This window comes from Antennarius striatus, chromosome 15 (genome assembly GCF_040054535.1).
Source record: "Antennarius striatus isolate MH-2024 chromosome 15, ASM4005453v1, whole genome shotgun sequence".
Classification (NCBI taxonomy): Eukaryota; Metazoa; Chordata; class Actinopteri; order Lophiiformes; family Antennariidae; genus Antennarius; species Antennarius striatus.
Genome location: NC_090790.1, coordinates 3645481 through 3789659, shown reverse-complemented (window position 1 = coordinate 3789659; position 144179 = coordinate 3645481). Strand labels below are relative to the sequence as shown.

General features: G+C 41.4%; 1 protein-coding gene and 1 long non-coding RNA gene across 2 annotated transcripts; one reads left to right on the top strand and one right to left on the bottom strand.

The window, feature by feature from the left end:
* Nucleotides 1–52488: 52488 nt before the first annotated feature.
* LOC137608508 (uncharacterized) lies at nt 52489–58836 on the bottom strand. The gene is made up of 3 exons (XR_011038192.1): nt 58704–58836; nt 56968–57151; nt 52489–52540 (listed from the first exon to the last, which is right to left on the bottom strand). It is a non-coding gene; the product is annotated as an uncharacterized lncRNA (long non-coding RNA).
* LOC137608507 (ephrin-A5b-like) lies at nt 58066–129649 on the top strand. Its single transcript, XM_068334951.1, has 5 exons — nt 58066–58927; nt 120087–120379; nt 128143–128208; nt 128336–128416; nt 128827–129649. The coding sequence occupies exons 1-5, from the start codon at nt 58803–58805 to the stop codon at nt 128949–128951; spliced, it is 690 nt and encodes a 229-aa protein (XP_068191052.1). The 5' UTR covers nt 58066–58802; the 3' UTR covers nt 128952–129649.
* Nucleotides 129650–144179: the final 14530 nt, after the last annotated feature.

The following is a 144179-nucleotide window of genomic DNA, read 5'->3' as shown; positions in this document are numbered from 1 at the left end:
AGTTGACACGTTATCTCATTATTGTGGTCAAATACAATGATTCTTTAAGACAGCATGAGTTTCCTTCATTCATCACAGATATGCTCAGTTTATGATCACCATCTTCCAAAAAGTTTCTATAGACAGGTAATTAGATACATCAAAGTCAACGTCAGCTTTATTATCAAATGTGCCATATATGCACGACATACAGCACAGATGAAATTGCAGTCCTCTCTGACCCACGGTAAAAAGGCAGGACAACACAGGCAGGACAACACAGACAGGACAACACAAGCAGCACAACAGGGAGTACAACACAGACAGTACAGCACGAAGTATTAGACGAAACACAAGGGATGGTCTCTATACACTCCGTAATCCCGTAGGGGAAGTGACGAGTGCGTAGTCCCTGAGTTGATGGGGAGAGAGGGAGATAGGCATTCAGGTGCTGGGAGGAGGGCAGGGCAGTGTGAGGGTAGAGTTCAAGGCTATGGCAGAGGGCAGAGCAGGCAGGGAGTTGAGCCTCCTGACCGCCTGGTGAAAGAAACTGTCCTCGAACCTGCTGGTTCTGGCCCGCAGACTCTGCAGTCTCCTACCTGATGGCAGCAGGCTGAGAAGGCTGTGAGAGGGGTGGGATCACCTGCAATGCTGAGGGCCTTGCGGGTGAGGCGGGTGTTGTAAATGTCTATGAGGGAAGGGAGAGAGACAACAGTGATCTTTTCAGCTGCCCTCATGAGGCGCTGCAGGGTCTTACGGCAGGAAAAGGTGCAGGTGCCGTACCACACGGTGATGCAGCTGGTTAAGATTCTCTCAATGGTGCCTCTGTAGAAGATGAGCATGATGGGGGGAGACATGAAGATGAAGAGATTTTTTTTCTTGTTCCTTTATGTATTTGTCCTTCCTTGCTTGAATCACAGCGTCAATGCCCAGTGGATGTAATTTCCAGTGATTTTTCTCTGTTTTGTTCATTTACTTAAGTGTTCTGAACACAAACCCAAGTGGGACAAAATCCAAAAGAAGACATATTGAAGGCTTCATTGTCTTAAATGTCCATCCATCCATCCATCCATCCATCCATCCATCTTCCACCGCTTATCCGTAGTCGGGTCGCGGGGGCAGCAGCTTCAACAGGAAGCCCCAAACTTCCCTTTCCCCGGCCACATCCACCAGCTCTGACTGGGGGATCCCAAGGCGTTCCCAGGCCAGTGTTGAGATATAATCCCTCCACCTGGTCCTGGGTCTGCCCCGAGGTCTCCTCCCAGCTGGACGTGCCAGAAACACCTCCCTAGGGAGGCGTCCCGGAGGCATCCGCACCAGATGCCCAAACCACCTCAACTGACTCCTTTCCACGCGAAGGAGCAGCAGCTCTACTCTGAGCCCCTCGCGAACAGCAGTGTTTCTCGCCTTATCTCTAAGGGAGACACCAGCTATCCGCCTGAGAAAGCCCATTTCAGCAGCTTGTATCCGCGATCTCGTTCTTTTGGTCATGACCCATCACTCATGATCATAGGTGAGGGTAGGAATGAAGATTGAACGGTAGATGGAGAGCCTTGCCTCTCGGCTTAGCTCCCTCTTTGTGACAACAGTGCGATAAAGCGACTGCAATATCGCTCCTGCTGCCCCAATTCTCCGTCCAATCTCACGCTCCATTGTTCCCTCACTCGTGAACAGGACCCCAAGATACTTAAACTCCTTCATTTGTGGAAGGACCTTATTCCTCACTTGGAGAAGGCAGTCCACCGGTTTCCTGCTGAGGACCATGGCCTCAGATTTGGAGGTGCTAATCCTCATCCCCGCCGCTTCACACTCAGCTGCAAACCAGACCAGTGAGCGCTGTAGGGCACAGGCTGATGACGCAAACAGGACCACATCATCTGCAAAAAGCAGCAGTGCAATCCTCAGGCCACCAAACTGTAAAGCCTCCTCACCACGACTACGCCTCGATATCCTGTTCATGAAAATCACAAACAGAATTGGTGATAAAGCGCAGCCCTGGCGAAGGCCAACAGCTACTCAGAACAAGTTTGACTTACTGCCGAGAACCTGAACGCAGCTCTCACTTTGGGCGTACAGGGATTGGATGGCCCTGAGGAGAGGCCCCCTCACCCCATACTCCCGCAGTACTTCCCACAGTATATCCCTGGGGACTCAATCATATGCCTTCTCCAAGTCTACAAAACACATGTAGACTGGATGGGCATACTCCCAAGCCCCCTCTAGGATCCCTGTGAGAGTAAAAAGCTGGTCCGTTATTCCATGACCAGGATAGAACCCACATTGTTCCTCCTCAATCTGAGGCTCGACAATCGACCGGACCCTCCTTTCCAGCACCTTGGAGTAAACTTTCCCGGGGAGGCTGAGGAGTGTGATGCCCCTGTAACCACGACCCCAGTCTGCCACTCTTTCGGCACTGTCCCAGACTTCCACGCAATGTTAGAGAGGCGTGTCATCCACGACAGCCCCTCAACACCCAGAGCCTTCAGCATTTCCGGGCGAATCTCATCAACACCCGGGGCTTTGCCACCGTGCAGCTGTTTAACTACCTCAGTGACTTCGCCCCGAGAGATTGACTCTGATCCCCCATCATCCTCCAGCTCTTCCTCTGCAACAGAGGACGGGTCAGTTGGGGGGTGTGAATTGAAGGCCTCACGGACAGAGTCCTCCTCCAGACGTTCCCAGTTCACCCGCACTACTCGTTTGGGCTTACCAGGTCTATCCAAAGGTTTCCTCCGCCAACGGACCCAACTCACCACCAGGTGGTGATCAGTTGACAGCTCTGCCCCTCTCTTCACCCGAGTGTCCAAAGCACACGGTCGAAGATCAGATGATACGATCACAAGATCAATCATTGACCTCCGACCCAGGGTGCTCTGGTACCAAGTATACTTATGAGCATCCTTGTGTTCGAACATGGTGTTAGTTATGAACAATCCGTGACTAGCACAGAAGTCCAACAACATAACACCGCTCGGGTTCAGATCAGGGAGGCCATTCCTCCCAATCACTCCCCTCCAAGTGTCTCCACCATTGCCGACATGTGCATTGAAGTCCCCCAGGAGAACAATGGATTCCCCTGCAGGGATCCCTTCAAGGACCCCATTTAGGGACCCCAAGAAGGCCGAATACTCTGAACTGATATTTGGTGCATATGCACAAATAACAGTCAGAGTTTTCCCCCCCACAGCCTTAAGGGTTAGGGAAGCGACCCTCTCATCCACCAGGGTAAACTCCAATACAGCGGCGCTCAGCCGGGGGCTTGTGAGTATCCCCACACCCGCCCTGCGCCTCACGCCTGACGCGACTCCGGAGTAAAACAAGGTCCAACCCCTATCCAGGAGTTTGGATCCAGAACTGAGGCTATGCGTAGAGGTAAACCCCACCAGATCCAACTGGTAGCGCTCCACCTCCAACACAAGTTCCGGCTCCTTCCCCGCCAGTGAGGTGACATTCCACGTCCCCAAAGCCAACTTCTGCCGCCAGGGTCTGGTCCGTCGTGACCCCCTGTCGTCACTGCCACCCATATGCCAGCGCACCCGACCCCATCGGTCTGCCCTGCGGGTGGTGGGTCCACAGGGGTGGGAAGAATCCATGTTGCCTTTTCGGGCTGAGCCCGGCCGGGCCCCGTGGCAGACCCGGCCACCAGGCGCTCGCTGACGGGCCCTCCGTCCAGGCCTGGCTCCAGACGTGGGGCCCGGGCTTCCTCCGGGCAGGGTCACATTTTTCCCTTTTTCATGGGATCTTCTGAACCATTCTTTGTCTGGCCCTTCACCTGAGACCTGTTTGCCTTGGGTGACCCTACCAGGAGTACAAGACTCCCGACAACATAGCTCCCAGGATCCTTAGGGCACACAAACCTCTCCACCACGATAAGGTGATGGTTCCTTGGAGAGGTGTCTTAAATGTATGGATCACAAATGGGCATTCGCAGGAACAGCACCACCGCTGCATAATTTGATAGAAAACGAAATGCCCAACTATTTGCTATCAGCCGTGGCTTCCAGCTGCGTCCATGTGCCAGTTGATACAGGCTAGATCATATGTCTGCTGATGCTGCAGGTGCATTATAAGAAGGAATTTAAGTGTGGAAACAATGTTTTATAGATGCGAATCAAACCTATGACTTCCATACCGGATCGGTGAGGCCCGGGTTAACAATGACCGCCATCGGCGCTGTTGACCTACAGCGCGCCGGTGGAAATTGGACTGTTGGTCGAAGAAGGAGAGGAGGAAAGTGCATTCGCTCGAAGAAAGAGAAGAGGAACACCAAGAGCATAGGACAAAGAGTAGGGACGTTGAATGTTGGAACTATGACAGGAAAAGGTAGAGAGTTGGTCGACATGATGCAGAGGAGGAAGATAGACATACTGTGTGTACAGGAGACCAGGTGGAAAGGTAGCAAGGCTACAAGTTTAGGAGCAGGGTTCAAGTTGTTCTATCATGGTATAGATGGGAAGAGAAATGGAGTAGGAGTTAACTTGAAGGAGGAGTTTGTTAGGAATGACCTTGAGGTACAAAGAGTGTCGGATAGAGTGATGAGTCTGAAGCTAGAAATAGAAGGTGTGATGTTCAATGTTGTTAGCGGGTATGCTCCACAGGTAGGATGTGAGCTGGAGGAGAAGGAGAAATTCTGGTCGATGAAGTGATGCAGAGCATGCCTAGAAGTGAGAGAGTTGTCATTGGAGCAGACTTCAATGGACATGTTGGTGCAGGAAACAGGTGATGAGGATGTAATGGGCAGGTTTGGTATCCAGGAGAGGAACGCAGAAGGACAGATGGTAGTTGACTTTGCAAAAAGGATGGAAATGGCTGTAGTGAATACTTTATTCCAGAAGAGGCAAGAACATGGAGTGACCTATAAGAGTGGCGGTAGGAGCAAACAGGTAGACTACATCTTGTGTAGACGGTGTAACCTGAAAGAGATCAGTGACTGCAAAGTAGTGGTAGGTGAGAGTGTAGCCAAACAGCTATAGGATGGTTGTGTGTAGGATGACTCTGGTGGTGAGGAAGATCAAGAGGGCAAAGGCAGAGCAGAAGACGAAATGGTGGAAGCTGAAAAAGGAAGAGTGTTGCATGACTTTTAGGAAGGAGTTAAGACAGGCTCTGGGTGGTCAGGAGGTGCTTCCAGATGACTGGACAACTACAGCTAATGTGATCAGGGAGACAGGTAAGAGAGTACTTGGTGTGTCATCTGGAAGGAAAGTAGATAAGGACAATTGGTGGTGGAATGAGGAGGTACAGGAGTGTATACAGAGAAAGAAGTTAGCCAAGAGGAAGTGGGACACTGAGAGGACTGGGGAGAGTAGACAGGAGTACAGGGAGATGCAGCGTAAGGTGAAGGTAGATGTAGCAAAGGCCAAACAAGAAGCTTATGATGACTTGTATGCTAGGTTGGACAGTAAGGAGGGAGAGACTGATCTGTACCGGTTGGCAAGACAGAGAGATAGAGATGGGAAGGACATGCAGCAGGTTAGGGTGATTAAGGATAGGGATGGAAGTCTATTGATAGGTGCCAGTAGTGTGATGGGAAGATGGAAAGAGTACTTTGAAGAGTTGATGAACGTGGAAAATGAGAGAGAACAAAGACTAGAAGAGGTGACTGTTGTGGACCAAGATGTAGCAAAGATTAGTCGGGATGAAGTGAGGAGGGCATTGAAGAGGATGAAGAGTGGAAAAGCCGTCGGTCCTGATGATATACCTGTAGAGGTATGGAAGTGTCTAGGAGAGGTGGCAGTAGAGTTTCTGACTGGGTTGTTCAACAGGATCTTAGATAGTGAGAAGATGCCTGAGGAATGGAAGGGAAGTGTGCTGGTGCCCATTTTTAAGAACAAGGGAGATGTGCAGAGTTGTGGCAACTACAGAGGAATAAAGCTGATGAGCCATACAATGAAGTTATGGGAGAGAGTAGTGGAAGCTAGACTAAGGGCAGAAGTGAACATTTGTGAGCAGCAGTATGGTTTCATGCCAAAAAAGAGTACTACAGATGCAGTATTTGCTTTGAGGATGTTGATAGAGAAGTACAGAGAAGGCCAGAGGGAGCTGCATTGTGTTTTTGTAAATCTGGAGAAAGCTTATGACAGGGTGCCCAGAGAGGAACTGTGGTATTGTATGAGGAAGTCTGGAGTGGCAGAGAAGTATGTTAGAGCAGTGCAGGAGTTGTGGCAACTACAGAGGAGTAAAGCTGATGAGCCATACAATGAAGTTATGGGAGAGAGTAGTGGAAGCTAGACTAAGGGCAGAAGTGAACATTTGTGAGCAGCAGTATGGTTGTGTTGTAGATCTGGAGAAAGCTTATGACAGGGTTCCCAGAGAGGAACTGTGGTATTGTATGAGGAAGTCTGGAGTGGCAGAGAAGTATGTTAGAGCAGTGCAGGACATGTATGAGGACTGTAAGACAATGGTGAGGTGTGCTGTAGGTGTGACAGAGGAGTTCAAGGTGGAGGTGGAACTGCATCAGGGATCAGCTCTGAGCCCCTTCTTGTTCTCTATGGTGAAGGACAGACTGACAGACGAGGTTAGAAAGGAATCTCCATGGACTATGATGTTTGCAGATGACATTGTGATCTGTAGTGAGAGCAGGGAACAGGTGGAGGAGAAACTAGAGAGGTGGAGGTTTGTCCTGGAAAGGAGAGGAATGAAGGTTAGCCGCAGTAAAACAGAGTACATGTGTGTGAATGAGAGGGACCCAAGTGGAAGAGTGAGGTTACAGGGAGAAGAGATCAAGAAGGTGGAGGATTTTAAGTACTTAGGCTCAACAGTCCAGAGCAATGGAGAGTGTGGAAAAGAGGTGAAGAAGCGAGTACAGGCAGGATCGAACGGGTGGAGGAAAGTGTCAGGTGTGATGTGTGATAGAAGAGTGTCAGCTAAAATGAAAGGAAAGGTGTACAAAACTGTGGTGAGACTAGTGATGTTGTTTGGTCTAGAGACAGTGTCACTGAGGAAAAGACAGGAGACAGAGCTGGAGGTAGCAGAGATGAAGATGCTGAGGTTCTCTCTGGGAGTGACCAGGAAGGATAGGATCAGGAATGAGTACATCAGAGGGACAGCACATGTTAGAGGTTTTGGAGATAAAGTCACAGAGGCCAGACTGAGATGGTTTGGATATGTCCAGAGGAGAGATAGTGAATATATTGGTAGAAGGATGCTGTTTTGAACTGCCAGGCAGGAGGCCTAGAGGAAGATGTAATGAGGGAAGACATGAAGGTAGTTGGTGCGAGAGAAGAGGATTCAAAGGACAGGGCTAGATGGAGGAAATTGATTCGATGTGGCGACCCCTGAAGGGAAAAGCCGAAAGGAAAAGAAGAAGAAACAATGTTTTATAGCACTTCACGTATATTGACAATGATTAAAAACCTACATTTGGGAAGCTGGGATATGAGGTTGTATGTGACACGGGGAGGGACACCACAACACACATACACATCCCCTGGTTTGCAGGCAAGCCAGCCTAAGGAAAATCCAAGCAAGATGCATTTGAGAAAAAATGTTCCCCCTGCAAATAGCAGCCTGTGAAGAATCAGTAGGATTATCAATAAGAAAAATATGCTGACAGCCATGAGGTGGAGGAGGTCATTTACACATGTGCACACAAGCACACCCGGTACACATGTGCGCATTCAGCATCTTTTCTGCAGCTGGGGGGAATACCTGTGGCTTCTTCCTTGATTACTATTCATGTATTTATGCAAAAGCACACATATCATTAAATAGTTCACTGTATTACGCTCAAGATGATTGCTAACAGCCTGCAAAATAAACACACAACAGCTTAATGATCTGCAAAACATAGTATCTCTTAAAGAGCTTCCATTATACATTAAAAGAAGTTTGTACTGATAGATGTCTGATTGTGCTCTGTGTTGCAACATATTTTGAAAAAGTTACTTCTGTGCATATCATATGGTTTCCTCCATTTGAATGTGGTGGCACATGCAAACACCAGATCATGTTAGAGCGTAAATTCAGTGAGCCATTGAGCTAAAATTATTTTAATTATTCTAAACAAAAATTAACGTCCATGTAAATCTATGGTGGTGAAGGACTGTGTAAGGTCACTAAAATATTTTGACACAGGCTTTCAAAAAGGCAGTAATTGCTTCTCCAAAATTTAAATACATTAATTTAAGTCTGTGTTATCATTGTCAACACTGAAATGTGTCTTTGACTCTGTAAGCAGAACACGGATACGCTGGAAACACAAGGTGAGGGAACACTAGGGACAAACTGGGACATGGGCCACGGCCATCACAACAGTCTAAGTTTCACTGAAGTCCGATTGGATTGAATTTACCAATTTGTGTCTTGTGTCTACATGCAGGTCATAAATGCCAGGTCTACTCCATCTTCCTTTTGTTGCGGCTACTCAAAATTAAATATCGGTACTCTTGTTGTCCAATGGATTAATTAAATGTCATTACCATTTCTCTATGTTGCCTATAAGAATGCTTCATCTAAATCGTTTCAGTTTCTTGGAAGGGAGCACATGTTTGTCGAATCTGCACCCACACCAAGTCCCAGAGCCTTTGTTCTACTTCTGGAAGAATTCTTGAGCTCATGTGATTTTCTCCTTTTGTTTGCTCGGCTGTTTGCCTGCAGTACACCCGCAATTAGTTATATGATGATATTGCGACCACAGTGCAGTATTTTACATAGTAGCCGGAAATACTTACAGAAAAGAGAAAAGATGTTTGCTTTTTTTAAAAAATTTTATTTGCTACCAGGATACAAAACAATTTAATCTCAGAGTGAAATAATTTCTGCATTTATCTCTGCTGCATTCATGTCTTACTTTTATTTATTTATTTGTTATTGTTCTACAGATTTTGTTTTCTTTTGTAATTATCACCCAGTCAAGTCATGTTAGAGTTATATTGTGTTTCAAACATAAACAACACTTTTAAAGGAAACAGAATTTCTCTCAGGGTAGAAACAACAAGAAAACAACAAGGAAACACATTAAGACTTAAAGTTTGTGACTCAACAAAATGCTGAATTTACATATTGCACATGTCTGCAGTCACAGTATTAACACAAGGCCGTTGTCTCTCCCCAAACTTAAGTACTGAAAGTGATATCACAAACTGCTATTCCTCATCAAGATAAAACATTGGATACATTTGGTAACAGAAATTCAAAATTTACCATATATATTAATGCCACTTCCTCATTTTTCCAATGTTCGTAATACTTGCATGTCACATTGCAGTAAATATATTAATATACTGTACTTCCAGAGGAGGAATAGAAGTGCAGACCTCACTGGTTAAAAGCACCTAGATTTTTAGCAAATTGAAGTACAATCAATTTGGCAACATCAGTTAAAGTATCTTGATCAAGAAAATTTAATCAAGATCAAAACAGAACACCACTGGCTAAGATGACAGAGAAGTGATGTCGAACAATCTTAAAGATGGAGCATGTTGAGTTGAAAAGGAGACAAAGATGACCCTTTATACTGTTTCATAACTTCATTAATTACGTGCAGTCATGGTGTATAATTTAATTAATGAAATTATTCAGGGTTCACATGAGGCGACATCGTGCCAGGCATGTGACATCCGATACTGTGTGATTTGTAAAAGTGATGCCAGAGGAATCGCTTGTCCAGACCTGCCTGTCACCAATGATGCTAATGATGTGCTATATTCTTCTACCATATTGCTCTCTCAGAACTGTGTAGTCTAAAATAAATGTGTGTCTATGCAAGCTCCAGATGTAACATCCATGGGATAAATCAGTTCACCATGACTCACAAGAATTCCTAATGCAGACATTCAAATGGTTTGTTGGAGGTGTGAAAGATGTTGAGCACCAGGTATTTCCTGCTCTGTCAGAACACCTTCTTGTTCTCCATCAGAGACGACGATGTCCTGTTTACCCAATAAATGGTTTGGGAGTTATGCTGATGCTTTGCAGGAGAGACACTCAACACTGTTACTGATGCTGCAGCAGGACAATTCTGCTACTTGAACTTTATACTTAAGAGTGTGTGAATACAACTGTGGAAATGATTGTATCCAGCTAGAGGATAGGATGAAGGAGTCCAAAGCCAGCCTGCTGAAACTTGGGATGACAATACAACTCAGATAACTGTTTCTATACTCCATCACTTTTCCATAACTCTTTTACCAGCTCTACTGGCCAATAGTACTGAACCTCATGCCCACACTGCCAGCCATGATTGATTGAGACTCAGTATGGGTGACGATAAATGTCCAATGTATCTCAGAACTGCACTCTTTTGTCACTTCTATTCTTCTTCCTCTCATTGTTGAACGCTCAAAGATGTTGGCTTAGAACCACCAGTCAGCTATGGGTAGCACTTCATCCTGCTGCAACTCCTGGTGATGAACTTCCTGTCATCTCTCCACTGCAGGAGGCGCTGATCATTACTGGAAGGTGGATGGATCCATCAGCACCATAGTAGACAGGGACCATTTTTCATGTTGACTTGTGTCTGACTCTGAACCACCAGGTCCATTGATGCTGTGGTTAAATGTTAACTCTATTGTGTTGAGAGGTTCTCTTTTCAAGGTTGAAATGACAAAGATATGTATTCAAGCACTTCTACAGCTGATGCAGTAGTAGTATGTGCTACATTATGAACATATGACAACAAAAATAGAGAAATGGTTTTGGTATGTTGAGTGTAAAAACAAATACTTTAATGCCATTAAAGTGGCTTCTTTCTTTACTTGATTGCATGATATACATTTAGAGAAAGATATTGTCAAAGGGAGATGTTATTGTGGTTTTTATCATGACTTTACCGGGAAAACAAATATCTTTGAGTGTCTTACAGAAAATGCATGACCCCTCTCCATCATAAATTACCATGCTCTTACTATTAACACAAAGTTTTCACACCTGTCTGAGTCCCAATAGTTATATGTTGTTTTCATTATGGATTAGTGCTTGTCGTGAAAGATGGGAAAAATAACATCAGCTCTATTAATAGCTATATCCATGGACTTCACCATGTGCCTGTTGATACACAGCTTTCTAGTAACCCTAGAACTTGTTAACTTTGGCTCTGTTACCTTAAAAAAGCAATCTGAGGACCAGAAACATAGTAGGTGCAACATTCTATTGGCTGAAGCAGAGGCAGCACAGGAGAACCTAGGGTGGATTGAAGGTTTTGGAAAACTGACAGTTGCTTTTTTCAATTTTGACATGCTCACTTATGAAAGGCATTGGGTTTCTCTTAGTAATACAGATCGAGTGTATTTTTGAGTAAATATTGAGAGGAACAAATCAAATTTGAAGACAGATTTCCATCAAGGCTGTCTGATCTTTGCTCATTTACAAATCTGGGGATTGATCTTCATGCCTCTAACGCACCTAGTTTAGTAACATCCTGATACAGTTCTACATTTGAAAAGAAGAACTTATTAAAAAAAAAAAATTATATTTGGATCTTCTGTTTCCTCCCCTAAAATCCCTCTCCATGGTGAAGAAACAGTGGATTACTACAGCCATTACAGCTAACAGGGGCCTGACTAGAGCAGTGATTAGTTTATTTATCCCAGAGAAATTTCAATCATTAAAATATTTCTACTTTATCCTAAAAGTAAAAAGGCACTTTTTTTTAAATTATAGGACTCACATTTAAAATTTACAATGTGCATTTGTCCCATTTAACTGCAAGTTGAGCCATCTACGACAACAATGTCATCTGATCTACAGCAAATATACACATGTCAATATACATTGACATATACATGTTGAACTTAGTACTATTTAGAAATACTGTAGTTCAGTATTCAATATTACAGTAGAAGGAGCTGTGACATCATTGATCATTACTATATCATCTTTTCAAGATGGCCAATCTTGAAAAGATGCACATCCTGAGGTTCAAGAACTATTCTATTGGATGAGGAAATGAGAAAAAAACTCCTTGCGTTTCAGGCTGAACACTATTAGTGGCACACTCTAGTTAGTTCGATCCATGCATATACGTATACTGTATGTGTGTACAGGCCCTGAACACACAAACACACACACATGAGGCCTGTACGCTGAGGAGGTAGAGTGGCGGGCAGCTCCTTCATGGTGCGCCCAAATGAGCAAAGGGGACGTAAAGGGGACGGCGCCTTGCTCAAGGGCGCCTCGCTCAAGGGCGCCTCGCTCAAGGGCGCCTCGCTCAATGGCGCTTCGCTCAAGGGCACCTCGCTCAAGGGCGCCTCAGCAGTGCTCCAGAGGTGAGCTGACACCTCCCACTGTCAACTCACCTCCGGGTGGTTTTTTTGGGCGGGAGCGGGAATCGAACTGTTGATCTTTGAAACTTTGGACAACTCGCTCTACCTTGCGCTCTACCACTGAGCCACTGCCTCTCCCTATTCATTGTTTCATCATTTTTAATTTTAACTGCATACTTCAATTAACAAGTGAATCTGGTATTGATTTGAGATTTTTTTAAAAAGATGAAACAAAAATGCTAATATTCCGATCCAGAGCTGTGCCAACTCCTCCTAAATTCACAGCCCATCTTAATCTGCCACGGCTTTTTGACCTCAGGTTATTTACAATTTAAGCCAAACACGCATGACCTGAGGGCTGAAACAGAGGGGTATACAGGATCCGACACATGATTAGAGTGGTGTTTCCAAAAAAAAAAAAATTCAAAAACGTATTTTGGGGAATTCATATTACTGATAATAATAATAATAATAATAATAATAATAATAATAATGGTCCTTTAATAGCCTATGATAATAGTAATGGAGGTGAATTAGGACTATGTCCAGCCACGTGTCATGGGACCATACAAGAAAAGAAAGCAGAAAAATCCTGGGGATAAACAGATTAGTTTAACCTGGTCCGAGCTAAAGGAATCTACATTTGAACCCTTAAAGTTGGTTCCACAAGAGAGGAGTCTGTAAGACTGTACTCTGGGAAACACATACACCTTCCATCCTGGTGGCATAGTCTTATTTACATCAGGGAGGAAATAAAAACTGATGCTTCTATATGTCTGCAAAAGTGGTTTAATCGATGTGGAAAGCAGCTCCAATTTTTACTTTTCATTGTCACAACAGCAACTCAATTTTCTCTCCATCTGATTCTTTGTATTTGCTATTGCTGACCTTATAAGAGAGAAAAGTAAAAAGAAAGTCCACTTTATTAATCCCCAACGGGGAAATTACTTTTTACACTATACTTTAACATATTTTTGTATTAGATATGAAGTTGTGTACAGGCCCCTGAAACACAACCGCAACACACAAGGGGCCTGTGAGCATGCAATTAGTAAACACAACAAACAGTACATGGGGAGACAGAGTGACAGGCAGCGACTTGTGGGTATGCCCCAATTCAGATGCTTGTAAGGGGGGCAGTGCCTTGCTCAAGGGCGCCTCAGCAGTGGCTGGGAGGTGAGCTGGCACCTCCCACTGTCGGCTCACACTCTGGGTGACTGGGCGGGAGCAGGAATCAAGCTGCCGATCTCTGATTATAGGGCACCTGCTTTACTGCTGAGCCACTGTGTGTCTGATATCATCCACTTCATATATTTAAATGATATTACCATTTAATTAATTACAAATTATCTGATTGAATTATCTTTCTCATTTGGAAAAACAATTTGATGTGTAAACAAATCCTGCATAAAAACAATAGAGTAATATCTGCTGCATACACATTAAGTAGAACAATGATTTTTGACACAATATTTAATGGTTTTACGGCTTACATTTGCAAAAATCATTAGTGGTGTGATTTGCCTGCTGTGCTGGTGTTGGTGGGCACTGACTAATATCACCAGTGAGGATGCAAACACAGGCTTTCTATCAGGCTTTCAACGGTGGTCTCTCCTCACACCACCAGCTGAGATGCATATCCACTGTCAGCATCAATTCCCAGTCTAATGAAGTGAGTGTGTGTTGGTTGTGCATGTCTGTGAGCTTTTGTTTACTACTAGACTATTGGTTGACAACTCAATATTTTTGCTCCAGTTGACATCTTTGTTGATGAACAAGAGAGATCATTTGATGCTTTAGTTATATACTTGTAATCAGATATCAATCAACCTCAAATCCCCATTTTATAAACTATGGACACATCTTCACAGTAGAACCCGTGGATTTATTTGTTAGAAAAAGGAAAACTGAATTCAAAGTCACATTTTTAATGACATTTATGCAGTGTTTTTAATGCTCACGTCTTTACAGTCTTCATTCATCATTAGCAGTATGGCTGCTCACTCATATATTTTTAGAGAGGACATGAAGGTAGTTGGTGTGAGAGAAGAGGATGCAGAAGACAGGGTTAGATGGAGGCAACTGATTCGCTGTGGCGACCCCTGAAGGGAAAAGCTGAAAGGAAAAGAAGAAGATTGTATATTGGTCTAACCTCAGAGATGAACAATCATGTCATGGCATTGGAGATTAGTTATAAACTTAGATATTCCTGGGCCGTAAACTTAATTTCCACCTTGTGGTATCTATCACTCAGCTGTTGAAGTGGGGGCGGGATTTCCAGGCCTTTGGATTTCCTGTCTTCTATACTTGTTCTCCACCTTTCAAGTAGAAGCACAACGACAGCGGCATCAGTTTCGCTTTACTCAATTCTACTCAACTTTTTCTTTCTACTTGTTACTCCTTTTTTAGTCACATCTGCTATGGTTCCAAGTGAGCTCTGCAGGTTCTAAAAGTTCATATGAAATATTGCAAACCAGAGATTGACCATATAATCATATCCTTGTTATTGGAATCAATGCCTGGTAAGCATAAAACATTCATGACAAATCAATAGTCTCCATATTCAAAAAGCCAAAACTATTTTAGGATGTATTCATGTCTTTCAAAGCTGATCACGTGCATCACGCTGAAGGTCATATCATGGGATGATAAAGAATTATGACATCATTATTCAATCTAGAAGTCCTGTGTTGAAGTGATTAAGAAAAAATAGCTGAGGGCTCACTGAGGGCTGTTGATAATTTATTGTTTTCCCACCTTCACCAACTAATTTACCTTGAAGCCAAACATATTCATCCATTCATTAATTTTTTTATACTTGCTTCTTCTGCTGTCGCAGGTCGCAGAGTGCTGGAACCTATCCCAGCAGACTGGGGGCGTGAGGCAGGGTACACTCTGCGTTCGACACCAGTGCACCGCGGAGTTACATATAGAAAGACACACATGCACGGACACACTCACACCTACAGACTATTTGAGAGTGGCCAATTTGCCTGAGTGCATTTCTGGAAGTAGGAGAGAGCTGTAAAACTCAGAGAGAACCCACACAGACACGGAGAGAACATAGAAACTCTGCAAACCCCTGCGTTGCTGTGTGACGACTGCCGGCCCAACATATTTTACTTCAAAAACCTTTTTTTATTCCTGAAATCTAAAATTCTGAGCTGCTCTTCTGTTTTTGATCATCAAGGAGCTTTGGATTGAGGGTCACAGAATGCCAAATAAAAGTTAATTCTGGCCTACATAGTTTGAATATATTGTATTGAACTTTAAACATCACACATTTTCCATTGTGTACCTAATTAGCCACATAAAACACAAGTCAGTAATATGATTAACAATCAGATTTTAATTTTGGGAACTGGAACTGTGGACAATTAATGATGCTATGGGGTAAAAAAAAGTTCTGTGTTTAAGGGTCTGGAAAGAGCAGAAACAGCCTGGGTTTTCTTTATTTTGAAATTAAATATACATAATTCTCAACTTTTACCTAGCTGAGAGAATCATTGGCTCACTAATATTTATGATTGATAAGGGAAAAACCCAAAAAGTAAACAGAAGTCGTTGTCCCCCACCACCTTTTAGATAAAAAGTTTGAGCTGCTTCCTGGACTCCCCGTGGACACAAGCATCTCTTTTTAGCATGTGCAATAAAATCACTTAATTAGCGCGCCGACATTTAATTTGCACCCTCCACAGTTACAAGCATGACGGTCCGTATCTTACTGTGTTCTATTTCCAGTATATTTATTGGTTTTATTTGCAATTTGTTTTTAGTGCCGTTATGTCTTTAAATGAAGATGATTTTCTTTGAACGTGCTGCAAGCTAAATTTCCCAAGAGGCACAATAAAGAATGAAATTAAGTAAGCTTTTACAGCTATTCATATATTTTGATTGTAAACTCTTAATTACAAAATAACTACCAACTATGGTTGTAAAATAAAATTAGTGTAGCAAAAAGTACAGTACTTATGAAATGTATTGTAGAAGCAGTATATATATGGTTTTCCTTCAGACGGACTCTCCATGTTGAGCGTTTTAATCATATTTGACTCTTTTTGATCTCGTCATCATTCCTTTCTTTCCCTGTCAAAGTTAATCTGTCATTATTTTATAAAATCACAGCAGCAATATTAATAAATTCCAGGAGGTTGTTTTCATAAAAATCTGTTCTCCATTGCTTGCTTGCTTTCAGCAATTCAATCTTTGTATTTACATTCTTTCCTCTGTTTGGCCTAATCTTTGTGTACTCTGTGTTCTGTTACACCAGTCAGCCTTGTGATGACATCATATAAAATAAATCCCAAAAAGCTTGCCAAACAACCACATCATCTGCTAAATTCTACCTCAGCATTGTGTCACTTACACAAGAAAGGCTTCAGAACTTATCGTGTACCTCAAACTACAATGTCAATTGTCTTAAGGAGAAAATGTTCACTGATATCATTATTGATGGGTTAGATTTAATCATTTGTTTCTAAAGCAGGTAATTCTTGCTTTTTGTTCTTGTTTGTTTGTTTATTCTGTCCCAAATGTATGATATCTATTCAGGCAGACAAAAGTCTATCAAAAATCCTTTATTTTAAAAAAAAACTGCTTAATTGGTGGTAAAGTAGAATTTCTAGTATATAGGGACACGAGGTTCGAAAGTTTTATTCCTTTACCAAAGAACTGTTTCTGCTTTCCACCATGAATCTTGGACCATTGTGATGTTTTAGAAGGTGTCTGCTCTTTGACTACTATGATGGTTTATCCTCATTCATTGTGTGGCCTGCAGAGAATCGTAATCACCGCTAGGTGGCAGCGCTAATGGAACATATAGACAAAAGGCTATAGAGCCAGGCTTCCCCTAGTATAGGGAACAAAACTTGAGAGAGACTCAATGTCGGACTCATGAAAAATGTGACTAAAACTGTTTCCACTATGTGTTCTCTTCTTCGCTCATCTCTGGAACCTGGTTACATCCCTGAAGGTTGATAGATTAGAAGACAGTAAAGCCTCAGTATAATTGGTGTTCATAGCAACCCGGTGGGATCGCAAGGCTGTAATTTTCATAACGATACGTGCCTTTTGTCATCCTCTTGTCATCTTCTCATCAGTCAAAGGGTTAAGAAATGTTTTTTTTCTAAATTCATATAATGTGTTATCATATTCCAACATTCCACTTGTGAGATGTGAACATTTTAGTAGAACCTTCACTGAATATAAAGCATTGAGCAAATTGAAATGGCATTTTGGCAGCACTACATGAAAAGTCAAGGGGCACACCAAAGTTATTACATATCATGCTGAGGGGGCTTGAATCTGTCAGCATCCAACAGTTGTAAACACATTTCAATCTGAATCTAATGTGTCAACCTGCTGCTGATGCATGATCCAAACAGCCAACTGATCCGACAGACAGGAGGGAAGGTATTTGAAGGCAGGTGTTAAAGGGTTAATCAATAGAATAAGCAAAAAGAAAGCAGCATGCCATCTTCTTAAAAGCGCTCGGCTTCAGGGGGGTAAGTCCCTCTCTTTGATAGCTCCACGGCTCTAAGGAGAGCTGAGTGTTAGGGTTGGGTAAACCCTCATGGAGAAATGACCCTTTTGAAAAAGGAGCCACATCTTTCAGGTTTAATCATTGGGGTATGAAATAAAGCCAGCGTCCTCTCACGGAGCTAACGAGAGCAAGCCATGACCTTTGACCCTGTAATGCTAAAGGTCACCAAGCTCATGTGAAATTAAGAGCTATTAACAGGGAGGTCATTGCTAATGAGGACCCCTGTCTGGATGTACAACGAAAGCCTGTGGAATGTGGACTCCTTGTGCGCTTGGTGAGAAGCTAAAGCCACAAGCTCTTGTGACTCGGGATTCATTTCACAATACGTTGCATCCTGGGAGTGTATCCGGTGCAATGGAAGTGAAGGCAGTAGCAGATTTAGCTCACAAACAGCTTAAGTTATGCAAAAGGAAGCCGTATAATGTGAAAACAAAAATTGCAGTCAAGGTTAACCTGGGCGGCACAGTGGGAGTGCAACACGGTGGCTCCGGGTTCAAGTCCCGCTCTGTGCGGAGTTTGCATGTTCTCTCCGTGTCTGCGTGGGTTCTCTCCAGGTTCTCTGGCTTCTTACCACCTCCAAAAGCATGCACTTCAGGTTAATTGGCCGGCCCCAAATTCCCCATAGGAGTCAGTGTGTGTGCGTGGTTGTCTGTCTTTGTGTGTGGCTCAGCGGCACACTGGCGCTGTGCCTGGAGTGTCCCCCGCCTCACGCCCTATGCCAGCTGGGATAGGCTCCAGCTCCCCGTGAGCCACTGCGGGAAAAACTGGATGGATAAATGGAAAGTTAACCTTAATATTCATTTTAATGTCATTTGGTGTGAAGAGTTCCCAACACATAGACTATATATAATTTTAATGATCTGAACCCTGACTGAATGGGTTTCAAGAGAAACCGCAGCAAAAATGTGTGGTTGTTGGTCTGTTTATTACTTTTGGATCATTATTCTACCACCTGGGTTGGTTTTCCTTTGTTATTTTAAAGACAAATTTTAAAGATTTTTTTTTCAGGAGTCAAAAATGTTGGAAACCATTAGTTTAATCCTGATGTGTTTATGTTAAAATAACATTTTAAAATAGTAACATTTAAAAAAACATTATGCAATCCATAAAATCTCCAAAAGGAAAGTAACTGTACTACAACTGCCAGAAAAAAAAGAACAAATTGAAATGAATGAATGAATGAATGAATGAATGAATGAATGAATGAATGAATGAATGAAATTAAAGTGAATTGCAAATTTAAAGTGGCAGGAAACAGAAAAACTTTTATTTCAAATAACACTTTAGATTTGTTGTTTTTATCATTACTTAAATGTCAACATCACCAGTTTTACTTTGACTTGGACATTAATTGAGTGTCCCTGAAGTAAACTGGCAACTTGTTCAGGGTGTACCCTGTCTCTTGCCCGTAATCAGCAAGGATAGGGTTCTTTGTAACCCATGGCCTGGATTCGAATGAGCAACTGAAGATGAAATGATTACAATTATCTTATCTTAAAGAAGATAAATGAATGAATGGAAGAATTCCATGTTTAACTTTTTAATTACTTCACCCATCGGTTACGTGATGACCTTACTGCAGCCTGTGCTGCTGGCATTTGGGCACCAGGAGGCCCTGCAGATCAACTGAGGTCTTTTTGAAAGATGACTATGATAATAATGATGATGTTATCTCTCCTTAATGCAGTGGACAAATACCACACAATAAAGATGAGCAATACTTTATAATGTGATATAATTCTAACATTGTAGCTGAAGCAAGCCATCATGCTACTATTGAGTAATAACTTGTGTAACGTGTAATCATAATAGTAATTTTCAAATGGAAAAGCTTACAATTGATGAATTGGCCAGTATCACTGTCTGCCAACCTCTGCAGACAAATAATGACAGTGCCAAAGTTTAAGAACAAATCAAAAACTTCATCATACACATTATAACTACTGTAGTTGAACATCTTCTTCTTTTCCTTTCAGCTTTTCCCTTCAGGGGTCGCCACAGCGAATCAATTGCCTCCATCAAACCCTGTCCTCTGCATCCTCTTCTCTCACACCAACTATCTTCATGTCCTCCCTCATTACATCCTTCTTCAACCAACAGTAGTCCAATTTCCACCGACACCCTGTAGGTCAACAGCGCCGATGGCGGTCGTTGTTAACCCGGGCCTTGACCAATCCGGTATGGAAGTCATAGGTTTGATTCGCATCTTTGATTTGGCAAAAGTTTTACGCCGGATGCCCTTCCTGACGCAACTCTCTGTATTTATCCGGACTTGGGACCGGCACAATAAGACACTGGCTTGTATCCTTTTGTGGCTACGTCAACTAGGGTAGTTGAACATCTCAGTCACAGTAATGAATAAATATATGGATAAAAGATCAGCCTTATGGCATCTGCACTCCCTAAATCTTTCCCTAGGTGTTAGGGAAAGAAATAGACATCACAGAATGCAGCTGCTCACCAATGTGGACAAACTACTTCTAGTAACTGACCAAACGAAATTGATAATACAAATTCACTCTATTGTCTTGAGAAACAGAGCTGTCATAAACCAGACACTGAACTATTATCACACTCAGCTTCATGTTGGTAGTTAAACAACAGCATTGAGCCATGAAGATGAACACCTCACCTTTAGGTTAGACAAACAGTGACACTCCTGCAGACACACACAGGAGGCACTGAAGCTCTGACTTTGTTCAGCTTGGCCGTAGGGACAAAGAACTGGCTTTTGTATAGTGGGGTTCAAGTATCAATGTGTGTGTGTGTGTGTGTGTGTGTGTGTGCGCGTGTGTGTGTGTGTGTGTGTGTGTGTGTGTGTGTGTGTGCGTGTGTGTGTGTATACAGTCTATATTCAGTCGAGATGTTCAGTCTCTCTCTCCCTATTTATACAGCATCCCTCGCTTATTAGCGCTTAAAGATGCACAGCTTCACTAAATTGCAGATTTTTAGTAGGTAGTCACGTGATATATATATATATATATATATATATATATATATATATATATATATATATATATATATATATATATATATATACATATATATATAGTGTAACATGTATTTATTTGGTACCTATAAATATATATAAATATAACCATTGCTTTAACCATATAACCATTCCTTTAAATGTAATGTGGACAGCAGTCAGCGCAAAAATAAATTTGGAAATTGGAATTTCTATTGAAAAATCCAGGTGTTACTGTAGTTTATGTAACTCATACATAAACAAAACTATTGTGAGATCAGTATCAGATAAAATGGCTTCATTGAAGTAAGTATAATTAATCCAGTGGAAGGATCAGTATCTTTATCAATGGTGGTCAATCCAATAGTTTAAAATGGTGACTAGCAGATAGATTCACTTTCAATCAGAAAGAAAAGCTGAAATCTTGATGGGGCTGTTTCTGATTGAGTTAAATCTGCAGCGAGTAACATTAAAAAAATAAAGCAAATATGAACCCAATTGAATCCATGGAACATAACAAATATCTTAATCCATCTATAGCCCTCCAGGGAAGACAGTGACAGCAAAAACTTGATTACCAGTGTCTTATTATTCTGATATCTAAAATTTAGGGATTGTTTACTGATGACAGCAGCCACAGACAGACACAATCTGAATGCAAACCTTGCCCTCCTCAGCAAAGAGATAAGTGAATGTTTACATTCTCCATTTTCAGACAATTAAGACTGATTATCTTCAGTGTGATGATAAATCGTGTACTGAGCGACCAAAGGAAACAGCAAGAGTAATCCTCCAGTGCTTTTAGCTTTATCTTTTTATTTACCACTTGAGGCACTCCATTTATTCAGGTATAGGAGTATATGCAGGCGGCACGTTGGCGCGGTGGTTAGCGCTGTTGCCTCACAACACGGCGGCTCCGGGTTCGAGTCCCGCTCTGTGCGGAGTTCGCATGTTCTCCCCGTGTCCACATGGGTTCTCTCCAGGTTCTCCGGCTTCCTCCCACCTCCAAAAGCATGCGCTTCAGGTTGATTGGCCAGTCCCAAATTGCCCATAGGAGTGAGTGAGTGCGTGCGTGTTTGTATGTCTTTGTGTGTGGCTCCGTTGTGCACTGGCGTTGTGCCCGGAGTGTCCCCCGCCTCATGCCCTATGCCGGCCGGGATAGGCTCCAGCTCCCCGTGACCTACTGTGGCGGATACAGCGGGCGGTACATGAAAATGAATGAATGAAAGGAGTACATGCATAAAATCACAACAGCACAAACACACACACACACACACACACACACACACACACACAAAGCTCCCAACCCAAAACATCCAACAGGACATGTGATAATCAGGTTAGGGGAGCTTTTGGGTCAGTTGGTACCTTTTTCTAGTACAAAAATATGGCATCCTTATTCATTATAAAACATGAATACACCAACCTGGAGCTCGGAGTTTGACCAATCACAGGCTATAGCTAAAGATGAAATATGAATGATTTAATATGAATAGAGAAGAAATGTAGAAAAAAGAGAAATATTTCTATTATATATGCTCCATAGTCCTTCATCATGTCTTGGTAAATGTATATGGATTGGAGATTTTAATTCAACGCGAAACCTAACAGGTGATCTTTTGCTCTATGGCTTCCAAACAGAATGTAATATTTTGGGGTTTTTTTATGTTCCACAGCTTGGTTCACGCTAAACGGTTCAGGATTTATACAAGGCAACCAGTCCTCAAGCCCAGGGTGACTCTGACCAGCACATCATCCATGTATCTCATGTCCCATAGTTGTGCCATAATGGATAGCAGAGGCAGCGAAATAAACTGTTTGGGGCGTGAGCTGTGTGCAGAGGAGGTCAGACATGCTGATTTATGGCTTCTATGATAAATCACCTCCTTCTTCAGGGAAGAGGTCACCGTCAGATCCTCCTGACTGAGGAGCATGTGTGGACTCAGCTGTGGCCTCCCTGACCTGCAGGCAGAGTCGCAGTGCCAACTGAATATTCACCCCCCCCCCCAGCTCATCACTCGTCTCTTCCCCATCCTTCTTTTCTTTCCTCCTTTGCCTCCTCCAGCTTTAGTCCTTTCACTGTTTATGTCATTCTTCATTCTCTTGTTCCACATTCTCCTTTTACATATCTTTGTCCCCCTCCTTTTGATTTTTGCTTGGTTTTCTGTCTAGAATTTCACAAATCCTATTTTAAATCTGATCCTTCTCCTCTTACCTCATTTAATCTTCTCCTCCTCTTCCTTTTTCAGTACACATTTTGCTACCGCATTGCATCTTCCTCTCCTCCCTTTATTTTTCATCCTCTTATTTGTGACAAACTGATCTGTAAATCCTACTTCTCCTTTTCCGCTATTTCCTACTTTTAAAGTTGATTAAAATTAATGTCTTGATCATTTAAGTGTCTGCCGCAAAGACCCATTAAAAATTATGCATGAGACAGTGAAACACATTTCCTGTGCCAGTCAGGGTTGCAAACTTTTGCATCACTGTCAATTTTCAATTCATCGGGATATTTACTGAGTCTGGTGATGTAATTTAGCCTGTTTTGCACAAAGCGTGCGGCACACATGTCTGGAAATAATAAAACAAAAAGTGTTTTCTGTTTATGCATAAGAATATTGGTTGAATAAAACATTCTTTTGTTTTTGGGTGCAGTACTGCAATTTGTATTCATCATTCCCAATAAGAAATATTGATGAGTGTAACATGTTTCTTCCGCTTGACCAAAAGATCAATAATTTGACTTTTGCCAACACATTTAAACAATGTCCTTTCTCAAGTGTCCACTGAAAACTAGCCAGTTGAATTATTTTGCGTTGACCTGAACTGTAATTGATCATTAATGGTAACGGAAAATAAGCTGGAAAGAATTGCATCAAAGAAAGAAAGTTTAAACAGGTTGCTTCATTAATTCTTCATTTCTATCTTGTGTATAGCAAACCCTAATTTCCCATTTCCCACCAGTACAACATGGCCTCCTATATTATTCTCCAAACGAAATTTTCCAGGAGTGCCACTTGTCCTCTGATCTATTAGTGCAAAAACATTGGTTCATTTCCTAACTGAATAGCAGAAGAATTGGATGACGTCTGATATGACCTTGTTCTTTTGAAGAGGACTGATGGTTTTCTCCAGGTAAGTCTTACTGAAAGAACTGGCTGTTGTCTCAATCACTGTATAGAGCATGATGAGGACATAAGAGCAGTAAACTGGAATACTTTATGTATGCAACCTTGTTTGTCAAACGAGAACTCAATGAACTATCAGTGATTAAAAGTGGAGCTATCCTCAGCTGGGTTCCAGGGAAGGTAATGGAATTGATGTTCTTGTGACATGTGGCGACAAATGAGAGGGTGGATTTACAGTCAGATGGTGTGGAAAAGACTGAACGAGTCATGTCTTCCGAATCATGACTGTCATAGACATAATAATGTGTATACTGGATTTTTTTTCAACAGTATAGTGTGTAAAATGAATACTGCAACAATTCTCTTAATGAAGATTAAATCTGCAAATTCAGTATATCATTTAAATATCTGTCTCACATTCTCTGTCATATATCTGTTGGCTTCACTCTGCTCAAAAGGAAAAGATTCAACTCTGCTTCATCTGATATGATACTTCACTGGTACCTTTATTTTTATGCTGCTGGCTGCCTTTTCATAATCTCTAGAGGACGCCTCACTTTCTCCTGTGTCCCCAAAATGGCAAACACTGAAGGTGAGAAGTATCAGAACATTTGGGCCCATTTCAGAATGCCCATTTCAGAATGCCATCAAGGCTCTTCTGGAATAATGCATTTTTGGTATGCAGAGTTGTGTGCGAGCAGTTATACGTTAAACAAAGAAGTGAGGACAGCGGTTTGAAGTTTGTTATAGAATAGAATAGAATAGAATAGAATAGAATAGAATAGGAGCTTTTATTGTCATTATCTAGGCAAAAATCCAATGAAAAGACAATACACAAAATTTATACATCATGGAGGCATGTTTGGATAAGGAATAAAGTTAAGGAAAATGTCCTTAAAGACCTCCCAGCTGGATTTAAACTATGACTATGAGATCGATGTCCCTCATCAGCATGGAGCACCTGATCCCAGCTTCTTTGTCACACTCTCCACTTTTCTCATTAGGCGTCATTTCTGCAAAAATATATGGACACACTGAAGGGAAGTATGACCTCAGAGAGATGCATGTTTTCGTTCCCACATATCTGAATGTCTTGGTATGTGCATGTGATGCTGCAATACGGAGAAACAGGCGGCAGACACCCACTTGCAGTGTGTGTGCGTGTGTTTGTGTGTGTGTGTGTGTGTGTGTGAGTGTGTGTGTGTGTGTGTGTGTGTGTGTGTGTGTGTGTGTGTGTGTGTGTGTGTGTGCGTGTGTGTGTGTGTGTCACTGGAGCCTGTCATCTGATTACAGGTCAGACTAATCTAATCATCTGTGAGCTCAGCATGGATGCGTTTATGAAAGACGCTGCAGTGCTGGACAAACAGGCCTCTGTCCAACACAGTCATACCTTTTCCTCCATCACAAATTGTGTCTGGGCCAATTCTGATAGCCCGTGCCTGTTTCCCAGACTTATGACTGTGGGAGCGAGGAGTAGTTGCGTCAATCTAGGTACCTCAACAACTCTGGTTCAAGTGTAAACAAGGGGTCACATATGGCCTGCAAAACACAAGCTGCTCGGTCCGACACCTGAGGGACGACCAGGTGTGATGGAGGCAGAGGTGTCTCAGAGATTAAGCTGCTGTTATCAGCGAGGCTTACAGGACTGGACAGGCCACTCAGCTGTACTCCTTGAAATCACATTGACAAGCAGACAGAGCTCCCTCAAATGAACCCTGAGACGGTTTGTCTGCTTTACCATTCTGAGGTTTTGCTTGTGAGAGTTGACAGCTGATAGAGATTTTCTCAAGCTCAATCAGCTGAACAACTTGAGGTAAAAGAGATCAATATTTTTCATTTTTAACACACAGGCGGTATCGACCATCTAAAGCGCCCTCTTTAGAGGCCACCAAGAGGCTTTACGTGCTATGATAAGAAGCATATTATTTTAATCATTGTCATCTTTCATTGTCTCCTCTCTCATCTGTCGCTCTTACAGAGGAAGATGGTTTGGTGGGTGGGGATGGGAGCGTTATATGAAGCTGCATTGAGTGCTCCAACATCAGTGACGTGAAACAGATTGGTTTACCCATCTCCAAACCAGTGCTTTATTTTTTATTTTTACTTAATTGAATTTTTCACGTTATTTGTTGTAATAAAATTATATTTTAATGATTCCTTATGGAAACACCTTAAAAGACAGTAATGAAATAATTTTTCCATTATTTCCCACCATCACTAGCACTGATTCCATATGATACAATGGCCATAATACCAATGGCACACTTTTTGTCAGTAGTGGTACCACTTCCATGACACCTAGAATTGTTGCATTCGTGGGCATAAAGTAACAATAGGATTTGCAGTTATTGCAAAAAGCCAAAATATACTCTGAATGTTGCTGATACAAAAGAATTGTTGCAGAACTATGGTCTTATCCTCTTCTGGTATTTCACTAAGAGTGCACTGATAGCTCTGACTTTACTGTCATTGCTATCTTTGTGTGTTTACTGCATAAACAGAATTAAGTTAAACTTACAAACAAGGACAGGAAACATTTAACTGTTGAGCTGAGCTTGCCCTTTTCACTGATGTTTTTCTCCTGTCAATGGTTGATCCTCTGACAGGACAATGAAACCAGGGACATGTGTTGATGAAGTCACTTGAAATAAGTGCAATTAAAAGAGAACTAGTCCAGCCAATGACAATTGATTATGAGCAAAAAAAAATCTGAAAAAAATAGTTTTTACATTTTCAAATGTAATTTTACGTCTTCAGATGTTTTGTTCTCCCAAAATGCTCTTCATTATAACCAGTGTCAGCAATGTTTCTTTTTTAACTTTGGCTGCCAGCTAAAATTCATGAATGTGTGTTACATGAATATAATTCTTGTAAGTTTTTGTGGTTAACAAAAATGAGAAAATCTTAATGTCTGTAGGCTACATTCACAAATGGGTGTTCTGCCATGTCAAGGTTCAATAAAGCAAGGCAGTGACGATCCACTTGGTGTGTAACTGCTGTTGAAACAGCATGTTTACCTGTCAGTGCTGAAGGTTGTAGTATCAGTATTACCAACAGCTGTAACAACACAGATATGTGTAAGCACTCTGAGGAGCCATGAGCAGCTAATGGTCATATTAGCATAAGAAAACAATGAACATATGTATTCATGACTACAACCACATTTGCACACATTCTATGATGAAACCATAATGTTAGAGAATCAATCATGTCTTTGTGTACTATCACTGCGTCCAATATAAAACAACAATCAGGTTCCATCAGTTTGTCAGGAGGCAAACAAACAATATATGTAATGTTATTTATTGGCCAAATTGGCAGATGAAATACAAACCATATTCATAAAGTGGAAATAAGAGGCAGGCAATGCAAAGCTAATGGCTTCTGCTAACACAGCAGGGTTTATTGTTTCACTGCAGTAATAGACTCTCAAGGACAAACTATTGTTTGGAACAGGCCTTAATGTTTGCAGAAAATCACATAATTATTCTGAGAGATGAATGTGGTGGGCTGAAGGTCTGGGTAATTTTGCATTTTTATTAAAATGACTATTCAACACACAATCAAAAATAAGTTTTTTTTCCTGTAGTCCTATCAAACCCTGTAGAATAGATTGTTGAGATATTGTCTGTAGACTCTCTTCTCTCAAACATAATGGAGCTAAATGGCATGTGACCTGAGGAGCTCACAGTGCCAAAGTGATGTGTATAATGATGTATACCCAAGTTGGTCTAGAAAATACACAAACCATCTGAGTTAGTGCACTACACCAGGGGCCGCAGTAGCTCAGTCCACTTGTTCTTGGGCTGGGGACCGAAGAGTGGCAGGTTCAAGACCCATCTGGACCAAAGATTTTGCAGTGTGAACTAGTGGTTCACCTCCTGAGCACTGCTGAGTGCCCTTGAGCAAGGCACTGTCCCCTTCAGAAGTCATTGGGGACACACCATGAAGGAGCTGCCCGCCGCTCTACCTCTCATAATCTGTATGCTTACAGGCTCTTTGTGTGTGTGTGTGTGTGTGTGTGTGTGTGTAAAAAACTAACACTAGTAGACAAATGATTTCCCTAAGGCGGAGTAAGAAGTTTGACTTCTTCTGATTCTGTGTCCACTATAAAAACCTTGGAAAGTTAAGTTTTACTTTTTATATTACATTTTCTCATATCAAACATTAAGTATATTATGAAGACTAAAATCTAAATGTTTACTATCAAAAAGTAAAAAGTTGCACCAAGAATACTGATATCTACTAAAATATTGATGTCATTGGACCAACGAGTGAAGCAAACAAAAGTTAACACCACATTCTGCTAGAAGATTCTGTGACCTCAAACGCCACTCACATCAATCATTTGTGACAGAAGGAGGCACATTTATTCCATTGTTTTTCAAAATAAAGGAAAATTTAGATATTTTTATTAGATATGTTCCTTTTTTTTTTATCAGTGGAACGATTTGGTTTGTCTTCAGCTTCACCAGACAGACAGAACCATCAATGCCCTGGTCTGATGAAGGCGGAGTCAAGGGAGGTCCAACAGCAGGAAAAGTGGAGGACTGCTATTGCTCCTTATTTGCATCAGTGAAATAGAGATTAACTCTACTAGTGTAATCACCACAACCACCACCATCATCATCATCATCATCATTATCATCATTAACATTTGACTGTATCTTGACCTCATCCTCATGGCTTCATACAATGGGCTTTCTCAATGAAAGCACAAAAGTTTTAAAATGTTTTCACACTGCCAGCCTCCCTCTGTAGATGAGATAGATTGAGTTCTTTTATCTGAAACTCAGCTCACTTCAGTCTATTATACGAATCTTTTGTTTTTTCATGACAAGGTTACAATAACCAGGCGCCCCAGTTCTATGAAATGCTGATTACCTTGAGCTATCACTGCCAGGTCCCTTTCAACGTTCTATGAATCACTTCAGCTGAATGCATTGTGTGACAGAAACCAGGGACTGAGAGGAATTTACTCACTTTGTGTATTCTTGCTGTCAGGTAAATGTCAATGTCACATTGTCCATTTCTGCAGGAGTAGCAAGACTTTTTTTAAAAAAAATTTAAATTAATGACTTGCTTTCTTCAAGTTGAAGGTGGTGTAAAATTCTTTACCATTCAGTGCAAACATGAAAGATAGAAGTGCCATGATTTTAATACAAAGACCTTTCTTCCTCATCCTGTTCTAAAAATGTGACCCCTATTTCTATACTCTGAGCAGCCCCTAGCAGATTTATCCAATAATCCTTCCTGGCAATTCACCAGTGAGGGCTTTTGGGATTGTGAAGGAGATTAACTAAACAAATACATCACCTTTTGAGGCTAAATCTGTCTTCAAGGAGACTGGTGAGGGATGAGCCGCTGTGCAGGGAAATAAAGACAATGAATGAGACCAGGGTGTCCATTTGTGTCAGCAGGGTGATCTGATAGCTTCTGAGGCCATCCTCTGACCTGTAAATCACATATTTTATCTGTACAGCAATCAATGTGTCACTCACTGTTGCCATGTCCTTGGGAAAAAAGTGGCAAAAAATGCTTTATAGCCTTGACCCTCCTTGACATCCTTGACCTTTCTTGAATGAAGTATTTTTAGGAAAATAAGATAATAAATATCATAATATAAAATCATAAATTATTCATTTATGTATTTATTGTAGTATGTTTTTAAATATTTGCATGAACTGTAACAGGAAATAATGTGTTGTCTGCAGTTCCTGATTTGGATCCATAAGATTCCTTGTTGACTGACATGATCAATATGTCTTGTGGAAATGCTGATATCAAGGCTTAACATCCCACTTCAAATGTATTTTTATATGTCATTGAAAAAATGATATTAACACGTTTTTGTGTAAACAATGGCTTATCTGCATTTATTGTTCCTTTTCACAAGGTTAAATTGCTATTTGTTCATCCACAGTTTGCTTCCAGTTCTTCCATTCCATGTTCTTATCTTTGAAACATTCCGCTTGGTCCCTTATCCTACAGTCAGGTGCATTCACTCAGTGTAAAGTGAACTGTTTGGGTAGTTTGACAGCTGATGAGAAAAGCAGGTGTTAGTGCTACAACCAACACAGAAAACCTAAAAGTCATTTAGGTGGAAGCCACTAACGCAGCAGGTTCATCAGCAGCGGCGTTCCAGAAGACACCCTCATCAATTGCTGACATTTCCGTGCCCTATAATTGTTTTTCTTTTGAATACAGTTGTGAACATGATATTTTTCCTGCTGTGTTCTCAGTATTACACTACCTGTGGGGCTGCATAATAGGTAGCATTCAGATGCATGGTAGCATAACGCAATCGTCACATTCCCTGCATCTAAAAGCCTCTGGAAAACCCCTATAACAATAATGGTGACTCACGTCCCTTACTGAAGCTTCCTTGCAGCCTCTGGACGTCTGTGCAGTATGTAGCCTCTCTTTTCATTCTTTCTGTTTGAAATTAATTTATAGCATTCTTTTGTGGCTGCGGTGGCTGAGTGGTTAAGACATTGGATTTGAAATCCAATAGGATCGTCCTGGTTCGAACCCTGCTCGCAGTGTATGCTTCTCAATTGCACTGGAAAGTCTTTAAATCTTTTTGTGACACTGATTTTCAGTGTTTTTTTTAGATGATTTTGGATTAGAACAGACAGCTTTTATTTTATCTGACGTGACCCTTCTTGACAGAAGCAGAGTCAGCTTGGAGTGGAAGTTCTCCTGGATCAGGTCAGGCCACTCCTGCTCTTCTGGGGCAATGAACAGATTAAATGGATTAATTGATTTTGGTATTTTAAATGGGAATTTTTTTTCCCGAGTTATCAGTTCTTTAACATCCAAGAGCAGTCAGGGTACAAAATGAACTGGTATCTCAAGGTATAACTGTATTATGTGACTGTATGTAACATCACATGCTAATGTCACACACCATTGGTTATCTTTTCATGGAGAATGATTTTTTGTATCAGGAAAGCGTTGGCATTTATTTATACTGCGGTTTTGTTTACATGTCAAGTTGCTGCGGTGGCTAAGTGGAATAATAGAGAACAACGTAACTCAATATGACCTGTACCTGGGTTGTATTTTATTGTGTTATTTTCATGTTGTCAAATTATAGTCATGGTCACAGTCATTGTCCGCCTGTAGGACTTAATGATGCAGGAACCAATATTTTCGGGTGAGGTTTCTGTCTGGAAGCACTGACAGAAGCTAATGCAAACTATGAATATTTTACTATTTGATGTGAACTTTTGGTAGAGTTGATTGAGATACTTAATGTAAATTAAGTTACATTATGGTAATTTATTTTGTTTGTGTGTTGTTTTTATGTCTTGTTATTTTTCCTGATAAGAATGGTGTTTTTGTATTTAGAGTAGTTCTGACATTTAAATGACCTCAAATGGCAATTTTTGATTGGAATTCGATAAATAACTACTTTTGAACAATTTGGCTTACAAACAACCTCTTGGAACCAATTCTGTTTGTATGTTGAGAACTACCTGTACTTTGGACTCATGAAGACTCTTTGACTTTAATGAAGTGTTTGTCATAAAGGGGCTTCATGAATCTGAAAAACCAGAGCCGTATAAGAAAAAAATGTTTTTGGCCTTTCCGTCCTGAAGAGACTGGGCTTCATATTTAAGAGACTTGAGGGAAACATCACCTGGTCTTCTGTCTATTCCAAACTATTTGCATTCCCAGATGGTCAAATACAAATATTTTGTTACAAAGTTCCCTGTAATATTGTGACTGGATAGTGTACAGAGAATTTCAGCAAAACCGCTTTTGGTGAGAAACCAAAACTAACTGATCAGGTTTGGGAAAAGATTGGCTGTTGTTTATGTGACCCAAGTTTGGTTCTTGGCGTAATGTATTTAAAATAAAACAAAACTGACTAATCAACTCACTCCCTGCACAAACTTTGTCTCTCTTCACATCTACTACTGCTCTAAATGGACTGAAATGAAACTTGTGAATCCGTATCATTTGCCATAGGAAACAGCTGTCACAATTTCAATGTATAGTCAACAATATTTTCTTCTTGTAGTTTTGACTGCACAGACTTTACAGACTGCAAATCCTTTGGGATTTTAGCTATTTTCTTTGTGATTTCTTCACCTTATATCTTCTGTCTCGCTTGTATAAGTGTGCCTCATTTTTGTTGTGGGTGCGACTGACTGCAGTCAGCTCTTAGAGTGATGAACGTTGAATGGTTCTTCATAGGTGTACTGTAAGCTGCAATTCCCTGCTGTTTTCTCATAACTTAAAATTGAAAGCTTTTCATTCAGGGTTCTAAACATGTCAGTGTGCCTGAGTTTAGAGGAATGCCATTAAAATTACTGATGTTTCCAAGATATGAGGTGTGTCTACTAGCTTTAGGCCTTTCAACTTTGTAAAGCTCAACATGCATCCATTTTCTTTATTCTCTCTATGGAGCATTGAGTTAGCTTGGGGGGCTAAAGAATTCATGCTCGCATTCACACTTCCAGGGGTGACTTGTACACCTGTAAGTCACTTACAGTATATAACATGTATTTGTAGTGTGGGGAAAAAGTCTGAAAAAGTTCCAGGTCAGGTTCCAAACCCACCCTCATGATGCTCATCAACAGTGATAACCACTGTCCCCTTTAACATTACTGTAACTTGAATGAACTTCATTTGTAAGCTTTAGAAGCTGTGAGCTTACATTTTAGTCAGATTTGGTGCTCCTGTAGGCAATGCTGCAATAAGCCTCCAGTTCTCCTTCTTCTAAACAAAGTCTCCTTATTTACCTGTTTGTATACATTATTTTGTATCTAATGTTGTGTACATATTTAGATTTGAGATAAGATAATCTGAGGTGAATCCAGTAATTATGTGATATGAGTTCAGAATTGATTTTTAAACACCAGTAGTTTGAGCTAAGTAACAGGTAAAAACAAGCACCAATGTATGAAAGAATCATACAACATAAGCAGATTGCTACTGTCATTGCCACGGCCACTTGCTTGTATTTTATTTCATGAAGACCAGCTTAAATCTGCAGCCTGCCCATCTGAGGGACTGGTTACAAATGGTTTACTCTAAAACAGTTAACTTTGGTTGTGAATTGCCTAAGCAGATGAGTTATGTAAACTCTCTGGACAATCCACTTAACATGTTATCGATGAATGTAAATAGTCAGAAGGCTCTGTCCAGACCCATGTTTCACAAAATGAAAAATATCATTAATTTCATTATATCATCAGGTGATAACACGTCAAACATGAACAAGCCTTCAGTCTGTGAAGACCTGGAAGCCCTCAGCCGACGAGAAGGAAACTGATTCGATTACCAAATAGAAATGCAATTGTGTTTAACTGCCGTAAACATTGCCTGATTTGCTTTGCTTTTACACTGAAGCAAATTCATGGGATGAAAGAGACAAACATGCTGAAGTGACCAAGTTGACAAAATTTCCCAATGTGTTTCTGTTCTTCTGTGGTTTATAGACACTTCTGAGCCTGACTTGGTGCTAACCGCAGTTTCCCCTCATTCGATGGAATTCAACTTTTATGATTTGGAAAATCACAGACCCAACAAGAATTGCATGTTTAACCAAATCCTGCAGCTATCAATGATGTCTGCTTCCAGATCTTGCCACAGAAGAGATGGAAAAATTCCCACAGTAATGAGAGCAGCGGGGATGAGAAAGAGCCTGAAAAGGTTTCACATGTGAAAGACTGTAACATAATCCAGTTTATATCTGATATAAATGAGGAGAAAATATAAATGAATAAATGGTTGTCTTTTATTTACTTTGAACAGCAGAGAATCCTCAAAGAAAAAGTCCTCTTTCTTGGTGTCATATGGTCCACAGAGACTTGACTATATTTTTTCCATTAATATAGAGTGGTACCTCTACTTACAAAATTATTTGGGATGCGTTTTTAATGCAAATGCCCTAATCCGTTCCAAGCCCCCAAAAATTCTGACATAATTTTTTTATAAAACATAAAAATGCATCAAAACATGTAACAAATACATGTTACTATTAGATTATTGCACAATAAATGAGAGTTGTGTATTGCGTAAAAAATAAAGAATAGATTAAAAAATAATAATGACGGCCATTTACCTTTTAACAGCTGTCCCCATTGTTTTTCTCCTCTTTGGTTCATGCGCTCCTATCTCACGATGCTGAACAACAGAGTGAATTCCAGTCCTCCTTTTGAACTTCTCCAACCACCCACGCGATGCCTTCAACTCCTTAAACTTCCTTTTGCTTTAATAATGTGGCGACTGTAGATGCACTACGGCCATATTCTTTGGCAAGATCAACCAAACGCATCCCTTTTTTCATGCTTTTCTATTATCTCTTGCTTTGTTTGTACGGACAAAAAAACCTTCCTTCGTCTTTTCTTTTCCTCTTTTCTCCGTCACTTTCTTGGGGTCTATAGCGAATACGTACTCAAAAAGTTGATATATTTGCGCAAAACTATCAGACTACCTCACGGGTCGAGTGCCGAATGCCAAAGACACTGAATAAGCATCGATCTAGCTTGACACAGAGGTGGAGTGGCATCCCTCTTAGCCAATGCGATGCCAGGAAGACACGAGCAGTGATACCTCTACTTACGAATGTCTGTACTTACAAAATTTTCTATAAAAATAAAAACACAGTATCGGCTGATAGTTGAATATCCCACAGGTTCCTGAACGCAACATTCTCATAGCTGCTCTGCCATTGGCTATTACCTATTACGTACCTTCCCATTGGCTAAGAGGGATGCCACTCCACCTCTGTGTCAAGCTAGATCGATGCTTATTCAGTGTCTTTGGCATTCTGATAGTTTTGCGCAGATATAATAACTTTTTGAGTACGTATTCACTATGGACCCCAAGAAAGGGACTGAGAAAAGAGGAAAAGAAAAGACGAAGAAAATAGTTTTTTTGTCCATACAAACAAAGCAAGACATGATAGAAAAGCATGAGAAAGGGATGCGTTTGGTTGATCTCGCCAAAGAAAATGGCCAAAAATCTATAATCAACACGTTATTAAAACAAAAGGAAGTTTAAGGAGTTGAAGGCATCGTGTGGGTGGTTGGATAAGTTGAAAAGGAGGACTGGAATTCACTCTGTTGTTTGGCATCGTGAGATAGGAGTGCATGAACCAAAGGGCAAAAAAACAATGAGTACAGCAGTTAAAAGGTAAATGACCGTCATTATTATTCTTTAATCTTTGTTTTGTACGTTATGCACAACTCTCATTTATTGTGTAATAATCTAATTGTAACATGTATTTGTTACATGTTTTGATGCATTTTTATGCTTTATCAAACATTTATGTCGTAATTTTTGATGGCTTGGAATGGATTAGGGCATTTGCATTGAAAACGCGTCTCTACTTACGTAATTTTCTACTTATGTAATTTCTTCCGGAACCAACTAATTTCATAAGTAGAGGTACCACTGTAATAGGTAATAGCCAAAGGCAGAGCAGCTATGACAATGTTGCATTCAGGAACCTGTGTGAGATTCGTGTATCAGCCGCTTACGTTACGTAAGTCAAAATTTCTTTCGTAAGTAGAGGCAATATTTTCCTGCTGAGAAATTTCGTGAGTAGAACATTTCGTAAGTAGAGACAATCGTAAGTAGAGGTATCACTGTATAAGGAATATCCCATGACCAATAATCACTTCCAACAAAAAGTAATAGTTTGTAATAGGATATAAAACTTAAAAGCATGCCCTACATTGTGAAACTGAAATTACAAAATAAATTGGATAGAAAAGAATAAGTGTAATTAAATCCCCCCTTTAGCCATATTTAAAAAAGCATCCAAACACTTTTGTGTTGCACACAGAGCAACACGGATACCCCATCAATGCCTCATGCACAACTCTCTTTATTGCCGTCTCAGCTGCATGAGGATCCAAACTGCTGCTGAACAACAGAATCTTAGGCGAATCTTCACAGCCCAGAGTTTTATTTGCACTTACCATACTGTGACACTAATCAACATATTGTGGAAACCTCAGCACATGTTACAAAAGCTTTACCACTGAAGTTTGCGGGAAGTCTGCATATCGAGCAACCAGACTGTGTGACGGTACAGCAGAAACACATGAGGGGTTGCCAGAACTATTACAGGCACAACAGCCTAAGGAAGCATCTGGGCAACAGCGACTGTGAGGAACTAAACAACGTAATCAAAGAGGCAGCTGGGAGTGGAAGGCAGAGTGAGTCCAAGCAGTGCATCCGCTGAGGGAGTGTTCAGTCAGGAGGACATTATCAAATGTTCTCGTTGTGCAAGACTGGGTCCAAAAAAAGCTCTCAAATGTTAATGAAAACTTTCTGGAAAAAAGAAAAGAAGAGACCATTACTTTAACTTGGTTGAATAGTTTCAGATTAAGGTTTGTTGATAAGTAATACATTACTGGTTGTATCAATGGATCAATGGTGGCACAGTGGTGTAGTGGGTAACACTGTTGCCTCACAGTAAGAAGGTTCTGGGTTTGATTCCTTTCTGTACAAAATTTCTATATTCTCCCTGTGTCTGCACGGGTTTTTTCTCCAGATTCTCCAGCTTCCATCCAAAAACATGCAGCTTGGGTAAAATAAAAATTGCCAGTGAGTGTGAATAATTTTGTGTGGCCCCACAACGAGCTGGTGTCCATAAAATGGATAAATGGATGGTTATATCTGTGGAATTTTTAAATTAAAAAACTGACTTTCTTATCATGTCAGTTCCCTCAACAAACATTTAACATCTGGCCTAATGAGTCACTCAAATTCAAAACTAAACTTTGTAAGACATGAACATCAGATTATTTGTGTGAGTTTATATCCAGACAATACTAAATAGCTTTGTTTAATATTTTCATATCTTTGTCTGAAAATCTAAAGGTGACATCTGAATGTATGTCCACATCCTAAAATACTGCATTTGTTGTCAATTGACCCTCACCTGCCTGTGTATCTTTTGTTTGTAGTTTAATATAAATATTAAAACAATGTTAAACTGCACACACCTTAATATACAACATTTTGTTTTTAAAATGCCAAAAATAATTCAAGACCTTTCAAATACTGTTGCTTAAAAAAAATCACCTCAAATGTTTGAAGCAGCTTTTACTTATTTTTCATATAAAGCCTGTTGATACAGTAAGCTGGTTGTTTTTGAAATGCCAATTGATCCAGTTTGTATGTTCCATCTAAATTAAAGGAGATGTGATTTAACCATTCACAAGTGCGTGAATGGTTAAATTATTGTATTCAAATTATTTTGATATTTTGAAGCAATAAAATTGTTGTTTAATTTCTTGTGTGATTTTTTTTTAACAAACTCAATTTAAGAGATAACAGAGATTCCTCAACTCAATACAAGATATATTTTTGCAGTTAACTCAGATATTTTGATGAGTCCTAGCTGTGCCACACTGCTGAGCCTGATGTCTGTGATCCATCATTACCAGCCGCAGCCAAAGTAGAGTCACCTCATCCCTACACTTCTCCACAGGCTGTCTGCTAATTAGGAAAGGCAGAGAGTCCTGAAGTAGCCCGGTGTAATAATATCTAGTTATGTATATTTTCCCAACATTGAGCAGTGATATTTCAGATTTAACCACGTGAAGGGATATGTATTTTTTTGAAAATTTGATATCCCTTTTTAAATTTATTTTGTTTTAAAATATGATTTTATAGCAAAGGTTTTGTCCTAAACCTGACATGGGGACATGATAACGTACTATTCATTCTGGGGGATCCATAAACATATGACAGACTTTAAGACCAAATAATGTGTTTTGAATTTTCATCCACAGCTTTCCATATTTGTGCATTTGCACCAATAAACACCAGTAGAGTGTTCTGTGTGCTATGTGAATGCAAGCTGCATCACAACATACTGCATGTGAGACATTTACATTTACTTTTCCACAGAGCAGACAGAATTGTAAATATTGATGACCGCCCTCTGGTGATCGTTGGATTAGCATCAGCCATATTGCTGCCACATGTCGCACCAATGAATAAAACTCCACCAGTGCTACACCTAGCAGCTGGTTCCTGTTGGCTCCTTGATAGTGTGATGATGATGATGATGATGATGATGATGATGATGATGATGATGATGATGATGATGATGATGATGATGATGATGATGATGATAATGATAATGATTTGGTTGCTGTGCAGACACTGCATAGAAATTCTTGGCGCTGAGCCAAATTTTAAAAACCACCTACTAGTACTGAGGAGTATTTTGTGTACCTTGGATTTACACTGTATTTCAATCCACAGAAAAGCTTTAGGCATGTATAAAAGCTGACGTAGTTGAATTACAGCTTATTTTTCAAAGCATGCTTTTAAATTAATTTCAAATGAGCGCATTTGAGCTAATGGGTAATGTATGATACTCAGGCCAGCCAGGTTCATCCACAACAAGCTGGTTCGACCAATTCTTTATGGAGGTTTCTCTGTGCTTTGAGCGGTGACGTGCGGTCAGGGAAGGCAGGGGAAGCATGGCCTCACCTGCCATCATGAAAGAAAAAATTGAAAAATGGAAGAAATAAATTAAATGATTATATTTATCCAGTGATGTGTATTATAAAGTTATTTTTCATTTAACGTCACCAATTTTAGGTTACTTTAACTCAATGTGTATGTGGAGGCGATCTCTGCTAGATGTCTGAGGAAGAAGAAGACCTGATGTGAGAATTGACCACCACCTTGTCACCGCAGCACTGAAATTGAAGCTGAGGAGGACCAGAGCCAATCCAAGGGGACAACAGCAATATGATGTGGAAAAACTGCGGGACCACAAAGTGAAGAGTGCCTTCATCCTACAGCTGAAGAACCGTTTCCAGGTGCCAGCAGAAGCAGAAGACCAGACACAGGAAGCATCACTGTCAAGTGGCAGCAGTTCAAGACAGTATACCAGCAGACCTGTGAAGCCTGCCTTGGAACCAAGCAGAGGAAGAGGAAGGAGTGGATCACCGAGAATACCTGGCAAGCCATTGAAAACAGAAGAACCCTCAAGAAGAAAGTCGTTGAGGCCAAATCAGAGCGGTTGAAAGAGAGATACATGCTACAGTACAGGGAGGCGAACAGAGCAGTGAAAAGGATGACAAGAGCAAACAAGAGGAAACACATAGACAACCTTGCAAGACAGACAGAAGATGCAGAAGCAGAGGAGAGCAAAGCAGGGTGTACAAGATCACTAAGATGGTATGCGGCAGGTACAGAGGAAGAACTGATGCACCCATCATGGACAAACAGGGGCGACTACTCACGACAGAAGCTGAACAAGACGCACAATGGACAGAACACTTCAGCGAGGTCCTGAACAGACCACCACCACCAAGAGAGGCAAATATACAGGAGGCGGAGACAGACCTTGAAGTTGACACCGAACCACCTGGCAAAGAGGAAATCATTAAAGCCATCAAGTCCCTCAAAAACCGAAAATCTCCTGGACAAGACAACCTCAGTGCAGAACTCTTTAAAACAGATCCACTGTTAGCAGCAGACCAGCTACGACCAATCTTTAAGAACATCTGGGAGGTGAAGAACTACCCAATGACTGGACAGAGGGAGTCATTGTAAAGATCCCGAAGAAAGGCGCCCTCAACAACTGCAACAACTGGTGAGGAATCACCCTACTGTCCGTTCCCAGCAAGATCCTGGCCAAGACCATCATCCAGCATATCGCCGGCATAGTGGACCAACAACTGAGAACAGAGCAGGCAGGGTTCCGGAAAGGAAAGGGATGCACAGACTAGATCTTCACATTGCGGAACATCATAGAGCAGTGCACAGAATGGCAAAGACAACTCTACATCAACTTCGTAGACTTTGAGAAGGCTTTTGACAGCGTGCACCGGGAAAGTCTCTGGTGCATCCTCCGAAGCTACGGAATACCACAGCAGATAGTCGACGTCATCAAAAGTTTTTACAGCAGCGTCACATGCAGAGTAGGCAACAGTGGCACCACCTTTGAAGTGAAGACTGGCGTCAGACAAGGTTGTACAATGTCAGCGCTTCTCTTCAACATGACCATCGACTGGGTGATGAGACGTACAACAGAAGACAAGTCACGTGGCATCATGTGGACCCTCTTCTCGGTGCTGGAAGACCTCGACTTCGCAGATGATCTGGCCCTAGTCTCCCATACCCACCAACACATGCAGGAGAAGACAACCCGACTTAGCACTTACGCACACCAAGTGGGCATGAAGATCAACGAGAAGAAGACAGAAGTGATGCTGCTGAATGTTTCCAACCCAGCACCAGTTCAAGTGAACGGAGAAGACCTGCCAACAACTGAGGAGTTTACTTACCTGGGCAGCACAGTCAGGTATGATGGAGGAGCGGGTAGTGACATCAGGAACCGTCTCAACAAAGCCAGAAACACCTTCCTTATGCTGAACAACGTGTGGAGGTCCTCCCAGTACAGCACCAAGACCAAGCTAAGGGTTTACCAGAACTGTGTATTGTCCACCCTACTGTACGGCTCTGAGTGTTGGAGGATGACAGAGAGTGATATCACCAAGCTGTCAGTCTTCCACACCAAGAACCTCAGGAGAATCCTGCGTATCTTCTGGCCAAACACCATCTCCAACCAACATCTACTAGCCCGCTGCAAGAAGGAGAGCATGGAGACCATCATCATGGGGAGGCGATGGAGATGGATTGGACATGTCATGAGGAAAGAGCAGGACAGTATCACCCACACAGCCCTTCATTGGATGCCAGAGGGGAAGCGAAAAAGAGGAAGGCCTAGAAACACCTGGCGCCGGACTGTGGAGGCGGAGCTCAGGAACGTGCACCAGACGTGGCGTACCATCTAGAAGCTGGCCCAAAACCGACAGGCATGGCGATCCTTCGTTGCTACCCTATGTGCCACACGGCATAACGGGCATGGGTGAGTAAGTTAACTCAAAATCGCTGATATTTTCGCTATACAGTGAGACTGTAATGTTATCTCTTCTATATGTTGCTATTAAAAAGTTCAAACATGTTTGCTCTATGAACTAAATTTCCATAATTTAGCTAATGTACATAATGTAGTGTTTTTTGTTTAAAAATGTATGTGTGTAACGTTTGTTTTCCGCTGCCTTGTCTTACTATAAAAATGTAGGATTATATATCTCAACTCAAAATTTTTTCGATGCTTTTGTTCAGAAGGACCGGCACATGGACTTCATTTATAAGTAAACATAACATATAAAAAACATGTAGGTAACAACATAACAAGTTTTTTTAATCAAATGCGCTTATTTGTGTGTTACAGTTTGTATGTATAAATAATTCTGCTCTGAGACTTTAAAAATAACCCACTGTTGCTTATTCAATTGCGAATAAGGTACACTGTAGGTTCATAAGTTTGTAAATCTAATTATGATGAAATCAGTGTCTCACCAGCCATAAACATCACCGCAAGTCACGGGCTTTGAGGTTCTCATGTGAATGGAAGGGGTCTTCTTTCCCACAATTCTGTGACAAAGTAAAAGGTACAATGCAGCCTAAAATAATATTGTTATCTGTATTTAAATGTTCCCTTTAGTGAAAGTTGGAAGCCTGGAGCAAATCATGGGGAAAAAGCCCCAGAAATAAAAAATTACATGCAGTTTGAACAAAACCTGACAAATTCTCACTGAAAGAGATTTTTTGTAATGAGACAAAATTTTAAAGACGTAAGCCTTATTGTTTTTTTCAGACAGTTAGCATGTGATTAAACAATTGTTATCACTATTACGTTGATGAGTTACGTTGATGAGTTCAAAAGAAAATATGGGGCAGACAGGCAGAGAAAAGACTAGCTTGTTGCATAAAATCCAGATAAAACTGGAAGTAAGACAAGACAGGTTTTTGAAAAAGAATTTCCCCAAAAAACAACTTCCTAACAAGAGAACAAATATGGAAAACCAGGTAAACACAGGAAACATGAAGGAAATGAGGGCAAATATTCAAATGGAAAAAGGACACAATGTTCATAAAAAAGACAGGATTCAAAATACACTACACTACGCTACTTTAGTCATCGATAGATGCTACAGGTTAAACCTGATCTACGAGGAGTGTTCTGTCAAAGTAGATTCATATACTGTATGTTACAATATTAAGGACAAACTGCCTTCAAGAATATTAAGTCATACCTTGAAAATAGTTTAAGAATGTTTTGTGGTTTTGAAGTGTTGGTTGAACACACGTTTGAATATGTCACATTTGGTAAAATTGTTTGAACACTTTTTCAGAATTGTTGTACATTTTGTAGGACAAGCCAAGAATCATTAGACATGCAGATGGTGAAATAATTCATTATCTTATTAGCGGAGGTGTGGTTCTTACTCAAAGCGTTGTTTGAATCTAATGTTGTTCATTTCTGGTTTTCAAGCTGTGGACAAGTATTAACACACAAAGCATGTCAAATTAAATTCATGTGAGCCACTCATGAAGCATGACACTCAACTGTTTACATCTATCTTGCTCCTTTTTTTTTTTGTCAGAAGTATTTGTTTCCATCTTGACTTTGAGCCTCTTCTGCAGGTTTACCACAGCACAGCTCATTTATTTTCATGGCCCACATTAAAGACCACCAGCTTTATTGAAAAGTGTCTGTTTTCCCAGATTTTCCCCCGAGGGGCATTAGTTATTTGTTAACAGCAAAGCCAGGCAATATGTTCCCTCTGCCCCCGTCCCCATCCCATGATCCAATTACGTCGATATCTTAACCCACTAACGAATGATCCCCTGCCTCATTTATCCAGCAGAGATGCATGAGCTGATGAGCCCTCTCAATCACTGGCTTCAGATCAATTTTAGCATGCTCGGAGTGATGCGGCTTTACTAGTCTCATTCAAAGCTCCCCATTTTCCTGTCATGATCAAGTGTCCAGTTCAGCCTCAGATCAAACACTGAACAACAAAAGCTAAGCTAATTTCCAGACCCTTTTATTTGAGTAGTAGGAGGAGGTGTGAGTGCTGTGCCTATAATTAATCTCTTTGATATAGATTAACTGAAAAAGCTGCATCAGAGGTTTGAGTTCCTGCCAAGATGAGTTCTGCTTTGTTTACAGGTTCCACAAGCGGTACAAAGGTCTGTTTTTCAAGGGAGGGCTCAGAAATGGATGCTAGTAACTCATCCTTCCATCCATTTTTTTCTGCTTTATCCGCTGCAGCAGGTCACGGGGAGCTGGAGCCTATCCCAGCTGGCATTGGGCGAGAGGCAGGGGACAATTGAATTAACCTGAAGCACATGTTTTTGGAGGTGGGAGGAAGCCGGAAAACCCGGAGAGAACCCACGCAGACAAGGGAGAACATGCAAACTCCACACAGAGTGGGACTTGAACCCTGATCCACCTTGTTGTGCGTCGACCCATCGTGCCACCGTGCAGCCCGCTAGTAACTCAAATGTGTGTATTTTGTACAGCAGTACACCAGTCTGTCTTCAACTGTCTTCACATATCAAATTTGAACTCTTACAATTTTAAATATAAGCTAATTTCAGGCTGACAACATGGGTTAGGAGAATGGAAGTGATTGGATTGATTAAAAGATCAATAAGGACTGATCAATGAGCAGACGAGTGCTGAACGTTCAGCTCCACGGTGTTTCACTCCCTTAGGCAGGTTTTCCATCGATGTGGCTATCACCCTCTCATTTAGTATTTGGGGCAGTCTCCCACAGCTGTGACTCCTCCTAGCTTCCGATTTAGGTTGCAAAGATCTGATCCTGGTGGCCTACACATGAACTGTATGGATCGGTGCTGTGCATAGATTCTGTGACTTATGCAGCATTTGACAGGGCACTGCACATGTCCCATTTCCTGTGTTCCTCTGTGAATGTTCCTACCATGTTAAGACAAATAGTTTATATCAAATCTTCTGCAGTGCACTTCTGAAAAGTACTATGAATTTTCTTTACCATACATTTTAAGTATGAATGGAAAAAAGACTTTCTAAAATAATCTTTCCCTTTAAAAGAACAGAAGCAAAAGGTTACAAAATAAAAACCACATCAGAAAGAACACTTGACAAAGTTGACAAATATTTTTTTAAAATATAGTTGGATGTGTAACCTCTTCTGCAGTGTTTCTGCATATATGAGGTTAGGATGAGCAAGTTATGGACTTGCCATGACTTACAGTATATAAACACTATACTGTATTAGCCAACATTCTTATGAATTTTACTCCATTTGACTGTACTTCATGATTCAAGCATGACCAGGCCAAACAAAGACATAAAAGTGTCAGGTGTTCGTACTGCCATAGCTACACAAGAAAAGTGAATTATGTTTAGCCAAAGCTCAGATGGACAGAAAATCATTTTGTTAGACCCACGGGACTGTAATCACAGGGAACTGGCTACTAGGAAATTTGACCATATCACCCCAGTTTTGGCTGCATTACACTGGCTCCCGATTCATGTTAGATCCGATTTTAAGGTACTCTTACTAACATACAAAAGCCTTAATGGGCTTGCACCAACCTATCTGTCTGATCTTGTTAAACCTTATACGCCGACTAGGGCTCTCCGCTCTCAGAATACTGGTCTCTTGTGTGTTCCTAGATTTAAAAAGAAGTCAGCTGGCCAGAGGGCCTTCTCCTATCGTGCCCCTTTCTTGTGGAATAACCTCCCTATAAATATTAGACAGTCTGAATCTGTAAATGTCTTTAAATCTAGACTCAAAACATATCTGTTCGACCTAACATATAAGTAATATCGGGGATGGCGGTCTCAATGTTTAGGTTTAGCCTAGTCCTGCCGACGAGTCATAGGATTTCTTAGTTAGGCCCCTGCCTCCCATTAATTCTCTGCTGTTCTGGTCCCTCTAGCACCACTCTCGCCCCTGCTATCTCTGCTATCTCTGTTTCTCTTCCTTCTTCTGCTGTTCTCTCTCACAGGCCTTTGTGTGGTGGATCATCGGCAATCGGCTACCTCTGTCTGCTTCCATGGCTGGCGATAGCACAAGCTGTACAGTGGTCCTGTTTCACCATCCACTAGGGGAGTGCTGGTTCTGCCTCATTTGGTTCTGCTGTGGTTTTGGGGTTTTGCCAGAGTAACCTTGACTTTAACTTTTTTGAGCTGAATGACTTAGGCACTGTTTGGTCTGTCCTCAGAGTGGTGGATCCTCAGCAATCGGTGACCTCTGTGTGCTTCATCGGCTGGTGGTGACTCGCTCTACTGGATGGATCGGCATGCCTTTGTTATACATTTATTGTTACTGTTATTGTTACTGTTATTATTATTGTGTTGTTAATCTGTACATGCGGTATCTATTGCTTCGTCTGTCCACTCCTGGAAGAGGGGTCCCTCCTCTGCAGTCTTCCTGAGGTTTCTCCCATCCATTTTTTCCCCTGTTAAAAGGGTTTCTGGGGGGAGTTGTTCCTTATCCGATGCGAGGGTCGCACTGCTTGCAGTGCACAAAGGTCAGAGGGATATCGTCCATGTGCAGATTGTAAAGCCCTTTGAGACATTGCTTGTGAATCTGGGCTATATAAAAATAAATAAACTTGAAACTTGAAACTACGAGGGCTGACTCAACACGACTAGAACATGTCAAAAGAACATTTAGTCAGTCAGGTTGATGTTAAAGGTGTGTTTGGGGCCCTTTTGTTCCGATACTTTACTAGATGATCCTCCACGTTGTTTATATGAAATGAGCGAACCAATGAGGCCAAAGGACATGACAGGGGTGCAACCCACCTCCAGGAGAAAATTAACAAAAAATGGCCTCAATTTGATGAAGCAGCATAAGGTTTTGGAGCTCTTTACTTTCAAAACAGAGGATGTAATCACCCTGGTGCAGTATGGAAAATAAATGGTTGTTTTTGCCATGTTGTGTGAACGTTTAGAGAGCGTTGCTTTATGTGCATGCAAACCTTCTCACTAGATGTAGATGACCTTGTGCTATGAATCAGAATTCTTCTTTCTTTCTTTTGACAACAATGGCCCATGAGAATTTGGGCTAATGAGAAGCTATATAGTCAGTCAGAGGAGAGCATTTCAAGATGTTGGCTTACCACAGACAAACTGAACAGAAAAAAAAAAGGTTAGCCAGATTTGCTTAAGTTCAACATATAAAGATCTGGGTTGATAAGAGGGACTGGTTTGTCCAATGTGGCGCATTGAGCCGAAATATGCTTGTCCACAACAGGGACAATCGGTATGGAGGCTTGATAGTGGGAGTATTCTAGTCACATTTACCTCTTAAAATACATGTAGATATAGGTGAACTGAAAAAATTATTTATGAGCACAGTGTGTGAATAAAAATGATTGCCTATGGCTAATCTCTGATAATCATCCACATTATTACCCAGTACACTTTTCTGAGATGGTGCAGTGTAAAAAGTGATGGAATCATGGAAAAATAGTGACAATAGGCAATAAGATAATAATGGCTTAGATCATGAGAGAGGCTCAGGGACAGCCCTGTGTGTAATGTGCATGTAGTCAAGTAGTGGGTTCCCCCACCCACAACTTGCAGAAAAAATATTACTAGTGAATGCCAGTAGAGCAAATGACAAGGTTAGCAGACAATCAGATTCTGAAGTCCATCAAAACTGCTGGATAAGTTAAAAAGGATGTAAAAAGTGACTTCAGCCTCAAACACAATGAAAATCTCCCTGCTTGTCCACTGCTATCTTTGCAAAACAGGTTACGCCTGGTATGCAGACATTAGTAAAATTAAGGTGTTTTTTTTTATATCAAGCACCATCCTCTTGTGTGGCTGTGTGTGTTTGAGGTAAACATACTTAAACATTGCTGTATTTAACACAGAGACACAGAGTACTTAATTCTTAATTCTGTTAACTGTATTAACCCCCGGAAGGGGAATTGGAAGTCCACTCTGCACACAGGTTAGTAGTTGCTTGCATTTATAAAGTATATAGTGTGTACAAGCCCATAACACACATACACACACACACGCACGCACGCACGCACGCACGCACGCACACACAATGACAATGACCAATGACAATGATTTTACTTCCCACAAGAGACCCCTATCAGGGTATAAGAGAACTTACAAAGAATTTGAGCTGTTTGTTACAAAACAGAAGTAAATTTACACCAAAAATACAACACCTACTGTACACACCTGCATGCCCACAAGGGGCCTGTGGGCATGCAGGTGAGGGGTAGGCAGAGCGGTGGGCAGCGCTTTCATGGGGCTCCTCCAAGGAGCAGCTTGTAAAAGGGATGGCACCTTGCTCAAGGGCACCTCGACAGTGCTAGGGACGTGAGCTGACGCCTCCCCCTGTCAGCTCATATTCCTGGGCAGGAGCGGGAATCCAACCGCTGACCTTAGAACTTTTGACGACCCGCTCTACCGCTGAGCCACTGCTGCCCCACATTATTTGGGAACGAAATGTGAACATTTCACTTTTGGTCCTATAGTTTTGTTTTGTTTTTTCTTGTAGCAGCTGATAGTGGAAAATAAGATGTGAGTCCTGTTTTGGACTCTTTGGCACAATTCCAATACCAATGGTGGGGTTCACACACAGGAGATTTAAAATTACTCTCAAGGTTCTACAAATCGACGGCACATCATACACCCCAGGCGATAAAAGCACACCCCCATGTGACCCCAGGAGAAACGGCTGTGTATGCAAATATTCTGTAGTGAGAGACCTACCTTACAGTGAGAAAAAAAAAGAAGAAGAAAGGTTTGGAAAGAGTCGGTCAACATCAGTCACTTGGAAATGGAAGGGAAATTTATGACATGTGTTGCATCATGTACTTCTGTTAGTGGACTATTATGTAGTATATTCTATACAAGTCTAGATACTTTCCTGGAATGTAGAGTGTAGTCTATCTGAACGAGAACCCTGCCACAGAGCATTTACTGGAAATAACGGCCACAGCATCTGAAAATGGATGTTAAATCACTTTGAAAAATAAAATATATTTTTACCAAATGAAAAGAAAAAGAATGGTTTAATGCTGTCCCCGTTCCCCACACTTTAGAGATTGTTTTGCCTGTGTGAACAACTTCTCTCTCTATTTCTTGGCTGGTCTATAGGCTTATGTTGCACTGTTGTTCACCTACTAGGAAATCATTTATAGAAGTTTCAGAAGTCCTTTCAATTTCTTCTGGTATGTATCCCAGCCATTTGACATAGCTCTTATTGTCAAGCAGTGGTTCATACACAACCACCATCAGTCTGAAAGGCTAAAATACATTACTGTTGCTTGGCAACATCATCATCAACTGGTCCAGAATGTCTCTCTCATTGGCTATGGTCATCCTTCTCAGACAGTAGTGGCATGATGATGCATATTTACACTAAAAAATTGTTCAATTTTCCCCTCTCAATAATCAGGGGTGATAACAGGTCTGGAACTTACATGTCCAGCCTAGATTGTTTGCTAGTAGGATCCAGTTCTACATCTCCTCATCTGGTCATGGGTGGTTTGCACTGTTGGATAATCTTCCGATGTGTTTGATTTTCAGGAGTGTAAATCTGAATGATTACATCATCCATGTCATCATGGTGGTTAGTGCTGCCTGAGGGGCTTTTTGCTGCTCATACAGGGACACTTTGTTCAGTGGTAAGGGCACTTGACTCCAAAAGTAGGATACTAACATTGTCCTACAAGGTGCACTTTGGTTAGAATGAAGGACATTTAGGACAGCCAAGCACACCTCAAGTGTGATGGTGAAGTAAAAACACACCATAAAACTGTCTCATTACAACTGAGACACATGCTGAGTTAATAAAAGGAACATAAAGGGGCACTTCACCCACCCAATTCCTTCTGTGAACAGCACTGGTATAAATCCACCAATCTGGTGGAGCACTTCCCCCAACAACATAGCTAGCATTCCAGTGTCAGCAGCCCTCACTCTGAATGACTTTAAGCAGGGCAGGCTCCACGGGTCACAGACATTACTTACCTACATGCAGGGAAACATCACTAAGCAAACATCGATGGGGAGACGTTTTTTCTCCATAAAAAAGATGTGAGGTATGTGTTCCCATCTTTGTGAGAGCTCATACACACTCTCAATCTTTTGTGTGCAAGTGCGACTTTGTGTATTTGCGTTTGCAGAAGCCATATATACAAAAAGAGTTTAACCAGGTGCCACACACACAGATCCACAAGTGCCGATTGGTCAGGAATAACTTAGACCTCCCACGTCTAAACCAGCCTGTCATCGTGCATCTTCCTCACACCCTCGTATCTCAACTCCTATTTCAGCCTAGTTTGTATATTTTTTCACAGAGGTCACATCTTTTATTAGAGGATATTCTTCTTCTAACTTGGACATCTACAGTATGTCCTGTATTGGCCTGCATGCAAGGCCAGCTGGGGAGTTTCAAGCTGCAGTTTTAGACGGCACGATGAAGAACGAGAAACAGAGTAATAAACCGCTCCCTTGGGGGAGAGATAAACATTTACCTTTCCATGAGGAGATGGTTTTAGCATTACAAGTAGACTGGAAGCAAGGGAAACAGCGCAGAGATGCAAGAAGGAAACCAAATGGGCAACAGGAGTAGAATAGACAGAGTATACAACTGTCAAGATCCATTTGTATCCGACACACATTCTGTTCCAATAACAATGGACCTCAAGACATTTTGAGAGCTAGCAGAAGATGGCCTGTAGGATGTTGAAGCACTGCAAGCAGCACCACCATTAATGCATGGGTTGCTTGATTTTAGATAGCTTTCAATGAAAAAATGGAATATTGAAAGAGCAGACCAGCTTGATCTAGCAAACACTGAGGCTATTGCAATGCATCAAAAGCCCTAGAAAACTGCTTGACATTTAATCTGTATAGATGTGTATCCAGGAAGACATGAGGCCACTACTTATTGAGTAGGAAAAAAAACCATCCTTATTCCACCAAAAGCCTGAACATCTCATGATGAGGATAATGTAGTCGATGACTGGTCTGGTCCACAGCGAAGAGCTATCAGGCATTTATAATGTATTTTCATAGCCGAAATAAACATGTTAATTTTGACTGTATAGCTTCTTAAATGTGAAGTTTACACACAAGGATTCAAATAATTTTGTTCATCATAATAAGGACGTGATGAGAAATCACAGGGCTTTGCATTCGAGGGTGGTGATGTGGGTAGAACTGTCACTAGTGTGAATGATTTTCCTCTTTCTGTGTGGCCCCAGGATGAACTGGTGACCTGTCCAGGGTTCACACCGCATCACGCACCAATGTCAGCTGGGACACGCTCCAGCCTCCTGTGACTGGTTAAGTGAATTTAGAAAATAGGTGGATGGGTGATTGCCTGTGGATAAATTTACTTCTAAATTTCAGTGGCACCAGATTAAAAAATAAATCTTTTTTAGTCTTCTAATATTTTAAACAAGGAAGTTTTACTTGACGTCAGTTTCATTTCAGCTAATCATTTCGAAGTGACATGTTTCACCACCTTCGTTGTACACAGTGGTCATGGTTTCGTGTGTCATGTTCTCACTTGATCTATGGTTCACACTCACAGCTAATGTCACTCTGCTGTGCAGTGCCACAATGGCCTGCTGAGTCTCCTCAGTGAATCTAGTTATCTTCTCCAAAATCTGTCTCTTTGAATAGAACTGCTCTCTCCATCATTCCTGCTCAGCTGGCGCCGCGGCGGCCAACTGTGTTTCCCGCTGGAGAGCAGCAAATCAGTCAGAAACTGTTTCGCTCACTTGACCGTTAACATACTGCTCAATGGTTTAACGTCAAAGGAGAACCTAAAGCATCAGATCACATGAGGGCAGTAACGCATCTTTAGAAGACATCCAGTGGAAGATTTAGATAGAAATAAATTCTGATACTGTGTCAGACAAAAACATGATAGGTAGCCAGATTGCAGCGTGTACAGCCACATACACAAGACTTAATAAAGTTAGCTTAGACTTTGTTCTGAACGTTTCTTGTGTAATTTTATGAGTGTAAAATGTCTTAGTCCATGAATCATTTCTATATAGAATACAGAACCATTAATGTCTAACTTCCTCGAAAGTAACATTTTCTAAATTGAAGGCTGCCATATTCTTTGTCGTACTTTGTGTTAATTGGGTTTATGCTACCTAATCAATGCATATTTTTTAAGTAAACCCACTTTGGAAACATGTATAAAAGCATTTCCTAAAACTTTTGTTTCATCAACAGTTTCAACAAAATTATGAATAATACGGTATATTTCAATCAATGCATAAATGACCGTTGTCGGAGAGAAGGTTAGAAATGTGTCATGATTTCCCTTTCCTACTTTTTAAACACAACTACTTCTGTAATTTTTGTACATAAAAATAAATACAGCACTGTGTCTACTTCAAAGAAAAATCAAAGACAAGATTAATTTACTATTGTAAATTCTGAGAAAAGTTAAAAGTCATTTACAAATAAAATTGTTCATTCATTCATGAAGACCAGACCACCTTAATCATGTTGTCTCAGCCTTTGAGGGTAATGGGTTATGCTGCAGCCAATACCAGCTGACTACGGGTGAGAGGGTACACCCTGGATCAATTGCCAGTTTATTGCAGGGCCACACAGAAAGATAAACCCCCACTATCACTCATTCCTATGGAGATATTGCAGCAATCAGTTCACCTATATTAGATGTTGTGAAGAAACTTGACAACCTGGAGAAAACCTACATAGAAAAGGGGAGAAGACGTGAAATAATAGATAAAATTACATGTGAAATGACTCAAAACATGTTCAATATTTTAGATTCTTTAAATGTCCTTTCTTTATATTTCTTGGCCCATGTGTCTTCTGTTTGTTGCATTTCCTCAGTCGTGGTTTCTTAGCGGCTATTTGACCGTGACGTCCTGATTGGCTCCATCTCCTCTGAACAGTTGCTGTAGAGATGTGTCCGTGTGGCTTTTATCTGGGCTCTAATCCGAGGTGTTGTTAACTTGTGATATCTGAGGTTGGTGACTTGAATGAACTTATCACTTCTCCTCAGCAGCAGAGGTGACCCTTGGTCTTCTGTTCCTGGGACGGTCCTCAAGTGAGCCAGTTTCACTCTAGCGCCTGATGGATTTTGCGATGGCACTTGGGGATACATTCAAAGTTTTTGCAGTTTTCCACACTGACTGACCTTCAGTTCATAAACCAATGATGGACTCTTTTCTCTTTATTTATTGATTCATTCTTGCCTTAATATGAATTCTAACAGTTGTGAAATAGGACTGTCAATTGTGTAGCCAACCAGACTTTTGCACAACACAACTGATGGCCCAACCCTATTAAGAAGTAGAGAATCCACAGACTAACCTTGACAGGTCACACTAGTAAAGTGGACGCTATTTCAGGTGATTACCTCTTTAAGCTCATTGAGAGCAGGTCAAGAATTTGTAAAGGGTGGCCACTTTCAGGAATCTAAAATATAAAAAGTAAGAGTTCATTCACATTTCTTGTTGGCTACATAGATTCAAATATCATGCTTCATAGTTTCGATGTCGTCAGTACATATGTATTCTTTAATGAAGGAATAAGTAAAAATAAGGACAAAACATTAAATAACAAGTAACTTGTTAAAGTGTGTGTGTGTGTGTGTGTGTGTGTGTGTGTGTGTGTGTGTGTGTGTGTGTGTGTGTGTGTGTGTGTGTGTGTGTGTGTGTGTGTGTGTGTGTGTGTGTGTGTGTGTGTGTGTGTGTGTGTGTGTGTGTGTGTGTGTGTGTGTATTACATTTCACTTTTATAACAGTAATCCCAATATGGCCGCGATGTGCTGCCACTGTATCCGGAGCGTCTGTCCGCCTCATGCCCATAGTCTACTAGGAAAAGCTCCAGCAACCCCCATGACCTGCAAAAGTTAAAGAAGCAGTATGGAAAATGAATGAATGAATGAATCCTGATCTGAAAAAAAAAATCTGAATTTTGAGGAAACTAGCATCTGAACATGATTTGTTTCACCACATCGCTCTAATCATCTTTGATGCCAAAAGCTTGAATTTTTAAAAAGTATTTGGCACTTCCTGATTCCCCAACTGGATCTAAGGAGGGGTTGATGTAGACCTGTTTTCTACAGATAAAAAAAGCATCACTAGAACAATGTAGCTCCAGCCTTGAGAAATTTTCATCAGTGAAATATAAACAACTCAAGTGGATTCAGCAGATATTTATCTTGAAACAATATATTTACCTCCTAGGATATGGATTTTGGAATGGATTTTTCCATGCATAGACATGTTTACACTCTGTTTACAAGGTGCTTATGGAATGGGATGGAGATGCTGTCACAATTTAAAGACTGTGGTGATTTAATGGCACTCCTCTATTACTGACTGCATTCATAAACAACAGGGAAAAAAAACCCGGGTCTGGCAGCTGTCCTGGCTGCGTGCGCCGTGGAGCACGTCTGTGACTAACTATCCTGTGGTGATTCACAATCTACCTCATATGGACATCTCATTCCCTCATGTATGTGATAGTAGATGTATAAAGCCATGAGAAAACATTAGGATGCACCACTGTGTGTTGTGTTATGCAGCCCCAGTGACCCTAATTTATAATGACTCCATTGTCTTGGGGAACACAGACGTATATCAGGCGCAAATGAAGTAGGACAGGCACTTTAGCTGGGGAGATGAGGTGATTATAGCTCATGGATTAGTCTGGGTGAGGTAGATGATCAGTCTGACACACACATGCGTGCGCGCGCGCACACACACACACACACACACACACACACACAGACACACACTACACAAACACTGCAGGTTTGTGTATGTATCCAAGAATTTACAGGACCAATGGAGTGGGTTTACTCTAAACAAAGCCAGCAGGAAGATGCTGCTGTGGAGTGTGGGGTTCATTAAGCTCACCAGTGATTTCATCATTTATGTGGTGGAGATAAAGTTAAAAGAACTTCATAAATCCAGGTTCACAGTGAAAGCAGACTAATTCAACAGGTTCATTTTTAAGTCTGACTTGCCTGAACCATATCAAGTTAGCCCTCAGGCAATGCTTTACCTCAGGATTAACCAGCGATGCAGTCAGTCTGCTGTACTGAATCAACGCTTACAACAAACTTCTCACTTTAATATTCTTCTCTCGGAATGGGAATCACTTTGTCACAATGGACACTGAAACTTTTTGTAGAGTTAAAGAAAATTCCAGAAATCTTTGCATCCAGGGGAAATATAAATGACAGACACCATCTGCTAAGAGAAGTGGATCAATGTTTTAAATTTTCTGCAAATGAACATGCCTGCGGTGCACTAGGGTTGCGCCCGGAGTGTACCCTGCCACACCCCCCCAGTCGGCTGGGATAGGCTCCAGCATCCGGCGACATGATGTTTATAATGACGATGAATGAATGAATGAAATGGACATACAAAAATAAAAAAATGAAAAAAAAATCACAGGAATGTCTGATCAATGTAGATGTGAATGCATATCTAGTGAGTCATTGTTACACACAATTAAGAATTAGGAAAAAAAATTCTTACATGCATAACATAACAATTTCAGGCAATCTGTATTGTTAGGGTTATAATTTGTTATTTTCACCTAATCTTCTGTTTGGTGGCATGGTGGCTCAGTGGTTAACACTGCTGCCTCACAGCAAGAAGGTCATGGGTTCAAACCCCACCATTTCCAACACGGCCTTTCTGTAAAGAGTTTGCATGTTCTCTCCGCGTCTGAATGGGTTTTCTCCTTTTTCCCCCAATTACAAGGAAAAACATGCTTCTAAGGAATATTGGTCATGTTGGCCTGTGGTGGTGGCGCACCCAGGGTGTAGCCTCGCTGCTTGATGCCTTACGCTATAATGTTCACGTGATTCCTTCTGGTAGATGAGCTGTGATAGGTTGGGCAGGTAGTGGGTGGAGTTAAAATGTGACACTGTGAGGTTTTCAAGCGAGCTTATTCAAATATGTAGGTGGGGAGATTCTTGTTTCTAAGGGAAACAGCAGTGTCAACAAGATGGTGATGTTTTTGTGGTTGGTACCTTTCTTAAAAGTCTGGGAAGCAATGTCCTTCCACATGGAGTAACCCGAACCCAGCCCTAACACCAGACATTGATATTCCTCCCCTGAGTCCTGCTAGAGTTCTGTCAGCTGCAAACAGAGTTTCGTTACAAGCTTAATCTGGGATACTGGCTCAAAAGATTTGGACCCAGTCTCTGATTTGAAAACTTAAACTGGCCTACCACCCTCTGCAACTGTATATTGATCCCCAGACATTTGGAATTGGCAGTCACGCCTAAAACAATGTAGTGTCCAACAGTGGAGCCCCCACCACCACCACCACCACGGCTACCAGCCGTAAAACTAACTGTTATCTTCTTAAATGAAGACCAGGTGGACTCAACGGTCCGTGGACATCAACACGTGGCCAGGAATCAGGTTTCCCAACAGTTAGAGGGATCTGATTAGAATGCTTTGGAAGTATACAAAGTAGGTGGGTTGGATTGCTGATGGAAGCTCAGGTCGTATGGGTTCAAAAAAATATCGTTTCTTTATAATTTGTAAAGATAAGTTAACATGAAGGTATAATGGCCCTTTCTGTTACGTCAAGGATGATGCCCCACGTTCCTCATCACCATCAGGACTTTGTGATGCTGATAGAGTTGGTTTGACCAACAATGAGCCTCTTGATAAATGCGATTTATTTATTTTTTGCTCACCTACTGATTCCTGGAATCCAGTCTTTTCTGTGAATACAACAAACTACTTTTCTCTTTTTCTTTTACTTCTTATGTCTCTAACAATATAGCTCCAATATATGATTGAATTACAGTACTTCTACACTTTATCACAAAAAAAGTTCTTTCCCATTTTATGTGCTTTTATGCCTTTGCATTTTGGATGTTGTATTAAAAATCCACAAGTGGTACAAGTACAATGACTCAAGCATCGTGTGGGGGCTGTAATGCCACCCTACCAGTGGAAGGACTGAGGTGATGGAGGACTAAAGCTTCCAGACCGTTTAGACTTTAATGACCAACATTAGTGTCATGAATTCAGCTGTTGGTCATAATGACTCATTTGCATTGGTGACCTCTCAGCTCAGTTTGAACTGGCTCAGTGGTAGAGCGGGTCGTCCAATGTTTCAAGATCGGCTTTTAAATTCCCGTCCAAAAAAACACCTGGAGGTGAGCTGACAGTGGGAGGTGTCACTGCCGAGGCGCCCTTGAGCAAGGCACCGTCCCCCTTACAAGTTGCTCATTTGGGTGCACTACGAAGGAGCTGCCCGTGACTCTACCTCCTCTGCATGCGTACAGGTCCCTTGTGTGTGTGTGTCTCTGTGTTCAGGGCCTGTACATACATAAATATTCATGATTTCAACTAACTAGAGTGTAACAATAATTTTCATGTGGGGATTTATATATATGGGGATTTATATATATATATATATATATATATATATATATATATATATATATTCATCTGTGCTTCATTTAATGCTCTTTTTAATCGAGCTGTAAAAAATCCCAACATTATTTACTGAACCTTTTGTGTGGCTGATTGCTGGGTGTTTTTAAACTATTTTTTTCTTTACAGTAAAACATTCTGTTCTTCTTTGTGAAGTAACCTGAGTATTCTTAATTTCTTTGAGTTTTTTTTAAATCACAGAGGAGACTTCACCTGTTCTCACAAACTCTAATTTGTCTCCCTAACTAGTGTTCTTCTATTGTCTAAACCTCATCAAAGACCACAGTTTAGATTTGAACCATCGCTAGTTAATATTCTCTCATAAATGTCAGATTCCTCTTATTCAGCTTAATTTCCAGGAAACCAAATTGAGTTGGTTTCCTGGAAACATCTACAAGAAAAGGCCCCGAACTTGCAGGATGACCAATTGGAAGAAGGGTTACACATGATGTCAAGTTAACACTGCTGCTCTAATGCCTCACTACAAGCATTTCATATGATATTCATTAAGCATTTGTACCCCACACTCCTTCTATTTTATTGAATCAGGGCTGAACAGATGGAGAGGAACTTCTAACCAGGCCAAGGAGAGTTCCGCCAGCCTGTTCAAGTGGAATAAATCAGAATGTTTGTGAACAGAAGCCACAGTTGAGGAACAGCAACGACTGTTCAGTGTCTCTGTAAAGTTTACAATCCTCTTGTTGTGCCTGGCAACCCCTCAGATGAGCTTCCTCAGTGGTACTGTTGTTATAAAGAGGATTAGTATGACTACCAGGCTGCATATCTGCTCTGTCTCATGAATGGGAAATATCTGAACTCAGGATTGGGATGTTTATCTAGTCTAAATACTTACAACAATTCTATCCAAACAGAAAAGCAGTTCTCTTCTTTAATGGTTCCTGTTGATCCCCACGCAGTTCATGGTGCAATCCTCCTAACCACCACTACGTGGCGCGGTGAGTCGTGACCCAAACCTCTGCACAGCTCTCAAGCGGATCTGCTTTTGTGAAACCCGTGGGACCTACAGTTTGAAGTGTCTGTGGAATAAATGTGTGGCCAAAAAAAGAAACAGAACAAAAACATTACGCTGTAAACAAGAAGAAAAGTAGACGTTTCACGTTTGTGTTGACAGTAAAATATCTCTCTGATCTTTTAATGGAGAATAACAAATTTTGTTTTCATCTAAACAAATGAAAATTCTGCCAGATGGTAGTTATCTGGTTTCAACGCAGTTATTGGCACTTAAAGATTTTAACCAGTTGCGCCTGTCTTGAAGCAGGACAAAACACTGACCATAATTAATACCAGCAAAATCATGAGGGGGGGTTATTTCCCTTGAAAACATCTGATTTCTCTCACATGTGGAGAAAAACATTTTTTTGTGTGTGTGACTTGGACGGATTGGGATCACGTCTTCTATTTTGTAACGAGAACTTGTTTTGCTGCAGGTTTGACAACTGGTCCAGGATCTGTCTGCGGGCCACGGAAGCGCAGATACCCCCCAGGAGGAGGGACGTTACTTTTGTAAACGAAACGCCCGTCATTCAAGATCCGAGCCAATGAGACTGAGAGCAACAGTGAAACTGTACGCTGCAAAAAAAGAAAAAAAAGGCTTGCCTCGCGTAAAAATCTCTTATGAATGAACTTGTGGCGGCTTTTCTGTATGACCAGCACTTCTAAAAAATAGTATCTATTTGATTTCATCTGAATTTGTCTTAGTTCTTGTTTTTTTTTTTTTTTTTTTTTTTTTATTGCTGACGTGTCACGCAGTCTGTGAAACAGGGCTGATTTATTCTATGCGTAAAACTAACGTATAATGTGAGAAAAACAAACTCCAGCAGATACGACTGTAAAGACACCTTTTGCAGTGTGCTCAGCCTCCACTGTAGAAGGGTGGAAGGATTGGAGGAGGAGGGGGTATGGGGGGGTGGGTAGAGGGGTATAGTGGCAAGGTTGAAGAGGGGGTTGGTCCGGCTGAGCATGGCCGCAGGAGACAGAGCGCCTCTGACTCGCTTCGGTAGCTCCTCATCGGTAACACCGCGTCTTGCGCCGCTCGTCAGGAGACGTTTAACCCGCAGATCGTGTGCGTTTACGCGCGGCGGAGCGGCTTGATTTACTGCGTGCGTTGTTGTTCGGAAGGGCAGCTGCGGTGTCAGGCAAGAGCTGAAGCCGCTGCTCGGCTGATTCATAGCCAACAGGAGGACAGATCTTACCGGCTCCGGGACGCTGAATTTATCTTTTAGCATCGTAGAAACAGTTGTTCTGTTTTTTTTAAAAATTCTCTTCACCACGAGAAATCCAGAGAGAGAGAGTTTGAGAAACTGTTCGCTGCTTTGCCGGAGATAAGAAGATAGTTGGTGTCTCAGGATTTTTCACCGACTATTTATTCTTTCAAGCAGAAGTGTTTTTCATTCCACCGAAGAGAGACGGGAACGTTTTGGTGCACCGCTATTGATCCTGACCGTGAAACCGTAGGGCTGAAGAAGAACCTGCTGTTTTAAGAGGAGAAGTCTTCTACTTTTTAAAAAATCCAGGTTCATTTAGAAACACCGGAGGAAGCAGCATCAGCGCGGGAATAAGTGGACTCACGTCACAGCACTTGACCACCGCATCCACCAGAACCTTTTACGCTGAACCGGCGAAGGGACTCTTTTATCGGTTTGGCGTCATCTAACTTCCAGAGCGAACATGCCGCAGGTGGAAATGATCCTCTTCCTCATCCTCTTCATTGGGATGTGTGTGTACGGCCAAGACCCGGCTTCCAAGGTGGTTTCCGACCGCTACGCCGTGTACTGGAACCGGACAAACCCCAGGTAAGCGTCCCGCTCGCACCCGCCGCCCCGACCCGCCGGGACACGGGGCTCCGTGCGCCCGCAGGGAGTCGGCGGACTTCACCTCTGACGTTTGAAGCTGCAGTCTAATCGATTCTTTAAACACTTAAAATTGCTGAGTGACTGGATGTGTATAGCGTGTAGGTTTGAGGCGACATAAGTGCGGGAACCCTAGATCAGTCCATTTAGTGCAGCGAATAAAACATAACTTTATATTTATTTAACAAAAACCAACCTGTCATTAACATTTTTCCGCAACAATGTAATCATGATGTGACGTTTTCTTCTCTCTTCCATCACTCCGATCTCTTTTCACACAGGCGGCAGATAAATTAAATGTTTGTCATGTTCAGTCTTCTCAGCAACCTTTTTATTTGTCGCCTTCATTGATGGATTGTTGTGATTATTACAGTTTAATAAGCCGCCATATCTGTATCATCTTTGTAATCAACTGTGCACATCGAACAACATAAATCACGCTTGACACGGGAAAAATAAGATGTTTTCACAGAGACTGTCCGCTATTACGCACCATTACGCGCTATTACGCGTTAATGTTCAATGTTTTGCTTCAAGTTTAGATCGAAAATGGAAAACACGGGACGTGTTACACCCGCTAGAAGTAATGTAATGTGCTGGGCTGAGCTGCAGCGCTGACATAGTGCTGAGTTTCCAGGCTCCTGCCATTGATTAGAATTGGCAGAGTTGTCTTTGGTGTCAAATGGAGACTCATCCGAGGAATTGACAGGTTTGAAGCTGTAGTTGCGATATAATATCCATCTGACTATCACTGCGAAGCACTGCTTTGGTTAAAAAGTGCTGATTAAGCTTGTTTTATAAAGATCTATGACTGAATGAAAACCTGCAGTGGAAAATGTTAGTTTGCTTTCTGCTTTTAATTATCAGAAGTTTGTCCAGTAATTCTTTTCACATGAGCCCAGATTCTTCCAGTTGTTTTTTGTTTTTTTTTACCAAAGTGAAATTTCTCCTCATAACCTTGTGCAATTTCCTCCAGGATTAATAAAGTATATATCTATCTATCTCTCTAACCTTCTTCGGTGTGTGCGTCCATCAGTGTCTCTCTGTTTGTGCACTTGAACAAATAGTGATATAATAAGTGTATGTCACTTTGTTTCAGTTAAGAGAGGAATACTTTCACCTCTGTTGGGTTGTAACGTTTTGGGCATGATGCCAACCAACATATCATTTTCTCTCCAGGACAGAAAAAAAAAACCTTTTTTTGGGGCTTCTGAGGAGTTGAAGTGACAGCATGTTGATGATCTAAATGCAAATGTTTGATGGCATCAGAGGCTGACAGAGTTCCTGGTCCTCTAACAGACAGACAGTGATTCTGATAAGAGCTTTCTGTCCCACTCGGGCTTCTCTTTTTTTTTCCCTTCTTGGCCTTCAAATGGTTCCCAAGTCTGGTTTCGTTGTTGCCATGATCCCCCCATCCAAGTTTTGCCCCCCTCTATTCCTTCTACCCCCCTCTTGGCCCACGCTGGGACACACAATAAGGGGTACACAGGGGTATTTCAGCTGTGGCCAAGGCGCAGCGTGGGCCTTGATCTTGTGAGAGATCCACACATGCTGAGGTCACACACTCGGTAGTAACCAGGCGAGTTGTGGGTTAAGCAGCACAGGGTAGACTGTTGTCAGGGTCAAAATCGGGGCAGTACCGCTGGCCATGGGGCCCGTTGACGGCCCTGGCACGGCACCCTGCCTGGGCTTTGTCTCTGCAGAAAGGAGGCTAAATAAATGAGTAACTCTAAATGACTGTCTCCTTTTCTCATTCATGACTTTAATCTAAACCTGACCTGGGCTGTATAATATAAGAGAGGGCCACGCTCAAAGCCAGGGGGCCCCCTGACCCCTAGCAGAACCTAACAGTATTCCATACAAGCTAGTGGACCTCGGATCCCTGCTGTTTAATGTAACTATATTCTGTATTGGAGCTCTGGGAACCTGCTGCGGTACAGTCCCAACTTCCAGATGAGCTTTCCGACCCCCCCCGTTCTGTCGTCTCTGGTGCATTTTTGACCCAAGTCGGGGAAAATGGTATCCCGAGCAGCAGTCCATACTCAGCCATTCATGAAATTCCCCTACAGGAGTACTGGAATTGAAATAGGAAGTCAGTCGTGAAAAATGGAAAAATAATGTCATTTTCATGCTTTACTATTGTTTCAAATGGCCTGAAAGGAGTGTTATTGCAATTTTAGCTAAGTACGCATCCATGTGTGCTGTGCTTTCATCTCAGGGATGTGTCTCCTTTGCGTTGATGCTTGTTGCTGATTAGACTCACAGGAGCAGAGTTCTGCGAGGCAGAGGAGGGATTTACAGCTCCGAGGAGGTTTCAACTCTGCCTGGAGTTGGAAAAGTCTCCCAAAGTGACAGAAAGTAGCTCACATCAGCTATAGGTAATGAAATTAAACACAAACGCAGTATCAGGGAGCCTTCATAGACAGAAAGAGCAATCATAAATTGATATAATGACTCTTGAGTTTATGACAGGTTTCTCTCAGAAGGCTTCAGGTAATTTTTCCATTCTGCTATTTTTATCAGTCAAATATAACACAGTGCAGGGAAATGTTTCTTATTGTTCCTCCTACTCAGAATCAGGCAATAATTCAGGGTTGTTTGGCGCATGAGCGCCACATTTCGAAAAACAGGTTTGGACAAATATGAATAAATATTATGTGGGACTTTTTGTGATTGTGTACTCTATATTATCATGCAAAATGTAATAAGGATTAATGCATATTGACAATAATGCAGTTTTGTTTTCATGCTGGCCATGAGTGATCATAACTAAGACGTAGAACACTGAAGTTTAAAATTTTAAAGACCTGTGTAACTGTGTAGTCCATGATATACTAATAAAGACAATTAAAAGGATTAACATTTTCTAGCAGATGCATAATAAACAATGAAAATGTTATTTGTAACCTGAGGCCCATGCAGCAGGTACAGCGGTCAGCTGGAGGCTAATGTCAGACGTAGAATTCACAGCCTAATTAGCCATTGTTCGGTTTATAGCTGCTTCATGAAGGGAATAATCATTATTTTTAGAATACGCACAATCCTTACTGAACTGTCGCTAAAGCTCCATGAGCTATGAACACTCAATTCTGATTTATAACCCCTTTATAAAGGAAATGGTATTAGATTACATACAGCAGAAAGATCCAGACAGGAGTCTTTTGGTGTATTCAATAAAGTTTTACTTATATATTAATAAAGTCATTAGTTACAGCCTATAAAGCTTGTATTAAGTATGTTTTATTATGTGGCATCAGTGCAAAATCACAAAGACAAGAAATTCAAAGCTAAGAACTATAGAATCTGTGGAGGGAAAACTCATGTAAGAAAAATGAGCCACAGATGTTCCTTGTCAGCTTCGCCGTCTGTGTCGGGAACCAATGATGGAATAAAGTGTATGAGTGGGGTATTTACTGCTGTTCTGACAAGGAGCTATTAGTGAATTCCCTGCTCACCAGCTATTTAGCTGCTTCATTAAAAGCCACCCGGGTCCATATGGTCTACATGCAGGCATTGTCGTGGCTCAAGGTGTTTATTTGTTGCTGATAGGTGGGATCAGCAGAGAATCAGGGCCGAGTTCCGTCCCTAATCTCTCAAGCTGTTTGTGTCTGGGACGCCATGGAAACTGATACCTCCCTTCATCAAAGAACCTCATTGGGTGGGACTAACGACCCGACAGCTGGGGAGAGAGGGATTCCAGTGTTCAGGGAGAGCACTGTCACCCCAGGGGTTTCCTTTAATCCTTGATAATGCCCGTCCAAAGCTTTCCCCCCAGCAGATGCAGTATATGGAGAAATAAGACAATCAAAGAACTGTTTCAGTAGCATGTTTTCATGTTTGATATGAATGTGGTCATTGATGATCCGAATGGTGTTTCCTCTCTCTGGACGTCCTGTTCTTGGACACGTTTGATTGTTTTTGTTAAGCTAATGCCTCAGAAATGAGAGTAAGCTCCTTGACTTGACACATTTCTTCTCATACTCTCTTGTGTCTCTCAGAGATTATAATGCTCTCTTTTAATCTCCACTTAAAGAAACAATACTCCGGCGAGCTGATGCTGTGATAGTTTCCCAGTGGCGCTCTGAGTTACTCTGTTTGCATTGTTCCCAGTGTTTACCCTTGCTTTCCCCTCTCAGCCTTTCCCCCGGCTCCCTGCTGCTAGATTCCGCTCGTATTAAAAATGGACACAGAAAGGCAACCGCATCCAAATACTGACCGGGTCTCAGGACTGCAGCCCTCTGCCAGCACCGACACAGAGAGCCTGAAAGGCAACTATTGTTTACCTCATAGTGCTCGGCGGCCGATCGCCAGCTTTCTAGCGTAGGGAAAGGAGATGGGAGAGGTGGTGTTACTGGAGGTGGAGCAGGATGGACAGAGGTGAGAGAAACGTCTGTGAAGGAGGCCAGGGGCTATGACAGGAGAGCAGCGTCCTGGGCTGCTGACTCCTGGGGTGGGGTCAGAGCTGGTGTTTCCACCCTGAGGAGATGTCATATGTAAAGGCATCAAAGGATGCATTCTGAATGAGGTTTCCTGAGGAGAGGCTTCGGGAACTGTCAATAAACTGAGGAAAGGCTTCTTATCTGAGGTTTATCTCTCATTTTATTAAAGGGTGCAGGAACATTAAATCTCCTCACTGCACTTCAGGCTTTCAGGACTGGAAAGAGCCTCACACCACTGAAGGGAAATTTCCCTTATTTAATTTTTCATACCGTCAGTTTCCTTCCGTTCTGTGGACTTTAATCACTTCTGTCTTCAGAATAGGAAGCTGGAGGTCAGTTTAACCGTGGGCTTCATATCCTGAGCTGGGAACAGTTGTCTCATGGAGATGGCCGTCATTCCTCAAGCTCTCTTTGACCCCGCCTGCAGAGAGAAGCTGCTCATGAACACCCCCCCCCCTTTTTTTTTGCTGTGACTAATAAGGCGAGGCCCTCAGGCTGCAGGGTGATTGACAGGAACTAGTGATGAGGGGTTACTAATAAGTATGGAAGGTTTATTGGTTTACGGCAAGGTTCCTTTCCAGATTGCATGTTGTGATGACCAGAATTGCATGTTGGGTGATTTCTTTGTCCCTTTTTTCCATCAAATGGATTTTTTTTCAGTTTAAGTTGTTGTTTTTTTCCCCCCAAAATAAGGGTTTGGTCAGTAAATCAAAGTAGTCGTCGTATTTTAAGATATGTTTTGGAATTTACTGTCACAGAAGCCATGAAAATTGAGCTTTCTCTGTTCTCTGTTCATAATTTTTTTCTGTGTAGAGGCCAAAAAATGTGTAACTTAAATCAACCTAACCAGCAAGGTCTTGAATTCTTTTTTGGTAAAATAACCCCAAAATATGGAAACCTATGCTGAGAAAATGTACTTTGTCAGCCTGGCTCCTGACTTCTCCAGAATTGAGAGGGGAGGGATCTTTGTTGTCTCAAAATCTTGCACCTTCGCTGAAAAAACTTAAATTATATTATATTCAAACTGTGTTTTGAATAGGAGTCGAGTTGTTTGACACATAAAATAAAGTCATCTTCACATATCATTTTTAGCCTGTTTTCTGATACAAATCGACTTGTTCTCTAAATGAGAATCGGAGTCTCAGAGTGTCCTCTCCATCTAGAATTTATTTTTTTTACATCACACACTTCTCTACTGGCACAGTGACATCATTTCTGATAGAAATTGTTTCTTTTCCTCCTGATCAAAGACATCAAAATACTTTTGAAAAATTCTATTTGGGAGTGTCAGTTTCTTAAAAGTGAAGATAAAATAAAATAATTTACTAATTTTTTTTTTCCATCCTGGAAACAAATGTGCAAAATCATGTAATTCAGTCCAGTCCAGAGTTTCTAGTGTTTGTAGTGCCTGGAAAGGAAACAACAGTGAAAGATTCTCAGTTAAGAAAATAAAACTAATGGCAAAATAGTGACGTGAGAAAATATACTGTGTCCGGATCAGATGCTGTGTGTGAATTTGGGATCTTGTGTTTGATATGCTTGACAGTCAATGGATTAGCGGGGGACTCTTCAGACCTAATCTCAGTCTCACTCCGCTGCACAGAGGTTCACTTTTCTGCCGTTATAATCTTAGTGGGGCTTTTTTTTGTGTGCTGTTTAAATGTGAGTGGTGAAATGGCATCCCCTGTGTCTTTGTAGGGACCGGTGAGGGTATTAGCAAAGAGGCTCTAAGGGGCTTAACAGGTCATCCCTCCCTTTGTGTAGAGACACAAAACACTTCCTGTGGGACCCTTCACCCTCTGTGTTCTTCCTTAGAAAGCCAGACCCTGCCTGACCATTCACATTAATCAGCCTTAGCTCCTAATGACTGCAGCAAAGCTTCTAAAAACTGCTTCCAAAAAGGTCCTAAAGAGCCACTAAGCTGCTAACAGACTGGACAAGGCTGCTCCCGTTTGTAGGGTTTCAGCCAGTATCAAAAAAATGGCGGGGCAAGTGTTCAGCCGCTGCCGTCGCCGCTGCATCCTTTCAAGGTTCTCCTCAATACTGACAAATAATGAAACACAAGTTTATGAGGTTTGTCAAGCCACACGGGTTAAATTGGAATCCAGCGGCTGATGGAGGATCAATGTATATATCAAATCAAATACTGGCCCTGTAAAAAAAAAAAGTGTCCTGAAAGTGTCATGCTCTTGTTTTCCCTGCAATTATTTCACAAATCAGTTTATTTCAAGCTATTTTACAAGCCATGAAATCTTTATGTTGGCTGTATCAGAACATTTGATTTCATTTACATTTGATTCTCTGCAGAGAAAATTGTTAAAATCAGTTTATTTATACCGGAAACACAATGCTGCTATGACTTTCTTCTGGCAGACTTTTAGCAGTCATTACTTTAAATCTAAAGTATGTGAACAGAGAAGATGAGGCTTCTGGAGAACACGATTAATCTTATCAGCTCTGTTTTCAATCAGTCTCCTGATTTTAAGCCTGATTTGGGACTAAAAACAGTTTGTTGTGTTTGATTTGATTCATTAGTCCTGAAGTCAGTCACTCCATCACAGATACCGTTATGCTGATGAAGAAGACTTCTGTCCCTTCTGATTTAAGATAAATGGAGGTAATGATGAAAATGACTTGTCAGTAGTTTGAAATCTTATCCGATCACAGCTGAACTGTAAATTGGCGTAGAGTACAGACTTGATGAAAAGCAAATGTGATCATTTTGACAGCAGGGCAAAAACCTCCAAGTAAATGTTTCTGGATCTACGTGTGGGTCAGTGCGGCTTTGGAGGGAGGCCCGAAACAAAAAAGTACGTGCGAGTCCCCATCGGCATGATATTTCCTGATTTCAAATGGCTGCTGACTTTTCACTTTTTGTATTTTTTGGAATAAATTAGCCGTAGCTGATATGTGAGAGCGTTATTATTATATCCAGGATTTGTGAATCATGTGGATGACGGGGTGATGGAGCAAGGTTTTCTTTCAGCCACAGGGACAGGCCACAAGATGTGTGGTGATGAAGCAGTGTGTGTCTTAATGGACCCTGCTATACGTCATAAGTTTTGTTTCTCTAAGTCAAGCTTTGTGTCGTTTGGGTGTTGGGTTTATCGTCACATGGTTTTTAGCTCTGTTTTTCATAGAACAGAGATGTTTCTACTTTTAAAAAAAAAACCATTTTCAAGCTCCTGCGCTCCTGCGGTAAAAATTTCAAAAAAGGACTTCTGTTATTTATCTGCGTTGTTGTTTCATTTACTTGTTGTGACTTTGCAGAACCTTTCATGTGGTTCTGTGATCCGCTTGGGACCCCAAGTGTTTCCCTCCTGGTAGATTTCTACATACTTGGTGCTTTGGGAACTATGAAATATTTAAAAAGCTGTTTGTGATCTCACGGTGGAGTCTGGACAAACCTTCACACGCAATCAGGAGGAATCCAGGTCAGGGCCGCCATGACTTTAATAGAGGGGTCGGCTTTATGTCGGCTGTTTTTTTTTTTTTTTCGCAAACTCTTTCCTGGCCTATGTTTCTTTGCTGATGAATGAGTGTGATTAAGCTGTTTTTGTTATTTTTTCATTGCACAACTGGAATTGTTGGGTCATTAATTGAAATCTCAGACTGGCAAGATCATTATACTTTCCGTAGACGTGGCTGACTTTCTCTTCCTCTTCGCCCTTTTCTGTAAAACGCTGTGTGGCGGAGCGAGCAGAACAGGCAGCCATTTTCCAAATTCGACTCCATTTTGAATCGGGGAACAAAAGTAGGTTACGAATCCTGGGATGTCACTTGAGCGTGTTCTTAACTGTTCTGATCTAGAACTCAGCCCAAAGAATAAAGCACTTTCCCATGATGTCATTATGACTGCAACAAAAGTCGTTTCGCCTGTGGATGGACTCTGAAGTCTGGTTTTTCCAAAGATGTGGAAAATTGTTAAATTAAGAGGGGATTTTATGTGTTTTTTTAATGAAGTGATGAATGAGTTCATCCGAATGATTAAAAAAAAAAATCTTGATTCTCATGGAGCGCTATGCTTAAGTTTTTATTGTTTTCAAAATTCAGTCACTCTCCAGTAAATCCAAAAAATTCTGTCAAAACCAAAGTCTCCTTTCTACATGGACTGATTTCACTTTTTTGCTTAATGTTTAAAGTTTTACAGCTAAATTCTAGCCCCAAAAAAACCTTGTGATGTTGATGAAATCCATTGAATCTTCCCAAATTTATGGCCACTTTATCATTATTTTGTCACTTACAGTATTTTCTGGATTATAACGTGCACCTTCAATGAATGGGCTATTTTAAACATTTTTCCATATATACGACAAACTGGATTCTAAGGTGCATTGTTGGTTTTTGAGAAAATTAAAAGCCTTATAGTGCTGAAAATACTGTATGTCAATTGATGAATAGATATAAGTCTGAAGTCCTAAAAGAAACAATCTATCTGTGAGGTCGACTTGATGAGTTGAGGATTATAAATCTGTCAAGTTAGCAGCGGTCCAAAAGACTTTGAGGGATCAGAACTTGAAGATGAACGTTTTTAAAGGGGTGCTTTCATTTCAGCATCTACTTAGCTCTTAAATAGATGTTTGATGTGTGACAACATTGTATTGCAAAGCAACTCAAACACTACCAAAACCTGATGAATAGAAATAAGTTTATTGTAGGCCTTTATGGAGTAGCTGAGGTCTGTCTCAGTCCTGATTGACCCACTGACACAATGATGACATTATGAGCTGTGGTTCTCTCACTGGCCATTCTATAGGAGCTGGCACCTTGGCTCTCATATCAGTGGCCACAGCAGCATCACGGTGGAAACGCACGAGTAGACGCCGCTCGCGCTCGCGCTGATGATCCCCTTTTATGTCTTGGCTCCATCAAGGCCCTGAGTTATTCTAGTGCATAATTGATGTAGGAGTTAGAATAGCAGAAGTAATGCGATGAGAGCGTGCAGCCAAGCGGAGCGAGGGATCGCGTGCGTGGGGCTGCAAACATTGCAGGGGACGAGAGCAGGGCATCTGGCGTAACAGGTCCCAGCGCTGAGTCCGGACAGAATATGTTGCCGCCGCAGCCAATCACAGCCCTCCCTCTTGCGAACCAATCAGAAGCCTCCACTCGAGCGGAGTACTATGCTCCCATGAATCAGGATTGGAGGCGCTTCATTTATCAGCTCTTCTCACAGCTTCCATTGCATTCTCATTAGAATTAAAATTGTTTCTGATGTTAAACTGATATAATTTCATTTTCCAGAGATTTTGGCTGGAAAGGAAGGATGGAAAAGAGCTTGTTGGGATGTTTCTGTCCTCAGAAGTCTGTCTTTGTCCCTGCAGCAGTTTGTGAAGTTGTCCTTGCATTATCACCAGAGAGGGTGGATTTCTCACCGAGACAAGCACCTACAAAGACGAACTAATGGCCCAACACATCTGGATTGTCTGTTTAACAAAAGGGACGAGGTGAGAGATGAGCTGCTTCAAAGTAACTGGTGAACAAATAAAGCCAGGAGACAAGTGTCACCACCCAACCTCGCCCAAGAAAATCATTCTGACTTAATGTCAAAGATATTACAGAAAAGGTCTCTGAGAAGTCATGCGATGGGTGTAGCCTTAGAGATGAGTCAAAAGAAGAAAAATGGACAAAGAAGAAAATTTGAAGTAAATATCTATATTCACTCCACCAAATAAAGGATCACCTTTATTGTAAGAATTTTATGTCAAAACATAAAAAATAATCTCATTCTGAACCATTATAATCCTGAAAACAATAAGAGATGAGATAATGGAGGTGGTTTTCGGTAAACGCTGCTTCACATTAGACTTTTGCTGGGAAAAAGAGTTTGTAATGAGGAATAAAAAAAAGTTCAGAAAAAGTTCAGAAAATCAAAGAAGTGAAAAAAGGAAAATTCTTCAAAATTTTTTTTTTAAATTTTCTGGAAAGTGAAACCACATTGTGTAATTATTGTAATGTGATTTAATATTGTAAAGTTGTTTGTAACTGTTAGTCACCACACGTTCAAACAATAGCTGAGAAACCATTACTACGACTCGTACAGAACGCATTTTGTGTCAGGCCAGTTTCTATTATCAGTTTTAATATGTAAAACGTACATCATACCCTGCTAATGGGGATATATTGTAATTTCCCAGACAGTGTTCTTGTAATTATCCACCAGCCAGCCTAATGAAGACAGTAAGTTGTGCAGAGTGTTGTGTGTGGAGGTGCAGACAGTAGCGAGTCCGAAGTCGGCTCTGAAGCACAGAGCAGTCCAGCAGAGCACTTAGAGGCCACTGGACCGGGGCTGTGCCTATAAAGATCATAAAACCACGCTCATAAAGATGTTTTATTTGTTTCCTGAGTGTGCCGGCTGCTTAGGTTTCCATCAGAAGTCTTTATGGCTCTGTGCTCATATTTCTGGCTCTGGATAGAGGTGGTTATTAAGTTTTAGTGGACTTCTGTAGCAAAAGCCTGGTCACCAAAAGTTCACAAATTTTTTTTTTCCTCTTCAAAATATACTTTTATTTATTTTTAGAATGAACAACAGTGTCATTGAATTTATGGTGTTATATTATCAGAGGGAGACAAATGCATTAAAAAAATAATTAATTTCCAAAAATATCTCCAATTTGTAGATTTTTTATTAATTAAACCAGAATTGCCCCTGATTTAGTGTCTTCTACTATCTACATCTATGTAGATATTCTATTATCAGGGCTTTTACAACCAAGTTTTATTTTATCCATATGGAATCAAGTAGAGTATCTTATATTTAAATTGTATACAGCACACAACAGTTTTTTATGTTGCAATTTCTTTAAAATGAATTTAGATTTTATTTATTCATGTATTTTTATTTTATTACTTAATTTTTTTCTACGTTGCAATTTTTATTGTTTTTAGTTTTAATTTTATTTACACAAATTTTTTTATTGCACATTACAGTGCACATGGGTAATATATGTTGCCTAAATTTTAATTTTAAAATTATGTGTCAATATGTTAATTAATTAATTTTTGCATTCAGGAAAAAAATATTATAAACTATATAAACTATTGTTAATATTAAATAATGATTTAAGATTATATTTAAAATCATAAAATATTTTATAACATTTACAGAAAATGCATTCATTTTGTTTGAGTTGTCATTTTAATTACTGAGGGTTTTTTTTTTATTTTTTTGACATTCAAGTTATTTTTTTGTTTTTTTTATAAAACATGTTTTTGCTGTAGTTAAAAATGTAGATTTAGTATGACATCACTGGACTGCCGATTAACTTAGAACTGAAAATAATAATTTTCCAAGAGAGATCTGCCTGTTTGCAGGGTTGACCCTCCCTTCAATGCAGCCATGTGTCATTGATGCTGGGTTCCGTTTCTGTCACTTTTCTTCACTTCCACTTATTTGAACTGGTGTGATTATAGGCTTGAATTAAAGGAAATAATTGATTGTAGATGAAGACAACAAAAAATCTGTTAATTGTGGATGCTGAAGTCCTTTTTGGTCACATGGCCCATCCAAGAGTAGTGTTGGCGAGGTCTAGACACGCAACACTCGAGGGGGTGGGTGGATGTGCTGGCTAACACGTCACACACGTTTACCATCCACCAATCCACTCCTGTATAGAGGCTGGCCCATTTCAGAGTTTGCCCAGCAACCCAGTAGCGTAGTGGGAGACGGGGTGTTATGGTGCAGCACCATCATGAGATGCACTTTTTGATGCTTTCTTGTTAATAATCACATTTGTCTGATTCATTTTATGTGCAAGAGAGACTGTGAGTATAAAGTTTGGATTTAGATGATTAAAATGTTAAATATTTAATTCTTGCATTGAGTTAAGTGTTTCAGGGACAGCAGTGGAAGTTGGAGGAGCAGCTGAGATGTTTTAATTCACATTTGCTGGTGTCACCAAATATTTTGTAAGTTTTCATTTGGAGCCTAAAATGTAAAAAAATAGGTTACAAGTCCTCCACACAAAAGTGAAAATGGATAAATATGTAAAAAAAATTCCACCTCGCCCCATCTGAAACAGGGGTGTGCCCCTCTCAGCGAGTCACCAATCAGAACTACTGTAACCCTTTACACAGCAACCAATGAGCCATGGAGCTGCGGTGTTTTCATTGGTCCTTTGAAGACAGATTACCAAAATTGTGCCAGATACACCAGGGTAGAAATAACCCAGAATTCCTGTTGCCTGAAGGGACCAGGGTTCCTAATGCAGCATGTTGAATTCATGCTGCAGCATCAAGCTGCTGTCTTAGGGATGTAAACTGAAATGCCAACAATGCTCTGAATAAATCACTATCAGTATGGTCTCTATTTATCGTGGTAAGGATGCACACTCATCACACAAACACACACACATACACTCTGATGCAAAGTCTGCCACAGTATAAATGCTAGAAGGTTACAGGGAGCTGAGTCTGCTTTCTTTCCCTGTGCTTCTTGCTTGTTCATTATCTCATCCAGTGCATCTCATTTGGTTCTTTCCTTTCAAGACACGTTTCTGACATTTAAAATCACTCTGAGTAAAAAAAAGGAAAGCACTGCTTTAAACCTAAGCTATGCCTGCTTATGGTTTCTTTATCACAGATACTACTACCAACATTTATTACAAACACAAACATGGCTTTTGCTTTACAAACACAAACATATACCATGCTTTACCAAAATTAATCATTTCTCATCATGCTTAAATTTGTTATAGCACCATATGAAATCCATGTTACTGCAGAACAGTGCTCTTCAAATGCTTAATTTGCCGAAATTCTGCTCGTCAAAGTTTCGAAGTCACAATATGGTACAATTCCTCCAAAATTCTCCTTTTTTTGTCTGGAGCACTTTCCAAACTTGTTACAAGTTCTCAAAGTTCTGTCCTAAATCCTGAAAATATAAAATTTGCCCAGGGCTCCAACAACTGTCATCCTAATTCCAAAGTCTATTACACTACATGCAAATCAGCCACTTACTGTATGTTGAAGTCTCAAAAATACAGTGTTGGAAACCTGACATTTTGTGAAATATCCCATTTTTCTTTGTTTGTAATTACAAAATTTAGGAAACATACATATAAAAAATACAAAAAGTCTCAAATATTTATAAAAAGAATTTATATTTAACTTAATTAAATACATGCATTTGAAAATAATCAAAATTAGTGACACGTCAAAATTTAATAGAAAAAGATTGCATCTTAAATGACCAAAAGACTTGTGGTTCATACTTTGGTGTGTAGTTGTATAATTAAAGACCCCAGAATCAGGTTTCTGGTGGCCGTAAAGCCCTGAGCTCATGACCCCAGTGTGTGGATGTTTTTCATGCCGTCAGATCCACAACCTCCACTCCTGACCACTGAGCTCCCTCAGCTCTCTGTCTATACATATATGTCATATGCCCACTGAGCCTGCAACACTGGAGGTCAGCTTTCCTGGAAATGCTTTTTCCTGCTCTTCTTTGGGGGGTTTGGCTATTTGGTCAACCTTCAGACGACACAGGTGTTTCCAGTCCAAATGTATTTTGCGACTGTGGGTTATCAGTAAATCTTCTTTTGAGAAACTTGTTCTGGTTGTGGTCCTGCGCGTAAAGAGCTGCACAGATGACTGTCAGCACATTGCTGGCTTTAATTTGCCAGCTTGCTCTCTGTGTGTGCAGACGCACATTTAATCTGCTGTGGAAAATGAGTCTGGAGACTTCGGGAAGGCAGTGCAAACACAAACGCAAACCTTTTGGTTGCACTCAGGCGATGCGTGCCTGCACACAGAGGCAGATATGCAGAAGATGCAGACGCAGGCTTGTGAGCAGGGTGTCGTATGATTATCCTGTAAGTCAGCTGTTTGATCATAATTTGTGATTAATCATCCATGAGAGCTTTTGAATTAAGTGCAGCTTTTTCATGTCAGTGTAACTGCACACTAATCCGTCTGGCCTTTCCCCAGTACTTTATAGTTTGCCAGGGCAGATGACACACAGAGGGGGTAACTGGGTGCTGGTGGTTCTAACGAGTTTTTCAGTCAGTGCCGTCTAATATGAAAGTCACAGGTTTACATCCCAGTTGTCTCTGGGGCACAAAAGGATCCTACCCCGCTTATTAAATGCATATCAAAGATGATATTTTATTTTTGTCCTCATCCACACAGTTTGGCATTTCTGCATAATATGAATAAATGAGGAATCTACACTTTTCTTTACATGAGGTGTATTTGCCAGACAAAAAGACACAAATGAAGCATAACTAAGGGATCCAACAAGAGTAGAGTCTCTTTTCTTACTTTACAAGCCCTCAACAAGAGCAGGTAGAGATGACATGCTAGTTCATTAATACCATTAATACCAGCTGATTGGTCACGATCATCAATCGGGCTGATGATGTCACAGAAGGGAGCTGCTTGCATTGGCTGGTTCATGCCTGAGGAGTCCCTTTGTGAGGAGTCCAGTGTAACACGTTTATTTGTGCACACCTACATATGTATTTTTATTTAATGTATTTTATCACACAGAGTCTTAGCTGAGTAAAATAACGGTGAGTAAAATCAACTAAAATTGATTTCCAGCCTGTGTTTGGTGAGAAATGAGACCAAACCACAAATGGCGAGCCTTACCTTCCAGTCATGTCTCCCGTCTTTAGTTTTCAATGCACGCTTTCCCTCCTTGTTGCCAAGATAAATCAGTTTGAGGCCACACATGCTCATGAAGACTGTTCTTCTACCCAGTGATTTGAAAGCGACCCCGCCAACATAGAGGATCCATAATTGCTTGGAGCGACAGCCTTGGCAAATGCTTCGAACGTGTGCAACTTTGATTTTGTTTATTCTGTATTACTGCCATAAGTAGTAGCTTTAACAACGCCTTCACATTCATGGTCTGTCTGCCTGTTGGCCTTAATCGTTCACACTACTCTGCATGTCTGAAATTTTCTTCTAATCTCAAGAGCATCATTGCCATTAAAATGCATCAGACTCACCCTGCATGGCATGCCCTGGTACACTTGTTCCCTCCCCACAAATGTTTCTCCTTCTGCCCTTTTGTTCTGCTTCAGAATGGAGTTGACGCGTGTGAAACCGAACGTGATACCAGGGGCCCAAGTGTTCATTATTTGTCGCTGTTCTCACGGGCCGAGTGAAAAATCACGCCTTTGTGCCTAGGAAGAAAGAGCCTTCCTCTGACCTCATGGTTGTGCAGTGTAATGTCAAAAGGCCCCGAGGTTTGTGCAGTGTAGCCACACCCACTCTGTTGTGGAGCGGCCGTGGAATTCAACCAGGGTTCCCTGTCCCAGAGAGAGTGGAGGGAAAAAACAGCCTCATGTAAACAAATGTTTGGATCCCACATCGTATACCACACTAATTGGACCTTGGCTCCTTAGAGGATCCTTTTTTTTTTTAACCACATCCAAATAGTGTATTTTCTGCATTCTGTGTACTGTCCACTTCAGGCCACACTCGCTGTCCAATTAGGCTCCTTCTATTTGAGAACACGCTAAAGATTTCTTCCTCGCCTCCTCGTCTCTGCTGCCGCACTGCGCAGCATCAGACTACACTGAATTATAGGTTCCTTGACATTGGCTCAGGTGGGGGCTTCCCCCGCTGCTTTTCACGACGCCCCAAGAGTTGACCAACATTAAACACATCTACGCGTTCATCAAAGCTGCAGAAGAAAGCGGGTTCTTAAATGCTGGATCCTACACGGCGCTGGATCTGAGGAGGCGTTCTCAGAGCTTCAAAATGAATGCTAACAGATGACATAATGACCCACAGGAGCTCTGCTGCCTTTCAGGTGTTAATTGAAGCTGTGTGTGGTATGTTTATACATGTGTGAATGTGTGTGTGTGTGTGTGTGTGTGTGTGTGTGTGTGTGTGTGTGTGTGTGTGTGTGTGTGTGTGTGTGTGTGTGTGTGTGTGTGTGTGTGTGTGTGTGTGTGTGTGTGTGTGTGTCTGAATTCAATCCTACACATGGGAGAGATACAAAATCGGTGTCACTCTTGGGTCTCTTATTAGGTCCTGAAAATGTTCAATTTGACAAAGTATTGTTAAAATGGTATACAACTCAACGCAATTCATACATAAATCATTCTTTTAACTTTTTTAGTGCTTTAAAGACAAAATTAATAAAAGATGGAGGTCTTTTTTTATGACAGCTGCAGAATTCTTTTGTACTCTCTGCTCTGAAACCGCTTCACTCTGTCTACTTTTTAGAGACTCTGTCATTTCTATAGCATCTGGACACATCATTATTTATTTGACTTATTCTGGCATTAAAAGACTTTAAGGAGTGAATAATGAGCATATAAGACAGGAGAATCCTTTGGTCTACTGCTCTTCTATCTTTTACATGTCTCATAAATATATTCAATTTCTCAGAGGTTCCTTCAGAATAACCTTTTTCTTTTTCTTTAATTGCAAACACTGAGAGTTCCTGCTAAAGCTGCTAAAGAATTATTACATTTCAGCACCGTTGACAAATCTGGACCGTGAATAGTTGATGGAGTTTTCTCAGCAAACTGTGATATATGATAGTTTGCTTTAGTTTCATGATTATGACACATTTCAACCAAAGTGGCGTCTCTCCTGGAGTTGTTTTTGGATGAGCCATCTAACTCCTCCATCTTTTCCTGTCTTCTCCCACCTCCCCAGATAGCCTTGTTAGCCAGGAATGTGGAAACGACACATTTCTGCTTAACTAAACCTTCATGGGAAAACGTTGCTCCGTCTGCGGTGGAGGAACGGTTAATGGATTAAGTGGATGCTGTTTCCCACCGAGATGCCAGGCTTCAATCGTGCACCAGTTTGTTGGAGCTAGATGCCCTCTCCGTCAGCATGGAGGCTAATAGGCATAGCTAGCGTAGCTCAGCTTTAGACCCTGGTACTCTGCCATGAACTTGGTTTCCTGCCACTCTCCTCCCATTCATGTCAGCAGGTCCTGGCAGTCTTGTTGGTCTTTTTGAGTGCGCTCCCTTTGGAAGGTAATGAAAGGAATCGGGGGAACACGGGATCTTAAATCACTTAATGAGGGGAGACAGGCAACGCTTTTGTCCAGCTCACTCTGAAGCTGCACCCAGCCAAAGGCCTCTAACAGGCCCTGACACCTTGTTCTGCTGCAGACCAGAGTGTGTGTGTGTTGGTGCATCGCCAGCATTGCTTCAGTCTGTCTGGTTCATACAATTTTTCTCCAACTTTTCAGTATTTTCTCACCAGCTCGGCATGCTTATTGGGTCTTGGTGTATTTCTTGTTTTTTGGGCAGCAGGGAAGATATTTGAGTGTGTGGTGAGGGTTAAGTGGGAGGCAGAAGGAAGCTGTATGATGTGTTAGACTGTGGTGTTGAGGAAGGGGTCGCTCCCTGCGGGTGTTTGGCCCTGGCCGACAGTTAGCATGTGCTGACAGAGCCCGCATGAAAGAAAACCCCAGAGTAGGAAATAATAAACAAGTGGCTGCAGACGTTCACATTTTTGTCTGTGTTTTCCACACAGTTAAACTTGTCCAGTGAACTAAAGACACAAATATGTGAATGACGGTTGGATAAGATCATTACACTCTTTAATGAACCTGTTCCGTTCTTTTGTCTTTTAGCTGGGTTCAATTTTCCCTCTTGGGTAATGCTGTATTCTGCTTCATCGGAATGAAAGAAGTGAAATACCACTCAGTCTTTATGTCCTGGGAGAATTCACACATTACACCAAATGGTTACCACAACCGCATAATGACCTGTTTTCACGTCACATAGACGGAGTTGTATACGAGATAAGCTATTTCCATCCTGTCAGATGTTCCTAGCTGCTTGCTAATAGTTAAACCAGATAGAAACAAACTGCTTCAGATGTAGAGTATGACTGCAGGGAAGGTCACACACATGCAATGTATAACACACTTAAATGTACTGTGGGGCCTCTGCTTTCTGTGTTTTGGATGACACTTGTCGTAGAAGGATGGTCATGGTCATGAAAGATGAAGCTACATGCGTACAGTCTCTTGTTAGCAGGGAGGTCACAACATCAGAAATTTAGCAGTTTAGGGTTAGGATTAGGTTTAGGATTAGGGTCAGGGTTTGCACAACAACAGTATTTGCCTAGTTTGTACCTTTCATTGGTCTTTCATTGAGGCAATGCTTTGCTGTGTAAAATGACAGTACTGCCCCACCTTGCATGTGGCTGTTATGCTTTAGGCTCGCAGGCATACATGGACTAAACAACAACATCAACAGTGGCAGATTATTGAGCTTTGTTATTGAGTTTTGTTCAATGCATGCTCATCCTGCTCAAAGTAGGTTTGCTATGTCTGTGATCGGAACACTTCAAGCGTTTCCTCCTTTTCTTAAAAGTTTGACTGGACTTTTCAGTATTGTGTGTTGCTTGTTCTTTGACATGTTCTTGATATTTTGCAACAGAGTAGAAGACACACCAGGATGAACTATGCCACCATCTGGTCTAGAGAAATTGCATCCTTTGAATTTAGGGTGTGATTCATTTTGGTTTCAATTTTGTGTTGGTCTTTGTCACATCCTGGAGTGATAAAGTCTGACTTTATTCATCATAGGTAATCTGTGTGTAAAACAAAAAGCAAACATACCAGTAACTTCATACAGGCTAAGAACACAGCTGAGTAGCTGCGGTGGTTTTAGAGCTGCTCATTGCACTTATTAATCACAGATGGGAGATGCTGTGAAAACAAACAGGATAGCCAAACTAAAAAAAAAAAATCCACATTCAATATGCTTGTACATGAGCAGTGAAGTAGCAGCTCAAAGTGCGTGGGAGCCCTTCTGTTGCAGAGTGAAGGAGCAGATAAGGATCAGGCCAGGCCTGGGCAGTCAGGGGTCAGCTTTGTAGACGGGTCCTCCACCCTGTGACATAAAAACCCAGGAAATCCCCTTGAACCCCCCCCCCCTTCCCCACCTCCCTGCCTCCACTCCTTTCACAGTGGCCACCGGCTCCCTCTCACCTCCACGGCAACCACTGTGAGATGAGCAGCTGTCCCTGTCCTCCTCTACTTAAGTCTATTCACCTCACTCCTATGCTGCTCTTCACACTCTTCCATTCTCCACTTCCTCCCCCTTTCTCCTCTGACATTTCTGACCTATAGGTGCAGCTCTGGGATGACTTGTCCTGCCCGACACGTGTGCTGCTATCTCTGCCTCTCTTTTTTCCCTAATTGTCTCTCTACCAGCATCACATCCCTCTTCACTTTTCGTTCACACATGCTGCACACACACATTTCACACATTCTGGCACACACACTGACAAACTGGCAGTCAAGTGTTCAGTTACAGGACACCCTTCAGTTTTTTAACTCTGCCCTTGATGTATAAATGAGTTCACTGGAGTCATCTACATTAGAACCAGAGCCTTTCAGGGGCTGGTGTGGGCTCCCTGGCACTACCTTGGTTGAACCATTAACGTATCAGCTGGAAACAGACATGGCTGCGGAGCTACTGTGCGTTTGTGTGTGTGTGTGTGTGTGTGTGTGTGTGTGTGTGTGTGTGTGTGTGTGTGTGTGTGTGTGTGTGTGTGTGTGTGTGTGTGTGTGTGTGTGTGTGTCAGTGTGTGTGTGTGTCAGTGTGTCTGATTGCATGTTGATGTTTTTCTCTAAAAAGCCAAGATTTATATGGCATTCTCAATTTAGCTTCAGTGCACTGCTTCTTGGCTGTTAGACTTCACTATTCTTTGGAGCTGGCTTCAGTCCGATTCCTTTCACACTCCTCCAAAACAAGAAGAATGCCATGATGTTCCCATGGTAAATCACATTCACATTTACATTTTAAGCCTCATCCAAAATGGCTGAGTACTATGGGAAAGGCTGTGGCACTCCATTAAAAAACCGTAACTGCCTGCGCTGGTGTAATCAGGGGGTACAGTTTGAAGGCATCTCAAACACCAACATGTTTCACAGCTCTTCATGCTCCCTGTGATGTGATTTTGAAAGCTTCAGGAGGGTAAAGAAATCTTCCCGTGCGTTTCGGATTTTACTAAACTGTAAAACAGGAACTTGTTTAAATTTCAGGAAGTTTATTGCTTCCAGCAGCAGATAAACGCTTGCAGCTTAGACATCAGCAGGTTAGAGTAGTATGAAGAAGTAATTTTTTGGGGGGAAAAAAAAAAAAAATTGGTGGGGGTGGAGGGTGGGGGGGTGCTTTTTTCTAGCATATACTTTATTTTAATATTGATCTCATTTTCACTGTGGCAAATGAAATAAAAACAAGGAGCATACATTTTTGTTTTTTTTTAAACTGTGGTTAATTCAAAAATTTCAGGATTTTATTCTCAATTTCAAATTTAATCAAGGAGCATCTAAAATTCACCACAAAATTTCTATTGCAATTTTAATAACCTGTGCCATCATTAAAAATTTGGATATTCTGCAAAGTGTATGGAATATAATAACCACAAAAATCCAGAATTGATCATGATTGCCAATCTTTGTGAGTTATTTATCCGTCACGTTAATGTTATAACACTAGTGGGAGCAGGTGGCGGTGTGAGTGATACTTAGTCCAGTTTTTCAAGGTCTGCAGTACCTCTGGCTTTTTCAGGATGTTTACAGCACAAGATGACATGTTTATGAAAAAAAATTAAGGACATACCAAAAAATCCACAGTCCACCCAAGTGGTGGCTGAAGAACAAATCCCATATCCAGTCTCTGTGTCATTACCCAACAACCCCCTGTTTGCTACATCTGCGCCTACTTAAAGTTTTTTCAGTAACATTCCTCTCTCCAAAATATGCAGATATGCTTTCAATCAGAGGAAATTGAGTACAAAGACAGTAAGATCGTGATGTTATCATTTTTCACTCTGTTCTTATCTTATTTAATCTATTCAAGATACGATTTTGTCAGGCCTTTTTAAGCTTTTTCATGAATTATGAGAATACTGTTTGTGAAACATGCTTTTGCTGGAGTTTCTGACTGCTCAAGGGTGACACTTTGATGCACTTTAATCTGTCAAGGCAAAGTTATAAAGAAGAGGGGAAAATAGCCTTTCAAAGTGAACGACATTGTGCTTAGTTAAGGATGGACAAACAGACTTTGTGTACTTTGCTTTGCCGCCACTTTGGATGGTGTTTAAATGGGTGGTTGATGGCCCATAAGACCATGAGAAACCACCAACATGAAAGCCGTCATCTGCACACCAAGGAAATTCTGCTGACACCTAATCACAAAAAGAAGGGAGTGAAAAAAAGTCTGTCTGAGTCCACAACCATCTCCATGGGTTATCTTGAGGGAGCGTAACCCTTGTGACATTGATAGGATTGTGCACAACTGAAACAGCTTTGCTTGTGCACACCAGCACACAAATTTTCACCACTTTCCTTTCATTAGCCTTTGTTGGGGTGTGCATTGGCTGGCTGTGACGCAGCAGAGGTGATGTCAGGCCATCCTCCGTTGCTGTTCTACTCAACATGCCTTGACGGACCTTTAAGAGACTCAACCGAAAAAGATGAGGAAAGTAATCCTACAATACAACCATGGCTCTTTTCTTTTCCTGTTTCTTAGGCTTGTAACCACACAGCACCTAATCAACACCCACTACTTTACACGCAGTAAACCTCCTATAAAGGTCTGTTTCTCTTTACCTCACATAGATGGTCAGAGCACACAGAGCTGAGAGTCGAAGCTGGCCTGGAAAAGCCACTAGTGCAACCAGTCACTGCTTTTCTCTCTCACTTTTTGGTCAATGTCTCACATTTTTCTCATCTTACAGAACTTTTTCATGTCAGGCCAAACATGTGATTCCTTTTAAGCATGGCCCTGAAGCAGCTGATAGCCCAGAAACCTTCTCTCCAGCCTGGCAGCATGAGGCAGACATAGACGCAACTGTTTATTTTATTTACTATCTATAGAACACATCTATTTATGTGGGAGGTGTAAGGCTTTTTTGATGAGGTGTTTAAATCAGTGAGGATAAAGGCCATGCCTTGGGCTCTGTGATGGCCTCTCTGCACCTTGGATGAACTATATGTTACTGCCCTCCTTTGGCAGTAATGCAGGAGTAAAGAAAATGGTCTTGTAAACTGAAAAACATGAGTCCATGTGAGAGACAAAGGCTCCATACAGGGATATGTCCTTTGAGACAGTTGTGGTTTGAAAAGCTGAAGACAAAAAATGGTTCAGTTAACTAAAGGCTCATTTACTCTCCCATTACATATGAAAATAAACATCCGTTGCAAATGATGCATGCACCCGTTACCACACACTTCCATTGCGTGTAAGAAATGCGTCCACCAGAGGGCAATGAAGAGACAGTGGCGCGGAGAAAGATGATTGATTTTGGTCATATGAGCAGTAAATAAAAACAGCAAAAGCACAGCCTGCAAAGTTCTCATTAGTGGTCCAACAGGCCTTAAAATGCATTGACACATGTTGACAAAGCTTTCTTTCACTTTTTCAGGTCAGTCTTTTTTTCTTCATTGTGTTTGTTAGTCATCCTTGTCTTATTCCGACACTGCCCTTGCAGATTTCTCTTGGTACTGCGTCATTTTGTCACTATCGCAGGCCTTCAAAGAATGACTCAAATGTTGGAGGAATGAACCTAGAGACCAGACAGAAGGGACCGTATGTATTATAGACTCATCAAATCGTGAAATTATTTGGACTAAAGCTGTCCTTAAACATTCAAATTGATACAAGGAGGGTAGCAAATATTCATTGTTAGATTATGTTGGGAGGCTGAAGGTTTGCATCACCGATGACCAGTCTTTACATCACCTAATTGTATACAAAGAAATAGAAAAAAAATTTTTTCCATGCTTTTAAACTGGATGCACAAAGACACGAGTAGTCATGAAATGGAAAGTTAGTTTTGGGGAGAAGAAGTGACACAGGTAGGACACCAAATGGAGCAAAATCTATCTCTGAATCTCCGCATCAACAATTCAGCTAAAATACTGAATCACTCAGCTGTGAAAGTCTAGTGTCTACTTTGAGCACCAAAACCAGTGTTAGCATGTGACGGTTTACTGTCCGTTTATGACAGTGATGAGCTTCAATTTAAGAGATAAGAAAACGAATAGTGGCAGGAATTCAATCAGCACACAGAGGCTGATACTGATTCCTATAGGTTTGCAAGAAGGTAGGTTACAAAATCTGATAATTATTTGTTTATCCATTAATTAATTAATTAATTAATTAATTAAGTAACTATTTCAAGTTTCAAGTTTATTTATTTTTATATAGCCCAGATTCACAAACAATGTCTCAAAGGGCTTTACAATCTGCACATGGACGATATCCCTCAGACCTTTGTGCACTGCAAGCAGTGCGACCCTCGCATCGGATAAGGAACAACTCCCCCCAAAACCCTTTTAACAGGGGAAAAAATGGATGGGAGAAACCTCAGGAAGACTGCAGAGGAGGGACCCCTCTTCCAGGAGTGGACAGACGAAGCAATAGATACCGCATGTACAGATTAACAACACAATAATAATAACAGTAACAATAACAGTAACAATAAATGTATAACAAAGGCATGCCGATCCATCCAGTAGAGCGAGTCACCACCAGCCGATGAAGCACACAGAGGTCACCGATTGCCGAGGATCCAGCACTCTGAGGACAGACCAGACAGTGCCTAAGTCATTCAGCTCAAAAAAGTTGAAGTCAAGGTTACTCTGGCAAAACCCCAAAACCACAGCAGAACCAAATGAGGCAGAACCAGCACTCCCCTAGTGGATGGTGAAACAGGACCACTGTACAGCTTGTGCTATCGCCAGCCATGGAAGCAGACAGAGGTAGCCGATTGCCGATGATCCACCACACAGAGGCCTGTGAGAGAGAACAGCAGAAGAAGGGAGAGAGACAGAGATAGCAGAGATAGCAGGGGCGAGAGTGGTGCTAGAGGGACCAGAATAGCAGAGGATTAATGGGAGGCAGGGGCCTAACTAAGAAATCCTATGACTCGTCGGCAGGACTAGGCTAAACCTAAACATTGAGACCACCATCCCCGATATTACTTATATGTTAGGTCGAACAGATATGTTTTGAGTCTAGATTTAAAGACATTTACAGATTCAGACTGTCTAATATTTATAGGGAGGTTATTCCACAAGAAAGGGGCACGATAGGAGAAGGCCCTCTGGCCAGCTGACTTCTTTTTAAATCTAGGAACACACAAGAGACCTGTATTCTGAGAGCGAGAGCCCTAGTCGGCGTGTAAGGTTTAACAAGAAAACTTATTTTGTTCATTCATTCATTCATTTTCTCCCGCTTGTTCCGCTTATTTTGATAATTCATACAAAAATGAATTGTCAGAATAATTTCCTAAGCTGAAGCTCAGACAGACCAACTCATCTAAAAGAAAGCTAGAATTCATACGTTGACAAAATCCAGAACAAAAGATTATTTTTAAAAAATGGCAGAACTGGCTCAACAAAAATGACATTCTTTGTCATCGCGGTTGTAAAATTTGAAGACAGCATGAAATAAATGTCAAATTTTAACATGAAACATTCTTTGAATCATAGAATGGAGAATTAAATTCTTCTCTGTTGGAAACAGCTGATTGATGACAATAGTTCTTACGCAAAAATCAAGGGATTTTACTGGAATCAATTATCAAGACTTGATTGGTTCCCCTCTCATCATTTTATTTTTTGCCCTGGTGTCAGCGGAGGTCGCTTGGTCTTGACCTGCTGACCCTCTGGCCTTTGTCTATCAACCACATCGGTTTCAGATGTGTCTCATAACATTGCCGATGACCCCCCATCCGCTGCTAGCCATCTCCGTCCCCGCCTCCCAACCGCCCTGCAGCCATTGTCTGAATGTCATCTGGCAAACAAAACGCCAGTTCATACAGAGCCGGAACAAAACACAGTATCCTCCATTCACACTGGGACTGTCAAACAGTCAGACAAATGCTGCCACCTTCTCAGAAAAGGCCTGTCTCATTTCTTTTATTTTATTTGAAGGGGCAGAGAACTTCTCACCCAAGATCAAAGAGAGTATCATGGAAAATACAACACCGATCCCGACCTTACACATCCTGCATGTGTGTGTGTGAGAATGTGATTTGTGGATGTACGCTATAAAAAAGTCTATTGTGGTCATGCAAGTGCACCTAATTACTGTGTACACAACTATGTCAGTCTCCCTGTGATCTCCTCTTGTTCAACTGTTTGTGGAGTTCTGTTGTGAGCCGATGTGGGAACCTTGAGGCAAGTGCAGAGATCATAGCATGTCCCCTTTATGAATGTGTTATCAGAGACACACATCAGCGTTCCTGACTGTCTGGCTGTGGTGTTGTCTTCGTCGCACCCGTGAGCTCAGTGTCTCTGATGCCTCTTGATTTACAGTGACGAGGCCCCCGTCTCCAGGATCAGGTGGCCCTGCTGCATAGTGTGCCAGTCAGGGAGTCAAGTTCAGCCATAGTGTTTACGTCCTTGTTGACCAGTCCAGCGTCAGGAAAGTGTTTGAGCTACTCTGATAACACTTGTATTACCAAAAAGACCGATGATTTTTATTCTGTACTATAAGTGTGTGTCTTGTTTTGAAAATGAATGATGAAAAAGTAAATGAATAACTAGAATGTCACTCAGCGGACTGCGTACCTCTGGTCTGTATTAGACCAACAATTAAATCTGGTGGTCCAGATTTTTGTTTTGCCCCTGACCACATTGTCTATATAGAAACCTACTAAATACACCTGAATTTGTAAATACACCTGAATTTGTCATCAAGATCCATTTTTATTCCCTGAGAAATCTGCCCTTTTATCCTATTTCTGGAACACAATTACAAAACACAATAGATCCAGCCCCAAACCTCTCATCTTCCTTATTGTGTTAATTTCGGAGAAATCTCTTTAGTGTTTTTTTGTTGTTGTTGTTTTTTGCATCATCTGGCTGAAAAAACAATAAACATGGTGAAAATATAACCTCTTGGTGGCAGTGATTCATTTAACTATCAGTAAGAAGATTTGAGTTTAGGGGTAGTTGTTTTTATGTTTGGAGGACTACAGGGTGTGAGGAGAGTCTAGGTTCTATACACAATGTAGATATGCAGTTACCACAAACTCAAAAAGAAAGGGACTCAGTAGATCAAGTACCTTCTGTGCCACATTTTAATTATGTCTATTCTGACCCAAGAGCCATCTTCCCACTAGGTTTTATGAAAAACTATGCAATACTTTTTACATAATCCTTCCCTCAAACCAACAAACCAACCATCAAGCAAACCAGCAGACAATCAAGGACACGTGAACACAAACCATCCTTGGCAGAGGCAATAAATTCTTAGTTTGTTCTGCTACTATGTATCATCTTAAACATGTGGCTGTTGTACACAATACACTTAAATCAAAACACACAAGGATGGACGTGCACAGTTTTGCGGGGTATGCTGTTTTAGGTTGTTTGATCAGTCTGTAATCTGTTGTTATTTTAATAAATAAAAGGCATGTTGTGTCTATTATAGAGCAAAGAAGGACTTTAAAAGAAGACAAACTGAATAAACCCTGATAAGAAACAGCCCCATAGTATATTAACCAACACACAGGGACATCATTCAACAATGCAAAAAGGAGTCTGAGACTTTCAAACACAATCATCCGACTGGTCCCATCGTAACAAAGATCGGTGAGTTCAAACTGTTGGAAGATTAACTTTGACTTGATCAAATGTTTTCTGTTCCCCCTGCTCTGTTTGTGCAGATGAAAGAGCTGACTGAAAGGGCTTTGTACTGGATGAGGGATAAGACTATTGTCAGGATTGAGCTTTTGTCAAAATGCCCAAGGATTTTCAGGTTACCTTGTTGGTGTTTCAGTTGCCGGGTTTCCACCATGGAGCCAAACTGTCTGCCTTGGAGATCTTTTATCAGTTGTGGTTTGAAATTACAGGATGTATTTAAAGAACTCATATGCAAAAAAAAATCTAATATTGGAGAACATTATTTCCAACACACTGTAGCTAAAAACAGCAACAGTTTATCTCGTAGTTTTGTAGTTTTTACATAGTTTGATAAATTAAAGAGCTTAAGCTTTAAAAATGTTACAACTTCATGTTTTGGACAATCATTTGAGTAGGAGGAAAACGTTTCATTCATGTACTTCATTATCTTTATATCCTGCCTCAGTATCACTTAAATTTGGATTTTAACAGTTGATGATAATCTTATTTTTAATCTTTCAGAAAAAGAATGTGTTTGATTTCTTGCAAACACTATGGGATGGATTTAGCCCCATACTGCACTGCTTTGGTTAAAGAAAAAAAGTCAAAGTGTTGTAGAAGGAGATGAAGCCACCAGAGGACAGATAGCAAAGAGGCGTGTTATCACTCTTTGATGCTTTGGTATTGCTGTCTGAGTGTGTGTCCTGCTTTATCAGCACACTGAGATGTAAGGGAGCCTGACCTTATCATGGCGTCTTTCCTCCTCCTGCATCCCGTCCTCATCTTCAGCTCTTGAGATCGTCAATATAAACACACACACCCAAACAAAGCAGATCAGAGGAAATGCTCCAAAACAGTTCAATACATCCATTGGTGTGACTCTTTGAAAGGATGGGATTCCTGCCAGCGTGTGGTTACAGGTCCAGACAGCTGATATTGATGAAATGCTGGGTGTCAATATGCTAGAGGGAATGGGATGGTGCCACCATTGACTTTATGTTGTTAGAGTCCAGAGGTCCTGCACAGGTCAGTACTGCACTGCAAGGAGCAAATGATAAAATACTTTGTGTACGTTACCACTCTTCAACCAAACCAACAAACAACAACAAATAAGAACAAACGCAGATGTAAGATTTGATTTGGATATTTGAGACAATGTTGCATATAAACAATCTGGATTGACTGATAGCAGTATTGGATTTTAAGCAGAGGTGGAACAAAATATCAATACACCTCAGTATGTAAATGTTTTTGATTCCCCAAAAAATCATTATATTGATTTTTGATTAATAGTTTACATGTAAAGATCCCTGGATCCAAGCCTGTTGTGTAATATCTCTTCAGTAGCACACCAGAGTTCATTTTAGCTCAAGAAAGTTGTACATCCCCGGGACGCGCGGCATTACCCCCGAGCCCAGTGGTGGACACCATAAGTAAAAGTTGCCGTCAAGCTGAAGAAAGAGTCCTATCAAATGTTGTTGAATTTTGGGACTCCGGAGACAGCTGACAGGTAAAGGCAGGCCAGGCGCACTGTAGCTCGAGTAGTCGCGGGGGCAAAAACTTGAGTCTGGGAGGAGTTCGGGGAGGCCGTGGAGCAGGGCTATCGGTCAGCCTCAAAGAAATTCTGGGAAAACATTCAACGCCTCAGGAGGGGAAAGCGGTGCACAGCCAAAACTTTTTACAGCAGAGACGGAGAGCTGCTGACCTCGACCGAGGATATTTTTGGGCGGTGGAAAGAATATTTTGAGGATCTCCTCAATCCTGCTACCATGTCTTGCACAGAGGAAGCAGAAGCTGAGGTCTCAGAGGTGGACTCGTTCATCACCCAAGCTGAAGGTGGTTGCCAATCTCCTTGGTGGCAAAGCACCCATGGTGGATGAGATTCGCCCTGAGTACCTGAAGTCTCTGGATGTGCAGGAACTGTCATGGTTGACACGTCTCTGTGACATCGCATGGTAGTCGGGGACAGTGCCTTTGGCAGACTGGGGCGGTGGTCCCTATTTTCAGAAAGGGGGACTGGAGGGTGTGTTCAAACTATAGGGGGATCACACTCCTCAGCCTCCCGGGGAAAGTCTATTCCAGGGTACTGGAGAGGAGGATTAGACCTACAGTCGATCCGCGGATTCAGGAGGAACATTGCAGTTTTCGTCCCGGTCGCGGAATACTGGACCAGCCCTTCATTGGGTGCTCGAGGGCTCATGGTAGTTTTCCCAACCAGTCCACATGTGTTTTGTGGATCTGGAGAAGTCATTTGAACGTGTTCCTCCTGGTATCTTGTGGGGACTACTTTGGGAATACGGGGTTCAGGGCCCTTTGCTGAGGGCTGTCCGGTCCCTGTATCACTAAAGCCGGAGCTTATTTTGCATTGCCAGCCATAAGTCAGACCTGTTCCAGGTGCATTTTGGATTTTGTCAGGGTTGTCCTTTATCACTGGTTCTGTTCATAATCTTTATGCACAGAATTTCTAGGTGCAACCAGGATCTGGAGGGAGTCTGGTTTGGAGACCAAAGGATTTCATGTCTGCTTTTTGCGGACAATGCTGTCCTGTTGGCTTCATCAAACCTGGAACTTCAGCGTGCACTGGGAAGGTTTGCAGCTGAGTGTGACACGAGTGGGATGAGGATCAGCACCTCTAAATCCAAGGCCATGGTTCTCGACTGGAAAAGGGTGGTGTGCCCCCTTCAGGTCGGTGGAGAGTCTTTGCCCCAAGTGGAGTTTAAGTACCTTGGGGTCTTGTTCATGAGTGAAGGACGGATGGAGCGTGAGATTGATAAGACGGATCGGTGCAGCTTCTGCAGTGATGCGTTTGCTGTATAGGTCTGTCCTGGCGAAGAAGGAGTTGAGTCGCAAGACAAAGCTCTTAATTTACTGGTCAATCTATGTTCCTACTCTCACCTATGGTCATGAGCCATTTGGGTCATGACCGAAAGGACAAGAGCCCGAATACAAGCGGCTGAAATGAGTTGCCTCTATAGAGTAGCTGGGCACACCCTTAGAGATGAGGTGAAGAACTGAGTCACCAGGGAGGAGCTTGGAGTACAGCCGCTGCTCCTCCGCCTCGAGCAGAGCCAGCTGCGGTGGCTCAGGCATCTGTTCCGGATGCCTCATGAACGCCTTCCTGGGGAGGTGTTCCGTGGATGTTCTACCGAGAGTAGACCTTGAGGAAGACCTAGGACGCGCTGGAGGGAATATGTCTTATCGGCTGGCCTGGGAATGCCTCGGTATCCCCCCGGAGGAGTTGGAGGAGTTATCTGGGGAGAGGGAAGTATGGGTCATCCCTCCTGAGACCGTTGCCCCCGTGACCCGGCCCTGGATAAGTGGTTGAAGATGGATGGATGAATGTATGGATGGATGGACTATTTGAAAGCAGTAACTGGTAGGATCATTGAGCAGCACAATTTTATTTATTTTTTTGCTCAGTTATGCATTATTATTGTGCAAGCAAAATATTATTATTATGCATATAATTATAATGCATGCACAACAATGTATTTTCATTTTTGCATTTATTCTTATATTAAGGGACATATTTTGTTTTTGAAAGACATATACTTTTTTGCTGTTTGCCTGTTGATAAGGTTTCCCCTTAAAGTTACTGACAGAGCCATAAGAAAATATTGCTTTATTTATTTAATCATTAAATATTATGCACTGTGGTAGCTCTTAGTTCAATAGACTATGTTCATTTCAATTTGTTTTAATAAACATTTAACCAGTCTGGTCCTTGACTTGTAGCAAATTTGTTTTTTTGGCCCTTTGTGTATTTGACCTTGACACCCCTGTAACTCCTCACTCTCACCGCATCGTGTAAAACAAGCAGACATCGTGTTGCCGTTTGGTCAATTTTTTATCAAGCAGAATAACACAGATGAGTTTTGCAAGTCTTGAAACTTGCAAGAAATCAAAAAATAATGGCAATTTCCAAGTTCGAGATTTAAGTGGAAAAATGAAAAAAATTGTGAATATTTTTGTTGAATGGAAGTGCATTTAAAGCTTGCGTCCAGGGACGCACGCTGTCTGACGATCATGTGTCCCTGTCAAAAAATGTGCATCAGAGACACAAGGACTCACGCATATGAGAACACTGCACATGTCTTCTTTCCTAAAAAATCCAATGGGTCTTTGTATCTTATACAAAAAATTTTTTTAAAAAAAGTACTTATTTGTTTTCATATTCATCCTACATCCAATTTAATTTCACTTCATTTCATTCTGCACCTCATGACAAATTCCTCTGTTCTGATGACCTGACATCAGCCCCAAACCACAATCAATCACCTGGATCAGGAGAAATGATTGTCATGTCTAACGCTGAAGTATTTCTTGTTTCTCCTACATATAGAACCACAAAACCCAGCTGTTGTCATCATATAAGTTAGTTTAGTTTTCTTAATTAGGCTGCATCGAACCATTTATATTTGTAGACCTTTCATGATTCCTTTTATAGCTGTCAAATTAAAAATCCTACAAGTTATATAGTCACAGCGTAAATATATTCCCTGCGGGACTGAATTAAATTAGCATTTGTATAAATGTGTTCAGTGGGTAATTATGATTCTGTTCATTGACCAAGTAAAAAGTCTTTGCCCTAAAGCACAAGAAACATCTGAAGATTTTTGTCTCATTATATTAAGTGCATCAGATAAATAGAAGTCAGAATCACAGCATATGTTTTTACCAGTCTGCGAAGTTTTTTTAAGAAACTGCTCTGAAGCGCTCTTGTCATCAAACCCCAGGATCCTTCCTGGTCAGGTCTTGCCTTTACTTAAGGATTTTTGAGGTCTAGCTTCTCGGCGCTGTATGACGGCTACTGGAGTGTTTGATTTAAGGCTGTTACTTTCAGCAACACTTCTCCGACAGAGGAGTAGGCCTTAATTTATGTCATGTTTTATACTATATGACTATGCGGTCACAGCCTTCATCTGTTTTAAAGCACGGAGGGGAGGTTTTTCTGTAACCTCCACACACGTGTGACTCGTTAGTTAGCATGGCCATTAGCCTCAGTTAATTCTTTTCTCTCGATGTACTGATGGCCTACAGCAAGACACATAAATATCCTGAGTGGAAAAATAAAAGCTCTGACACGTGACTCTGGTTGCTTCCTGACCACCAGCTGCCAAGCTAAGCACTTTTTGGTCATGAAGAAGTCCTTGACATACTTAATGACCACTGATGCCATGTTGCTGTGGAGAATAGGGATGTTCCCGGGTGTCACTTTGTCTTGATGAGCCTGAGATTTACTGTGACCTGATCCACAGAAGGCCATGCAGGGGTGTCTTGAATTATCCTGGGTTGACTCCTCCAGGGAGCGACTGCTAGAGGTCATGTTGAGGGATGCAGATTTATATAGCCAGAGCTACATGCTGCACATGCTCTTTCTCCATTTAGCTAATGGGTCTGCTGTCATAATAACATCCTTTCATGGAGGAAGAGATATTGCCTCATTGTCTTTCTGCTGAAGTTGTTTGTGTTTGCTTCTTAGAAAGCCGTGGGAGCTGCACGTTTGGTGCCAGTGTGAGCAGTGGTTTAACAAAATCATATCTTGTGGTTTCATCCCTGCAACAGTAAATGTCCATTTACGATTAAGAATTGCATACCAAGACACAGAGGGCTCTAACAGAATCCTCTGTTGCAAATGTGCATGTGTTTTTATGCTCAAAAGTCCCATCATCACTCCTTGTTATTTGAAACACAAATGTCTTTTTCCTTGGTCCTGTATCAGCCTCTCAGCTCCCTTGTCCCTGGAGTGTTCTGTACATACCTGGAAGTCTAAAAATTAGTGGTATGTAGTGCTCTGCTGGATTAAAAAAATTACACCTTCTCATTTTACCGAAGAAACTAATGGTTCCCATAAGGCTCTATGACATGTCAGTAGCTACGGGCAACACATACTAGGCTTGTGCTGTTATTTGACTCCTGCAGCATAAACAACATGTCATACCGGGAGTAGTCATCATGATGCAAAAACTTCTCCCAAATGGGATAAAATTCCAGCTTTCTAGATCACCAGTCTGTCCAGGGTGACGTTTTCCAATGACTTTTGAATGGGTAGAGAACCAATTGGCATAAAACAGAGTTTTCTCATCAATGATCACAAGTTTAATAGTATACATGATGTCTCAGACAGAGGCATGGAAAGCAGGATGGAAAGGAGGAGAAATAATTTTGCAACCATAGCTGGTTGTAAAAAAAATGGTGTAACAAAAATGCCTTGCTGAAAACCCACTACTCTGTAATATGGCAACACAGAGTATGAATGCACATAAAAGTTCTGCACAGCCAACATCTGTGCCACATCAGTCTCCCATTCACAAGTGTAAAGAGAAGTGTAAAGAGAGCAGCATGGCAGCCTCCAGCTAACCCCGGACACTGTGGATTAGCAACGCCACGGTGGCTAACTGTACAATGCAGAGTGTTGAGAGCAGCTAACAAGCCATGCTGTGGGTGTATGTGGAACAGGTGTGTCAGAAAGCCATGAAATAAACACACATGCACACACATTAATCCATATATTCAATTCTCACGTGTCCTTCTGATTCATCATAGGCTCATCAAAGTCCACACATAGAGACCAGATGGGCGGTTGTAGATCGACGTGGGCTAAGAGCCAGCAAACAGCACAGTCATTGGAGAGAGGAGGGCAAAGACGAAGAAAGGAAGGAAGGAAGGGAAACCTAAACCCCCGGAGAGCCTTTCGCTTCTCCAGCTCTGTATATTACATTAGGAGGAATATAAAACTTTATATTGTCTTAGATGAGATTTTAACTTGGTTTCAGATCAGTTCTCATCCTAGAATTGATGTTGGCCTCTGGACAAGCACCGAGCTGATGTGCCACTAAAAATCTCCACTGAGACCGATGCTAATTGAATTATTTCAGGCTGTGTGACATCTCATGTGCAGACTGCTAAATGCTAAGGGATGCTGGAGTGAATACAGGTTTTCTGCCAACAGCTATTTCATCTGTCAGAATAATGGAAAGCACTGAACCTTAGTAATTTTTTTGGTACTGAAAATTATTTCTGAGCTGGGAGTACAAAAGTTTGAATCGAATGTCTCGCCAAATTCTTAATCTTGTTTGTTCAGTTGGGGTTTATTTAGGTATGCATTTATCCATTCCTGTATCAGGTTCCATTTCTTGAATCCAAATCTGCTTATTCAATCTAATTATCTCCGTTATTCTGTTTGTTTGGTGGATTGTCAGAAGGATTATGCAGAAACAGGTCACAATAAACCTGTTCAAAATTTTGTGTGGATATTGTGGAAAGGTCTTTTTAAAAACAAATGTAAATATTAGGGCAGAAAGTATAAATGTTAATAAAAAAAAACATGTGTTCCAGGGGTTGGTATTGAAGAGTTTGTGCAATTTGATCTACATGAAGATCCAGATCCACCGTTCGTTTCCATCGGGATTAGCCTGCCATGCAAATTATGGTTTGATTTAGGATGAAGTTTGATTGAATTAAATCGGCCCTTTGGGCCTTTGCAATGGTCTGCACTCTACTAAGTGCATTTTTTCAAAACTTTTTGACAGGTGCGATGAAGTATTTTGTACTTAAACTTACCCAATGCATGCAGTGTGTTACTGCAGCGTGAAAACCAGTGATATAAATGCTGCTTTCTTCCCAATTTTGAAGATTAAATTAAGTTGGGAAAAGTAGTCTGTTTTATTGGTTGTTTTGTTACAATTGTATTCTCATAAAAGAGAATAATGTCTTCTGGATATGTTTTTGCAGCCCCTCAAAGCTAAACTTTATCAGTTAGGCAGCACTGGGACAAAATCCCATCAAATGGGGGTCAATGGTTTGGCTTGTGTTGGTTTCTAGACTAATTGAAAAGGTCTTAGAATTCAGTTAACTGGAAATAATGAATGTGAAGAACAACCAGTTAATATCCCGGAAGCATCCCCTTCCCAATTTGCATGATTTCAGATCTTTAATCACAACTAGAATCACAACATTTCCAATGGCAACCCAACCCCAGTACCAGAAGACTGAGAATTTATCGCTTCAATTTATTTTTTTATTCCTCTGTGTTTCATTGTGTGTGTCTCTGTGTGTGAGAGTGAGAAGTGTTTATTTAGGTAGTAAATCTCCAGCAGCAGACTATGTGGCTGTGTGTCAGGACTTCTCATCTGTGTTTGGGGAGGGGATTATGAGGGATGAGAGTCCAACATCTACACAAAACACCAGAGAAGGAGTCCATTTGCAAACAACAGGAGTGTTCTCCTCCTGTGTCCTCTCTTCTTTTGTTCTTCTGCACCATTTAGCGAAGCCTTTCATCCAGAGTGCCTCACCGTACCTCACCACTTGTGTGCATTCTGAGCATTGCTGGTTCCACCGGGAACAGACTCCTTGCGCCGCCGCCACCTTGGTGAAGGTGGTGCCATGCTCTGCCAGTCGAGGTATGCGGGACCACACACTTCTTTCCTCCTCATTAGCTCCTTTGCAGTCGCTTCTATAAATGATTGGAGTAATGTCCTGACAGCTGCCCTGAGTCATGGTGGCAACACATGTCTCGTGTGTGAGAACTGCACAATCTGCAGATTCTTTTTTTTCAGACAAGATTTTGGCTTCTTTATTACTTTACCACCAAAAGTTAATTCACAAAACAGCAATCTATAAAAAAGAGTGGCTCACCGTCCAGCGTGAAGGTCGACTCAGCTCTCGTCCTACTGGGTGTAAATACAGTATATTAATTTCTTCTTTTTATCATGTTTTTCTGAGATTGCAATCCAAATTTCCCTGAGAGAATGACTGATGGTCTGGTTTGAGATCTTTTGTTTTGGTGAAGAAAAGTTATGATTAAAAATGGTAGAGGTGGAGATGAGATTATTTTGTCAGACAAAACAAAACAGAATAAATTAATTTATTTGTAATATCAAATCCACTCCATAGGATCCTCTTTTACCCTCATTCAAGTTCTGTTGGTGGTCCCTGAATGATGGATGGACAAAAAGACACCAACGTGCCAAAGAGGAAGGCATGGATAACGAAAGGTGTGCTCTCCTATTCTCCTTCTTCTTTCTTTTCTCCCCCATCTGCTCCTCCGTCACTCTGTCGCAGGTCCTCCAAAGCTCACCCAAGCTGTCAAGTCCTAATCAGGGGAACAGAGGAGAAACAAATGGGTTTTGTCTGGCATGCATGAGGGAGGGAGATACACTTATCAGGGCGTCAGTGGTGGGCTTTACCCAACGTACCACAGCTGCAACTTCAGTGTCATCCATCGCTTCTCTGCCTCCATACCGACCATTTTATCTGAAGAGTGCAGCAAGGATGGAGAGATGGAGACAGAGCGATGACGAGAACGGAAGGAAAACAGGGAAAGGACGGAATACCTTGGTGTTGACGTCTCTGCTCCCCATGCCAACACCTTCTCTTGAGCTCATGCAGATTAGAGCCTCAGCGTAGGGCTAGGAAGCCCCGCCCAGCCCACGCCACTCGCCATCCCTCTCCAGCCCCCCCCCCCCAAATCTTATGCCGTGAACCAGACTATTTTTCTAGGGGTGCAGGAGGATGCTTTGTAGCTGACATAAATGGATTTCGTTGAGTGGAAACGAAAGTGTGGGTTTAGTTAAAAAAACTTCAGAAAAAAAGTTTCAACAAGAAGTGGTTCTTGAACATATAATGCGTTTAAATAAACGTATTTCAATCAGGAAATAGAGCAGCATTTAATATGCATGTTGGAGTCAATCAACATGATTTGATGAAGATGTCAGTGAGAGTGATGCAAAAAAATAGCAGCTAGTTGTAAATCCACTTACACCACTGGTGAAAACAAACAATGCTTTACATATCCACCTTATGCTGAATTGAACTGCCGTTCTTTATTATTGCTGCATTCACTATCTTCCAATTTTTTGTGATTTAATTCTATGCTGTAATAACATTTTTTGCATATTTGTGCATTCTTGACAGCCAACAAAATTAATAAAATGATTTAAATATTATTAAATCAGAACAAGTCATAAAGTCTCTTTCGCTTGAACGGTATTTGTCAGAAAATGTTTTTTTTGTATTTTTGAAATTTTTTAAATTTTCTTTAAAACCTGTTATTACTTTAATTACTAATTACATAAATAGAATAATGGTTAAAAAAAAGATATTAATCACAATTTTGATGAAACCTGACACATTTGATGAGAAAACAAACATGAATTCACAAACGTATTTGGATCTCCATCTGAATGTAATGCATTCAAGCCCCGCCCATCACAGAAGTCGATCCAGCGTTTCTTTGCATTATCCTGCTAAGAAACAAGACAACCAAGAAATTAACACCTCCTCTTGCCCACTGCTGTCTTGCTGTGGACAATTTTCAAATAGTTTGATCAAATATTATCATGTTGTTGCATTAGAAACTGAAGAGAACCATCCTCACGCTTCAGTGTCTCGAAATGTACAACACAGCCCCCCGCCCCTTCTTTTTTTCTGTTTTGCTGTGCTCGTCGCATCCTTAGAAGAAACATTTAGACTATGCTGAAAAATCCACTTGGGGCCATTTAAAAACTCATCGTCTGTAATATCATCCTACTGCGCTGCGTTCACTGTCAACACCGTCCACTTAATGCCACCACAGATGCTCATATTAGCAGTTACTGGCACCAAATCTGTGACATGAAATTTGCGGGCCGGACCCGCTTGACCGCAAGGCCACCCCGGCGCTCTCATCCATTTACAGCCAGGCAGTGAGAGCTTCAGTCATGACGGGAGGCCCAGAGGCAGAGCTGGCAGAGCCCAGGAGTGTTTGTGAGAGTAGGTTAGTGACTGTTGGAACACGGCCTCTCTTATGTGTGTAGCAAACACCGACAATTGTGTCAAATATTGGGCGATGCGCACGCTGACTGATTCCGATGAAAGGGTCCTCATTGGCCAGCTTTCAGTGTGTGTGCCTGCAAGTGTCTCGGGAATGTTTGTGTGTTTGCGTGCCTTTGTATGCAAACATCCATGAACTTCACTGCAGTGTTAATGAGAAGCAGAACAGCCTGAAGGTGTGTGTGCACAAGTATGAGCTCTCATCTCCGGTGTCAGATCATTGCCTCAAAGAGAGGAAGCAAGGAGGTGAATATTTATGCCAAACAGGGGAAATTCCTCCTTATGAAGACAAATACAAGTTGAGACAACGCCAGAGAGGATTTCAGAAATTAAAGATGGTCTCGCAGATTCATTAGTGGGTATTAAAAACGTGCTTGCATTTCTGTTTAATTATCCGTGTCGTGATCTGTGTGACATTTGAAAGCGATAAAATGCATACAAACTGACGGACAAGTGAACGTTTTATGGTTCAAGCTTCCATTAATCACGAGGAAACATTAAAGAGGCAGGACTTTGTGTTAATGATGCTGCCACAGGGACCTTCTGAGAGCAGTTTATACAGAAACATATGGTAAAATATAAACAGGACTCTGCATACAATATACAAAGACATGACAAGATATACCGTACCACACAGAGTAGACTATACATACACCGCCAACAGTAATCAGTCAATATACTGTAACGGTGTAGATTTTGCTCTTATTACACATTTGATAAACATTTTAGTTGACAAATGTTTGCATCCAGAAACAACCAAAGAGTCTGTGATTTCTCCTTCATCATTTCTCATGTCTCGTGTTTGCAGTGTCTCTCCTCTCACTCTGTTCTCCTCCTGAGTGCTGAAGCCAAGTATGCACAGCTGGTTTGTGACCCTTCAGAGGGTCTTTTTCCTCCCCCTGGAATCCCCCAAACTCTTCCTTGCTCCTCCTCAGACCGTGGGCTCAGTTGAAGACTCCAGATGAGAGAACGGCGCTGTTCTTGGACACGCATGTAGATCCTCGTATACAGGTGCCAGGATTTGGATTTTGGTTTCAAGAGGAGGTTGGATTACGTGTTTATACTGTTTAGATTCTAGGCAGAAAATTGGGGCTTAATGTTGGTTCAATACCTGAGATAAACTAACCTAGTACTAGTATTGTTCCTATTTTATTTTTAATGAAGCAGGGAAAACTATGGGGGGAGACAGAGTTTTCAGCCCGATTGCTGTAAAGGTCAGAAAGGTCGTTGAAGGTTCCCTGACCTGCCGTTGGTCCCGAACCAGCGTCACATATGTTGCTGACCTGAAAGCAAAGTCGTTCCCTCCCTCTGAGACATTTAAATTAGATTCTTCTGGACAAATTTACTCTAAAGTGTTGTAATGGTGAGTTGTTGTCAGGGATCACAACAGGTAATGTTTTATTTCTACACAATGGGAAATTGAGACTTCTGGAACAGTTGTTTTGTTCATGACGGTTATGAAAGGACCACATTTCAGGTGTATTCTCATTCTGACTGAATGTAAATATAGATGTAGAACATGAGTAGGAATGCACTCCGGAGACGGCAGAAGGAACCCTCAGTGGTAACGCTCAGCTTTGGAGGACGTTTGCCATCTCCAAATTGCTCTCTTTTTTTCACTCTAGGTATTTTTTTTGTTTCAGGAGATTCACTCTACAAAAATATATTTAGAGCTGTTAGGTGAGACCTAGAAATCTTCCAATTTTAGTGCCCTTACGAATCATACATGGCAGTAAGCATCAACATAACATGACAGTATAAACATTCCATTTAAGTTAATGACTAATATTAACTTGTAAAGAAGCAAACATTAAATGACATCGCCATGTATAGCAGGACAATTAATAAATGCACCTACAAAGATTAATGAAGGTGAAAAACACTATCGTCACATGAATATAAATATACATAACACACACACGCGTGGGCGCGCACACACACACACACACACACACACACACACACATACACACACACACACACACACACACACACACAGACACACACACGCGCGGTGTGGCGAAAATATAAGAACAGTGCATAAATTCTATTCAAGTGAAATTAGTGTACTGTATATGTATTTTATATATATATATATATATATATATATATATATAATACATATATATGCATATATATACATATATATATCCCTGCTGCCTATATATATATATATATGTGTGTGTGTGTATATATATATATATATATATATATATGTATGTATATATGTATGTATATGTATGTATATGTATATATATACATATATATACATACACACACACACACACAGTACTGTATATATCACATATTAGTCCAGTTACTTTTGCCTGTTTCATTCTGGAAAAATTGTTTAGATGATATGAATTTAATTTAGTGGGTAGAGGTTAAGGTCTTTGTGTTCCTTTGTATTTATGTTCATAACTTGCTGTAGTCTATGCCTATATAATCATACTTTATATAAGTCTGAAGGTGGGTGTAAACCAGTCTGTGTATGTTAAGATTATGGTGATGATCCTATTTGCCTTTAAGATTAAATTTAAAACTGAGGTGACTTCCCCCTGAAGTCGTTGGTTTATGTTTTTTGAGGGGGTAACTCCTGAGTCCTCAGCAGCTGCAGCCACCGGCTTCACTCGTATCTCCAGCTCTTGTCACCCGACGCCATCTGCATGCTAACAGGCCTCTGAGAGCCTCTTCAGGCGACCTGGCACACACTGCGGGGCCCGGCTGCTCCGGCCAGCGACAAGTGTGGAGGGACGAGAGCCAGGAGGCGCACAGGAATGCAGCGGACGCTCGCCGAATGCATGTGTTACAAGGGTTTATGTGCTTCTCTCATTCCCTCGGGGTTGGGAATGGAAGAACTGCTCTTGTAGCTTGTTGTAGGCTTTACATGTTGTTTGCTCACCCCTGGCTAACCTACGTCTCTTCCAGAATTTCGACCAGCCTGCTGAAAACAAAAATCCTTCACTTCCTATGTATGCCTCAACTGTTTCCCTGCTGCCTTTTCTTTCTTAGGTATAATAATTATTATTTATTTTGGATGGATGTTGTTAATGACTAGTCCTGTCCTTTCCTTTCCTTTCCTTTCCTTTCCTTTCCTTTCCTTTCCTTTCCTTTCCTTTCCTTTCCTTTCCTTTCCTTGCCTTTCCTTTCCTTTCCTTTCCTTTCCTTTCCTTTCCTTTCCTTTCCTTTCCTTTCATTCCCTTCCCTTCCCTTCCCTTCCCTTCCCTTCCCTTCCTTTCCCTGTTTCATAAATACTGCGCTGCATAAAACAAAAGACGATCTGAAAGTAATGTACAGGAAGTAGACACTGAATGTGAGGAGAACAGTCAAATAATCTGTCCGTGCAGCAGGTTTATTTTACTTGTCAAGAATCAGAAGGCTGGATTAAAAAACAGTAAATAATTTTTAAAACAAGATAACTCATCTTACCTTTCCACGCAGTGGATTTCAAGTACAGTACAGAATAATTTGCAGTGTGCACGTTTAAGGATTTTCAACACAAAAAGATATATGACCGTATAAGGTCACACTTTTCTAAGGATTTATTGACACTGTATTTATGATCAGTTTAACCAGTGGTTAAGTTTAAACTTCCCTCCACGCTCCATAACATATGCACCTCTACAGGGACCTAGGAAGTCTCGAACTTAAGCAGTTTCTTTCAGCTTTATTTCAAGTGACACCCGACAAACTGATCACAAAGAATTAAGTCATGAACTTATGAGTGAGCTCTCGGGTTTTGTTTGAGGACTGTATTTTGTGCCTATATGTGCCGTCACTCCTGAACTGAGCTTAATCGTTTGAGGGATTATGAGGATTTGAGTCTTTACCTGCCGTGAGAAAAGGCGACCGACAGACACGAGACAGACACGGCCTCGGTTCCATTGTCAGTCGGACCGTCTCATGTCTTATGACAACCAACAGGTCCAGACACGTCCCAAACCAACCAATCACCAAACCTCGCTGTTTGTCACATGTGGCATCTGTGACCTCATAACACACACACACACACACACACACACACACACATACACACCTACTCTAACACAGCGTGCAGCCAGCGAAGCATATGTGGTGGCCTGGACAGAAAGGTTTGCCTTACATGACTGATGATCGCTCAGCCTGTCAGAGCTGCAGAAAAGCTTTGTTGAGGGGGATTAGTCCCCTGCAGGCTGAGGCGGCGGTCAGGTTACTCCCAGGGTTCGGTCCAGATAGCACCTAATGACAGAGGAAAGGTGCACTCTGTAACCTGTAGGTGTTAAACCGAGGCCTCCCCTCAGCTCCGATGGCCCGGCTCTCTGATGGGACCGTTTGAATGTGCAAGATGATATCTTAACTCTCTGCGCTAAACTGATTTAGCATTTGAAAAATGAGCAGCGAAGCTTTAATCAATGCAAATGCAGTAATGGAAAAAGTCGGTTTCAAAACAGTAAGTTTTATTTATTTATTTTTATTTTTTTAACAGGTTTACATAAAATTTTCGGAACTGATTTATTGACCTTAGAAACAATCCATCCTGATCCTTTAACTCTTCGGGACGGAACAGTTACAACCTTTCTGCTTTTGACCTCATAGATAAAGTTTATTCCCCCACCCATTAATATAGAGGGTTTGGGTTTAGTTTGAACTGTTTTAATATGTTTAAACTACAGGCATTATCATCAAAAAAACGTCACAGAAACTTTGAGTGTACTCTTTATTTTAAAGATAATTGTTGCCGTCAATTCATGTAAAACATATGAAATTCTTCTTCAGGAGATGACCTTGAGACCTCAGAAATACATTTTCAAACTGCTTCTTTTGTCCACCAAGCTTCCGCCTGAAGAAAAAAAAGATCAAAGTTACTATTGTCATTATACCTGTAGTTTGGCAACCAGCTGTCGATCGATCAATGGATCCGTCCAACGCTCCACATCTCCAAGTTCCTGTAGAGAGAGTCATTTTTACAGATGAGCAGTGACTTTATTTTTTTCTTGGTGCAGGATTTAATGAATGCTGTACAACAGCGGTATCCCATCTTCCAGCAGAAGATTGAAACAAACACAATAAACACTTGAACGCACCCTTAATCAGTGCTTCTTTCCTGTTCGTATTGATTCTGCGAGAGAACTGTGCATCATGACAAGTCAACACCAGCGCTCCATCATGATGGGATTCGACTGAAACATGATCACCAGTTTATTGGATTGCCGCCACGCCCTGGTCAAATAACGTTGGCATGGACTCGGCTATAAAAAAGAGCTTTGCTAATTGATGCAGAGATCGACTCTGCGGCTGTTTTGATAACCAAATGGCCTCTCCCATTGCTAATTGGCCCTCCCTTTTCAAGTTTGAACAATGAAGGGCAGGAAGAATGTACATTAAAGGCCAAAGTACTCAAAGTCATAAAAAGTAATGACAGGGTCTGCTGATGCTGGTGAGCAGCTACAGTCCAACCATGTGCCTACAGTCCATTATTTGAAGATGCTGTGAGTGGTCGTATCTTTTTACAACATTTTTAATGGTAATGGATGAAAATGATGGCACACATGATGACGCCGCTCTTTCCACAAGGCGATAATGGCAGTCACATGCCATTTAGGTTGGGAGAGAGAGGTTCGTAATGGCAGCGAAAGGACAGTGAGGGGGAGGAAGAGAGGGGCTCTGGGGGCTGTATTAAAACGATTAGAGATGCGGGGGTTAAGATGGCAGCCCCGAGCTCCAGTGGAAAATGTGCAGACTGAGTGGGGAAGTGAGGGACAGGGGTGTAAAATGAGCGGAGAGGAAGGGTTAAGATGGCAGGTCCAGCCCTGCTCCAACTCGGGTCTCCCCAGGGGGTAGATGAGAGATGAGAATGCCTGTCATTCAGTTAAGGGGAGTATATTTATCCACCCCTCCACCCCACTGTTTCGTCTGACTCCCACTGAACTTGTTTCTATCCTTGCTTGAGCTCTTTCCCTTCCATGTTTTCTTTTTTAAATCTTTCATTTTGGATTGTTGCTTTTTCGTATTTTCTGATAATATTTTATCGTCTCTTCTGTGACCCGCTGTCCACCACAAAGCTTGTGCAAAGTCATTAAAGTTCAAATGAAACAGAACTTTTAGAGTATCTTTGACAGAGTACATCCAAGTGAAACAGGAGCAGCAGGCGGGATGTGGGTCTGCTAGGAATTTGAATTGAATGTTGAAATGAGGGTGTGTCAAATACACAGCTAGATAATCGTACGACTGCCCAGTGAATTTCAGGATGCTTTTACACCAGGCTGATGGTTGGATATCGGCCAGTCTTGAGTCCTCAGTGAGCGCCTGCAGCCCTACTTTTGGCAGCCTGTCCCACTCGGTTGATACTTTTCGGCCAATTGAGCCTGATAAATAGCAGCGGAGTCCATTAGCGAGATGGTTGACTCCGATTGGCCAGCAAGTGGCTGGAGACAGGAGATTTCACAGAAAGCTCCTGTCGAACAAAATACAAAATACAAACATTTGAACAAATTTTTTGTCCATCTGAAAATTGCTGGTCCCAATAGAAAAACTGGGAGAGTATTCTAAAAATGTCAGGCAAGCGCTGGTTTTTGTTTGCTTTTCCTTCCCATGCTAGAGGTTAGCGCAGACTGTTGTCGTTGGCGGTGTGTTCACAATGGGGGGAGGGGGGTGCTGGGGTTATTTCATGTTGATTCAGTTTGCAGTTCAGTTGGGGCGGCAGTGGCTCAGCGGTGGAGCGGACGTCTTCCAACCAGACATCGCCCGGACATCAGTGGTTCAATTCCCACTCCCACCAGACATCCGATGTCGGAGTGTGAGCTGACTGTGGGAGGTGTCAGCTCCACTGCCGAGGCACCCTTGAGCAAGGCGCCATCCATCCATCCTTGTATGTTTCAGGGGCCTGCGCAAATATATCTTGCATTAACACAAAAAAAGTAATGTATAGAGTGAAAAGAGTAATTTCCCATTAAGGGGATTAATAAAGTTTATCTTCTTCTTTTTTGCCTGGAGCTTTAGCCGTAAAATGCACAACTAACCCTTCAGCATTGATTGATTTTTAATGATTGGGTCAAGTTTACACAAGCAAATACTGTTTGTTATTTTCAGAAATTAATACATACGCACAAACATACATACATAATATGATACAAGACTACAATTGTTTTTACACATACAGTTAAATACCTGTATTTGTTGTCTGAACTTCAGTCAAGAAATTTCATAAATTTGTAAATTGACAATATAAACTTCGTCGTAAGTCAATCTGTGATTTGACAGAAATAGTTGTGTCATATTTTGAAAGGATATGACTTAAAACGGTCGACAACATTTACGCTTCTTTGCCCAAATTCCTGGCACCAGCAGCTGTTGTCTTTTGAATCATGTTTAGTATAATTTCCTCTGAAACCACCGTGTGTTGGTGCCAGTTTGTTTCTTCATTCAGCTTCAAATCACATTAAATTCAGCTGTTTCCAGTCTTCAGATCAGCTCAGAATGACAAATCTGTCCCATAAACGTGGTTGTAAGTCACCACCAAAGCTGTTAGTTTTTTTCATGTTGATCTGTAAAAATATGCGTGTTTCTAATTTTTTCAGCTTGAGACAAGCACCATATTGTAAACAAAATTGTGGAAATGGTTTGCCACTCTTCATAGCAGTTCGCATTGTTGCCTCACAGCAAGAAGGTTCTGGGCTATACACCCGGCCGAAGGTCCTTCTTTGTGGAGTTTACATCTTCTTCCTTTGCGAGAGTTTGGGTTCTTTAGCTTTCTTCACCATAGAAACATTTAACATTTGTGATTTTGAGTGTAATTAGTGTTGAGTGTAATGAATTTAAATAAATAAATAAATAAAATTAAAAAAAATTTTTTTTAAATGGTTGTTAATCTTTCTATGTGGCCCTTTATTGTCCAGTTGTATGCCGCCTCACCTCTCTAAGCTGAGATAGTCTCCATCTGAAACCACAGCTCTGCAAACAAATAATAAATGGTTACAGAAAATGGATAGATCGCTGGATTTGATCATTTATTGATTTAAATGCCTTGGAAAAGACCATTCTATGTACTGTAGTCTAACTGTCAAAAAAAAAGTTTCAAAACTTTTTAAGCTTTTTAAATGATGCCTATTTGAAAAAATCCCAAGGTCGCAAATAACTTCTATATCTCTTGCTCTATGTATTTAACTGAACAGATGGTGTCTTTAACTGGCCTCCATTTATATATCTCATTGCTATTAGAGCGCTGCTGCATTTGCCAGATCATAATTTCTTTTTCTTCCGACACATAAAGGAGGATGTACGATGACAGTGTCGTCAGCAACCGCCACAGTGAGACGGACAGAAGTGTTTTGTGTTGCAGTCTGAACAGCAGGCTAGTATCTTTGCTCCAATAACAATTACATCAAGTGGTTTGTTAAATGAGGTGGCCCATGGTTCAGCGGCTGGGGCTAATCACTGCAGTCTGCTGTCAGAAACCTTGCTATAATGATGGGCAGAGGGGAGGCTATGGTGTATGCGAAATGTTGAATTGAAGCCAGGTTTATAGGTGTAAAAAGCCACATTTCATTCTGGCTAACAGAGAGAAGGACATTTCAGATGCTGGAATTGTCAGAAAATAGATACACATGCGTCTCATATCTCCGTCCTATCGGTGAGGTGTGGAGGAGAAAAGCCACCTCCTTGTGTTCTTAGACAAATGGAAACTGGCCTGCGGTGAGGTGATCTATCAACAGCGGCTCGATCTCTCCTTTATGGGCCTCTCCATCATCACAGCAAAGCAGTAAATCCTTCCTCAAACTGACATGCAGCTGCTGACATGTGGTTCCTATCTAGTGATTTCACAACTGGCTTGGACTCAGCCAAGGTGATGCTGTCGTGCAGAAGAATGCACCGATAGCTGATCTTGGGTCAGTAGTGAAGTTCAGAGACTGGAAAGACACATGGCGTTTCAAAACTTAGTAGAACGCCTCCGTGATGTTTGATGGGTAGGAGTTTGTCCTGACATTTGATGAGTGTGTTTCTGTCTGTGAGTGGGCTCAGCTTGGTTTAATGCTGATCAGCTGTGTGATAGCAGCGGGTGATATTATTTTTGGCCAGTCCATCCTGTCAAACTGATGCTCTTTGTCCAGAGCTAGATTTGTGCTTTCCTCTTTGGCCTTTTGTAAAGAATAAAATGTGCTCATACACGTGGGCAGAGGGATTTATATGTGGGTGTATCGTCTCATTCATTTTGGGATGTTTTTCTTTTGGTGACACGCTGCTACAGGTACACATAGTTCACCCCAAACTGCCTTTTACACTTCCAGATAGTCCGATTGATGCACTTAGGTTTTATTTCAGAGACCTGGATTAAAGCTGTAATTAGTTGCAAGTTTGTCATGTTTTAATTTGTACATTCAGTGTACGGTAACATGCCATTATGGCTCAGAGCACCCTGTAAAAAATATCTCATGACATTGAATGAAATAATCAGTCTGGTTGGAGGCCCTGCTTTCTTGAATGAGTTTGTTGATGGTGAAAAAAATTCAAAGATCAGAGTGAGGATCCTTTCAGACAACTGCATGTACATAATGTGTGTCTTGGCACGTCCTGTATTTATTCACACATGCTTGAAATTTTGGGCACCCCCCCAGACCCATTAATGCTCAATAGCAGTAGGAAACCATTTTATATGCATTGAAATTGGCCCGTTGGAGGTCCCAGAGGACAGGCGTTTACCTCACTCACTGTACACCTTGCACCGTGCTGAAAATGTGAATGAGGAAGATGGCCTCCTCCAGCGCTGACACTGGAATGCTACAGCGGGTGTGAATATGAAATACTGCTGCTTAAGGTGGAGCTTTTGAATCTGAGCCTGCAGACTTCTAAAGGCGGCGTGTGAATCTGAGCCGGGCCTCTCTTAAGGTGGCATGTGTAGATCTGAGATAGTCTCCTGTTTGCCGGGTGATGGACGAGACTTTGACAGACATTCAGTGTCAAGGGGAAGGAGTGAGGGGTGGATGGGGGCCCTGCAGGGGCAGATTGAGCAGACCAGGTGGTTCAGCTCGACGCTGGCATGTGGGGCATTTGGGGAGCTTGTCTATGTTTAGCCGCTTACATGATGTTACATGTGCTGTTTTTCCTGGGCCTGCTGCGGGATGCAAAGAGGACAGAGCTGTGCTGCCTAAGTGTTTGTCCTGCTATCACCGTGGATAGCGAGCAGTTATTTTAGTAGATTTGGAGCATTATGTTTTATGCATGTTTATTGTGATATCATATTTAATTATCTTAATTCTGTAGCTTTATGTTTGAACTGTATCATCATGTTAAACCAATAAACTGAGTTCATTTTAGTTTACAATTTGTCTCATCTTCAAGGAAATGGATGGATGGATGTTCATACAAGCAATATGACGCAAAGCTGGTATTCACTTCAGACCCCTGGAAACAAGCTCATTGAAATGGTGCAACCTCATGAAACCAGCTGTGGTATCGGCATTCACTTTTAAAAAACTAACATCAAACTGAAAATGTGATTGGAAAACAAACTGGAACTGAAAATGGTATTTTTATACATATTTTTGTAAATGTCTGTACATTAGTGTCTTGACACGCAAGGGTCTTAACGTACGATTTTTTTTAGTTACACACCATCACTTTTTCCATATTTTTGTTCAACATATGAGCAAATATCTGAGATACAAGCTGTACTTCGAGGCACTGCAGCTACTTGGCGGATAGATACAATATCAACTGAGACTGCATCTCATTCTTTCCCTCATGTTGTCCACGAAGTAAAGATGTCGCTTGTGTGTAAGCATGTCTATTGGTTGATAGTTTTTTTTCTTATTTTAGAGAGGTCTTGGCCTTTTTTATAAGGCTGGTATGGATTGAAATGACTTTTGACTTACATACCCAGTCATGGAATGAATTAAACTCTAATCTCAAGGTATCACTGTATTAAAATTTAACTTTCATCAGCTGACTTCAGTTATTTCTTTAGCTTCAGAGCTTTGAAACTATTTCTCCTCAGCATGAGATTTTCTTTATTTCATTCTCAAGCAAAAAAGAGTTGTAACTTTGTCAGTGTTTACATCTTTGTAAACCATGAACCAACAACGGTTGACCTTCCCTCAGCTCCTGCTGTCTCCCCAATTCAGAGACATTTCAAGTGGATTTTCAAGTTAGCGGTAAACTTCTGTAAGCTGCTTTTAAACATTATGCTCGTTCGTGGGTTACACACGTTTTGTCAAAATTCTAATGCCTTACCGCCTCACCAACCACTCCTTTTATTCCACTGTCAATGCAGTGTTGTTACTTCCTCAAAAGAAGAAAAACAATGCCCCCCCCCAAAAAAAAACCCCCAACAAACCATAAAGGAGCAACAGGCAGCCCTGTAAAAGAGGCCTTATGTCAAATGATTCAGCTTCAGCGCTCTGTTGACTCAGTGCGGCTCAGTGGTGGCTGGTAATGAAAATTCCAAAAACAACACAACATGGTTTTCATACAATTTTTTCTTTATAACAGTAGAGATTCGGTGAACAGAGTTCAATCAGGAAACAATTTATTCATTCAACTGTACCCTCAGAGGGTGAGAGGAGGTTTCACACTGGAGATTCACCACATCTTTAATTAGATTGAGAAACGATCTCAGCTCGAGTTTCCTGGCAGGAAGTGTCAATCACCACTCGTCCTAACCCCACATATATTATAAGAATTGTTGCAAGAAAGAGAGGAGCTCCAGGTCATCTGCTGGCCAGAATTTGAAGGACACCCATAAGCCGAGTTTTCACTAAGTGTTAACGGCCCATTGTTATGGGACTCTTCTCATCCTTCCTGGTTTTACTACATGCTAGGTCTACCTAATGGAAAGTTAACAAAAAACAGCTACATTGCATCTCCAGAAAAGCTTAGCAGGTGCTTCATCGTCAGGCAAAACATTTTAGGCCATTGATCCATTGGCCAGAGAGAATTGTTTCTGTGTCATCAATACCCGCATGGAATATTCCACACAGCGCAAATCAACGACCATCATTTTCAAACTTAAGTACGCAAAACTTTTTTATTGCAGCCAATTTATTGAGGAGATGCAGTCGTTTCCATATTAGACAGCTGATGAGACTGTAACGGGTGGCAGAGTTTTGCCTGGCAACTCCTACCCATCAGTACTACAGGCGGTAGTGTTATCTAATGGAAAAAAACCTACAGAAAACCACCTAATATAGAAGCACAGTCATGTCGACTCAAGAGTGGAATCAAGTCGATTCAAGTTCAGCTGGTTCCACATAGAAATGTGGCTCTCAATGCGATCCTCAACCAGGATCCAAAGTTTTTTATCTCACAATTTCACATTATATAAATATTTATTCATTCATTTATTTCAATACCCATTTCTTCCGCTGTTGCGAGTCGCGTGGTAGCCTATCCCATCAGACTTTGGCTGTGAGCCAGGGTGCACCCCAGGTGCGACACAAGTGCACCGGGGATTATGTAATTAATTAATGTTTGACGTGATTTGAAGCGTGACATCTATGCAGCCTTGCTGGAGGGTTGTACTCCAGTGACAATCTGTCAGCCTTATTTGCTCTGAGGAGTTTCACTCAAGAGGTTCTGTTAGGTCGGAAGCAACTGATGTTGGCCAGTGATATTGGGCAATAAATATAATGTCTGAGGAGCACACAAACACACACTCTCTCACACTCAGTCACACAATCACCCACACACAGACCTCCTAGCTGTAGTACAGGACCTTTGGGACTTTTAAATCAAACATGTGCTCTTTCCCACTCCCTTCTTTCAAATCCCTTACATTTTCTCACATCATCTTGGCTTCTTCTTTCACATTTCTCCCAATAGTCAATCTTTCACTGTGCCACTTCTACCCCCTTCTCTTTTAAACCCTGATGTAATCCTCTCTCACCCTTTTTCTCTCTCCTCCTCTCTTCTCCAAACCATGAACACAACAAATCCAAGCCTGAGTTTTTAGCATTTCACATCTCCCTGCAGAACGCCTATTACTCAGCCCAGTCAGCTCCACCGCACTTTGATGTGTGTGAGACCTCACTGGTGGATAAGTGCTGGTGTTGGGGTGTGAGTGCATGCAGTGGAGGTGTGTGTGAGAGCTTTGCAGGCTTGTCATGAGCGAGTGATTGAGTCCAGACGTGGCGGGTCCCTCTCTGCCACGCCACCCCCTCACTCTGGTTGTGGGTTCAGAGTGTGTTGGGCCTTGGGAGGGCAGGGGCGGGTCCCTAGGGTGCAGTAAAGTGATAGGGCAGTGCAGGGGGCTCAGATCACCCCCGGGGAGGGAGGTCAGAGGTCTGATTCTTAGCCTTGCAGAAAGAGAATCGGGGCCACGTTAGTCAAGCATACTTCAGGTGGGGCTTTCCTTCAACTTCTGCTACCTAGACCTGCATGCATGTGCAGCATCTAATACAAATATATGATTCTGATGTTTTAAAGACTTTTAACAGTAATACTGATTCTCTGGAGCAAATTCTACTGGTATTATAGAACTATACAACTTTGTATAGTAACTGTTAATTTGAATAGTGATTCTCTAAATTTAAAGTCCTCTTCTGAAACTGCAAACACTCGTGGGCCATGAAAGGGTTAAAAAATATTTTGTCACTCGTAGGTGCAATGTTCCCTCTAATTTTTCATGTGTCTGGGCAAACACACAAGTTTCCTCAGTGCACTGAGGACCACTGTGAGCAACATCAGATGTGCACGCTGTGACCACACACCAGTATAACACTTGTTCAAAACCTTGAAACATGGCAAGATACACAGCTGATTAAAATAATAAAATTACAGGATCAAATTTTCATTTGTTTAATTTTGATAAATGTGATTAGGATCACTTGAAATGAAAAAGACAAACATCTAGTTCTTCGTGAGATGTGTAGTATGTTATATGTTTATAGAGCAAACGTGTTTGAAAATTTTACCAGCGACATATAGATTGATAACATTACGGTCTCACTGTATAGCCTACCAGCACAGCTATCTGAGCTATTGTGCAATCAATGGTGAGGCTCGGCTTGCTGTTGCTTCACTCTCTGCTCCATATTTCAGCGGAAAATGTGAAAATTCAGTGATTTTGAGTAAAAATAACCTAAAATTTGTGACGTTAAATGGAAAATAAGTTTATGATACACATCGCTGGATAAATATTAGCATTTAATTTATTTATTCCATCTTCCATTTTTTCTTTCATGACGGCAGGTGAGGCCATGCTGGGTTGTTCAGTACAAACCCCCCACCTAGATTCTGGTTTTTTGAGTGCAGCTGTCTGACTAATGGACATCATATTCCAAACCAAAGCTTACACATAAACAGCGGGTATTTCATTGTTTTGCTTTATCTTTGATCTGTGAACAATTATACCATCAATGCAAACCTGAAGTACCACAGAGCACCTCCTTTCTCCTCCATCCCTCACAAATAGTCACAGTGGCTGCATTTCAGTTTGGACTATTATCACACTTCTTTTAGAGAGAGTGGCTTGATCTCATGTTGCAGATGCATGATCCACACCTCCTGTTTGCAGGGACTGCATGTATGTGAACCACGTATATGGGTAATGTAGGACATGAAGAAGCACAGGCGTGTCTGCTGATAGCACCGGATCCAGACAAGCACACCATGTAGAAGTGCTGATTTCATTATGAGTGCAGATGGAACCAAATGTGACCAAAAGTTGCCTATAATTTATATATATATATATATATATATATATATATATATATATACATATACACACCATATATACCATATATACCATATATACCATATATATATACCATATATATACCATATATATATATATATATATATACACACACACACACACAAAAAGAAAATCAATTGGAAAAATATATTTAGGCTATTTCTTCAATTCCTACTTTCAAATAAAATTAAACACATGAATAGGAATTTAGGTTGTTTTTTGTGATCGCTCCTTCTCTGGTTGGAGGAGAGACAAAGAATACAGTCTGAAATTGCAGAAGTGGTTGAAGAATGAACTATTTCACGGAGAATTGAGTCTTTTTTAAGTGACTTTTTAAACTTCACCTTCCATCCCTCAGCAGCCTTGAAGATGGACGACAGCGAGGTCAGTCTGTCACCTGGGCCCAGGCACTGACCAAACACTGCTCTGCTGCTGAATAATGGGGCTGTCACTAACCCCTGACCTCAGCTCAGAGTCTAAGGTGTCAGATCAATATCAGGCGGGAGCAGCTCATCTGCAGTTCCTCACTGAGGGATGTTCAGCTCCTTTCACAGGTTTCACTGGCTCTGTATGTTCTGCAGCAACATTATGTTAACGGACAAAGCCGTTCTTTAACGGTGTGCATGCTGTGATCTGCAGCATTTAGTTCAGCAGGTGCTGACGTGACATTCAAGCGAGGCTATTTTAACAGAGCCTCCTGCAGTTATGTGGCATGAGGTGAACACACAGGGTTCTCTCTGGATCCACATGTACACCTGCCTACATGAACACACCTGAACCTTAATGCGCTAAGAGTTTGTACAGAAAGCCGATTCTGCAGACAAAAACAGGGTGTTGTTGTGAAGAGGTGTCATGGCAACCAGCACCACCAGCACCGGCGCAGAGGGGGTTTATTAGCCGCTCTGTCGGCCCCTTGGGGTTTTACACTGACTGAATGATGGAGACCTGCTGTGTACGTGTGTGTGTGTGTGTTTGTGTGTGTGTGTGTGTGTGTGTGTGTGTGTGTGTTTGCGCTGACTGACACTAAACCCATGCTGCTGTTGCTGCTTTGACCTCCTTGACCCAAGAATAGCATTGTCAGTAATTAACCTGCCTCATCCATGTGAGACAGACAGAGACCCTGTCGTCTCATCAGTCAGGAATAAATGACACCATTCAATAATTTTCCCCTTTTTATTGCAAAATATGCCTAATGATCAGCTGATAGCATCAGTCCGATAGGAACCAAGGCTGAGTTATTTTATAATTAGAAATGAAGCAGGCTTTTTCATGCAAAATGCTGGCAGTTTGAGTTTTATTGTCATTTAGATGAATGTGAATTTTTTTTTCACAATGATGTATATATATATTTACTGTATGTGTGTGTGTGTGTGTGTGTGTGAGTGTGTGTGTGTGTGTGTGTGTGTGTGTGTTTGTGTGTATATACACACACACAATTATATATGCATATTTACTAGAGAGAGAGAGAGAGAGGGAGAGAGAGAGAGAGAGAGAGAGAAGGAGGGAGAAAGAGGATTGATTTAGATTTTTAATGTTATGTTTATTCACTAAAGCCCAATTACAAGATAATCACGTTAACACAAAATCCGAAAGATTCATTCAAAAAGGCATTCACATTTCAAAATCAAACAATAATAGGACTTTCAAAACTGCTGTTTGTCCTGGACAAATGAAACATCTATCTTTTTAACATTTATCAAACTGAAAACAGAGGCTTTTGTCTCCATGTCACCAGAGAGAGAGAGAGAATTTACAATCAGTCCACTTTATGTTCCAGTGATGTCATCAGGGTCAACTTTGAGATCTTTTCTGCATAGTAAATCAGAAATGATGACACTAACATGCATGAAGTGGCAGAGGGGATCTAATTAAAGAAGTGATTGAGCTGAGTTATGAGAAATATGGCATAGAACAGCTTTTAGGAGTATCCCCTCAGCCCCAGAAGGCTTTGGCCATTCTCTTGGTGCCCACTGGGGTCGTATGGAGTTACTGCTGTCTGTCCATCTGTGTCATCTCATGGAGCTATATTCTGTCCACAAGTTGTACCACTAGATATATTTCAATGAAAATCCACACACACTTTGTAAACGCTTTAAAATGTGCATCTCATAATTCTTATTTCCTTTAGTTCAGTGGAGGTTTCTTAGTTAAATGTATCCCAGAAATTCTTTTTATTTTCTGTTCTGAGTGAATTCTTGAAAGCAACTTTCCCTTCAGTTTTCCATAACAGTAAAATGAAATCACAGTGTTGTTTTCAAGTAACACAAGTCCTTCAGAGGCTATAAACTTGGAAAAATAAAGTCTTACCGAGAAGACTTGTGTTTCGACAACATGTTGAGATTTTTGGCATCTTTTTAAAAAAAAATTCTCAAACTTACTGAAAAAGTTGTGGTTCATTCATCTGTATTTTTGTTTTTTGTTTTTTTCCGGGGAGAACTGTGAAAGAGTGCCTCATTTGCAAACAGCCAGACATTAGAATACACATGAAGCTGTGGATAAGTCGTCCTCTGTCTGGACTCAGCCTGGCACACTGTGGCTGCAGCTGCATTGAAGTTAGCGATTGGCAGAGTCGGGACCACCAGGATCCATAAACAGATCGTCCGCTCTCATTCTTCCCGTCTCAGCTTCCCCTCCCTCCCTCTGCAGCCTCTGTTTTAGTTTTTAACTATCCGAGGTGCCTTCCCACAACCGGCAATGTGTTTTCAATCTGAGGCCAATTATTCACCTCCTCTGGTTTTGTTCCCAGCAGGAAAAAAACAGAAACAGAGAACTGTCTATACTTTACAGGCTCCATTTTTCCCATCTCTCTCCTGTCAACGCCCAGTCAGATTGAGCCCCCTGGCAGACACATTATGCGTTCAAATACATTCTGTTTTTTTTTTGTTTTTTTTTGTGAGTCCACAGATGTGTATGTATATAATTAGGCAACTAAGTAATAATGGCTTTTAACTTCCCAGTGGCGGAACAGCTATGAATGATGGGACAGGTGGAGGAAAGGCGATCGAGACCTCCCAACCCCAAGGGCAACAGGACAGACAGACCACATCTGTTGACATCATGTCACATGAACAAAGCCAGAAAGCCCCTCTTTTTAGACCCACAAATAGTGCCCCCTAGAGGCTGTGATCAGAAACAGCGGCTTCCCATGCTGCGTTCTGTTCTGTTTTCTGTTTTTGTTGTTTTTAGGAGGAGGAAATAGAAGGACTTGGTATAACAGCAACATGAGGTCAGCAGTCTGTGGGTTGTGTGTTTCAGTGCAGACTATCTATGTGTGTCTGGCAGAGAGGAGCTTGGCGTGTTTCTGCGGGTGGAAAGCATCCTCCTCTTCTTCTTTCTGTGTGGAATAACCCTGGGAAGCTGCCCCCAATCTGACCCAACTGTGTTCATGAGGAAAACAACAAGAGGGCTTTATCTTCTTCCTCTTCTCATCCCATGTACTTTCCTCTAACCTTATGTGTTGTTTGCATTTTTCTTCCCCCATCCCTCCTTTGCTCTTCTTTCTCTTTCCTCCCGTCTTCTCAGCTTTTTTTTTTTTTTGGTTCATGCACCTCTTGTTTCACCCTCCTTTTCTTTACACTCCTCTTATCATTTTGTTCATCCCAACCATCTTCCGTCTTTTGCTCACCCTCCTCTTCTGTTTAACTTCTTATTCCTACGCTCCTATGTTTGGTTTTTCTCTTTGTCTGTCTTCTCCTCTCTTCTTTTTGTTGTTGTGATCTCTGAATTTGCTAAAGTACCACAACACTAAATTTACAAGCCGATTTGTCTTTAGTCATACACTCAGCAGTGTTTCAGAAGCCGTGCCATATCTACTCTGTTTTGTGAAAGGTTCTGTGGGATCAGGAGGGGGTTTACATTCTACAGGTTCAGACCACACCTAAATATTTGTGTCTGATTCTGTTCTTTTTCATTCAAAATATTTCATTTGATGGCTTCAATTACACCTAAAAACTTGAGGAAAAGAGAATTTAAGTCGACTAACCAATCTGTGTGAAGCATTAAGCAGTATTGCAAGATGAAGTGTGCAAAAGATTGTAGTTATTTATATTATCATTATAGTTTCATGTGCGCAAAATAAAAAAGTAATTTCTTTTTTTCTGTAGTGTAAAAAGGAAACATTATTTTCTCTAAGGCTTTTTCCAGATGTTCATTTTTGTTTTAACATATTTAGCTGTATTTTATTTTGCTGTAATTTCTGATTATTAAAACTACATAGTATCTAAGTAGAGGTTTACTGGGGACCTTTCCCTCCTTATCTTATTCTATTACGCCCTCTTTTACCTACATTCTTTTTCTGTATTTTTTTTTCCCTCGCCACTCTTCTCTCCTCCCCATTAGCGTCCTCATTTACGTAGTGTGTTTCCTTCTCTTCTGGCTCGGTCATACGTGACCTGTGCCAGACCACAGACTGACAATAACACAACAGAATGGGTACAAAAAAAGCAAACAAGTAGGGGTGCTCAGTGAAAAGAAGGATTATCCATAGATGTGTGCTTTGTTAAGAGTTCCAGTTCCTGATTCATTGATAAGCCCATCCAACTGGCTGTGAGTAATTCAACCAATCAGAGGCCATTAATCCCCAAGAAAAATGTATTTAAAATTTAGGTGCTTTATTTTCCTAATAGGTAATTATGGCATATTAATAATTGACACTAGATTTCTGAAATATGCTGATTTTTAAAATTATTTATTTTGCACTTTCTGCCTCCTCCTATTAAACCCATTGAACCCTCAATCAGCCTTACCGCACCCTGCTGCTCACAACAACCCCAAAAGGAAAAGTAACAACTGTTGAAATTGCCTCTATCAGCCCTGTGAAGGCTTAATGACTCACTAAATAGCCTGGGACAATAAAACCATTTAGAAAACAGATGAATAAATCTTGCTGGTAATGAAAATGAAGGAACCCTCATGCTTAAGATTGTGCATGTTGCCAACAAGTTTAAATGCAGTAAATGTTTCTCACACTTGTACTGCTCATGAAGGGGCCTGAGTGATGGTCTCAGAGTCTTAGGGTGGAGATCAGTGGAATGAATTCTATGGATAGCCTCCTCTAAAGAATAAACCAGGAGACAATGAGAAAACTGGCTTGCATCAGGCTGCATGTTTATGGCTTGAAGTCTTATCAATATTTCATTTCTGCCACTCAAAAGGCTCTTTATAGCCTTCGTCTGGCAAACATCTGGATCATCTGCCATTACTCTTCCTGCACTTACAGTTCGAGTTTATCTTCTTTTGTAATAAACGCTTGCAGACCATACCTTGGACATCAGTTGTTAGCAGCTTCTTTTCTGCATATTGGCCATATCTGACCCATTTGCAACCAGAACAAGTGATGTGATCAAGAGAGGGTTGAAGAAAGAGGGTTGAAGAAAAAAGAATCTTTGTTCCACGGTAACAGTGAAAAGTTCATCAAACAAACAGTGGCAGGTGAACAAGGATGCACATGGTGTTTGGTTCTGTTGCTATGGGGAAGCCTGGGGTGACATAATATTTTGTACAGTGTAATAAGATAATTTGCGTACTTTGACTTTTTGCGGTTGAGAAACTTGGACTGAATTTAGTCTGCCTTCCAGTATAACATAAATAGTTCAAATGCAGGTTTCAACTGACAGCTGTGCCCTGAGTCCCCATTCATATCTTGAGAGGGGACTCTACTGTCTCAATGTAGCTATCTTGATGACTTGAGTCCATTTACTAACTATCAGTCAGATTAAAATGGTCACTGGAGACTCATTTTCAGGTGCTTGTTGATGCCAGGAACAACTTCTATCGTCACTCCAGACACAGTCAGGAAGTGTCTGATCATAACTATCTTCCCACAACTCCTTCTCAAAGGCATTCCTTATAGAAATTCTTTTTAATCCTGACTAATCTCAGCCTTACTCTTGGGTCAGGTTTGATTGACAGACACTGACCCTTGCATGGCTGATGCTAACATTTAAAGCTTTGCAAAGACACAGGAGGACATTGCAGGCTATCCCACAGTGCCTCTGGCTGAGGACATGATACTGCGGAGCCGCTTGACCCCTGGTAGTCATAATATTAACGAGCAGCTCTGAAACTGAGGCTAAGGGAGACCATGCTGTGTCTGCCTGGAGCCAAATTGCTCAGCTGGTGCTAAAGGGGAAAAAAGAAAACAGTGGGATCGAAAACAAGGGCTTTGGTTTCATGTTGGGCTGAACTATAATTAGAGAGAAAAAAGATTATAATATGACTGCTGATGCTATAAGACACCCACACACTCTGTTATCAGACACATACACACACACATCCACTCAATGTTCGTCCTGCAAACCCAGTAGGACGTCCACTAATCCTATGCCACATTTACAATCTGTGTAAAGACAACCTGATACCCCCTGTAGAAAAGCGTATACCTCCCTTTAAGCTAAGTCGTACCCCTCGAAGCCCCATCATGTATGTGTCATTGACAACAGCTGCATCCATTCCTGTCTCACCTGGCCTCAGATCAGCTGACTGGGGGGCCTTTTCCTTCGGTGAGCAGCAGAATTAGGTCCAATATCTGATCTGTGGGCAGCAAGTCCGAGTGAGCTTTGGGGTAAAACCCCTGTGGTGCTTTGGAGAGTTCACCAGTATCAGATCATCTTCCTGATTCATGCTCCAACACGGTCTCTGGTCTGTCTCTCCAACGGCCCTGTCAATGAACAGAGGTAAAGCATTGAAGACATCCGCAGTATGTCAGTGATACTGAACCAGGGGCCATTAGCAGCTATAGAGACACAACCAGCCGGCTGTCCAAGCCTAATCTCTCTCAGCTAAAAGCCTCAAAATTGCAACCTTATACGGCGCCTATGGGAATATGTGTTTCCAATCAATCTCCTTAGGAATGAGTACTTGGCGTATCTCGGTGTAGCACTTTTTTCATTTTCTTCTGTCCACTCAGTTTACAGTAAACACCAAGTACAAAATCTTGGGGCTGTTTCTAGGCATGCGCCCGTGAGCCCAGGCTTCATTTTCCCAGACTTGGAGCGTTCACAAGAGGCTCCTACATCAATCTGTCATTTTGGTCAACAAGAAACTTGTTCTACAGAGAGGGTGTCTTAAAGCTGATAAGGGCAAAAGCTAACCAAGGCATTAGACATCTAATGCTATAGAAAGTCTATTTCAGCATTACTGCTGTCATCGCTGCTGAACACTAGCATTGATATACAGCTGAGGACTGACTAGTGTGCATCCTAAGAGGTTTCCACCAAGGTGAATTTGTTGCAGGAGGGATTTGGGTGCATCTCACTAGTGGTTCAGGATAATAGAGACTGACATGATGATATCGTATAAAGAAAACCAGATGAGATGTAGCCTTGATATGTGTTTCAATACCAGCCACAATTGGCAATTTTCCTTCAGATGTGGCCTCAAATACCCACAGTATCATCTCTTGTGTGTTGGAGATGTTGGGAGATCTCACATCTCTTTGGAGAGTGCATCAAGCAGCATTATGGTTTGATACTCCTTTAACAAGTCCATGACTGCTTCAGGGAATCTGAATGCTAATGTGTAGAAAACAAAGTAGGATGCTTCAGTGAGACTATACATACCCAGCACATTTTCATTGGTTAAATAAAGGTCAAGGTTAGTGATCGAATATATTGTATGTAGGAATAACTTCTTGCACGTACAGTATGTATGTGAAATAATCACCTCAGTGGTAACAGATTAATAATTTTAGTGTTATTGCTGACATACAGATAATTACTCTCAAAGTTCAGTCCAGTTGTGTAAGCATGATCAATGAGATATTACTGTACTGTAGTATGATTTTATTCAACATGTAAATGCATTTCTTTCCTGTAAACATTTGCAAAACTAAAAAGCTGCATTGTTCACAAAGTGCCATTAAGCCAACATATTTTCTTCCCATTGTGTCACCTTTTGACACTTTGTTTCAGCCTTGAGCATGTCAACACTCTTCCAACACATGGAACACTATATGGTTGAATTTGCACACAAAAACTAGTTAGGTTTTGGAGAGCTGAGTTTTGTTGTTTGCTGAGTTGTTTCCTTTCGCACGGGAACTCCAGAGTCATGAACTCCACACTTAGTTGGGACTTTCTCACGTTTTAAAATAAAATGGGTTACTCTAATGTTTCATGTTGATGCATATACTGTATATTTCCATTGGAGGTTCATTAAACCAAGTACATCTCACCCAAGCTCATAAGGGTACCCCCTTCGTATATATGAGATACAGAAGGATGTGCCAAGTAGCTTTATGTGATATCCTGGGAATGACACCAAAACTTAACTATTGCCGCCTGTCAATCATTAAAACAGTGTGAAACCATTAGAATGCACATCAAACTGCAGCATGCATGTATGAGTACAAAACAAAGCAGGAATCAACATGTATAATTAAAAACTCTATATGTTACATAAAATGATGAAATTCAAGGCTTGACTTCAGGGCTAAACTTTGATTCTAAACTGGAATCCTTTGACTGGGTAACTATCCTGAACCAAGTCTCCAAACGGATATTAAATGGCAGAATATGACACACACTTTTCCTGTCAAGACATTTCAAAATACTTAAACTGGATATACATAATGAATATCTATGTATGTATTTAACTATATCTGTTCTCTCTGTCCTTCAGGTTTTACAGGGGTGATTACCACATTGACGTTTGCATCAATGACTACCTTGATGTCTACTGTCCACACTACTTCAGCCCAGTCTCTGATGAGCGAGCTGAGCGGTACATCCTCTACATGGTAAACTACGATGGCTACAGCTCCTGTGACCACACCGCCAAGGGCTTTAAACGCTGGGAATGCAACAGACCTCTGTCACCGAATGGACCACTGAAGTTCTCAGAGAAATTCCAGCTCTTCACTCCTTTCTCCTTGGGCTTTGAGTTTCGCCCTGGTAGAGAGTATTATTATATCTGTGAGTACGCATTATCTTTACAAGGTTATTGCTCTTTATTGTTATTGTGAAAAAATCTAAACCACTGTTTACTGAAGCTTATTTTTAAACCATATTTGTCATCTAACAAACTTGGCTTCTTTAGTTAAATAAAATTAGTGGCGGAGCTTATGGTATTGTTAAACTTGATATGGAATCAATAGGGCTAAATATATACAACTTAGACTGGAAGTTACACTGGAAGATTGATTTAAATGTGATGATACAGAAAGCAAGCAGTAATGTTCAGGTTTGTTGTGCAATTCCCTGGAATGACAGCCAATCCAAAATATGAGCCAGAGGGAGAAAGCGTCTCTGTTGAGGTCTTGTCTCAAGTGTCTTTTGTTGTTGGCTGTGCTCAACTTTCTACTGCTTGTGAGAGGACACAGGAAAGCAAACAGGTGGGAAGCCATGTTTTCATAAGTGCAGTCTTTGCCCTGCAGGGCCAGAAGAGAAGGACTGGATAAGATACTGTGCACGCCATGGTAGATTTTTGGAATTTAACACACACCGGTCAAAGAACCTTTGAATCAATAGTAGGAATTCTAGGAGTTGGTGAAAAGCTAGCACAATCTTGGCATTGCAACAAAGTACATAATAAAGACATCAAATCCAAGGAGACTGTGACTACGTAGGGGAAGTATTTGGACATTTTTTTCTCTATACCTCTCCCACTGAGTTAGTGCAGCTTTTCAGCCTTAACTCCAGATTGAGATGGTGTTCCAGAGAAGCTGCCTAAAACTCCGAGTGCATGGTTTGACTTAAGTGATCAGTATCAGAGGATGTTGGTGTTTTCAGTTATATGTAAATCAGGATTATTTTTTCATGTAAGTTGGTTAAACTGAGATATTTTTGTTTTTGATAAGAGTTCTGTTTTTCAAACTTTTTCAAATAGTTTTGTTCGATATCAGTCAATGGGAATTTTCGATTTCATGTCTGTCAACACATCTAAATCACAGATGACCATTAGTTTATTCATTCATACATCATTCATACATCTGTTTCTTCCGCTTTTGCGGGTCACGGGGGTTGCTGGAACCTATCCTAGCTGACGGGCGAGAAGCTGGAGACACTCCGAGCGGGACCCCGGTGTATCACAGAGCCACATCAAAGACAAACAACCACTCATGCACACTCTCAATTTGTAATGATCACATGATGGAGGAGCTAACACGGGGAGAGCTCACAAACTCCACACAGAAAGAAATTGAACCCTGAACTTTCCAGCTGTGAGGCGACAGTGCTGCCCACTGTGCCACCGTGTCGCCCACCAAATCAAAATATTTTTGCTGTGGCTTTGGGAATTAGTTGATTGAGTCCTGCTTTTTTTGTTCTGTTAGCGCTGGCTGTTGTGTAGCAAGGTGGAACAATGTTCTTCTAGTATTTAATGATGGTTCTTAGAGACAGAGATAGAGAGAAAGAGAGACAGACAGCGAGGGGGCCAAGAAAGAGAAAGAAAGAGAGAGACTCCAAATTGCTTGAAGCAGCTTCAAGCCTCTCTCTCTCTCTCTCTCTCTCTCTCTCTCTCTCTCTCTCTCTCTCTCTCTCTCTCTCTCTCTCTCTCTCTCTCTCTCTCTCTCTCTCTCTCTCTCTCTCTCTCTCTCTCTCTCTCTCTCTCTCTCTCTCTCTCTCTCTCTCTCACTCTCTCACTGACTCAGGTTGATGACTCATTCATCAAATCCTTGTTCACCAAAGACCCATTTTTCACTTGAACACAGGATGAAGCTGTGATGAAATAACAAAGGGCAGATATACCTCTGGGAAAAACCAGAGCATGATAGTCAGAGTAGCTCATATGATTCTGACACTTGTCTTTGCATTGTGGGTCATTGTGGAGGCAGAATATGATACAAAAATCTGTTCTTCTTAATAATAATCCTGTTTTGGTTTGATGAATGGCTCTAAATTTGACAGTACCAATGAGCCCAAGCTGCTTTTTACAGTTGTTTCATTGACTCTGTTGCATTGACTCTTAGAAAAGCCTTCACTTAAGTTTTGGCAACCTGAGATAAGATAAAATACTATGTTGACTTATTATCCTATTACCACTTAAGGGATTTACCGAGACTTAAGGCATCAAGAGGACACTGGGCAACATTGGTGTTTATTTCTATCCATTTCTGGCCAACTTATGACTTTTAACTGGTTTGTAATCATGAAAAAAAATGTCACTGCTTAATGTCACTATTCACATCATGTAGCCTTTTGGTGCTGGTTATCGAAGGCACTACCAGAAAAATTAGCTCAAAGAGAGAAATATACTTCTTCGTGCTGACGAGAACTGCACATTGGGTAATAATGATTTGTATTCATTAAACTTTGTAATTTGACCTCCTTTTTATGTGTTAATGTGGATGAAGCATTAAGTAGATAAATATATTATCTGGGTCCAATATACTGTGTATATTTAATCCTTAACATGATCCCCTGATTGGCACTAACTGTATCTTAGAATTTTTTAGTCTCAAAAGTTTTTGAATGTTAACAAGTTTGTACCTTTTGACCTTTTCTTGAAACAAATTACATGTTTATGGATGCAGTTGCTCATCTTTGGTTTTATATCTACACAAGCCTTAAGGTGCGCCAGCTTTTAGTCAGTTCAATTTGTCTCTGCTAAAAGTCAGTTCTCTTATTTCTAGAGCCTCTATTTGTGCAGGAAATGGTTCTGTTTTTTGATTTTTAAAGGAAGCTTACAGCATGTCATAATGCTTTCACTTTCAGTGTCAAATATCATGTTGGCTGAGCCCGTGGCTGAATATCTGTGTCGAACATTTAATATGCCCTGGGAATCTGTCAAGTAGCAATGCAAATGACACACTGGTGGAGGGGAAGGGGGGTAGGTCATGTCTGCTTGTTTCTGTAAAAACAGACACCCCATTGTCTTCCGTGGGGATCATCATTTGCCCTAGGCAGGGTGGAAGTGAGGGTGGGACCACATCAAATAGATGACACCTGCAGATGGCTAAGGACATGCTCATCTGGCAGGTCCGCAGTCATCCAAAGGAAAGCTGCCCTGGTGTCGGATCAGGATCCTAGAAAGCCAAAGGTCACTGGGATGACAACGAGGGTTGCACCAGGAACTTCTCGTGGTCTCAGACGACAGCATGTTTTTCTAGTAGAGCCTCAGTGGAGCAGGGGAAGCCTGATCCTAATCTCAGGGGATAGAAATCCAATTTTCAGAGGAGACAGTTGAGAGTCTGACTCTGCCTGTGTGAGAGAGATGACTGTCTCCCTCTAAAGCCCTTCCGCTTCAAACGTCCGGGTCTTGCACTGTAAAGTCACTGTAGATCTACATCTATAATGACACAAACCCCGCCAGCACAATGCCTGGCAGTTTTCTCTTAGCTTCTCCCAGCTGAAGACAAATGGCTCTGCTCCTAAAAATAAACCAATCATCACAAGAAAAACATCTGATCCCACAGTGTTCATGTCGGGATTTGTCTAATTCACCATACACTCACACCAAAGCTCACACTCGACCCAGGATCGTAGCCCATCCACTGATCTGAGTATGTGGTGCCTGTTCCAAAGTGTAATAATAATAATCACGAGTCCAGCAGCACATGATGGAAAATGGGACATGTGCTGGAGCGTGTGACCAGGTACCTCGCTATGGTGCAGTTGTAATGGTGAGGCGATGACCAGATGACTTTAGTAAAGCTGAGTCTAGAGTTGCAGGTGGCGCTAGAGGTACAGTCATGTTGAAGGACCGCTGTGTTGCAGGAGGACATAAAACCCAGACCCTGACCTCAATGGAAGAAATGAGAAAGAAGAGGTGAGACAGTAGGAGAGGGGCTGTTGGGGTGGAGTCCCTTGGAGGGGTACTAAATAATGCTCCCACTACCATGTCTTACACAGAAGAAGCAGAGCCTGAGGTCTCAGAGGTGGACTCGTCCATCACCTGAGCTGAAGTCACCGAGGTGGTTGCCAAACTCCTTGGTGGCAAGGCACCGGGGGTGGATAAGATTCACTCTGAGTACCTCTGGAAGTCTCTGGATGTGCAGGGATTGTCTTGGTTTACACGTCTCTGTTACATCGCATGGCAGTCGGGGACAGTACCTCTGGACTGGCAGGTGGTCCCTCTATGGAAAAAGTGGACTGCAGCGTGTGTTCCAACTATGGGGTCACACTTCTCAGCCTCCCAGGGAAAGTCTATTCCAGGGTACTGGGGAGGAGGATTAGACCTATAGTTGAACCGTGGATTCAGGAGGAACAATGTGGGTTTAATCCCGGTCGCGCAACACTGAACCAGCTCTACACTCTCCATCGAGGGTTCGTGGGAGTTTGCCAGACCAGTCTGAGCTTGGTTTGCATTGCCGTATGTCAAACCTGTTCCAGGTACATGCTGGACTTTAGTAGGGCTGCCCTCTATCACTGGTTCTTTTATTTTATAGACAGAATTTCTGGAAGATGGATGGACAGTGGAATAGATACATCTGTCCAAATCTGTGAAGAATGAGAAGCTCGAGGACCAGGACACATTCATATCCATGCTTCACAGTTGTGGAGGCTTTTACTAATAAACAAAACAACATTTTGATCCTATAGAACACATCAGCTGAAAAATAAGTGAAGTCTACAATGATGTTGAAATCAATAAATAATAAACAAGAACTGCTGTCAGCCTGCCTATAAACAACTCTAAAATACTACAACATGAGCTAAGCTCATACAATATTATGTGCGTCATCCTGTTCATGTCATGGTCGCTTACCAAAGCAAAGCAGAGCAGTTTGACGTTCTCAGAGTTTATATTTTAGTGTTTCTCTGTGGTTTTACACTTTTAAGTTTTTCTTCTGAAGGACGGCTGCAGCTGTTTCCTGCTCATGCATCCACACATTTGTGGATTTCTGATTGGCCAGTAGAATTGCCTAGTGCTTATGTGGGAAGTTTGATTTTGTTTTTGTCGGTGAAAGCAGGGCTCCACAGACATTGGAATATTCACAGGAATATTCCTTCGGTTGAAGTCCACCTGTACACAAGTTTTCTTTTCCTCTACATATGTATTTAATACTTTCCTCTTCACAACAGAGAGCAGCGAATTTGGCAGCTGATAACCAAGATCTCAGCAACTTGACGTATAAAATGCACTAGACTGTAAAGCACACCTTTTTTTGCTGTGACTTAATTGGAGTTTGGTGTGACACATACAGTATGTAATTTTGCAATGACTACCTGCAGTAGTCGCTGATTTAGTGACTTAATGATTTTTGGTTTTACATCAAGCTAGGCAATTTTGTCACAAGAGACTTTCGTTGGGGAGAAAGGAACTTGGCTGAAATTATAAATTGACGTATTAATCCAACCATATAATCATCCTAATTGCCTATTTCCTCCGGGATTAATAAAGTATCTATCTATCTATCTATCTATCTAATCTGAACATCTGAGGAGATATGTAAAGGCCACTCATTCAAGTATGCAGAAGTAAACTTTTTATAGAAGTAACATAAAGCTAATGACAACCAGAAACAGAATGAGAAAGAAAAAGAGGACATCGTTTTTAACCAGACTAATTCTGGGACAGAAATTCAGATGTGACTTCCCCAGTCTGTTACAGCCACCATCAGGGTGTGAGGTAAGTTACTCGATACCCGCTGACATAGACAGAAGCAGTATGATTGACACCGTTCCTCATTTATTTCCTCCCTCTGCTGTTTCAATTCCAATATTCCTCTCATGGTGAAGTTTTAAAGATGATTTGTATCTGCTCTCGCAGTCTCATGCTATCTGATAAAGTGCCTTTTGAAATAAGAGCCAGAGGCTTCGGCGACAGTGGAAACACTGACATGGTTTACTTTTATCAGGAATTCACCGCTGGGCCAGAATCCATCACAAGGAGTGTGTGAGTGAAAGCATAGAGGAGTGTCTGTAGACAAACTATGGTCACGTCTGCGCACAGATGCACATAGTCGAGAAACCGCACACAGGCATGCATGCATGCAAACCCAGTATACAAGTATCCTAATGCACTCAAAGCGCGTGTTTGAGAGAGCTGACAGTCAGCAGGAAATGATAGAGGTCAGAGTATCATATGTTTGGACGAAGATAAGACACAACAGAAGATCAGTCAGGAGTCACAGATTTAGACGACACCTTCAGAGCGCCCGAGGTTCTGTATACACATTCAGAAAAAAAAAAAAATTGCTTTGCATTAAAAAGGTTATGGAAAACATTTTAGAATTGATCCTTGTCCACACAGATCCACAAAAACAATGTAACCACAGTCAAACTGAAGCAGAATGAAGATAATATATACATTTTCATACAACAATGTGTGTGCATGTACAAAGTAGTGTTCTAACATTGTGTGAAGGATTTAATTTTACTGCAAACTGCAAGTTAGAGTTTTAGGATACAAACATTGTGTAAACAGACCTTTAATTGCACCAGTCTTAGCCTTTCATAACCAGAAAACAGAAAATTCGGCTTTGCCACTGACATCCTCTGGACCAAATTTGACCCGGAAATATGACGGTGACATTGAGTTGTTTCATATAACACCGTAAAATCCTGGGCATTTGGATCAGGCTGAGAAGGGAGGTCAGGTGGAGTTATAAAACTTTTCAACCTGTATTTATAGCAGAGACGTGTGCTTCTGTTAAGGAAACAATCAACCTTGACAGAGATACTTTTACCACTGGGCCGATGTTCATGAATGAAGGTAGATTTTACAGTTGAGGTTAATCGTGAAATTAATTAATCTGAAATTTTCCATCACAGCTCATTAGACTCTTTTTCATGTCCTTGCACAGCTGAAGTTTAGCATCTATGGCTAGCTTGTAAAACATTTCCCACACATGCATGACATAAAATGCCACTTTGACTAACTTTGGTGTGGTCCGGTTTCCCCGTCTGGGGGCGTCCTTCGTAAAACGCGTTCTGATTGTCTCATTGTAACATGAGTGCGTTTCCACTGGAGGTACATTACATCCAGATGCACATCAGCATGGTGGAGCGTCAGTATGTGACAAGCCTGGAATGAGACCGCTCGTGATTCTTGCCGTGACTTGGCCTGAAAGCCTTTTCTGTGATCAATAAATGCTGTAGTTAAAGGACAGGAGATGACAGGAACCAACATTAGCAGTCAAATTTTTAAGTGTTTGAGGTGAAGCGTCCCAGATGTTGTGTTGGTCTTCTTCCACAATGATGTCACGTCGCGACTGTCTGTCTGTCGGGGGTCTACACCCTCAGTCTGAGCCCATCACTATCTGAAGTAATACGAGACTGATTGTGTTTGACCCCAAGCTAAGAAATGATAACTGATTATTAATGATTAGAAAATTATATAAAGTTTTTTGTCTTTATATCCATCTTGGCAGGGCTGTATGTTATCTTTGAAGTGATAAGATTCAATAATTGTTGATGAATTACAGTGCAAAACTCTTTTTATTTAAAGATAGAAACCAAACCTCTCAGATGTTTAAAATGTATCAAATCAAGGATTTTAACAAGAACTTTACCTCTAATCTTTTTCTTTACTGACATTTTGGTATTTCCCGTCTCTGAGTGCTAAGTTCAACATTTTTGTTTGGCAGAAGTTCTAGAAATGTCTCTGTGTTATTTTCACCACTAACTTCATGTCTTTAGAAACATCTTTTTTTAAACATCTTCTGTGTTACAGGAAATTATAAAAGCTTATTGTAAAGTACTTACTGAGCACTGCCCTTCATAATCATGTTCGTGATGACCTAGATGGGATCACAGAGGTTATTTTGATGATTGTTGTTTTCTCCACTCCATAGCCTCCATCACTGACGACAAAGCAAGAAGAAGCTGCCTTCGTCTCAAAGTCTTCGTCAGGCCTCAGAGTGAGTCATAAATTGTTGTGTGTACTTTGCCCATTTTTCCATTCAGCTCCTGATTAGCTTGATGTTCAAACTCTGTAATCTTCATGTATCCTTTCTCATTTTTGTTTTGCTTTCTTTTATTTTCAAGACAATTGTGTGAAAAACTCTGGCAGCGTACAGGAAGGGGTCGATTTTGACGACAACAGTCACAACTCCTTAGAACCCAGAGGTTGGTGAAATAAATGATGTGTGTGTGTGTGTGTGCGTGCGTGTGTGCGTACGTGCGTGTGTGTGTGTGCATGCGTATGTGAGTGTTACACACAGAACTTATGTTTTCAATAACTTCTACATCTGCTGTTAATATTTTTTTCTTTTCATTTTCTTTAAAATGTCCTTTTATTTCCTACATCCTGAATATGTACTAAAAACTTTTTGGCCTATTTAAAGCTTTTAATGATATGCTGGAAGTTTTTAAATGTGCTAAATATAACCACGTTTGTCGTGTTTAATGTGTTAACAGTGGAAAAACTTCCATATATACCCTGATTTCCTCATCATTTAAACATACAGACAAAACAAAAGCACCACTTCTTTTTTCTGTTTTTTACTCATGAATGATAATTTTCTCCTCTTTTTCAGACGACATTGGTCACGAGTCTCCTGAGCCGGCTCGGAGGAACGTGAACTCCGTGGGTCGGCACCAGACTTCGGTCCTCCAGCTCTGCTCTGCCCTCATACTCCTAGCTGCCATCTTGTCTTTATAGCATCTGTTTTAGCCCACGGAAAAGGACTGTCCTGTTTGGACCACAGGCAGCCCTGCCCTGTCACCCCTCCCTGCAATGGGAGGGGTTAAAAAACACTGATAAGCTCTCTAGATGAAAAGAGAGAAGAAGGGACTTCAACACTGAAGCCTTCGCTGTTGTTGACTTGCCAACTAGTGTGATTCTTGACTATATGTGGGTGCTGACGGTGGACAACCAGAGGTGAACGAGACATTTTCTCTAACCTGTTTGCCTTGTCACTCCTTCACAGTATGCAGATATACATTTCTATTGTGTTAAAGACAAGCACACATACATGCATTCAAACATATACATACAAACTACACAATCAGTGCACTCTTTAGCTGGAATGGCAAAGAAGCACAGCAGGAACCGTCAACGTTTACAGATTTTTGAAATTTATTTGAGTGTGAGAAAACATCACATAACCCCCTAATGTAACATAGATATGTTGCTCTTAAAAACAAAAGAGTGAAGAGGTTTTGGTTTGGGTTTTTTTTAGGACAATTGGGAGCGAGATATCTCGTACAGGCCAACAGAAAGGGAGACAAGATGGATGTTGTTGCAAGAAGACCGTTGCCAACGGTGTGTGTGTGTGTGTGTGTGTGTGTGTGTGTGTGTGTGTGTGTGTGTGTGTGTGTGTGTGTGTGTGTGTGTGTGTGTGTGTGTGTGTGTGTGAATGTGAGTGTATGTATGTGCATGTGTGTGTGGGGGGGGGGCGGGGGGGCTTCAATGACTTAACCTTCCTCTCAGGTTACACAGGGGTCGGTTCCTCGCCTCAGACTGCGGACGGGCCTTGTCGAGAAGAAAATCAAAAATTCGAAGCAATCTTGTTTTAGTGTTTGGATGGGGTGACTTGATGATCAATTAATGTATTTGCTTTTGAATAAATCAAGTAATTCAATTGTAGCAGCCAACACGGGTGTACAGTAAAATATTTGAGCAGAGTGTAGAAGTTGATATGGTATTTTGCCAGGCAAAATGTATTTTCCTATTTATTGTGAAGTCCTTGCGCTTTCTCTGTTCTTACTTAGTCTGCAGTAGGAAGGCAATAAAAAGCAACAACACTCATTCAGTTAGTTCATGTTACACACATTTTATTTGATAACACCACACCACAATATGAGTTGATGTATCTGCTTGGATTGATTATTGATGATGTTTTTAACAAAATCCAAGGAGAGTAAAAAAAAAAAAAGTCTGAAGTGCTATCAGGGCATAGAAATAAGAGTGTTTGTGTATTGAATCTTGTCATTAAAATGTCACAATGTAGTTTTACTGTTACTCTATTGCTTTTGTGAATCACTGTCATAACACAAGTGTACATAGAGGCAAATGTCCTATAAACTTCAGGGATGTGTCCATGCCTCAATTTCAGATTATGGAAAGGTTTTTATTAGCGAGATTAACGCTCCCTCCAGCAGAGGGACAATGTGACGGCAAACTTGAGTTACGGAGCAGGTGGTTGTATTCTGGGCCACTCCCACTATGATGTCATACTGTGCTGCGTCTGTATGGTAGCACACCAAGAGGAACCTTAAAAGGTTAAGTCTGGAAGTCTGGAATGAGAAATTGACCACCCAGAGAGAAGGGCACTGTTTTTTCTTGTTCTATTGGATCATCATTATCATCATCATCATCATCATCATTAGGTTTATTTTTGATGACTTTGTTAAAAGTTTCACCATACAACAGAAAACATTCATAACTTCAGTTAACTTCTTAACTTTGTGCTTATGCCGATGTATAAAATCAATGCGGTGCTACTTTAAATAGTAATTTATGACAACAGTTTACACATAATTACATCAAAACACAAAATCCAGTATTAATAATTATTTCAAGCTAATAGCCCAGCCACAGTAATGTGTTATTTCTTAACGTAATCACTTTCTTGTGTTTTTCAAACAAGAAAATCATATTTCACGTATGCATGATGTCCACAGTTGTCCGAGTTGGGAGTTTAAGAGTTGGGAGAACAAACATTAACATGTCTATTAGTTCCAGGAAGCTATTTTTAAATTTGAGGGCACAAATTAAGACTTTATTTTTTTCTTCTCACACCGACCAGCCTCCATACGTTTTTGTTCAGTTAACACTTACAGTCCAGCCACTGTTGTCGTCGCCTCCAGCATTGACTAGGAAAAGCTATCCTCTTTGTGGATACTGTGTATCCAACAATTAGCCTGTTGTAACATAACAGTGTTACAAACCTTCGCTTTTGACACCTCTTTGCAGAGCTGAATTAGCTGACACGTTCTTAGCAAGAAAAAAAAAGGACTTGGTATTAAAAAAAAAAGCTTTGTATCATTTTCAATGTCTTTTATATGGAACACAAAGGCAACATTACCAACATTTCACCATCTCTGTAAATGTGTCTGTGAATATGGCACAGAGCAGACGTTCAGTGTTGTCAGGTTACAATCATGAATCAAAGGGCCTGAAGAAACAACAGATGGATCTCTGAGAGCGAGACGAGCTGTTTTCCTTCTTTTTTTTCCAGAACTGCCGTTGTTCATTGTTTTGCTTCATCAGAAGTGTGTTGAAGCTGCAGGATGCTCTTTCTGTTTGTGGTCCTCACTCACCTTCACCTCCGGCTGTTTCTGAGCCAAATGGTCGAGATTGCCGTGATGACGATGTTGCAGGATTCACGATTGACTTTTATTGGTGTAGAAGCCCAATGTATTTTGTGGCAGCGGGAGAAAATGTGTTATCTATCAACAACTGTGATGTTTCCTGTGTTATCGGAGAGCAGCCATTGTGTTCTAAGGACTTGCTCGCCTGATTTTGGTACCATGTAGTCTGAAGCTAACAACTCCGTCCCTTGTTTCTCCATTCTGTCTCTTATAACCAATAGATTTACCACAAAACTCCACATTTCTGTTAACATTGTAGTAAGTGTACATTGTGCCTATATTAGCCCCATCCTCTTCTGTACACAGCTAAACTATTCTGTCTGTTTCCATCTGAACTCTCACAAAAATTTTATACAAAAAAAGGACATTTCTTTGTAAATACACATGTTGGAGCAGCTATGACTAACAAAAAACAAACAAAAAAGGATTTAATAAATAGTTCTTTGTCGTTGTAATCATTGTGTCTGCTTCGTTTTATTCATCTCCGTGCAGACGAGGGACAGTTTGTGAAATGGAAAGAACATCCAAAAAGGCTCGGAGGCTTCGTCAGAACAGCTCGAATGAGAGCTGGATGTTTGTCTTGGTTGTCACTCGCTGCATAATCACACAAGCCGGTCTGGGGGAAGTGGGTGAACAGCTGTTTCTCTGTAATCTGGAGGTAATTCACAAACTAAAAAAAAAAAAAAGAGTGCTTCAATTAATGTTGCGTGAATGGGCAGAACTTCAGGGAGCTTTGCCAAGAGGACTGTCTCACAGTCTTTTGCTCTTTACCTCGCTTTGCCTCTCTTGCTGTCTGCTCCAATCCCTCCGTTTTTTTGTCTTCCTCCCCCCTCTCTCTGTCTCAGTTTATCTACTGAATTTTCTGGCTTTTGCTTTACTGCTACAGGAATCTTTAAGACGTGCTGTCGTAGCATTCACGCATTGTCACAAACGCAATGAGCGATTTACAGGAAAAGGTCAAGAACATTGGAACAACCTGTTCATCCACCGCAATGAAGGTGCAGCTGAGGTAACAGAATCAACGGGTGCAGCTGCTGGAAATCTCTTATTTCTACCTTGTGTGGTTTGGATCAGTGGAGGCTTACCACTTGTACAGTGTTGTTGAATTTATACCTTCATAAGTATAGAGCATCACGGAAGACAGAATGACGCAACAACATTCCAAACTTATGCAGCAGAGGCTGACATATAAAGTGTTTTAAGCTCCAAAACTATTTTCCAATAGTTAAACATAAAGGATGGGTAATTTCTTGTCCTTGTGCAACTTGTGATTGCACAATGAGGCTTTTTCAAAGTATGCATCTGGGTGAATACAACAGACATAGTGATCAACATATGGTCAGCATTTTCACATTAAAATTTCAACACTAGGGAGGCATTGTCCTTCACCTTCAATAGCATTTTGATGATCAAGTACTGCTGAGTGATGTGGTTTGATCTGGGATGTTGTGGTGGATTTTGTTTTTTTTTTAAAGATGTGGGAAAAACAGTCTCTTATTTTCTGTTGCTTGGTCCCAATTTGTTCATTTATTTTCCTGCAAAGAGACATTAGCCAGGAGCAGTTTCAGTCCAAGCTGAGCTAGCATGGCTCCCATCCTGGATCTTTTTACTTCCCTCCAGAGGCGGTCTGGCCGTTGTAGTTGAATGGTTGAAAAATACAATAGTTGGTCATGAGGCCACAAAAACAAAATCAGTTGCTCTGAATCCAAACCCTGCTCCTCTTCACACAACCACCTCTCTTTTAGATAATGTCATGTGTGCCAATGAAGCAGAAAGAAAATAAAAGATTTAAAGCATTACCAGCATCGAAAAGGAAATCTAATTATTATTATTCCTGACTGGTAATAGTACATTTTAAAAAAAAGAGGCATTGCATCATATTTCCAAAGCTATACATACACATGGCTCAATCAGATATCTCCCTTTCACTGCAAAGATTGCCAAGCGTATCCTCCACACCTTTGGTGAGACTAGTAGTGGTGAGTCGTGCATGACCCACCTTCAGAGTCACCTTTCAAGAGCGTCTTTCCATAGAAAGCTTTGTTGGAAAACCAAATTATGCACAACTGCTCAGTATGGTTAATTTGTGTATGTAGCTTGGTGAAGCTAGGATGTGTGAGAGGTGTTCCAGACAGAAAACGATTACAGCCGGACAACCAACCGATGACTCCATCGCCTGTCATTTTTGTGGCCAGGGTGAGGGGGAGAAAAGTCAAAACATGACTTGAGTAACAGCTCAGATTTCTTCCACTCCGCCTGGTCCCATCCACACAGCCATTGTTAACAAAAATAGCATGTGGACTCATGGGTGTAAAATCCCGAATAACTTGAGGATGAAAGCAATTTTTTTCACTGGTGGTTTAGATGTAGAGCTATGTCAAGCATTATCAGCTGTAGGTCTACAGCGCTCAGGCAGATAGACAACACACTGTCAGCATTCTCAAAGAATTTAACCCCCACGGCAAAAACTGTAGGTGTTGCCGGGCAGCTAAGACCCCTGTGTACTATACATAAGCACACACACACAAATAATTTAGACTAGTCTACACACAATCTTACCCAAAAGTAATTAATTAAAGATTGCAACATTTTCCTTTTATGGACAAACATGCTTGAAAATACAAAGGGAGATTACAGAAGATAATAATATGCATTTACTTTAAACTTCACTTCTTTAGTAGAGTTGTGTTGACAGATGTCGGATTGTGGGAATGTCTCAAACTGAACTTCCCACTGATAGCCAGTCCAACGTTATCTGTGTTTTGGTTTTGAAGGGAAAATCTGTCAGACACTTCCACTTCCTGCTCCCACCACTACACTCCAGGCTCCCTCAGCGGTCGTGTGGGCTTTGATTTTCATTAAAACAGCTCCAAGAAGTCAGCATGAAATTAATTCTACATTCAGTGTTTTATTACTGAGGGATTCCTCCCTGTGTTTAAACTCTTGTTTTAAGATTATGGATGACAAATCCAGGAATCTGTTGGCAGGATTAGCTACAGATAAACTTGTATCAGCTCTGCTGCTGTGTCAATTTAAGACTCACTACAATATCAATATCTTTATTTTAACTTCCTGCAGCAACAACCTTTTCTGAGTGAAGAAAAACACCCATACTTTAATCAACTTAAAAATGTTAAAGCATGTTTGAAGGGTTTAATTTGGAAAAATTTCCATATTTTTAAATAGCTGTTGAGAAAGGAAGTTTCAGTGGCCTCAGACTGTTTGAGAGGGTGAGAGAAAGAGGAGCAAATGTAGAAAGTCCTTATCAGTCTTCTCTTGGTGAGCAGTGAAAGCCTAGAGGCCTACCACACCTCACTTGGCAGATGCCTTAGCAGAAGGCAATGGGCATGTCAGTTTGCTTAAGTAAGACAGAAGAAATCTACCACCTTGAGAAAATGTGAGATCCAGTAGAAGGAGGACATGCCACTGCAGGATTTGTCCAGAGCTCCTGTTAAAAAGACCCCTTAGTTCCAATGTTGGAAAATATTATTGCTGTACAGAGTATCCCATTCAGAAATGGGTTTGGTGTGGATGAGCTTGACTCAGCTGACCTCAGCCTCATCCTGCACCTTCAGCATGAAGTGGAATGTCTGATCCAAACATCAGCATCGAGCATCAACTGGGATTACAGTGTTCATCAGAGAACAAAGATTCACTAACTGTTCACTCACCCCATGCTGAGGGTAAGTCAGGTGAGGTTTCTGAGTTCACAAAATATTTCTAGAGCTTCATGACATTCCAAAATTTTCTGGATCAGCTGAAGGACACTGGAGATTTGTTTTAAACCTCGAAAAACAACTGATGGTAGACATGAGATTCTTCAAACAGCTAGTGTAGTGAAGTTTTCAGGGTTTCTACAGTGATTTTAAGCAATCTTTCTAAAACTTCTCTTAAAGCCGGAATCATTGCTGTAGTCGCCAATCTTTATCAGAGGAGGATAATTCTTTGAATGAATGATTAGACATGTAGAAATCATTCCAGTAAGGCTTGGAGCTCAAAAAAACCTTTCTATTAATGTGAAGATGAGATATATAGTCAGTCAGCCATCTTCAGATTACCACCGCTATATCTGCCGCAGCGGGTCACGGGGAGCCGGAGCCTATCTCTGCGACATAGGGCATGAGGCGGGGGACACTCCGGGCACAACGCCAGTGCACCGCGGAGCCACACACAAAGACATACAACCATGCACACACACACTCATTCCTACGGGCAATTTGGAATGGCCAATCAACCTGAAGCGCATGCTTTTGGAGGTGGGAGGAAACCAGAGAACCTGGAGAGAACCCACGCAGACACAGGGAGAGCATGCGAACTCCACACAGAGCGGGACTCGAACCCGGGTCCGCCGTGTTGTGAGGCTAACCACTGCACCACTGTGCCACCCCTGAAGAGATATATATTCAGGTGAAATATACAGCCGATGTCCAAACAAAGGATTTTTAAAGCAAATTTAATCATAGTTTTCATTCATTCTTTCATTTTATGTAACTGGACATGCTCACATTCACGGTGACTTTAGATTCACAGATCCACCTTGACTGGTTTGGTGGCGGGAGGAAGCCACCACCAAAATAGCAGATTCTGCTAGACAAGTCAGAGGATTTATGCCAAACTGAAGGTTAGCCGCAGTTAGACAGAGTATGTGTGTGGATGAGAGGGACCCAGGTGGAAGAGTGATGTTACAGGGATATCAAGATGTCAAGAAGGTGGAGGATTTTAAGTACTTAGGGTCAACAGTCCAGAGCAATGGAAAGTGTGGAAAAGAGGTGAAGAAGCGTGTATAGACAGGATGGTAAGGGGGGAGAAAAATGTCAGGTGTGATAGAAAAATTTCAGCTAAAATTAAAGGAAAGGTGTACAAAACCGTGGTGAGACCAGCGATGTTGTTTGGTCTAGAGACAGTGTCACTGAGGAAAAGACAGAGACAGAGCTGGAGGTAGCAGAGATGAAGATGCTGAGGTTCTCTTTGGGAGTGACCAGGAAGGATAGGACCAGGAATTACTGCATCAGAGGGACAGCACATGTTAGAGGTTTTGGAGATAAAGTCAAAGAGGCCAGACTGAAATGGTTTGGACATGTCCAGAGGAGATATAGTGAATATATTGGTAGAAGAGGCAGCAGTGGCTTAGTGGTAGATTGGGTGGTAGACCGGGTCGTCCAATGTTCCAAGATAGGCGGTTCGATTCCAGCTCCCGCCAAAAAAAACCACCGGGATTGAGAGGTCACAGTGGGAAATGTCAGCTCACCTCTGGAGCACTGCCGAGGCGCCCCTGAGCAAGGCACCGTCCCCCTCACAAACTGCTCATTTGGGCGCTCCACAAAGGGGCAGCCTGCCACTCTACCCCCCGTTGCATGATTACAGACCCCCTAGTGTGTGGTTGTGTGTATTAAAGGGGCCTGTACACACTAATATGTATGCGTGCAATTGACTAACAAAAACTACAGTGTGGGCTCTTAATCTCCCTTCGGGGGTTATAACAGGGTATGAAATTAAAACTAAAGGATGTTGAGTTCTGAACTGCCAGGCAGGAGGCCTAGAGGAAGACCAAAGAGGAGGTTTATGGATGTAGTGAAAGAGAACATGAAGGTAGTTGGTTTGAGAGAAGAGGATGCAGAAGATAGGGTTAGATGGAGGCAATTGATTCGCTGTGGTGACCCCTGAAGGGAAAAGCCGAAAGGAGAAGAAGAAGAATCACGTGCGTATCTGCAACAAGTGCCACACATTTGTATGGCAACCCTTCTCAGTCACTAGTTTCATCTTCACTTTCACTCTGAACAACTATGAGCTGCTATTGAGGTGCCTCTCAGGACCAATTTGCGGTTTAGTGTTGGGGAGGCTTTGACATGTGAAGTCTCCCCTCGTGCTCAGGGGCCAGCAGGCTGTGTGTCTGAGCCGAGGCATGCAATAATTTATGACACTGCCTAATCTGAGTGACTGCGAAAATTAAACCGGCAGCTGATAGATGTGGATTTGCTGACCATATTTACACATAAAATCAGAGGTTATTGAGCTCAAAATGAGATCTGAAATCTCTCACATGCTAGTATGTTACATGTTTGACACCCTTTAATTCATAATCCTTCATTTTCCTAATTAATTTTCCTGTCGTCTCAGATTTAAAAATGTCTCAAGCGGCTCATGTTAATTTGATCTCTTAGGGAGAACCCCCTGTAATATCACCAATTTAATTCCCAGTGCTTCCTCTTCCAACTTTTATTCCTGTCCTCTACAATTTAGGCTGAGTCGAGCAGATGGAAAAGTCCACCAGGCCACAGAAAATGAATCGTTTTGGAGAGTGAGAAGTAATATCAGCAGCCAAACAATCGCAGCACCTCTTCAGAAGCAGTGGCCTTCGACCGCTTGGCAACGCAAGCGCAAATCTGGAGGTTAAACCCATTTCAGAAATCATCATGGAAAATCAGGCTGGCCGTGTGCGTGGACAAGAGAGGGACAGGCTGTATTACTAAACTCCCCTGTATCCCCACAATAGAGACCACACAATGGCATGCCAGCCAATTCTCTACCCCGCTGTTAAAATGAAGCCCTATTCAGTTTTATGTAGGCCATCTGTAAGTCTACTCAATCCTAAAAATAAAGACTGAGTGGAACAGAACATATTCATCGCTCTCTGCTCTTGCTGTAGATGGCTCCAAGCTGAATAGGATCTCTGAAAGGAGAGAGCTGAGCCAGAGAAAACACAGAGCACACTACTGTGATTGACTCAAGGCCAGTGAAATGGGCTAAATCTATTATTCAGACACATGAAGACTTTTGGGTGAAGCCCATACCGTAGAGAAAAAGTCAATATTTACAAAAATGGGTTGCAACACATGACAATGTGATTGATCATTGGTTATTCCTCTCTTCAGTAGAGCCACAAAATAATTTTACTCTGCCATACATCATATTGTTATGAATTATGTCATGTTACAATAAGATGTGCTGTTTTAACAATGATTGAGGAATAAATTCTAGGTGGTTCTGCATAGATGAAGCGATCAGAATGTTTGATATTAGCTTTAGCCCAACAACACTGGCCTATAAATGGTGGAAAGGGTGGAAAAAGGTATTGAGATTGGTCAGACACACTGTGATAAATACATAAAATCAATTAATGTAGGCTGTATTACCTAATGTCTGTGGAAAATGAAATACATCTACAAACAAAATGGCTATATTAATGAGATACTCATCTAAACTAGCTTCATTGGATTATTTTGCTGGATTGGTTTAGTATCTTATTAAAGATTTCTCAGCCTAATTTATGTGGGATAACAAACACTCAATAAGTTTTAATAACTTGTATTTTCAGACAGGAGAGCTATAGCAGGTAAAACTGGTTGTACATAGGACCAGCTAGATTGAGATGGATGGATGTGTGGTTGATATTTTGCAGACATGTACACTAAAACCTCCATTCATTTACGCAACAACCAACAAAACACTGAAATCTGACAGCAGAGGAGAATGAATGACATCACTGCGTTTCAGAACTGTAACCACAGAAATAACTTGAGATAGTTTAAGCACAAAATCTACTTACACTGTACAAAGTGATGAGAAGGGGTACATTCTGAGGACACCGAGCTGGAAGAGTCTGTAATGTAACCAAATGGAACCATATGAGCTGGTGGAGCCTGGCATCATCTGACACAACACTGTATGAGAGGCAGGGCCTACACACACACACACACACACACACACACACACACACACACACACACACACACACACACACACACACACACACACACACACACACACACACACACACACACACACACAACGACTGGGGAGAACTTAAAAACAAAAAGACTTGTTTATGTTCAATTACTACATTTTTATTTCCCTAATCTTGTCTATACTGTAAGAAAAATTGTTTGATTCGGTACACTTTTTCTTTCACTGACATTTAAACAGAGTTGTAAAGCTCTGAAGGCCATCCATCACTTTGATGGATTAGCACGCTGCTGGACCATCGACCATAATGTTAACTAATCCCAAGCAACACTGTCAAACCCAAAACATCTTCTATCCACGTGCAGCAAACTGAAGATTCCCAGCTGGTGGAGCGAGTGATTGCAGAGGAAGGTCTAACAGACTTTTGATCACTTGCGCAGCAGAAAAGTTCGTTGAAGTTTCACTGTTTCCAATCTTCAGTCTGGTGGCAGAGCTGGGGTTCATTCTACAGTCATCTCAGTCAAAGATGAAAAACATAATGGCAATCTCCTCTGTGGCCATCTCCCTCAATGCATTTGATTAGGCTCCACTCTCATAAAAAAATTATGATGACAAGTTCTAATAGATCATGACAGAGTTTTTACAACCCAATGAGAAAGTCTTATGCAACCTCTAGAACAGAGGGAACAACTTCCCACATCATAAAGCGACTGGAGCCTGAGGTGGTGAGAGAATATACCAGATATCTGAAAAATTATTTTCTCCTCCACTTTAATAGACTGTTTAGTTAGTACAAGTCATAATTATAGTTACTGTAATGCAGGGATGTTGAAGTCAAACAGTCACAGTCTTAAACAGGTCTCTGCACTCCTAGAACGGTCACCCACTGTACCTTCACCCACTGTAATGTTACCCACTCTAATGTTACCCACTACACTTTCACCTACTGTATTGTCACCCACTGTACACACCATTGAGACTGTGTCTGTCCCTCGACCGTTTAAAGTTAATTCATGCCAATTTTAAGTCATTTCAAGAACAGAGGAAAGCAACTGGACATCCAAATTTAATAAAAATCAAAACCAGGACTTCAATAGCTCCGGTGTACAAAACAATAAAATGTTGTCTCCTAAATATTAGATCTCTGTCTTCAAAAGCTATTTTAATCAATGACATTATATCATATTATCATATAGATTTACTCTCTTTAAGTGATGATGAGTATTTTTCCCTAAATGAAGCTACCTAGTCACCTAAATTATCAGATCCCTTGAGTCTCAGGCAAACGTGGCGGAGTTGCATCTTTTTTTAATTCCTCGCTAGAATTGAGCCCTAAACCAAAAATTATCTTCAATTCATTTGAAAGTCTTAGTCTGAGCCTATCGAACCCAATCCAGAAACTACTTCAGCCCCTTTTATTTGTCATCATTTATCGTCCTCCTGGTCCATACAGTGACTTTCTATCTGAATTTGCCGATTTCTTAACTAGTTTAATTCTTAAAACTGATAAGGTCATTATTGTTGGTGATTTCAATATTCACGTAGACGACAGCAATGATAGCCTCAGTAGGGCATTTATGTCATTACTAGACTCCATAGGCTTTAGTCAGTGTGTACAGGAATCTACCCACCAGTTCAAGCATACTCTGGATTTAGTCCTGATTTATGGGATTTAAATTGAAGAGTTAGTCATCTTTCCTCATAATCCTATCCTTTCTGACCACTGCCTGATAACTTTCGACATTCAGCTATTGTGTAATTCTCTCCCTGCAAAAAATCTTTGTACTCGAAATTTATCAGATCATACTATTTCTAAATTCAGGGAAGAAATCCCAAGTATGCTTAATCTAATCCCACTACTGAACTACACAGCGGGTCATTTTCCGAACTCAGTTAATGTTTGTCCATCTCAAATTGATGAGTTTGTTGACGTTACTTCAGACTCTCTGTGAAAAACCTAATTGCTCCACTAAAAAAATAAGACTATAAAACAGGGGATGCGAGCTCCTTGGTTTAATTCTCATACCCACCAACTAAAGCAAGAATCCCAACAACTGGAGAGGAAATGGCGTTAACTACTAAACTAGGAGAACACCACACTGTGTGGCAAGATGGTTTACATAAATACAGGAAGGCACTTCGTTCCGCTAGAGCAGCCTATTATTCATCATTAATCGAGGACAATAGAAACAATCACAGATTCTTGTTCAGTACTGTATCCAGACTGACAAAGAACCACAGTGCATTTGAGCCTAGTATTCCATCAAGTCTCCACAGCAATGATTTTATGAATTTCTTCAATAATAAGATCATGCTCATCAGACAAAATTAATGGCATCATGTCCTCAAACTCTGGTCCTTCTTTAGGTCCCTTCGATCCGGAAAACACACAGCTGACTCCTGAACCCTTTGGTTCTATGGATGTCTTTTCTTCAATACAGATCAGTCAGCTGATTAAAATAATCTCCTCAGCTAAACCATCCTCCTGTCTGTTAGATCCAATTCCAACTAAACTCATGAAAGAAGTCCTACCTTTACTTAGCAACCACTTCCTTAATATAATTAACATATCATTATCTACTGGGTATGTACCACAGTCCTTTAAAGTAGCTGTAATCACGCCACTTCTCAAAAAACCTAACCTGGACCCTACTGTTCTAAATAATTATCGACCCATCTCAAATCTCCCGTTTTTATCTAAGATCTTGGAGAAAATAGTCGCTAAACAGTTATATGATTTCCCTAAATCCAACAGTTTATTCGAGGATTTTCAGTCAGGTTTCAGGGAACATCATAGTACGGAGACAGCACTTGTCAAGGTTAGCAATAACCGTCTAACCGCTTCAGACAGAGGACTTGTTTCTATACTGGTTCTCTTGGACCTTAGTGGGGCGTTTGACACAATTGACCACAATATTCTTCTGTCACGACTGGACCAAACAAATGGTATTAAGGGATCAGCACTGATGTAGTTTAAGTCCTATTTAACTGTCCGCTCCCAGTTTGTTCACGTTCATAACGACTCCTCTCAGTCAACTACAGTTAGCTATGGAGTTCCTCAAGGCTCGGTTCTTGGTCCAATACTGTTTATCTTGTACATGCTTCCTCTGGGTAATTTGATAAGGAAACACTCCATCAATTTCCATTGTTATGCCGATGATTATAGCTCTCGATTAAACCTGATGAAGTCAATCAGTTGTGCAAATTACAGGCATGTATCAAAGAGATTAAAGATTGGATGACCAATAATTTTTTTAGCATCTCATTTCTGATAAAACTGAGGTCATCGTGCTCGGCCCAAAAACTGTTAGGGATGTAGTGCCAAGTGATGTGATAGCCTTGGATGGCATCACGTTTGAGGCCAAAACCACTGTGAGGAACCTTGGTGTCATCTTTGATCAGGATCTCTCGCTAACACACACATTAAGCAGATTTGTAAAACGGCCTTTTTCCATCTCCGAAACATTGCTAAAATCGGGCATATTTTAAAACGGAATGATGCAGAGAAATTAATCCATGCTTTCATCACTTCCAGACTAGATTACTGTAACGCACTTTTTTCAGGCTGCCCCAAAAAGTCACTGAAGACTCTTCAGCTAATTCAGAATGCTGCTGCCCGTGTTCTGACCAGGACCAGTGCCAGGGACCATATTTCTCCTGTGCTGGCTTCTCTGCACTGGCTTCCTGTGAAAGCTAGGATAGATTTTAAAATACTCCTCCTCACTTACAAAGCCCTTCATGGCCAGGCACCGACCTATCTGAAGGAACTTTTAGTTCCATATAATCCATCTAGAGCATTTCGCTCCCAACATACTGGCCTACTGGTGGTTCCTAGAATTTACAAAAGTAGGACGGGGGCTAAAGCCTTTTGTTATCAAGCGCCTCTATTGTGGAACCACCTCCCTACCTCAGTTCGGGGGGCAGACACCCTCTCACTATTTAAGACTAGACTTAAAACTTTTCTTTTTCATAAATTTTACAATTAAGGCAACTTGGGTTACTATGTATTTGTTTGTTTTTTTTGTTTGTTTGTTTTTCTTTTCTTTTCTTATAGACCTACACTGCTGGAGACTCAACATCGAGACTCACTGAGTTCCTCTCTCCTCCTCCTTCTCTCCAACCATATCTGTTACTCCTCCTCCTCCTCTCTGATCTCACTCTCCAAGTCTCCAATCACACCCTACTAACTCAACTTCTTCCCTGGAGTCTCTGTGCTCCATGTCCTCACAGGTTTTTCTCAGGTTCACCCCTCATCCACCCATCCGCTATGGACCTGCTCTTCCCATGCCACCAGTACCACCCCTAACCTAATCATCGGCTGGGGTCCGGCTTCCTTTTTCCTCCGCGCCACCATACTATTCCACCCCTTATCCACCCAGCCGCTGTGAACCATCTGCTGTGGACCTTCACCTCCCATCCACCAGTATCACCCCTCACCTAACCGTCGGCTGGGGTCCTGCTGCCTCTCTTCCTTCGTGTCATCATACTGCTCCACCCCTTATCCGCCCATCCTCTGTGGACCTTCCTCTGTTGACCTGCACCTCCAAGCCCACCAGTATCACCCCCATCTCTCCATGTGCTGTGGACCTTCTCCTCCAAGCCCACCAGTACCACCCCTCATTTATCCATCGGCTGGGGTCCTGCTTCCTTTCTTCGTCCTTGCCGCAATACAGTCATCCACGCAACTGTAATTGCACCTTGACTTTAGCAGTGGGACACATAAACTTAACCATATTGACACTGTCTCTATCTGGCCTATCTGCCACTCTCTCTGTCTCTCTCTCTGACCCTGGTATTATTTTCCTTTGATTTCTTTTCCACCCAACCAGTCATGGTGGATGGCCGCCCAAAAGAGTCTGGGTCCTGCCCGAAGTTTCTTCCTCATTGAGGG

Excerpts from the sequence above, each read along its gene's own strand:
- LOC137608507 (XM_068334951.1), top strand. The coding sequence starts at position 58,803 with ATGCCGCAGGTGGAAATGATCCTCTTCCTCATCCTCTTCATTGGGATG. Across the intron at positions 58,928-120,086 it reads TGGAACCGGACAAACCCCAG|GTTTTACAGGGGTGATTACC; the intron begins GTAAGCGTCCCG and ends TCTGTCCTTCAG. Across the intron at positions 128,417-128,826 it reads CAACTCCTTAGAACCCAGAG|ACGACATTGGTCACGAGTCT; the intron begins GTTGGTGAAATA and ends CCTCTTTTTCAG.